General features: G+C 41.4%; 14 protein-coding genes across 18 annotated transcripts; 5 read left to right on the top strand and 9 right to left on the bottom strand.

Moving 5' to 3' along the window:
* Positions 1-9,718: 9,718 nt before the first annotated feature.
* On the bottom strand, positions 9,719-11,930 carry LOC139649639 (zinc finger protein 98-like). The gene is made up of 2 exons (XM_071526111.1): positions 11,826-11,930; positions 9,719-11,699 (listed from the first exon to the last, which is right to left on the bottom strand). The coding sequence occupies exon 2, from the start codon at positions 11,488-11,490 to the stop codon at positions 10,255-10,257; it is 1,236 nt and encodes a 411-aa protein (XP_071382212.1). The 5' UTR covers positions 11,491-11,699; positions 11,826-11,930; the 3' UTR covers positions 9,719-10,254.
* Positions 11,931-17,873: 5,943 nt separating this feature from the next.
* On the bottom strand, positions 17,874-20,424 carry LOC139649633 (zinc finger protein 436-like). Its single transcript, XM_071526103.1, has 2 exons — positions 19,935-20,424; positions 17,874-19,710 (listed from the first exon to the last, which is right to left on the bottom strand). The coding sequence occupies exons 1-2, from the start codon at positions 20,422-20,424 to the stop codon at positions 18,326-18,328; spliced, it is 1,875 nt and encodes a 624-aa protein (XP_071382204.1). The 3' UTR covers positions 17,874-18,325.
* A 767-nt stretch (positions 20,425-21,191) lies between these two features.
* On the bottom strand, positions 21,192-45,709 carry LOC139649626 (multiple epidermal growth factor-like domains protein 8). Its single transcript, XM_071526092.1, has 44 exons — positions 45,576-45,709; positions 44,478-44,667; positions 44,136-44,299; positions 43,822-44,031; positions 43,442-43,622; positions 42,898-42,986; positions 42,373-42,586; positions 42,034-42,217; positions 41,415-41,560; positions 41,190-41,300; positions 40,872-41,023; positions 40,574-40,675; positions 40,230-40,377; positions 39,684-39,847; positions 39,094-39,297; positions 38,361-38,561; positions 37,845-38,090; positions 37,618-37,736; positions 37,349-37,480; positions 37,020-37,133; positions 36,692-36,775; positions 35,770-36,009; positions 34,601-34,785; positions 33,477-33,690; positions 33,036-33,276; positions 32,763-32,895; positions 32,377-32,627; positions 31,638-31,748; positions 31,325-31,443; positions 30,970-31,195; positions 30,696-30,867; positions 30,216-30,379; positions 29,945-30,080; positions 29,608-29,839; positions 29,366-29,492; positions 29,062-29,272; positions 28,359-28,573; positions 28,070-28,265; positions 27,770-27,938; positions 27,367-27,559; positions 26,676-26,846; positions 26,343-26,473; positions 25,402-25,534; positions 21,192-24,486 (listed from the first exon to the last, which is right to left on the bottom strand). Exons 1-44 carry the CDS (start codon positions 45,597-45,599, stop codon positions 22,990-22,992), a joined length of 8,646 nt encoding a protein of 2,881 aa, XP_071382193.1. The 5' UTR covers positions 45,600-45,709; the 3' UTR covers positions 21,192-22,989.
* Positions 45,710-46,440: 731 nt separating this feature from the next.
* LOC139649634 (zinc-binding protein A33-like) lies at positions 46,441-52,912 on the bottom strand. Its single transcript, XM_071526104.1, has 7 exons — positions 52,784-52,912; positions 52,261-52,696; positions 52,074-52,169; positions 50,879-51,109; positions 50,667-50,689; positions 49,965-50,083; positions 46,441-47,744 (listed from the first exon to the last, which is right to left on the bottom strand). The coding sequence occupies exons 2-7, from the start codon at positions 52,678-52,680 to the stop codon at positions 47,209-47,211; spliced, it is 1,425 nt and encodes a 474-aa protein (XP_071382205.1). The 5' UTR covers positions 52,681-52,696; positions 52,784-52,912; the 3' UTR covers positions 46,441-47,208.
* Positions 52,913-62,764: 9,852 nt separating this feature from the next.
* cxcr3.1 (chemokine (C-X-C motif) receptor 3, tandem duplicate 1) lies at positions 62,765-65,993 on the top strand. Its single transcript, XM_071526099.1, has 3 exons — positions 62,765-62,834; positions 64,146-64,550; positions 64,698-65,993. The coding sequence occupies exons 1-3, from the start codon at positions 62,823-62,825 to the stop codon at positions 65,418-65,420; spliced, it is 1,140 nt and encodes a 379-aa protein (XP_071382200.1). The 5' UTR covers positions 62,765-62,822; the 3' UTR covers positions 65,421-65,993.
* A 150-nt stretch (positions 65,994-66,143) lies between these two features.
* LOC139649627 (C-X-C chemokine receptor type 3-like) lies at positions 66,144-71,598 on the bottom strand. Of its 3 annotated transcripts, none has more exons than XM_071526095.1 (3): positions 71,380-71,598; positions 69,869-70,216; positions 66,144-69,504 (listed from the first exon to the last, which is right to left on the bottom strand). In XM_071526095.1, the coding sequence occupies exons 2-3, from the start codon at positions 70,205-70,207 to the stop codon at positions 68,725-68,727; spliced, it is 1,119 nt and encodes a 372-aa protein (XP_071382196.1). In that variant the 5' UTR covers positions 70,208-70,216; positions 71,380-71,598; the 3' UTR covers positions 66,144-68,724. The 3 variants fall into 3 exon arrangements, with proteins under 3 accessions (XP_071382196.1, XP_071382194.1, XP_071382195.1); XM_071526093.1 differs by having other exon boundaries at positions 69,869-70,213; positions 70,829-71,598; XM_071526094.1 differs by having other exon boundaries at positions 66,145-69,504; positions 70,829-71,596.
* A 1,048-nt stretch (positions 71,599-72,646) lies between these two features.
* Positions 72,647-75,588, bottom strand: cxcr3.2 (chemokine (C-X-C motif) receptor 3, tandem duplicate 2). The gene is made up of 3 exons (XM_071526105.1): positions 75,488-75,588; positions 75,124-75,189; positions 72,647-74,561 (listed from the first exon to the last, which is right to left on the bottom strand). Exons 2-3 carry the CDS (start codon positions 75,157-75,159, stop codon positions 73,470-73,472), a joined length of 1,128 nt encoding a protein of 375 aa, XP_071382206.1. The 5' UTR covers positions 75,160-75,189; positions 75,488-75,588; the 3' UTR covers positions 72,647-73,469.
* A 4,939-nt stretch (positions 75,589-80,527) lies between these two features.
* On the top strand, positions 80,528-82,306 carry cnfn (cornifelin). The gene is made up of 4 exons (XM_071526114.1): positions 80,528-80,647; positions 81,129-81,254; positions 81,828-81,964; positions 82,217-82,306. The coding sequence occupies exons 2-4, from the start codon at positions 81,131-81,133 to the stop codon at positions 82,304-82,306; spliced, it is 351 nt and encodes a 116-aa protein (XP_071382215.1). The 5' UTR covers positions 80,528-80,647; positions 81,129-81,130.
* A 605-nt stretch (positions 82,307-82,911) lies between these two features.
* tlr21 (toll-like receptor 21) lies at positions 82,912-88,450 on the top strand. 2 transcript variants are annotated; one of them, XM_071526096.1, is made up of 3 exons: positions 82,912-82,971; positions 84,247-84,345; positions 84,730-88,450. In XM_071526096.1, the coding sequence occupies exon 3, from the start codon at positions 84,910-84,912 to the stop codon at positions 87,880-87,882; it is 2,973 nt and encodes a 990-aa protein (XP_071382197.1). In that variant the 5' UTR covers positions 82,912-82,971; positions 84,247-84,345; positions 84,730-84,909; the 3' UTR covers positions 87,883-88,450. The 2 variants fall into 2 exon arrangements, with proteins under 2 accessions (XP_071382197.1, XP_071382198.1); XM_071526097.1 differs by lacking the exons at positions 82,912-82,971; positions 84,247-84,345 and adding an exon at positions 84,384-84,457.
* Positions 88,451-88,719: 269 nt separating this feature from the next.
* LOC139649621 (uncharacterized) lies at positions 88,720-90,821 on the bottom strand. The gene is made up of 3 exons (XM_071526086.1): positions 90,374-90,821; positions 89,507-89,649; positions 88,720-89,367 (listed from the first exon to the last, which is right to left on the bottom strand). Exons 1-3 carry the CDS (start codon positions 90,819-90,821, stop codon positions 88,720-88,722), a joined length of 1,239 nt encoding a protein of 412 aa, XP_071382187.1.
* Positions 90,822-92,396: 1,575 nt separating this feature from the next.
* pafah1b3 (platelet-activating factor acetylhydrolase, isoform Ib, gamma subunit) lies at positions 92,397-95,230 on the top strand. Of its 2 annotated transcripts, none has more exons than XM_071526101.1 (6): positions 92,397-92,447; positions 92,695-92,782; positions 93,021-93,110; positions 93,285-93,401; positions 93,540-93,662; positions 94,112-95,230. In XM_071526101.1, exons 2-6 carry the CDS (start codon positions 92,702-92,704, stop codon positions 94,370-94,372), a joined length of 672 nt encoding a protein of 223 aa, XP_071382202.1. In that variant the 5' UTR covers positions 92,397-92,447; positions 92,695-92,701; the 3' UTR covers positions 94,373-95,230. The 2 variants fall into 2 exon arrangements, with proteins under 2 accessions (XP_071382202.1, XP_071382203.1); XM_071526102.1 differs by having other exon boundaries at positions 92,417-92,472.
* A 2,669-nt stretch (positions 95,231-97,899) lies between these two features.
* Positions 97,900-111,130, bottom strand: LOC139649622 (hemicentin-1-like). Its single transcript, XM_071526087.1, has 17 exons — positions 111,061-111,130; positions 110,323-110,631; positions 108,263-108,544; positions 107,452-107,718; positions 107,285-107,359; positions 104,231-104,524; positions 103,516-103,797; positions 103,156-103,419; positions 102,736-103,011; positions 101,979-102,230; positions 101,600-101,875; positions 100,405-100,656; positions 100,014-100,292; positions 99,619-99,870; positions 99,189-99,476; positions 98,765-99,025; positions 97,900-98,409 (listed from the first exon to the last, which is right to left on the bottom strand). The coding sequence occupies exons 1-17, from the start codon at positions 111,128-111,130 to the stop codon at positions 98,309-98,311; spliced, it is 4,080 nt and encodes a 1,359-aa protein (XP_071382188.1). The 3' UTR covers positions 97,900-98,308.
* An 11,940-nt stretch (positions 111,131-123,070) lies between these two features.
* Positions 123,071-132,514, bottom strand: LOC139649630 (cell adhesion molecule CEACAM8-like). The gene is made up of 8 exons (XM_071526098.1): positions 132,423-132,514; positions 130,535-130,864; positions 129,426-129,704; positions 128,725-128,991; positions 126,036-126,153; positions 124,811-124,863; positions 124,573-124,610; positions 123,071-123,564 (listed from the first exon to the last, which is right to left on the bottom strand). The coding sequence occupies exons 1-8, from the start codon at positions 132,472-132,474 to the stop codon at positions 123,349-123,351; spliced, it is 1,353 nt and encodes a 450-aa protein (XP_071382199.1). The 5' UTR covers positions 132,475-132,514; the 3' UTR covers positions 123,071-123,348.
* Positions 132,515-133,188: 674 nt separating this feature from the next.
* Positions 133,189-135,186, top strand: LOC139649640 (cell adhesion molecule CEACAM6-like). Its single transcript, XM_071526113.1, has 5 exons — positions 133,189-133,276; positions 133,386-133,706; positions 133,976-134,254; positions 134,500-134,745; positions 134,830-135,186. Exons 1-5 carry the CDS (start codon positions 133,231-133,233, stop codon positions 134,910-134,912), a joined length of 975 nt encoding a protein of 324 aa, XP_071382214.1. The 5' UTR covers positions 133,189-133,230; the 3' UTR covers positions 134,913-135,186.
* The last annotated feature ends 5,647 nt before the right edge of the window (positions 135,187-140,833 follow it).

The following is a 140,833-nucleotide window of genomic DNA, read 5'->3' on the forward strand; positions in this document are numbered from 1 at the left end:
AAAGATGTGTGCTGGGAATGAGATATGATGGGGTCTAAGAGTGTGTGTGTGTGTGTGTGTGTGGATGGTGGTGGTCCTGACTGGGGCGTTTAACAGTGGTATTAATAATCTCCATGATCTATGAGCTCGTCTGGTGTCACTCAGCCATTAGAGAGACAGTCTCTCTGTGTTCTCCACACCTCGTTTCCTCCCCGCACCCGTGTCGGCCCCCCAAAATAATTGTGTGTTAATGGGTGAGGAGGGGTGGGGAGGGGAGAGTAGAGACTAGGGAGGGAAGCAGGGCGAGGGAGGATAGAGGGATCATCAGGGAGATGGGCCGCTGTTAACAGAGGGGATGATTAGGTGCGATGACTGACCCCCTGCCATGCGTCTTGCTCACCGTGATGGACAGAGAGGGAGTGATAGAGGAAGAAAAGGCACTTCCCGAAAAACAAGAAAACGCAAAACAGGCAAAAGGCGACGGAGGGAGAGAGAGAGAGAGAGAGCGTTAGGACAAGACAAGATTGTGAGAGCGTGATAATGAGAGAGTAAAAGGAAATAGTTTGCCGCTGTTCCTATGAGACAAGCACATCCACAGCCAGGTGTGGTAGCCTATAGCCATTTACAGGTCCTAATCTGGGTGGAATGAGCCATGAGAGGAAGGAGGAACTAAAGTACACTGACTAACAGGTCTCCCCTGACCCCTCTCTAACTCCCACTCTCCCACCTCTACTTTCCCTCCCTCGTTTCCTCTCTTCTTCCCTGTTCCAACCCCCTCCGCCCCTCTCTGCCACTTCCATCTACAAAACAAAGTTGCCTGGCATTGACTGGACCCAAGAGGCTGTCAGCAGGAAGGTGGGAGTCACCGCGGCCCAGAAAGAGAGGCAGAAAGTGAATGAGGGAGAGAGAGAGAGAGAAAAAAAGGGGGGAGGATGAGGAGATTGAAGCGTTTCTAATTTAAATAAACCCTTCGGCAGACTGAAACTGGCACCAAGCTTCCCCTCCGCTCGCCAGGAAAAGAGGGAGAAGAAAGGAAAGGGGAAAAGAGGCAGGACAAAAGGAAAGGAGAGATAGATAGATGGATATAGAGATGTCTCCATGCTGGTTTGGTTATCCGCATGGGAGAGTTAGGGCCGGAGGACGGGGAATGGGGGAATAGGCTGAAGTGGAATAAGATAGGGAGTTAGATGGAGGAGAAAGAGAGGGGACAGAAATAATGGGAAAAAACACTGACAAGATACTGGGGTTAAGGGAGGGGAGAATAGGAAAGAGCTGTGAAAGTTGGGTAATAGAGAAGTGCGTGTGTTTGTGTGTGTGCGTGTGAATAGGTAGGACCTGGATCCACCTATTGGGAGGCCTTCATCCGTGCTCACTCTCCTGAAAACACACACACACACACACAGACAGAAAAAGAAAGTAAGACAGCGGCTCTCGGCAGTGGGTCCGATCAGTCTCATCTCATCAAAACTTGGCTGAAGTTTTTTGGATGGATCCCAGCTCCAATATAGAGCCGCCACAGTCTTCTCCGTCACACTGTCTCCCCCTGTCTGTCCCTTTGGCTCGTCACAGCAGTGGCCCGCTCACCGGGGTTCACTCCTAATAGGCTGCCATGGAGAGGGGAGCTGCAGCAATAGGCTGTAATCTAAAGTCTCACTGCTGAACGCCAGAGGATGCCCATTTGTTTGTCTTGTGTTTGTTACGTTGGAGAGGTAAGAGGTGGCGTATTGGTGGCAAAAGCCAAACTATAAGCCCGATTCAGAGTTGAAAGTTGCCCAGGAAAGCCGTTAGGAAAAAGCTACAAAGGGTGGAAGATACTGAAATAAATCAAAACACATGATCAGGGTTGTAGCGGAGGGTAAACCCACCTAAACCCAGTTTGGTCACCTTTTTATTTGCAGATTTTACCCACCTTTATAGGCTGGCATGGGTTAAATCTTTATGCAGGGAATTTACAGTAAACTACACATCATGGTAAGTCAGTTATAAATTACAAGTAAAGTTATATAAAGAGCAGATCTTTTAAGGGGAAAACAAAAACATAAGTTGATGCATTTCCAAAAATGTAATTGATTTTGGTTTACTGGCTGTTTACCTTATGATAAACAACATCTGAAGGTCAGTGTTTACCCACCTTTTTATTTACCACTACATCACTGCACATAATATCTGATTAAATTAAAAGACTGTATATACAGCCCTTCTATTACAGGTATATTACCCATTGAACGAGTCAACAAAAGAATCAAGATTTGACACGCCTGTAGACAAAAATGACAAGATGCGATTACACAGTCTCCGGATTAAAGGTGTGTGTGTGTGTGTGTGCGTGCGTGCATACAGGCGCGACACGCATGTTGTGTATAGGCCCACAGGTAGGCCGGGCAAAGTCTATAGGATGGATGGGGAGAGAGAGAGAGAGAGAGAGAGAGAGAGAAAGGGAGAGAGAGGGAGAGAGAGAGAGAGGGAGAGCGAGAGCGAGCGGGAGTGAGTGAGTCTCAACCCCCTCCTTCAAACATACACACCGAGAACTGGCTCCGGCTCCGGCTTCGCTGGAGTGGAGAACCATAAATCTTCATATAGCGGCTGTTTTGATTAATGCAGCCGAGTCGAGCTAGGGGGCTGGACCTATCCCATTACGGCCTAATGGAAGATGGAGCGGCGCTGTCTCCACCACTAGGCCCCTGTCATTTGTTCCACTTTGCAGTCCATTTGGCCGAGAGACTACAAGCCACTCCATCAAAAATATTTTCAGAGTTAATTTCCGCCCGCTTAATTCGCCTTGATTCGGATTGCGTATCGAATGGCAGGATCGATTTTCGCCTGGCGTCTAAATTAAATAAAAGAGAGGGGGGTATACTTTAAGTCTGCGTTTTCTTTCTTTTCTCTTTTCCATTCCATTCTTCCACCTCTTTTCCAGCCATCCTTTACTGTGGGCCCCCTCATTCTTTTTTTTTTTTTTCGATGCATCTCATTTCCTCCTTTCTCTCAGATTTTGATAGGCCTATGTATGGAGAGGGGGAGGAGGAGGAGGGCGAGGAGGCACAGATCTGAGTGTAGTTACAGATGAAGGGAGACCTATTGAAAGACAAGCTGGGGTGGATGGATTTATGGATTTGTCATAAATTATAAACAGACACATATAAAGATCAAGGCTCGAGTTGGACGTGGAGGAAGCACCTTACATGACTCGACCAGGTAGGTTAACAGGACCTTATGTTGTACCAAAGAAAGAAAGAAAGAAAGCAAGAAAGAAAGAAAATAAATGAATAAATCATATCTCCATCCTAACATGACAGCCCCACGACAGCTCCTACATAGCCTACAATGTGTAGATCCTACAGAGGATAGATTTGGAAAACACGAGTGAAGAAGAATTGGACGGGCCTACACGGGAAAAGTGGGGTAAATTAGGGGCATCGGGGTATTGAAGGGGTGAAAAATAATAGGGGGGAAAAGTACCAAAAAAGAAATGAAAAGAGGCAAAAAGCACAGTGACAAATTGGTCGAGTGTGTCGCGAATTCCCTTTTAGATTTAAAGCCGCGTGTAGCCTATCGTCATATCTTTCCAGAGTAATTTATTTTCTCATTTCTCTCTCTCCCCTCAGTCCCTCTCCCTCTCTCCCTCCCTGTGTGAATTTATCTGGTAGTCACGTGGAGCGAGGAGGGGAAAAAAAAGTCAATAAAAGTCTCCGGCGACAACTGTTTCCCCCGTCGGCCTCTTGTCTCCCACTTGCATTATCTCTCCTGCTTTGCTTTCTATTTGTTTATTCGCTGAAGTTGCTTTGCTCCTCCTTATTTCCTTCTCTTTCAGCTAGATTTCCTGTTTTGGAGCCTCTCTCATATCATAGGACTATAGGCCTATACCCAGTCTCCAGAGAGGCCTATTGATTTTATTCTCCCACTAACAGCAAGCCTATGCTTTGAAATTACAAAATCAGGAAGCTGTAGAATCCATCTCTGTGTATCCGCTCCAGAAATGTTTCGATAACCGTCAGAAAGTTCTCAGTTCTCACAAGTTGATGGCAGAGGCCGCTGAGCTTTTGGCCCGGAGTCATAAAGCCACTTGTGAATTGTTTATATCAGTGATGAATGAAATTTGATTTTCATATACCAACACTGTGGATGTAAACTACCTCATCACCCTATTGAACCGAGGAATAAAGTATCTACAGAGTAAAATCAGTGTAATATTGAGCTATCAAGCTTGACTTAATTTGGCAGTACAGTTCCCATGGTGTTATCTAGTACTTCCATATTAGAAAGGCCGGTAAGCAAAGTATTACATTGTAATTATTCAGTAATGATTGCACAACTTACTACATTAATGTAGTACTGTTATCATGCTATGCTAATATACTCATTATTACCAGAAATTAGCAGCATTTAACTGAGAAATTATACATTATAATTAGTTACTTGTTATTACAAGAAATTACCAGTTACTTTCTATGGATTTTTTTTTTTTCTAGGATTTCTATGTATTTACACAGTAATTACCCTGTAATATATGTACTATAATGTAAAGTGCTACCAATAACGCATTCCACCCAGTGTATGGTGGGATAGACTCCAGCCCTCCATGACCATGAATAAGTAGGTAAAGAGAATGAATGAAGGAGGAAGGAAGGAAGGAAGGAAGGATCATACCACATGAGCATTGAGGAAGTCTTAGCTGAAGGTTGAATCCTGAATGATCCTCATCATCAGTTTCCTCTTCACTCCCAAGCACAAACTACACAGGACATAACCTCTGCATTTACATAAATAAAGTTAGCCATGATTGAACAGCAATAATTATGACACTCTGCACTGTTGCTTACTCCCCATGACATTGTGGAGGTAAGGGGGTGAGAAAATTGATAGGTCTCTGTGCTTTGGGGACCCTCGGGGGTTTATACTTCCACGGCAAACAGGACTGATGGCCAACTCCACCCAGCAATATAACTTGTTCACTCAGCCCCTCCAATATCAGTGTCTCCATTTCAGTCGCCACATCTGTTATTGTCTGATTCTTAAGAAAAAAGTGGCTGAGCAGAGGATAATGAAATCAAAGCCCAACACACACAGTCAACAAGCCCCTGGTAAGAAACACACTGTGTCAATATTAATCTCCCTGACAGAAAGTCGAAATATGGCATCTGTCACACATCATCTTCCCTCTCTCCTGTCTTTTCTGTGGAGTAGAAAAAGATGGAGAGAGGAGGAGGTTTTGGTGGGAGTGAAAAGGGGGAAGTTGTTGGAAATTGAGGACATGGACAGGAAAGGGCAAAGGACTCTGGGATTTTCAACAAATGATGTTTTTTCCCCACTTGCATTTGGCGTGGATGCATTTGAAATGTTTCATCCAATAGTAAAATAAAACTGAACTTGTAGGTCAGTTGTTCTTGATGGTATTTATAAAGCACTTTTAACAAAACAGACTTGTCACAAAGGACTTTACAGAGCATCCGACACACTGTCTGCACATGCATAATACTTTATTGCGATGTTACCGTCATAAGACCTTCATCAGGCAAACATCTTTGCCTGACCGAAATGTCGCAATAAAGTATTATGCAAGTGTAGACAGTGTGCAGGATTATATTTCTTTCTCAGTATCTGCCTTTTTTACTTTTGTCCTACTTCTTTATTTACTTTAGAGAGCAACAACAGAGATAAACAGAGATAAAAACAAGAAAACAAACATCACAAATTTGTAACATGAGGCCAGGGCATGTTTGTGTGTGTGCATTTGTGTGTGTGAGTGGATATGAGAGTGCTAGAGCAACACAATGGCGGTGTGAAGTATATCATGTTCTCTTATAATACAAAGTGCTGTTTGAAGGTCCAGATCCTCTTTGACCCACCTCTTTCGCTAAGCCCTGAAATTGATTTGATTGGTACACAAACTCGGATATACATGAAAAAATACGAGCTCCGGTGCAGTGATGCAACATGGCCTTCTCCACATCGGCACGGACATCCTATAGTTGTATATTCATGGTCAAAGTGAGGTGCAACAAGTCAGAGTGGGATCTGAGCTTCCTGACTGCAGGCTAGTGAAAATACTATCGCTCTCATAACATGATGCTTAAAGGCGGCGATCACACCGCAAGATCTCTAATGAGACATAACAAAAGGCCACTCTTGGTGATGAGATATAAAATGTCCTCCAATATTTCATCAGCTCTCCCATGCTTGAGGTTTCTCCTCCCCATGCACATCCACTATCCTTTATTTATCCTTCAATCATCTCAGTCTCTCTCCACCTCTTCAGCCTGTTATCCCTTTCTCCCACTCATTTCACCCAGAACACTTTCCTTTCTTTCATCCTCTCTCCATCTGCTTCCTATTCCTCCCACCTCTCTTCTTCCTCCTCATCCTCCCTCTCCTCTTGGACATTTCTCTTAGTCCTTTCTCTGCCCCCCCCCCCCACCACCACCACCACCACCACCACCGCCACCCCCTTTCTCTCTCTCTTTCTCTCTCCCTCCCCTTTCCCCCTCTTTCCCCTGTGATGAATGAGTCTGTCTGCTGGGTGCAGTTCATATTTACTGAGCAGGGGAGCGCACACTGTCAGTCTCTCTCGCCCTCCACATCTCTATCCCTCTGCTAAACAGACAGAGAGACCAAAAGGTTACAGTGGGATGAGAGGAGGAGGGAGGCCGTGGTCAAGAGATCCACTCCAGCAGTTACCACGATACCAGCCGGCTCGGCGGATAACACTTCGGCCCGGACCGGCACAGCTTATCAGCATTCTTAGCATTAGAGGTGGTAGAGGGAGAGAGAAGTAAGGAGTTCTTGATACCCACCTGTCAATGCAGTGATACTAATAGGGAATAAACAGGGTCTTTTTCATCCCTTTATGTGTAACTCGGCAGCCTCGGCAGCCCACTCTTAACACTCGATGCAACGCAATTTAATGGTGTTTTCTTTCCCCTTCCTTTGTGTAAGCCATGCTTTTAGGCACATTTGGACTAGAGAGGGAGAAGTAAGAGCTGCTACCAGCTGCAGCTTACCAAAGGCCCACAAAATACCCAGTTTCATCTACGCCCACACACACCAGTGTGTTGCGGGGAGTCAAACGGGGTGTTTTGACCCGTGTGTTGACCCCTTCATGAATGAGAGGAGTGGATGTGGGCCTGCTGGAGCCCAAAGGGACAGGCCAAGAGCCGCCCCAAAGCCCTGCAGAGCCACCATCTCTTCCCACACACTGACCTCCGAGGCCAGCCAACACCAAAACCACCGTAGCGTGACGACACCAATGACACCCAGCGCCAACGCACACAATGTGTTCCTCTGCCAAATTGACAAAAATATAGACAGTAAATACAAGGAAAATTGGATAGCTCAAATTACATCACAAAAAGAAAATCCCCCCAACTGGACTTTTATAAGATCCAATATGGGGTAATTCAATTCTCAGACTGCAACCTAAAAGACTACCAACTGTCTGTCAAGGGGGGCAGATTGAAAATGCTTTTGCCATTTGGCTTTGGGACAGGGAAGGCTAAATAAATGTAAGGTTTTATGTTTCGATTTGTTGATGATTTGCAGTAGACTCTCAGCCATCGTAGTGTATCTATATCAGCACTGATGAAACATAATGTCATTTTAGACATTCATACCATGTGGCAGAATGTCACAAATACATCTGAGGGTACGGAGTCGGAGAGAATCAGGGGAAAATAGGAGCAGGGGAGGAAAAGAGTAGAATACTGAAAGGAGGGAAGGAAAGCATCATGCCATAATCATCTGAATATTAGGGAAAATTGGACACGGGAAAGGGGAAAATTGGACATGGGAAAGATTTCTGAGGAGCAGAGAAAGGCCTGAATGCATCAAATGCGAAAACAATGACCGATATCAAAACGGATGGAAACAAATATAGGCCCATCTGGATATACTGTATCACATGGTGTTGTATATATCCTTTAGAGGTTCTAAAAGCTACCTGCACCAGACAAATGACGGGGTCAGGGGCGTTGCACAGGGAGCACTATCAGCTGGAACAACACTGCCAAATATTTCTGATGGAGGAGAATGTATGATGCTCCTTTAGAGTGGAAAAAAAAGACTCTTATGTTCTCAATCTCGGCATGCAACACTGACCACAGGCCTATTCCATATCCCGGCTCTAACGAATGGTGTGGAACTTCAGAGGGAGAGACAGATTTCCTGATCTCGCCTATTCCCTGAAGCATCCTTTCCACAGCTATCCGTTTCCCCCTGGTGCCTCAAGAGAGGAACTACTGCTGTTTCATTACGGCCTTTCAGGGAGAATCCACTGGCCGACTCATCTGCATTAAAACCGATGCAGGCCTCAAACTGTGACATATCCGGCTATCACACACCAGACGATGAGAGAAAACGCAAAAGGCTAAACAATAACACCTTTATCTGTCAGGATGCATTCTCTCCTGCCCTGTGTTTGAGCGCTGTGCTCGTCCCCCCTCCCTCCTCATCATATTTGTCCATCTGCCTGCCAAGCCAATGGATCATTCCAAAAAACGGCTGCTGTGCAATCTATCTCAATTTTCCAAATCTATTAACTTTCTTTGTGTGGCCTGCCTCTCCTCAAGCCCGATCTTTAAAAACCGTGGTTGTTCAACAATTATGATAACTGCAACAGGGGGAATTAGAGGATCCACCCATTCATCTCTCTGCCCCTCCTCCGCACAGACATGACGCGGCTAAATGAAAAATGGACACGCTTTAAGAAGTATTGATTCCAGCTTTAAACAAAGGTACACTCAATATTATTTACCCCTAAATACATCTTTGTTATCTGTGCAGGAGTCATAGTTACTGCTCTGTCCTCGTAATCGCGGACATAAAAATAATAGACCAATTCCCACTGAATTGACCCAGACAGGTTTGTTTGGGGCCTTTGTCCTAGTGATGCATATCCTGGGTGTAAATGAATGTGTGAGGAAGGTTTGCCTCTGATGACTGCCCTACTAGAGGCAAACATATATGTTCTGGTCCAAAAATAAGTTAAAATGCAGGACAGAAACACATAAATAAAATTATACAGCAGCACATTTCATTTTCATTTTCATGAAATATTGAAATTTTTATTTATCTTCTTTCCATTATTGTTTTTGGTGCATTTTATTTTGGAAATACTGTTTTCCTCCTCGTAGCAAGTTCTGTTTTTGTCATCTTGATATTTTTTTGTCATTTCTTTGTGAGATGTTTTTCTAAGCCCCTTGGGGTTTCTTTTATCTACCTGCAAAATCCAAGTTTTTTTTTTTTATCTTCTTTTTGTGTTATATCATTTTTATATGTGCCATTAAACTAAACCGAACTTGTTCCCTGCTTAACGGGCCTTTCAGCTCCTCTTGCTAGTCTGTCATTGAATCCTTTTGCAGATTTCCCTGATATTGCCCTGTAGCTCTCATATACACTTGAACAAATACACTTACACAAACATATGCGCTTACATCATTTTATTGATATACTTTGCTTGTCATAACACAATTTTCCAAAACTAAGCAGGTTATAGTAAAGGATCATATAAATGTCATGCCTTAGGTTAGATTTTTTATGCCAACTCAAACCTTTTTTTCCCACCATATCTGAAAAAATAGTGTTACTATCTAAACAAAACCTCATACAAATTATGAAAACTCTTCTTCAAGGAATCAACAATTAAAACAGTACAATCTTTTTCATATATGCTATATGCTAGTATGTTATTAAAATATGAGACAGCAGGGTAAACAGCAAACACCATAAAGGAGGTAGAGTAGGATGTTAGCACAACCGCAAAATAAAATTCATTTGTGTGTCAACTTAAATTATACTTTAAAAATTATATAACTTCATGGGAGGTTAAAAAAATGGCTGCAGAAAACCTATGATATTTCTTTTTGGCATTTCAAAACAAGCAACATTTTACTACTACCAGATTAAAAGTCTCCACAGTTCTAACCCATGGCCAAGTATCTCCGCTTTCACAAGGGGGTAAAAAAAAAGGGGGATGAAGGTAAAAGGGACAATTAAATCGACACAAATTGACACATCATCACCTTGATTAAAAACTGACCGCTGTGTCCAGTACTGGGTTCAACTGGATTCATAAACACCGGTTAAGAAAATAAAAATACAAAAATTGCCTACAGCTATAGCAGCCACCATGTCTCCTTTTAAACAACAAACGTGATTGTCCAATATGGTTTAATTTTTGTCAGTAAGCCAATAAAGTGTGTTTAAGAAGGAATGTACCCCGAGTTACAGTTAATAACAGTTAATCTGATCTCTCTCCATTAGTCATACAGCCACTGGTATTAATCATTCAGATCCCTGTTTGTCTGATGATTTTCTTTTAAAACATCTGCTAAGATGAATCTTCAAATGTTCATTGCGTTTGAAGCGGCTGTCACAGTAAAGGCACAGGTATGGCCTCTTCCCTGAATGGATCTTCTTGTGAGCAGTGAGCTGTGACCTCTGGCGAAAGGTTTTTGCACACACCTCACATTTGTACGGACGTGCATCGGAGTGGATCGCGCTGTGTACGCTCAGTGACCCTTTACAGGTGAATCCCCGATTACAAACAGTGCACACATAGGGTTTTTCCCCCGTGTGTCTCCTCCTGTGCTTGGTGAGATCCCCAGATTGAGCGAAGCTCGCCTCACACAGGTCACATTTGTACGGCCTGTCACCGGTGTGAGTGCGCCGGTGGTTATGCAAGTGTTCCAGGCGCTTGAAACGCTTGTCACACACCTTGCAGTGGTAAGGCCTTTCTCCCGTGTGTCGTCGCATATGTACCTTCAGTATCTGCAAGCTGGCCACCTTATGGCCGCATTCACCACACTGGTGTGTCTTTTTGTGGATCCTCATGTGATATTTCACTTTGTCCTTGCTACTGAAGCTCTTGCCACATTCTGAACAATCAAAGCATTCCCCTGATGGGAAATGGGTCTGTTTGTGTTTGAGTAAAGACTGCTTGTAGGCAAAGGCCTTCCCACACTCGGAGCAGGAGTATGGTTTCTCGCCTGTATGCACGATCTTGTGTTTACGCAGAAGGGCTGCCTCTGAGAATTTTTTCTTGCACAGCTCACACTCATATGGCTGGGCTCGTGAGTGTATATTCATATGTTTACGGAGCGTACTGCTATCTGCAAAGGTTGAGCCACACTCTTCACAGGCATGAGGCTTCTCCCCAGTATGAAGAAGCATGTGCTTACGCAGACTTGTAAGGTTTTGCACTGTCTTGCCACACTTTTCACAAGTGACACCTATTACAAGGGACAAAGGCTTTGTATATTCAGGATGAGCAAACCTGGTTTTGGTTTTCCTGCCAATGCATTGGTGAGGCCCCTGTCCCCAGGACTTAATGAAACTCCTCCTACAGTCCGAGCATCGGAGATGTCCCTTGTGGGTGTGGACAGACATGCTGTGCCAACTCCGGCAGTGATTCTTTAAGTTCCCCAGGTAATCAAAGCTGCGGGCACAGACTGGACACGTGTAGAGCTTCTTGGGCGGAGCAGAGGGATGGGCCTGGTTTTTATGGATTGTTAGCTGCATCGAAGAATGGAAATTACTACTACACTGAGGACAGCTGTATACTGTGGAGTCCTGTGAGGACTGGTGCCTGGAGGAGCTTCGTCTCACTGTGTCATTGTACTCGTCACGGTGATGATACTTGACATGCTGCTGCAGGAAGCTAGGCTCAGTGAAGGAGGTAGTACAGTATGGACAAGGGTGGAACTCAGGTGTCTCCTGCAGAGGCGGAGCTAGAGAGGGGAATCGTGCACAAATTAACATACATGGTACACATTGGTCTTAATTGAAATTAAAAGAAAATAACCAATTGTATGTGGTAAGAACATGGTCATGCTGTCGGAACAAACATCACTTACTTTTACAGTCTAGTTTCACTTTAGTCTCTGAGAAAACAAGAAGGTGTTAGTTAGTATTGCACTGATCCATACATGGTAGCCATTCGCAGAGATGAATCATAGTACATCCTCAGAAATCATAGTACCAAATTTACAGAGACCTGCAAGAATCTACCCAGTATTTGAGAAAATGATCTTTGAAACTAGAGGTTATATATTTGGTCTGTCCGAATTTGTGCAAGGTCATTGTTGATACAGGGAGCACCTCAGGTTTAATAGCCTCCTTCATGATGTTTAGAAAAGTTTAAAAAAAGTTGTTATAACAAATCTTTTGTTTTCCTTTTCATTTGCCCCTTCCTTTGCCCCTCTCGATTAACTTCTACTGTGACTTGACAGTCCTAACAATAGCTGAATAATTAGCTTCCATCGTGCCTCTAAAGAAAACTCTCACAAGAAATGTAGCTTAGAAATATTTAAGAAAAACATTTTAATTTGTTCAGAACAAATCTTTTTTTTTTTTTTTTGGGGTCAATCGCCCCTCAGTTGATTATCCACTCAAACTTGACAGTTGATGTTTAAGAATCTGTGTCGTTAATTTTGTCATGCTTTTTTCCCCCAATCGCCCCACTTGATGGTTATGATGGTTAGTGATTATGCTAATTTCTAAACCACTTCACCACGCACTAAGAATAGCCTATAGTCGACTTAGCCTAATTAGTGCACCATGAGCCAACAGTGAATTTTTATTTAGTATGTACATAAGGACACTACACTTTGTATGAAGGGTACACAATATATAAGAGACAGTGTCAGAGTATATGCATAAAGGCTAAAAAATCTGAGCATATTTCAAATTAGAAATAGTCCATTGATGCAATTAAAAAGTTGTTCTTATGTACAATTATTCATGAAGTGTTTTAAAAATCCAACGCTGAATTGTTTTGGCTCTGCTTCTGACATGAGTTTGTGCTTAAAATAGCCACCTTAGGCTACAGTTGGAGGAATGTGTGCATGGCACTCTTGAGAAAACACAAATCCAATTCCCAGTCAGAGTGTTTCCCCACAAGGGTTAAGACGCTTCTGCTTAGTTCTGGTTCACAGCCGCTTGGTGGTCACCAACTGTCCAGCCGTCAGCTGGTGATGTTGAACTTGATGAGATTGTGCTGCATCTGCAAGTTATCTATTAAAATCCACAGTGATGAGTGTGCAGCAGTCATTAGACTGGAGAATGACTGATGCCATCCCTCTGCAGGACTGTTGGTTTTGGGGCAGCCTTCTCGTGCTGCAGTGTGGGAAATTCAACAACTCTGGAGAGAAAACATTTGTTTTAATTAATAATGCATTACTATTATTCATTGGGCGATAGTATATTGTTATTGTTATTATTATCATTATTAAATTACCAATAGGATACAGTGGTGCTCCCCTGCAAGAAAGGAACATTTGCCAAGGTAGCCGACTCCAAAGTTGCCACACACTTTAGTGACGCCTTCATCCGGAAACAGGGAATGTGCAGAAATGTGTCTGTAGCACTCTGTCACAGCCACTGGGTGACGAAGGCCAAAGCTGCACCATCCTGAGACGAAGCGTGAAACCCGGATCGTTCTTGTAGCAGTTGGCGACTCCTGGGGCATCTGGAATGCATTTCCAATGTGCATGACAGAGATGGAAGAAGCAGAACTGGCGGTGGGCATCTGGAAAAACCTTGTTGAATACATTGATAGTGGACCGCTTCTGTGTCAACTTGACTTTAAACTGCCATGAAAACACATTCATATGTGACCTACAAAACAAAAAACAACAACAAAAGCATGTGTTAAATACCAATTCAAGTAACCTAGGCTATTCAGTCACGCAAAAAATAAAGCTATGGTCTAATTTTCAAAGTAGCTACACTACTGGGGGGAGCTGGGCAAGGTCGCTTACCTGTGTTTTATTTGGAAGCAGCGCGAGAACCATGGTTGGTGTACGTTTGAGCAAACAACATTGGTGAAGTCTTGAAAGTGCCGTCTGCAAACCATGTTCTGCCCACTAAAAACTGTTGTGGAGGAGAAATGGTTCAGTGGCTGCCTCCTTTCCTTGGTCATCAAGTGTCATCTTATCGTAAGACTCTGGTATCATCAAATTGACGAAACTTGCTGCCTCTGGGGGGTTGTGACTGTGCCTCTTGCGATAACACTGTATTTGCTTCTTCAGTGCAGTTGTACAGGCCATTTCCATAGCAACAGACTCTGGCAGGTTGGTTAGAACGTCAGCCAGAACAGTACAGAGTATCTGTGCTGCATTCTTTAATCTTATTCACAGCTTGCCTTAACTGGCTGTCCGACTCTTCAGGCTTGTGTATGTGGGTGCCAGTAACCTTGGACATCTTTCCATCAGTTGGTGTGATACGCCCGTAGCAGTGTCTGGCGTACTTGGTGCATTTCCAGAATGACTTGTTCTTTGCTCCTTTCTATGAATATAACTGTTGTAGATCAGAAGAGAGGCTTCCCACATGAGTTCACAAAATAGTGCTCCATCTTGCCTGTTCGTGGCAAAATGGTCACCAGAATTACCAGTGCCAGAGTCTTGAATACTAGCTATTTATTCAAAATCCTAAGAAAAGATTATAAAATGATAATTTTAAATCACACAATTCTATCAATACTATGACTTTAGGACTCTTTAATTTCTTTCAAAAAGGCTGAGAGTTGTGTAATAAATTAAACTTTATTTTCTAATCCTGTGTTCTGCTCTCTTACTCTTTCTTTAACAATGCCGTTAACATTTTCATTCAACTATTACTAGATGCTGATTCTACACGGAATGCCCCTATAGTATTTGGTTCATTTTCCAAGTGGACAGCAATGCAGCAGTTGAATCTAAAACATTCTCTACCCGACAAAATTGTTCCCTGAATTAACAACGCCATTGTGAAGTTAAGGTGTTAAATGCTGACCGCATACTAAATCAGATTGTCTAATTTTTATTTTTTTTAAACTTCTGTGGGGAGATGTAAAATGATTTTGAATTCCTCACAAGAAGTGTCAGCCATTCTAGACTGTTATAAAGAAGATGTTATAAAGAAGATGAAAAGAAGTTATAAAAAAGTATGTATTTGTCAAGTAGCCCAAATTCTGGTGCCAAGTGGTCCAGTGCATGAAGACCTAATGTGAATTACTCTAATATAAGAAGCTCTGCTATGAATCTGCCTTTGCTGAACATAGGTATTATAATTGCTGTCCATTGTAGGCTACATGCACTGACCGGCCAAGCCAAATATATTTTACTTTGTAAATACTTACTTAAAATGGAATAGGACAATTAAGTTTTATGTTTAGCCTCATACCTAAAGTTTAGTTTAGTTTTTTGTCAGAATCCAAATGTAATCATTAAATAAGTGCTTGATTTTTTACTGTAGCACCAGGATGGTCATAACAAAATAAAAAGTGAAAATGGAAACAGAAATGTAAAATATGAAATGGCATTTTAAAAATGCAGTGAAACAGAAAACTGAAATGGAAAATTGAAATTGAAAAGAGAAAAATAAAAGATTAAAAATAAAAGTACACAATTAAATTTGGGCTATTGACAAGTATTTACCTACTTAGTTACAGCTGTAATAGTATTTTAATGTATTTACCATGCATTTACCTGGTAAATGCCTAGTGACTGTAAAGGGAAGTTTACTTAATTTTTTTGTCCAAACCAGGTTGGAAAATGTTCTTTGGTCTCATCTCAGTCTGCTGCTGAACTATAGTCCCTCAGCTCATGCCTATATAGCCTGGGAGCCATGGTCCAAGGCTATATACTGTAGGCGCTAAACTGGCCGCGTGTTACAGCAGTAATTAAATCTAGATATTAAATTGCTTATTGGCCTACCAGTGTTCAGCTAAATCTCATTTTTGGAGGGCAAAAGGGCAAGCAGTTTGCACATCTGTTAGCCATGAAGCAGCGTTACAGTACATTCAAAAACTTTGTCTATTCATAAATTATGGTCACTACCATAGGCCCATGTTGCATTTCATTTAAGCATTTAGTTATTTAGTGTTTGAACAGAACCACAAATTGTGCAGAAAAGACATCTTTGTGAGGTTAACAAAATATACACAATTTATTCAAAATTCAATAGAAAAATCAGAAACACTGCATGCTTTAAAAAAAATCTGTATTAGATGAGTAATGAATTATCTAAAGAGAAAAAAACAGCTAAAAAAACTCCCTATTGGAGCAGGAGGAGTATTAGCAAAAAATTAGCTGTGTGGTGCCTTACCTTCATTGTTTTCCACTGCCCCGCCCTCTGGTGTCTCCTCATGGTGTCCATTTAAGCCCGGCTCACTCTCTTCCTTAGCAAATGCCTCCAGGCCTTCAAATTCCCAACTCCCAAACTTTGTTACATGGCAGATTTCATGCAACTCCGGGTCTTCTGGTTCCCCTTTGATTTGTTTAGAGTTGACACTATTTCTGTTTATGTTCTCCTGATTATTGTCCAACTCTTTTCTCCTTTGTACAGTGCACTTTTTAGGGCGTCCACGTCCCCTTTTTGCAGATTTGACAATCTTGTTGTCTAGGTGGAGCTCCCCCCCAGTTTGTAAACAATTATTTTTGGGGCGCCCAGGTCCCTTTTTGGTAGATTTCATTACCTTGTTTGTCAGGGGGCATCCCTCCTCAGTTTGTAGTGTTTTCTTTTTAGGGCGCCCTGGTCCCTCTTTGGTAGCTTTAACTGAGGGATAGTCTATCTCAGTGTGTAGAGTCTGCTTTCTGGGCCAACTGGGTCCCTTGGTAGGACTAATGATTTTGTTTACCAAAGAGAACTCTTCCGCTGCTGGGCCTGAGGTCTTTTTAGGGCGTCCCGGTCCCCTTTTAACTAACTGAATCTGCCCGTTACAGACCAGGGGATTTTTCTCCTCAGCCTGTACAATCTTTTTAGGACGCCCACGGCCCCTCTTGGCAGACTGGATCATCTTACTTGGCTGGCGCCTTCCTTCTCCAGTTAAAAGGAAATGTTCTGTAGACAAAGCTGTCAGAAGTCAGTGAAAGATTGCCAAAAGCACTTGCTACTATGCCAACAGGTCAGCAAGGTAATGCAGTTATTTGCAACTATTTGACTTGTGTGCTAGCTAACTTCTATCATACACAACCTATTAGATTCACAGCTTAGATGGCAGTTTACCCATAAGCACGAATGCATGTTATCAGTCTTAATGTAATTGAACATGTTAGTCATGTTGTCATGACATAGCGTTAGTTTGACTAAAGTTTTCTGCATCCAAACACACTTAGCGTTGCTATTAGCTGCGTTAGCTGTAGCTTGTGTTTGCAGTGCCTGGGCAGCAGTGTTAGCTCACTAACACACTTGGGTCGAGATAACAGCTAGTGTGAGCCAGCCTGTTTTTGTCTGTCTGCCAGGCTACGTGCGAGTGTCTATCTTAAACAAACCGATTCATATTCGGGAAAAAATGCCTCTCTTAAGTGATGAATCATGCATTGCTTACCAGGCTTTACGGCTGCAAACAACAACCCTGCAAGATGAATGAATCTCCAGCGATTTTCCACGTGTTCTGCCCGCTCAAATGAGAAGGTCGGCACACGTTTTGTTTCTCCGGCTGCCCCCCCGTGGGCGGAGCTTCTACGTTTGGGACAATGCTGTTAAAACGATAATCCGCCCGCCGGGACACCCCGCGACCTACATCTACGATCAATTATCTGAAGTGTAAGCAAACAGAGCAGTATACATTCATAACTTCAGTAACACATGAATAGGATGTTTAGATAGTGCTACCGAATAACACACCATCTGTCACCTGGGTTGTTTTGACAAAAAAGAGCTGTCAATCACATCTTTCCTAGGTGTCTTGTTATTTTTAGACATGCCAGTTAATGTGTTAATTAGAGATTAGCTGCTGATGAAATTACCATCTCCATTATGGGCCTTAACACTTCTAACACACCAATGCAATGCCTGCATTTTCCTTTATGGCAGAGATGTACTAAAAAGCAATAATTCAAAAACAAAATACCATGGTTACAATAATCAGACTTCTCCTGGTGACTTAACACACAGTAACATCACACGTTATGTTGTGGTCATGCATTACTTAAATAATTTATTACATTTCTGCAAATAATACAGCAGTCTATGCAGGGGTGAAACCATCCCAGCATGTCCAGTGGACTTCCATCTCCATTATCGTCTCCTTACGCCCCCATTAAAATTGCGTATTGCAAGAACAATTCAGAACTATCCTGTGACAAATTAATACTAGTCATGGGCTAGTACATTAAAAAAGTTCCATGCATAAATAAACATAATTCATACAGTATATTCAACTTACTTTTCAAAATAAATTAAAACAGTTTGAGTCAAGAGAGTTGCAGCCAATTCATATAAATAATTCAGTATTTACAGCTATGAGTTTTGTTGATTTATACACATTCATTCATCAAACGGTTTAAAATATGACAAGGGCAAAGGCTATCATCTACTGTCTACAGCTCCCTTAAGCACCGACCTAGCTTGTTTACACTCCTCCCAAAAAGACTCAGCGACATTTGGCCACGTGACCAGAAAGGTGGTGGGAGCGAGCGAACCTGCGCAGACATTTGGGGCAGGAGTACGGCTTCTCCCCCGTGTGGGTTAGCATGTGGGTCTTTAAATGTCCTGACAAACGAAAGCTTTTTCCGCATTCTTGACACGTGTAGGGACGCAGGTTAGTGTGACTCCTCATGTGCTTGCCCAGATCTCCGGAGGAAGTGTAACGGCGATGGCAGTCCGGGCATTCGAAGGGTTTTTCTCCCGAGTGTATCCTCTTATGCTTCACCAGGTCACCAGACTGAGTGAAGCTCTTGTCGCATTCAGTGCATTTGTAGGGCCTCTCGCCGGTGTGGGTGCGCTGGTGGTTCCTCAGATGTGCGAGGCGAATGAACCTATTGCCGCACACCGTGCAGTGGTACGGCCTTTCCCCCGTGTGTGTCCGCAAGTGTATTTTCAAAGCCCCGAGATCTCCGATTTTCAGTCCGCAGTCCCCGCACTGGTGGGCTTTCTCATTGGTGTGGAGCTTAGTGTGAACCCGCAGGTTTCTCCTGGTGTTAAAGTTCTTCCCGCACACGTTGCAGTGAAAGGGTTTCTCGCTGGAGTGAGACCTCAGGTGGAGATCCAGACTCGACTTGAATCCAAACTCCTTTCCACATTCAGAGCATGAGTATTCCTTCTTGCCCGAGTGAGTGGTTAAGTGACATTTGAGGTGGTGCGACCGTAAAAAGGCCTTGCCGCAGACCTGGCATTTGTACGGCTTTTCCCCCGTGTGAATCTTCATGTGTTGGCGCCACCCGCTGCGCTCCGAGAACCTCCTGCCACATTCCTTGCAGACGAAGGGCCTATCTCCTGTGTGGATCCGCATGTGATCCTCCAAGCTTTGAGGTGTGCGTACCTTCTTGCCACACTCTGAACATTGCACAGAAGTGTCCAGACAGACTGGCGTATCGTGAGGTTTTGAGTCCTCAGGCTCGTGACACACGTGCGGCCCTTGACCCCAGGTGGTTTGGAAGCTCTTCCCACAGTCGGCGCAACTGAGATGTCCACCTTTCGTAACCACAGACATGCTGTGCCAACGCTGGCAGTGATTCTTCAAGTTCTTCAGGTACTGGAAACTGCGGGCGCAGGTTGGGCAGGGGTGGAGTCTCCGGGGCGGGGCAGAAGGATGGGCTTCACGCACATGGACCCGAAGGTGGACTTTAGAGTTAAAGGTGCTACTGCAGACGGTGCAGGCGTGTTTGGAGATGAGGTTGAGTTTGCGGCTCGAGAGGCATTTTTTCAGTGTGGCGAGATACTGTTTCTGGTGGACCCACTTGACGTGCTTCTCCAAGAAATCCCAGTTGGTGAAGGAGACGGTGCAGTGCGGACAGGGGAAGAACTCAGATGAAGACTCTAAGTAGGTCAGGGACCCGGAGGAGGACACAGAAAGAAGAGAGAGCATTAGAAATAGAAAGAGATTATGAATGATTTTTGGACCTACATGTTATACATAAAATATAATTTGGTACCTAGGATGGAAAAGGAAATAATAAACAGAATCGGAATTGACAAAATCTAAACCATACCCAGTGTGTTTTTGACTTTGTTTAGACTGGTGTGTGAACTACTGCACCTACCTTTACAGCCCTGTTCTCCTTCTTCACCTCCTTCTTCAGTGCCTTCTTGGAGGTTGTCTGCGTCCTCCCCCTCCTCCTGGACCTCTTCACTGCCGCTCTCCTCCTTAACACACGATGACTCGGATTCCTTCTTGACCGCCGCCTTACTGAATTCATATTCTGGTTCATGGTCAGACTCCGGCTCATCCTTAATGTTTATATTTCCTGGTTCAAGGTTAACCTCTGACTTGGATGTGTCAGTTCCAGTGTTAGTGTCTAAAAAGCTTGATGTGCCACCATTGTGTTCCTCACTGATGGCATGTGAATCTGGTTCCTCTTTGATTTGGATGTTAGGATCAACTCCATTAGTGTGAGATTCATTGGCGACTTCCTCTTCTTTACCATCCAGCTGTAATTCAGATTCAGTCTTAATTATGATCAGGTCACCGCGTTTTTTAACTCCCTTTGCTTTGCTGAGCAAAGATTTCTTTTTAACAGACTTGATCTTCATGTTGCCACCATTAGGCTTTCTTCTCTTCTGTATGCTGTAGACCAAAGGGACACACTGGTGAGATGGGTACGAAGTTTGAAGCTACACAGTGCAAATTCAGCAAGAAACCAAAACAAGCATTAATGATATCGGTGTTGGTGATCTTGCTCACAGCTAGCAACATAGCTAAACACAAAAGTGGCTAGCTAGCTGTACGTTACTAACGCTAGTATTCGCATATTGGCAGCAATGCTGTCACCGTGGATCCTTTGCTGCAGCTTTCTTACATGCAGCTGTCACTGTCACTCATTCAGTTTTTATCGGTAAAGAAGACAGGACCTACCTTTGTGAGTGAAGCGCCTTTTGACTGGATCTAGATGCTAGGCGGCTAGCTACATAGCTTGCATGGGCTAAGATAACACCGGAAGAGCAATGCAGTTCCCGTGGCCAACCAGCTGAGCTGATTAGTAATCAGGTTACGACCCAAAGCATCAGAAATATACTGATGGTCATGACCCGGACAACGAATCCACCTTCAGTCCAACAAGGTTTATCACACCTTGGTACAAAATTATGATATTAAATTGTGCGTTTTTAAGAAATACACACTGACCAGGCAATAACACCTGAGATAGCTGTCTGACTTGCTATACAGCACTCTTCTAATACCTGGATTCAATAATAGTGTTGGAAGCAGCAAAGTAATGGTCATGCAGTGTATAAATGCATTCACATGATTACTGCACATGATTTATTCCTCTGGAAGATATCAAGAAATGCCATGTTCCACAGACTTTATTTTCGCCAACTCATCACCAGGACAGAGAATCTTCAGGCATAAACAATCTTCTGTACAACACTGTTCCCTTCTTTGAAAACAAAAACAAACAGCAAAAGAAAGTTATGTACAAAAAAAAGAAAGCGTGTTAAAAAAACAAAAAAACAAAACAAAAACAAACAAACAAAAAAGATACGAGACAAAACAAAACAGTATTAACGCTTATTCGTGGAGGGCTGCTATAAATAGTGACAGTATTAATTTGAACTTTATTTTGCTTGACTAAGCTGTGAATATACAGTTCAGGAGAACATTTGTCATGATTTATTTTTTTCTGTGATAAGAATCCAGTAGCACCATTCTGAGTTTCTCCATGACACTGTATGCCATCCATACACGAATAATTGAGCCCATTGCCTCCATGCAGTGCAAAAAAGAAAACAAAGAGAAATACAAAAAAAAAAATACTAAAAAGTAATTTAGGCTCCTTGAAAATGAAAATGCTTGAGAGTCTTTTTCTTTCATACGTCTCTCACCAGGAGAATACAACTTTCAGCTTCAACTGTCTCGTTCCATACAATATCGTTCATTTCATTATCGTTCAACAGAGTAACAATTTCCATATTGTTTTTTGTCCAACTGACTGTCACATGACCAATTATATATATATTTTTAATCAAACTGTAGATCTGATTGGCTGATACAATCATCCAAGCAGGCGAGTTGCCTGAAAATAGCAGTCCAGCAAAACTAGCCAAACATAAACATACATTTCATATCAAGAAAATGTAATTAAATGTTCCAAAATTATAGATCAGTCCTTCATTCCGCTGATGGGTTCTATGGATGAGCACTGAGCCTGTTATGTTATTAAATTAAAATACTGTCCGGAATTGAAAACAGATATTGAAGATGTTATCCTTCATTTGTTGCGAAGACAATTCATAAAGCAAAATGTAAAATGTGTTATTCTTCTTATTCAGTCTTTCATAAGCTGCACCACACAATTCCATAACACAAGTGTTAAGTGTGAGCCTGTTGACTCACAGACAAGGCAAGATGTAGTGAAGGCAGATGAGCAGAAAAACAAATACAACATCAACCATGTAACAGGGCAGGTGAATATGCAAAAATATACTCAGAGCTTTGAGTCAGTTTAACATAAACATGTAGCTTAGAAGCCTGCCATATACTGAGACACAATTATAATCACTCATATCTACTATGATATAAAAACCATCTCACAAGCAACTTTGAGTTTTTTTTTTTACCTACGCTGACAATCAAAATCTTGCACGTTAGGCTGAACTAATTTCAACGTCTCTTGTTCTCAACGGCAATTTTGATTGTCACTTTCTGGGGTATAAAGCACATGTTGGTTCCAGAGTAAGCAGATTTCTTCCTCTCCACCTCCATTGGTCAATGCAAAAAAAGACAGTCCAGCTGAAGTCTTTGTGTGTGACTGGCTGTCAGGAGTGCTCATACCTCTTGTAGTGATCACAGACGGGATGCCACATTGTTTAGTTGATACGTATAGCGGTTGTAGTGCATTCTAGAGACAGCTGGCTTGGTCATGTGAAGCATTGAAATACAGTATAGCAATACATAATACAATAAACGACACTCAGTAATTAATTATACAGTGTATGTACAACTCTGTTCGTAATGCTGATCTGACTGTTCATAATGCTGACTGTAACTGGCTATGACATGAGTTTTTCTTTGACTTGCAGCTATGCTTCTTTCAAAAAATTAATTTATTGTCTATCAGCCTTCTCTTCTTCCATTTGCGTCGTTAGTTTGTCCCTCTACATAGCCATAGTGGTGAGGTGTTGATGACCTAGCAGCCCCTTGCGCCCTGCACCGCCCCCTGGGTGCCCTCCTCCATTGCCGTGGCCACAATATTCCTGCAGGTTCTGGCGCAACGTAACGAGTGCAGAGCCCAGACAGGCACGGTTCGGGGCCAAGATGCCCCCAGGCAGCTGGATGAGGACGGTGGCCACCCCAGCCATGCCGTCGTCCGTGGGCTCCAGGGTGATGGGCCCCACCTTGAAGGAGGAATAGGAGAAGCCCATGAGCTGTGAGAGGAATGGGTCGGAGCGGCAGAAGTGCTGGTAGCCACTGTGTGTCGATGGGTGGTGATGGTGCGAGGCTGGGGTGCCAGCAGTGGTGCTGGCATAGTGGTGGGTGTTCAGGTAGTGCAGGGGCAGGTGCTGGCCGCTGTTGCCTCCTCCACCCAGGGTCAGGTGATGGTGGTGGTGGGCGGTGGGTCCGGATCCCGGGTCGTGTTTGTAGGAGACAGCGCCCGCTCTGCCCCTCTGGCCCACCACCACACCGCCTAGCTTGCTTGTGCGGGCGTGGGCAAGCGACACGGTGCTGCCTCCCCCTCCGCCAGCTGTTGGCAGGTAGATGAGCTGAGGCTCCTCGGGCTCCAGGTAGACGGTGAGTTTGGCGAAGGGCCGAGACGCCATCTTGGTCATCTCCTGGATGTGCCGGCGCTGCTCCCGACGGAAGTCCAGGAACTGCTTAACCTTCCAGAGGAGGACGCAGACGGACAGGAAGAGGAAGAAGCAGGAGAAGAAAACAGAGAAGAAGACGAAGAGATCGATATGGGCTTGGTCCTGGCGCAGAAACAGCAGGCCCTGGGACTCGCCCAGTCTCTCCTCGGTTCCCACCCCTCTCAGGGCGATATAGAAGCGGCTGGATTTCAGGGAGTGCACCTCGTGGGGGAAGGTGATCACCACACGATCCCGAACGCCACGGACGATCAGCACCGTCTGGGGTTTCCACACAGTGATGTAGGAGATGAGTCCCTCAGCCCGCTCCTCCCTAACTTCTCTCTCTGCCCCTGGGGGTTTGGCCTGCAGCTGCAAGGGGTTGCTAGAGAGCATGGGACCCCCGAGACCGGACGAGGCGTTGGCAAAGAACTTTATTGGGGAAGGAGGCGACTCCTTGTCTGCCCCAGTCGCCGTTCCCCGAGCCGCCGACTCCTCCTCGATCTTTATGGTGTGAATGCCCGTTTGGCGGTCCACATCCACAATGAAGGTGTCATGAGAGTTGGACACATACACTTCCACCTCACCAAAGGTCACATCAATTGTGACACGGATGTCCACGTTGGTGAACTTTGGCTGGGCAGCGAAGAAGACAGTGCGCCCCTTGGGCAGATTGCGGATGGTGGGGTCATGGAAGCAGTTGGTCTGGGACGTGGGGTCAAAGCAGCACTCACTATCCACATTGAACTGGCGGTAGCACTGACGCCCGTTCACCGGTGTGCCATTGAAGGAGTCTTTGCACTTGGCACACTAAAAGGGAATTTGATAGTAACAGAGCAAAACATGAATATAGTTTGAGCAAATACCACATGTGAGTGAAAAACAACAACATGCTCACAGGTCAAAAGGCTACTTGGGTGTGAAAAAGCTGTGAAATCAAAACAGAAAATAACACTGCGTTCACATCTTCATGCTTCACTGGTTTGATGGAGACCGATGGAGATTCCAATAGAGGATGTTTGACGGACAGTAACAGATTGGTGCCCTATACAGATTTTTCCAAACTCTGCATTGTTAATGGAGCATCACAATAGCTGGTAGTAACATAAAGATAAGCACTGGTGCGTGTTACAGAAAATCTTAAACTCTCTCCAGTATATAATATATAAGTCAACAGAAAGTATTTTTAATATGTTTTCATAACAAAACATTTATCATATTGGTTGACAGTGGTAATGTTATTATTTTTTTCTATTTTCATTTTTCAAATCATGAGAAAGTAGGAATAAAACATTTTCCCTCCAGAATGAAGGGTGTCTTTCTGCTAATTTGGAAAAAGCCAGCCCAAAAAAAAGACTTTTTTGGGCTAAACTTCGCAAATGCAACATAGCGAGTACCAAGCTTTCCTCCATGTTTGTCAAGTTCTGTGACTCCTGTCAGAGCGACCACACTGGTACGTTGTTCTGGGGGTGGGAGATTGAGTTGCGGATGACACTACACTAGAACAACACAGGAAGATATGAAGCAGCAAAACAACATTTAAGCTTACTTAATTCTGAACCTTTTCTCTATTTTCAATTCTTGTCTGTATATGCAGAAAAAGGACATGCAAAAATGTTTGGCCACACAGGCCGCTTTGTGTGTGCAGGCAAACAGCACATTAAAATATTCTCAAAATTCTTATGCCACGCTTGATGGAATAAATTAGTTCCAGGATGTGTTTACCTGTTGTCTGTAGCAGTCTTTCCGGTCACTCTGAGGGCTGCTGAGGCAGGAGGAGGTCTCCGTGTTGTTCTGGCAGGGGCAACCTGTCCCATCGTGTTCATTACAGGTATCTGCATGGCCATTACACTGACACCTGCAGGACAGAGGGGCAAAACTGAGCACGAGTAATGATCTGATTCTACTCAGTAATGCTCTGAGTAATGATCTTTTACTTAAAAAAAACAGACTAGTAAACAGCTAATAATGCATGTATGCAAATCTGTGCATTCTTATCTATGTCTGTAAATGTAATGTATTTAATACATTGTGAGCAGTTATTTACATCACACATCTGCAAACCTTTCTGTATATGTGTATGGTCTTCTGTAGACCTGTTAATGTGAATACGATGCACATTTTGGAAATCCTGTCATGTATAATATACATTTATTTATCTTAATATTTTCTCATTTGTTTTATATTGCATGTATCGTCATATTTATTATTTATTTTTTTTTAGAATTTTCATTTCTTTTCATACTGTACATACTTCATATTCTTTATACATTTTCATAATACTGCTCCACTGACCCAATTTCCCGCAGCGATCAAAAACCAAAGTTAAACTTAAAGTAGTTTAGGATATAACATATCAATATAATACGATCGAATCGTGTTTTCTCAATTGCAGAGATCTAACATTCAAGTGTCAAAAAGACAGAAAATCTTTGCTTTTCTGCCGTGTCTCACATGCCTCTTGGTATCAGATTTTTTTCAGTAGGGAAATTGTCCAATAACAGCACCCTATTACTGACTGATACTGACCCAAAATCCAATACCAGTATCAGTTTTGGTGCATCCCAAGCTAAACTACAGTATATCAATAGTAGAACTTCTACACATTGCTCATCAACTCAACTGACGGTTTCATAGCATGGAAATTCAGCGCAAACATCACTCACTTCTCACACTTCCCCTGCAGTAGGAAGTAGCCGCTGAGGCAGCTTTCACACTTGTCTCCAACACTATTGTTCTGGCAACTCACACACACCGCATTCTCTTCTGTGGGACCCTCCGATACCCAGTTCTGAATCTGATAGGGAAAAAGAAACACGGACACCCAAAACTCAATAAAGGAGCCAGAACAGAGGTTGTGCTCTAATAATTGCCATCTTTACAAGACCAAGAAGACTTGCTGGCATATTGGTATTCACTTATAATCAGGAAAAGCTTATGGGAGTCAAACTACAGGTCCCTACTCAAAGTACACACTATCTAAGATGCCAAGCACTTACGCTGACGGAGTCCAGAGGGTAGAGCCGTAGATTCTCAAGGGCTTTCTTATGTTCATCCCGGGAGAGACACACAGCGCTGTTACCTCTGCAAAACTCTCGACATGGACGACAAGTCCCCCCACCCTTGGCAGAGCCCACAAACAGAGGCTTGCACTTCTCGCAATGCTTGCCCTGGAATTGTGGGAAGAACAATTACAGTCTGTACATCAGATTATGCACCAGTGAATGAATCAAAAATGTCTAAGAATGTAAGTATGTGTGTATGTCTCTGAGTGTGAGTGTGTGTTAGGGCTGGGCGATATTGACAAAATCAAATATCACAATATTTTACACCAAATACCTTGATATCAATAATGTGACAATATTTTGGGGGAATCATAAGATATTTACACAAGAAAAATTTGATAATTAGTAATGAGCATTAGTAATGAGTAATATGTAATCAGTAATAGTAATATGGATATGATGAGCAGGTAAAGCCAATCATTGTTCATTTTACTCAGCCAGAACAGGCTAATAAATTACTGTAACGCAGCTTTTTAGACCAGGAAGAAGTACCATTTAAGTTCACAAGTTTCACAATATAACAATAACCAAGATCCCAGACGATATCTAGTCTCATATCACAATATCGATATTATACGATATATCGCCCAGCCCTAGTGTGTGTGCATTTTCTCCAACGACTCACTATGGTGTTATTGTGGCACTCTAGGCAAACGTCCGGTTTGTTAACACCAGCACAGTTGCTGTGTTTGTTGCAGCTGCACTGAGAAGAGCAGTTTTCCCCCACAAAGCCAAAGTGACACTGACACACTCCTGGAGACACACACGTCCCGTTCACACAGCCTTGTGCACACACCGGCTCACACTGGCCAGAAACACTGGAAAGAAAAAACAAACAGAAAGCAGAGCATGGGTAAAACTTAAAACTTCTCCAGGTATTGTGATAGACGATAAATCCTTTAAATAAATGATTCCCTTCACATCTTCACATCTTTTTCAACAATCCTGATGTATTCAGTACCTATGTCACGATAACTGAATGGAAATATCGATCTTAGCCTTTTAAAGGAGCTGACCGGCGACCTCACCTGCTGAGTATGTAACCGTGTTTGCAGGTGCAGTGGTAGCCCTGGGGCAGGTCATGGCAGTCCTGGGTGCTGTTGCAGTGGTGATGGCCGTTAGCGCACTCGTCCTCCTCGGGACAGTGGAGGAAAGACCAGCTGCTGTTCCTCAGCGGGCAAACCCCCTCGCTCACACCTGGGAGAGACAAGGATGGAGGGAGGCGAGCGAAAACAATTATGTGAATTCAACATTGGACTATTTACACCCTACGTTCCTCAACACCTCCTTGGTCCAGTCAGTGTCAGTGATTCAGAGCTATTTCTCACCATCGAGTCCACCCTGCAGGCAGCGTCCAGCCCCATTCCCCCCTCGGGCAGCACACCAGCCACACTGAGGCCTGGCGATACACTGGGAGCACTGGGTGAGCTGGGAGCACTGGGGGGAGCAGGAGTCCCCTCCGGAGAGCAGACGACCGCACTGGCCCGCCTCGCACCGCAGAGGCACAAAAGACGGACTCATGCACTAGGGGAAAGGGAGAGAGGTTGACGTTTCAGTGAGATGCTTTTATTTTGAAAACACCAAATAATCTGTAAAGCTCAAGGATACCAGCCTTACCTGCTGTAGAGCCATGCTCCACACACAGTGCTGCCAGCCCCCATCAGAGCCTCGGGAGCCCAGACAGAGGCTGCAGTTATGGAGGGTGTGGCAGGGGGGAGGGCATGGCAGAGGGGGAGATGACTCCACCTGCATGGGGGAGACGTTGAGCAGGGCATAGCTGAAACACGTCCAGTCGTAGGTGGGGTTCACGCTCAAGATGCGCCTGGTCTCGCCTGCAGGAATCGCAACACAGTTAAGCGATTAAAAACAGGCCAGGGTTGTTAATCAGTCATAAGAAAAACCCCTCATGAGAAAAAAACCCTCATGAGAAATCAAAACCTTGAATGTAGATTTACCAAAACTCAGCTGCAACTTATAAGACACTTGATTTTTATAAGGGTTTCACAGTTCTGGCAAAAACCAGGTAATTCTGCTAGATGATGTGATCACAATTATTAAACACATTAGTCTTAATGATCTGAGGAACCACATTATTTTACCTCAGTTTTTGTATCTTACATCAACATCTTGATTATTTTCAACTACAGTGAATGTTCTAAATTAAATTAAATGTTTCAGTCTTACCAATGTTCCAATATTCAACAATTATTCATTTTGAAAAATAAAAAATACATACACATACAGTACATACAACTAGGTTGACAATTAAGAGAGCCTTTTTGTTTTGTAGTGAATTCAGAATTTCTTCCATCGCCCGTACCTGTGCGTTTGAACTGGCGGGTCCACATGCATTTCCCCGAGGCGGTGCATTTGGGGCAGTCAGAAGCCTCACAGCTGGTCTCAGTGCAGTTGCTGGACAGGAAGATCTCTCTCTGGTTGATCCTGCAGTCGTGTTCAGACGTGCAGCTGACGGAGCTGCTGATACAGGCCCCCTCTGGACAGTTGGTGCACCACTTACACTGCAGGGCAGGCTGGAAGATTCAGTCAAGAGTAGATTTTACAAACAGCTCGTATCTGTCTCTCTTTGAGCTGATGGCGGTGTTGGATGGTGCGTTGTACGTTACCTGTGATGGGCTGGAGAATGTCCGAGGGTGTCGGGCCAAGCATTCGCTGCAAGTCTTCAGTCTGCGACACTGATCTGGCTGACGAGGAGTGGGGGAGCAGGGAGACAGCCCAGTGGAACAGCCCATTCTGACGGAGACAGAGGGAGAGAGTAGTTATTATATTGAGTAGATGTACTGTATATGATCTCCAGCTCAGGAACATAGTATGCAGTTATTGAGATGGTTTAATCCAGATGTGGTACCTCTCAGCAGTATCGGAGGAGGCACAGGTGCCTCTACACCAGACGCAGCTGCCTGTGGTGGTGTTGCAGGCCTCTGGTGTGGGCAGCAGGGCGCAGGGGTCAGAGGGCACGGTCAGGGTTAGGAGTCGGCCCAGCGTGACCCCATTGAAGCCGCCTGACAGGAAGAGACGGCTGCCCCAGCTTGTCATGGCAAGACACACTGAACGGTTAACGGGTTCGCCCACAGCTGAAGCTGAGAGAGAGAGAGGAAGAGAAAAGAAAGAAATGAGTAGTTAAGTTATTGAGCCAAAATGACTTCACCTTAATTGGAGCCGCAGAGAGACATTAAGACAGCCACCTGGTTGTATCCAGGTGTTACAGTTGATCTGGTAGAGAGACACCGAGTTACTGTAGTCCTCCTCTTCTGTCCTCCCTCCAACAATGACCATGGTGTCTTTGATCAGGGCTGCAGCATGGAAGAAACGTGATAGGGGCTGGAGAGAAAAGATGACGATACAGCAAGAATAGATATGTTATCTTTATGCAGTAGACCAATATAGAACTGGTTGGCTTGTCTAATGTATTGCCCTGTGAAAGGGCTGACAGGCCGGCTGAGGCTGGGCTCATACCTTATTACCCTGTGAGGGGACCAGCAGAGACCAGGTGAGGTTGGGGTAATACAGACTGTAGAGCTCTCCTGAAGGCTCCACAGTCTCCACATGGAAACGGTAGCCTCCGAAGATATAGACAGCATCAGTCTGCTCATGGTACACTGCTGAATGGCCATATAAACCTGAATTGAGAACAAAAATGGACAGTAGTCAGTTTGGAGTGCAACAACAAGTCAGAGTTTGCTATGGATCAAATACTACAGCATGTCTACGTCAGTAAGTATGTATGTATGCATCTATCGTATGTATTTGTTTATCTGTCCATCTATCTATCTGCCCATCCATCCATCCATCAAAACACCATGGTCTACAATTAAGATGGCATTAGTACTTATGTGTAGTCCAAACTTAGGTGGTTCATTAGCCAGTCAGTTTTCCACCAAGTAAAAACTATGTTACAACTCTTAGCAAGCAAAGGGCCACATGGTTCTTCAAGACCTGTAGGTGGAGTGCCGGTATGGGGGGCAACAGTCCAGTTTCCAGTCTGAGGGCTGAACTCCAGCAGGTGGTGGTTGAAGCCGTTCTCTGGAGAGTAACCTCCTATCAGCAGCACAGAAGAGTCTCGACGCACCGTCAGAGTGTGGCCTGCCACCGGGGGCAGCACTGAACTCTGTCAGAGGAAGAAGACAATTAAATTGGTTAGAGATAGTTCAATTTCAGTTCAATAGATACTGCCAATGTTTTCTATTTCCATGATAGAATTAATCCAAACCTTGTATTCTCTCCAGACTAAACTACTGAGATTGAGACTCCAGGTATCCATGGCAACACCGTTTTGAGTAACCCCGCCCACCACCAGCATGAAGTTGTGACTGGCTCCTTGAGACTCATGACTGGTCAACAGGGCAGAAGCATGGTGATAGCGAGGGCTGGGAGCAGAACCCTCTTCCACTGAGCTTGTCAACATTTGGGTCCAACGCCCCTCTGACACAGAATATCTAAACCAACCAATCACCAGAAGGAGAGACGTTATTACAAAAATATATACATTTCACAGCCACAATACTATTCAGAACTGGACTTTTACCGTGTCCTGGACAGTTACAATCCAGGTCACACTCTCCTACCTGTAGACATTTCCCAGGATGCCCTCTGATAAAGAGAGTCCTCCATACATCCAGAGGTTCCCCTGTGGTCCAGACACCAGAGAGTGGCCCATCCTGTGGAGGAACCTGTGGGCCTGGTTCTGTGGAGCAAGAGTAAAAGTTACTCTAATGTTGGAGTTCACATATTAAATGTTCAAAACAACATTCATATGAAGTGTGTCTGTGTTATATTGTGTATTCTGTGGTTGTGAAAGTGGTATGTATTCTGTGGTCATGAAACTTTTTCAATGTGTGATTTTTTCCATGTGTATGTGTAGCTACATTCTGCTCCTACCACTGTAAGCTGTGTGTCCAGCAGTGTTTCCCAGACCAGGCTGCTGGAGTCCAGAGCAGCAGAACAGTCTGAGCCGGCCCAGCCGTCTGAGCACAGACAAACTCCCAGAGACTGCGACAAACAAAACATGTGGATTAGTGATCTAGACATTGGGAAAAGGTACCCTCAGTTTTCTTATACATTTTTTTTTTTATTTCAAAAGTCCATACTTGACTTCCAGACCTGAATTTCTTGAATTGGAAGAATCTGGTCAGTGTTCAATATAGGGCTGAACGATATTGACAAAAAAAAATCTAATTACGATTATTTTATAGAGACGTTACTCTCTGTTAAGGAATGAATTGCAGCCTCTGCCATTTGGAAATTGCAGAAGTTCATATTGCGATTTAGATTTTTTTATTTTTTTCATTAATTGCTCAGTTCTAGTTCAGTATGATATGTGCTTATAATGGCTGGGTAATATGACGATCAGCAACACCCATCATTCTACAGCTGAACATTATTTTATTGCTGAAGATTATTCTGAACACATATCACAATATGGCAGAGGGTCTACAATTTGTGTATTGACACTGAACAATATTTTCTCACAATTTTCCAGAATTCCCAAAAACTTCCAGGCCTGGATATTATGAAATTAATTTTCCATATTTTACCAGACAAGGACCCCCGTGCCCCAAGAGGAACTTAGGTAAAGTTGGAAAATGAAAACTTCTCATTATAAATTGTCACCACTTACTATATTACAAGATCCTCTTCCCTCTGCTAGTCCACAGTCCTGGGGACAGATGGGCCGGTCACAGTGGGGTCCTCCGTAACCCTGGGGGCACTGGCACAGCCCTCCGTGGCACTGGGCCCCACCCTGGCACACTGGTGACCCCTCTTCACCCCCGTCTGTGCTCTGCCGACACCGCCGCACCCAGAAAGAAGCATTGAAGCCCTGGGGTCTGTTTGAGGAGACGTTGGCTTCAAAGTAGACCGAGATCACACCTGGTGGTAAAAAAGGAGAACAGAGTGTTGTAAAATGATTTGTTTTATTTTATGTTGTTCTTCTGTCAAAATGTTTATTAGTGAATAAACAAGATGAGCCAGTGCCACAGATTTAAGTAAGGCATCAAGGGATACCTGAGGTGGCCTCCACAGTGATAGGCTGAGCCCTTGTGGTGCCACAAAATGCTCCAATGAGGTTGTGGTCTGAATGTACAACTCCGTTGCCCAGGAAACGAGGAAGGCCGTCAAACACATAGACATAGGAGCTCTGCAGAATAAACCGTAAAGAAGGTAAGGGGAAGTGTTATGGGAATACTGATGCAATTTGATGCCATAGCAAAGCAAACATGTATATGCTCATATGTGTGTGTGCATGTGTGTGAATGATTATGTAAAATTAGTACTCACAGTACACTGTGTGTGGGAGTCTGGGTGTAGAGTGAGAGCCACAGGGGGACACAGCTGTCTGGGCAGACAGGGTGCCAGGTTCTCAGTCACAGACAGGACCCACAGACAATGAGAGAGGCCTCCTTTCCCCCCAGTGCCACCTCGCCACCCCAGAGAAGAGGAGAGGGGCAGGGGGGAGGAGGAGGTGGAGGAGAGCAGCACAGAACGACCCTGGCACTGGCGGAAGCATGTGCCATTGTTGCTGAGGAAAAGAAAAAGATGTCATGATAGACAAGTTGTGATAACAGATCCGAATATAAAAATCAACGAAAGATGATTCCACCATTTTTAAACTCTACTTTCATCAACATCTCACTCTAATCTCCACTCCTTAATCTAAGATTACTTTCGATCAGTGCACATAAAGACAAAAAACTGAAAAGACATGAGTTTTATCCTTACCTGGGGTCTCCGTAGTAACCGGGCAGACAGGACTCGCAGTGTGGTCCCTGCGTGTTGTGTGTGCAGTAGCACTGGCCTGTCTGATTGTGACAGTAGCCCTGGAGCGGGTCCCCGTGTCCGTTACACTCGCAGGGCACACAGCCACTGCCGTCAGCCAGGGCTGAACCAAAGCTGCCTGGACGGCAGTGCTCACAGTGGGGGCCTGTGGTCCAGTCTGAGAGGGTGAAGAAGACAGAACAAGATGGGCAAAGGAAGCATTAGGGAGCTATAGAATTTATCAATGCATATAATCTAACTCTCAACTAAATGGAGCTCTAGGACTGTGGTTGTATTGTGCAGCTCCCAGTTGTGAACATGTGTTTTAATCTAAAGGCTAGGTCACACTAGACAGTCTAAGCCTGAGTGGACCATCCCGACTAATAGGGTGAGTTGGGGCTGGGGAGGGGGGTGGCACTCAGGCTAAACAGTCAGCGCTGATTATCCTGTGGTGTGAATGGGCTCAACATCAAAATAAGGGAGAAGCCGCACATGCACAACTCCAATGCAAAAGTTTTAATTTAATCGACCTTTCGGCACGTAATGCCTTCTTCAGGATTCAAAAAACAGAATGGGCTAAACAACATCTAGACCAGTCAGAAGCCAACAATATTTTTTCAAATGTGTTTGATTTCATCTGGCTGGGCTCATGTGGTGTGAAGCGTCCCAAGGCTCTCCAAGTCTGAAATCTGACACCGAACCTGGGAACAGCCAATGGGATTTTAAGTGAATGAACCAAAAGAGAAGTCACTGTTAACAACAACTCCAACTTACATATATAGTTTACATCAGTAATATTCCCAACTCCACTTGTTCCGCAACATAAGTTGTGATACAATTTTATTTGGATGAATGAATCTCATATAAAATGGTATAAAATGGCTTTGTGCCTGGATCAGTCCACGTTAGTATGCAATTCCAAATTCAGTTATAAAATTGTTTATCAATGTTATCCTTGTAATGTAGCTTCAAAATATATTTGTAATGTAAATGTAAACTGTAGCTGCAGCAAGAAATGATAGAATACAATATGACTGAGAACGAGCTATTGAAACCAGGCCATCCGAATCCATCTATTTATATCTCACCCTGGCATTGGTCACAGATCCCTGGAGCAGTAATACAGGTGGAGTGAAAGTTGCAGCCACAGTCCACATCACACTCAACACCACTCAGAACCAGAGTGGATGGGTCGGACGTCCAGCCCAGGGAACATTCACACTCAAAACGCGGACTGCCGCTACACTGGCCCTCGCGACACTCATTGTAACAGCTGCGGGAGGGAAAAAACAAAATTAATGTGTTAATTCAAAATGTCACTTTTCATTCTCCTAGGCCTAAAAATGCAATCCAGACAGACAGATAGGGAAAGAGTGAAGAAGACAGATTAAGAGAGCTAGAGTGGAGGGTTGAATCAAAAAAGGAACACATTTTAAGACAGGACTCTTACGTCTAGAGCTGCAACGATTAATCGATTAATTGTCAACTATTAAATTAATCGCCAACTATTTTGATAAACGATTAATTGGTTTGAGTAATTTTTTAAGAAAAATAAGTCAAAATTATCTGATTCCAGCTTCTTAAATGTGAATATTTTCTGGTTTCTTTACTCCTCTATGACAGTAAACTGAATATCTTTGGGTTGTGGACAAAACAAGACATTTGAGGACGTCATCTTGGGCTTTGGGAAACACTGATCGACATTTTTCACCATTTTCTGACATTTTATAGACCAAACAACGGTAACACTTTATAATAACCATCATTAATAAATGGTAAATTGATAGTTAATTAAACTTTAGTTAATAGTTATTTTACTGTTAACAAACACTGAAATGATCATTAATAATGTTTACTAATTATTAGTAATGCTATAATTTATGTTATTTTATCATTAGTTTGTGTAATATAAAATCATTTGTTTATAAATTATATATTGTATCATAGCTTCGGTAAAACGGGTAAAAAGCTATGATACAATATATAATTTATAAACAAATGATTTTATATTACACAAACGAAAGATAAAATAACATAAATTATAGCATTACTAATAATTAGTAAACATTATTAATGATCATTTCATTGTTTGTTAACAGTAAAATAACTATTAACTAAAGTTTAATTAACTATCAATTTACCATTTATTAATGATGGTTATTATAAAGTGTTACCCAAACAACTAATCGATTAATCAAGAAAATAATCGACAGATTAATCGACAATGAAAATAATCGTTAGTTGCAGCCCTACTTACGTCTGGTTGCAGTGCAGAGTGCCATCCCCTGTGTATCCTCTCTCACAGTGGCACTCGTAGGAGGTGGGGGTGTTGACGCAGGTGGCGAAGAGGTGGCAGTTGTGGAGGCCCAGCCTGCACTCCTCCACATCAGGGCAGGTGGGGTAGGACCAGACGGCGTCTTGCTCCCCGTCGTCCAGGTGCTCCATCTCCATCTCCATTTCCATGGGCCGAGGGGGGGCTGAGGTCTGGGGCTCAGGGCTGGAGGAGCAGGACAAGGAGAGAGATGAAAGGTGGAGGCCACACAGGAGGGAAATCACCATGTGCCACATGTAAGGTGAACGAGTGACAGAGGGAACACTCACTGTAAATTGCAATTGTAAATTGGAATAACTGGACTTTGATGTATAGTTGTCCTGTTTGTGGAGTTGTGGTTGACTTGACTTATCATGGTCTATAGATTATGGGCATTAATGTAAATTTAAAACACCTTTTTTTTTGCAATAATCTGCTGATCCAATGGAGAAGTTCTCTTTTAGTTTGTCCTCTAGATTTGGTAGTGACTCCAGGGTATCTGCCAGTTTCAGAAAGCAAAACTTAAGAGTTTTTAAGAAGTTTTTTAAACACTACCTGGGATTGAATTTAAGACTAATTTAGCAACCAAAATAAAGAAACAAAAAGCTGTCCAAATGATTTATTTTCAATTGAATACAGCTAATGAATGTTTTGAAACTATAAACTAACTTTCTGGTTGAAGGACAGTCTCCCTACTCCCAGTTTACACCACCCCCAAGATTAAGTTAACATATAAAATATTACATTATCCACATAACATACAACAATAGCCCTAGTTTGGGAAAAAAGCCATATATTTACATTGCTGCAGTTTCACTAGAGCAGAGTGGTAAGAGTTTACTGGACGGTGTCATGAGTGGTATCTTACTTTGCAGCCCGTACTTCAGCCACAGCCACACTGCAGTTATACACAGAGGGGTCATCCATTCCTGCCCAGTCTCCTCTCAGACATCTGGGAAGAGAAAAAAAATGAGTATTCACACGAGTATTCACACATCAGTAATTCTACGATGTGATCAGGAACACAACAAACCAAGAGAGCAGTAATTGCCATTAGGAATGAATAGGAGTTTGTGTCCAAAAAAAATCAAATTACTGCAGACATCTGGGTAGAACGGGGGAAATAAATAAATAAAAGACAAACATAAGGATTCATTCATCAGTAATTTAATCAGTGGCTCTCTGGCAGAACTTACTTTCCAATGGTGGGATTGTTGTAGTCACCGCACCAGCCACACTGGAACGTGCGCAGGCAGTCTGTACAAGTGTTTAAAGCCGAGCACTGCTTACACTGGGGAACTGAATGGACACTGGAAGGTAGGAGAATTAAGAGACAGATTATTCGATTATTGATATGAGGTGAGTTTTATGGCTCTGACGAGCCAAAAATATAGAGTACACCACCAAATGTTTAACTTTTACCTTTTAATATTGTCTGTTCTTTGTCTTGTTATTTAATTGTGTGAATATTAATGTGAATGTAAGATGTGTTCAAGCTAAAGTCACCAAAAGAAACAGTTTATACCTGTCATACCAGTCCCTGCACTCTCCATAGGGGTACTTTGTGAGGTAGGCAGCAAAGTAGAAGCAGGCCTGGGCCGACTCGCACCATGCACACTGGCTGGAGTTAGACAGGCACTCACCACACGTCTTCCTCCTTTACAAGACAGAGAGATTAAGGAAGAGAAAGGACAACGAGGGTGTCAGGAGCTGTAGTTTCTTATTGAGAGCATGTTATATTAGCTGTAATTAACTGTTAACCACTGTATTAAAAAGTACAGTTTTACTACTCACTGGTTGCAGACTTTAGGACAGCCTCCTGGGTCACGAATGGATCCATCTAGCCTTCCCCGTCGGCTGCACTGGTAGTCACCTTTCTTGCTGGAGTTTATCTGCCACTCGCAGTATGGGTCCTGCAGGACAAAGTTAACTTAAGATACAAATGTATAGTGCATAATAGTACATAGTAGCATAATGCTAGACGATGTTAATAGTTTTCCTGGGTGTTATCTGTGATGTACCTGAGTGCAAGCGGAGCAGTCCCTGTACTCTTCACACAAGGTGCAGTGCTGTGGAGCCAACAGCAGATGGCGCTGTCCCCCTCCCTGCTCCTCAGGACAGGGCTCCAGGTCAGGACTGGCACGCAGCAGGCAGCGGGACAGGGACGGGCACCAGCCACAGGACTGGTCCGACAGACAGGCCAGGCAAGACATGTACCCCGAGCAGGAACCTGAGCGGTACGGCTCCAAGAACAGGAAGGAGATCTCCTACGTAGAAAAAACAAGAGCAAATTGAGGGAAAAAGAGAGGAAAGGAAATTCTGCTGTGAGTGAAATTCATTGTGGAAAAAATTTTAATGCAAAGAACACACTTTTTATGTGTTTTATTTATAAAGGTTTATATTTCATATGAACCTAAATGCAGCCATAAATGCTGTTGAATAATATGCATTCACTTCTCCACTGACAGTGCATTTGTCCTTGACAGGAGATGAACATTTTCTCAGTATACTGTAGGTTTAACTGTGCCAGTACTCACGCTCCCTCCAGGCAGAGCAGTTCTGTTCCAGATCAGGGCCATCTCACTGGTCTGTCCTGAGCCTGAGTTGTTCAGATAGCCCTCAGCCTGAACCAGGTAATGGTTGCCCCTGGTCAGGTTGGGGAACAGTCTACTCCCATCTGTGCGAGCCAGCAGCTTCAGCTCCTTCTCCTGCTGTGCCGCCCAGCGACCCACCACCTCCTATCATCCGAAAGGGGAAAGATGGACAGAGAATGAGACAGAGGGAAGAAAGAAATACCAGTGCAAAGTGGAGCTCAGTAAAATAGCAATGAACAACTACTGCTAACTAAATTAAAAAATCTATCCAATAAACAGAAAATGTATCAAAAGGCACAACCAACATGGATGTCGCCTTGCTGGCAATTATACACCGCTAAAGGTGGTGGTAATCTGAATCAAACACAGAATGTGAATCTAGACTGTACTAGAATTACAGAGCATGTGGGAGCTTGCTGATAAACAGTGGGTTATTTATCCTGAAACAATTACTCCTACGGGGAGGCAGGCTCTATAATAATCACAAATAATGCTATTCCACATGGGATAAAAATCACTGAATTATGGCAGTGAAAATTATATTACCTGACCTCCTCCAGTACAACCCCCCCCCCCCCCCCCCTAGTTCCAGATAAGCAATTTGCTTTAAAACAACTTTTATTGGATACACAATTAGACACAATTTACAGTGTTAGCATGCACTCCTCTCTCTCACCAGTTGGCTGGAATTGGGTCCTGGTGCCATGCGGGCCTCAAAGTGGAGCCTCTGGATGCGAGCCCACATGGAGACGGTCTCACTGGGAGGGGGCACAGGTGGAGGGGCCCCCCACAGTGGGTGGATGAAGCCCCTGAACTGCAGGGCTACGTCCATTTCTGTGGTGGGGCTAAGGATGATGGTGGTGCTGCGGAGGATGGACACCTGGCGAGGGGGTGAGGAGGATGGAGGATTGTGGAGGATGGATGGAAGTGGAAACACATCAACAGAAGCACTATTCTCTACAGACTGCTCTACAAGTTTGACAAACTACTTGAAAAGGAAGCCTCTCTATGAGCGCATTGCAAAACAAGAAGAGAAACAGAAACAACAAAATGAGAAGTGAGCAACAAAGTCAAGGCGTCAAGAGGGCAAGAGCATAAGATAGAAATTATCAATAAAAGAGAATCAATCATAATATTTGAGTTTGAGACCTGCAGTGGAGTCTAAGTGCCAAAGCAGGGTAGGAGGAAGGAAGGAGGGGTAAGTATATGCAGAGGGGGGGTAGTAGTAACAGAGTACAGTTACAGCTTGAGATTTGGACTCCGTACCTTGTCAGGCTGGGAGTCGTTGCGGGGGTGCTGGAAGGTGAGCAGGTGCAGTCCCGGGACATAGTTCTCGGTGCGACAGGAGTGGAGGGAGGTTAGGAAACGGGTACGCTCCCCCCACCAGCCGTACGCCCCTGAGATCTGGTCCACACGGCACGCACTTCGCTCTGCGAGACCGAGAGGGAGAGGTCAGTACACAAAGAACACACCTGACCTCTTATAATCTCATAATACAGCAGTTTCCTACAATGCACTACTGTACTGGAACCAGTGCAATCAATGCATCTTGTTTGGGGTGCATTCAAAAGGAGTGAAACAAGATGACCTGATTGCACCCGAGAACGTATGTAATTGGAGAGGTGACTCAAATCGTGGTCTGAGCAGCCTGTCCGATTTCAGCTGAGCGCAGTCAAGTCATCGAGTTTCACCTCTGAAAAGCGCCCAAAATGGGTCTAGTCCCTCCCATGTCAACTCCCAACTTCTTTTGTTTTAAGTTTGCAGCACAGCCCCTCTCTTTTCTGCCCTCCTTTCTTCCTCCCTGGGTCTCACCTGACACCGGTAGGCAAGACTCGTTCTGGACACACCAGCCGAAGTCACCGGGGGCGCGCGCCAGAGAGGCTGGAGTGCCACTGAACACGAGACAGGACTGACAGTCAGACAGGAAGCGTGCCAGGCCCAGGCACCCGGTGCTGCCACACTGTGGACACACAACTGTGGTTACCAATGGCAACGGTAATCTCTACACACAGACATTCATACTGAAACAGAGTAGAAACATTTTTTGGGTGCCTGGCATTATGGGAATGGATATATTAATAGCACATTTTAAATTTTACTAACAATTATATATTATGCATCTGTATAAAGTGAGGCAGAGCTGGGGGAAGTGTTACCGGATTAGTGGGCTGGTATTCCCGACAACGGCCTTCACACCAGCTGCATTCTGGGTTCTTTAGGCACATGCTTTCATCTGGCGCCTCAGCACAAACAGCATCCTGACAAAAGCATCACACACACATACACACACTATTGCAATGTGCACTTCAACTTATCTCTAATCCTTGTTTATTCTTCCCAACCACATTTCGTTATCCCCTCTCCCATGAGTCCTTACACGCTGTGGACCATTTTGCCAAACTCCCCGGTGACAGGACTTCCTGTGCCCTCGCTCCATGACTTTTCTTCACTCACCCGGTCTCCTGGGTCGCTGCTGACGAACAGCGGAACTTTGTAAGCCACCAGGTCTCCACGGGCAACGCCACTGTAACCCCCAGCAACCAGCAATACTCGTCCCTCCATCACAGCAGCAACGTGCGAGTAACGGCCCCTCACCGCCTCCCCTCCTGAGAAAAATGTAGACAAATTTGTATGTAGCGTATGCGTGCAAGTGACAAAGTGCAAGAGAATGAACAAGTTATTGATGAAAACAGTGTGTGTGTGTGTGTGTGTGTGTGAGAGAAAGTGTGTGACACAGAGTGGTTACGGAAGTCAGTGTCTACAGGAACTCACTGTGTGACAAGCTCTCCCCAGCGGACACCCATTGGTGACAGCCCAGATGGTAAAAGAAGATCTCCTCGTCATAGCACTTCTCCTCTTGGTAGTGAATATGTACATTCCCCCCTGGGAGAGAGAGGCAGGAAGGAAAGAGATGGAGAGAAACAAAGAAATGTAAACGGGGCTGGATCGATCAAGACCCATCATGTCCGCTAATTTCTCTAGGGTCGCTCTGCTCACCGTAGACCACCATGTAATTTCCGATGACGGTGGCCGAGTGGAAGGCTCTCTCTCTGGGGCCGGTGGCTGGGAAACGGGAGCGGAAAGACGTCCAGAACCGCCGGTCCACATGGAATACGTCAGTGTTGTTCACCCTCACACTGAACCTTAGATGAAGTGGAGGGACAAAGTAAGTGAGAACAGCAGGTGCACTTTTAGTGAAATCTGTCAGTGAAGATGCTGTATCTTTATTTGTTGCAACATTCTCAATATGTTGGTAACTGCTTGTATTATCTTCAATACTCTCTACCCATTCTATTTTTCTCTATATCTTATTCTGGGCTGCTGCAGTTACTTCATTCAAGTTTTATCTGATCTAATTGCAATTTTTTTTTCTAATTCACTTTACGTGTACAATGGCAATATCACATATGCACTCTTCAAACAAGCAAATATAGACATGCCCCATAAATAGCCAGCAAGCTGTTCCCTCCATCATTAACAACCAGCAATAGAAACACACCCTCTTACACTAATGCCAAATTCTGACACACAGACCTAATCTTCCCACGCTCCCCCTACCTGGACCTAGCTATGTGTGCGTGAGTGTGTATGCTCATGCATGAGTGTGGGTGTGTACCTGGCAGTGGTCGGCCTGTGGCCCCCGTAGACCAGCAGCATCCTGGAAGGGCTGTGGAACACCATGGAGTGGCCAGCGGTGGCCGGCGGCTTCCCCCCGGTGAACTGAACAGTCTCCCACAGCCCAGAGCCCTGCAGACCGAACCGATACAGAGAGGAGGAAAACATATCCTCCTCAGTGCGACCTAGGAAACAAGGAAGTAGGGAGGAAGAGGAAAGATGCTGTTTAGGTACTGTTTATCTCTCAAGGGATTAACTTGAGCCTATCTACCAAACTTTTTCATTATACAGACAAATAACCTAAATAGGCTGCTGGGTGACAATATTATGTGAAACGCACCTCCAAATACATATAGATAACTGTCCACTACAGCTGCTGCGTGATTGGCCAGTTTAGGAGCTCCGGGTGAATTTGATGAGCCAAGCTGCTGCCAGTCGTCCTGGACTGGGCGGTACATCCAGACATCACTGGCCAGAGCGCCGTTGGCTAGCTCTCCTCCAAAGATAACCATATTACCCTTCCATTCTACTGCTGTGTGGGAATGACGGGCCGTCTGATAAGGAGGAGGGAAAGAGAGTGTGAGACAAAAGGGGAGGGGAATTATAGGAAGTATATAACAATGAATAAGCGCAATTGTGTTCAAAATGAGATGCAAAAATAGAGTAGGAAGAAGCAAAAATGAGAAGAGGCAGGAAAAGATGCAAAACAGGGATGAAATTGAGAAGGAGATCAGACAGAGATCAGTCTGAGCGGAAAAAGTAAAGGATAGATCATTTCTGGAACAATACTTTAAAAAGTACAAACTTTTGTCACAGCTACATGATACATATTTTCAGTAGACTGTGTGTTTATATCATCACTTACAGGGGAGTGACCATAAGACCTGTTCTCCCATTGGTTGGACGTGAAGTTGTATTTGACCAGGTCACCTAGAGCTCTGTTCAGGTCAAAGCCTGGCGGGAAAAACAACAATCAAACATGCATCTTTGTCATTAAACAGCCTAAACACTATCACATACCAGAGACAACAAAAATAACTTGAATTTAGTCAAGTCTTCCATCTGGTCTACTAGATTATATTTGCAACGGTATCAAAATTCAATCATCTGAGCAAGGATCACAGTGAAACTATGTATTCGCAAATAAAAGGATGACCTACAGGCAGAAGAAACACCTGTTGATGTTTAGATTGGTTGACATCTAAATATTAAACAGGTGTTCCAAGTGTTAGTGGGACAAGTTCAAATTTAATAACCATAGCACTGGTGAATTCTTTACTATCTTTATTACACCATGTCCTTGTGCTTGCAACTGCACTACCTACCATCTGTTGATAAGTTGGAGCTGAAGGTGGGTTTGCTCACTGAATATTACAAATAAATGTAAGTGAATGGTGCGTTGCCCTCACCTCCAAACAGGTACATGGCGTCAGTGGAGGACAGGTAGGCCCCAGCAGAACCCGTCCTGGGAGGGGTGTAGGGGTTTCCCTCACTCACGCGCCACCACTGCCCCGCCCCGCTATCGTCACGGAGACCGAGTTGGCAGCTCTGACCCAGGAAGCCTGAGTTACACAGACAGCGCTCTCCTTTCTGAGAGAGAACATGTGAAAAGGAGAATGAGCGCCGAATTCCAATGACAAGGCAAATATGAATAGTAAATTCAACAATCAGTGTTTCAAATAAATCGCTGCACTACTGAGGAGGCATAATCAAGGATCATTCAGTGAGATCATTACTGTCTGCACGTTGTGTTCATTATCCCCTTAGCATCTGTCTTCCCTCCTCTTACCTTGTCACACTGGCCATGTGCGGAGCACGCCTGGGAGCACAGAGGGGTCGTACAGTCCACACCTCCCCAACCCAGGTGGCAGTGGCACTGGGACGTAGATGAATCACAGCGCCCATGGCCCCCGCAGGCTCCAGGGCACAGGGAGAAGGTGTAGGTGGCATTGAAGCCCAGGAGGTTGTAGTTAGCATCACTAAAGAGATGGAGCAGCATCTGGGACAAAGAGTGGAAGAAAGGAGCAAGATGAAGTCAGCATTTCAGATAGTAAAAATGTTTATTGGATTCATTCATATTATGAATCATGTGTCAGTTGTTACCTTTCCAGACTTGGCTTCCATGGGTTGCGGCAGAGTGTTGCCACTCAGACTGGCTAGGAGGGGGCTCTGGTAGGAGTCTCCATCATACACAAACAGGTAATCATAGGTACACTCTGTGTCCATAAAGGTGAAATTCAGGACAATGCGGTGATTGTTGCTGGGAGCTGGGAGATAAAGAATGAGAGGGAAATAGCAATGTGATTAGGCTCAAGCTGGAGCGCTAAGCCACATCAGTTTAGCATTCACTCTACAGGCAAACTGGCAAATAGCATGTGGGTTGCAAGGTATCTGATTTAACCATCAATTATATTGTACACAAGACAATATATTCACTCATTATACCTTTGATGAGCCACTCGCAGTTCCCATTGACTGAGTAGTTCCCTGGTCCATCTGTGACGTAGCCAGGTGGTCCCCTCAACACCTGCCTGTGGCCCTTACAGTCACCTGCCTGGCACCCAGGGGCCTCAGCCAGCAGGAGAACCACCAGCACCAGGGAGACAGGGAGGAGGGAGGCCATCCTTCCCACCACCTGGAAGAGGGGAGACAAAAAGTGGAAGATATTATTATATATCAACAAGGATATTGCAGCCATGCCATGCAACAAAGATATGGGCCAACACAGAAACAACACACACAATTTCAATCTGTAAAGGATCTGTTAAAATCTGTGAAAACAGTGACAGACAGGAACTACTGTCTGGTCACAAATCTACCAAACAGGGCAGATGAACTGAGCCAGCAACAGCATAAAGGGGCTTCTTTCTTCTGTGATCGTAGATCAGTGACAGAAATTTAATGTTTCATGGTAATCCAAGAATCAGCTGATCTGACAACAGTAAACTGCAGGAATAGAGGCCTGACTGCATTTTGCTAAAGTTCCAGCTAACAGGCCTAGATAATTTTTTTACTTTTACATCTTTGACAAGACGCACGTTTCTGAATCTCATCATTGAGGATCCACTGAACGTCACTCAAGAGCAACATCGAATATGCAGCTAGATTCAGAAGCACTTAGTGTTGTGCCGCAGTGATTTACCACTGTGAACTTGTGTAGTTATTAAACCTGGACCCCTGCCTTGTACGAACTGCAATGCCACTACCAGCTACATCTAACTGTTAGCCCTATTAACGTTGTCCACCACCACCAATGCCTGGTGACAGCTCAATTAGGTTGCATAGGTAGCTGGTTAAGTAGGTAACACTGTAACGCATTGTACAAACAATGTTCTATACCCAAATAATATGTATTTATTGCATTCCTTATATATAGCTAGCTAACTGATCAGCTAATAACATTGGCAACCAGTACGTCTCCGCAGGCTATCAAAACAAGGCTAACGTTAGTGCGAAAGGTTAGCTAACGTTAGCCAGCTGAATAACGTTAAAAGCCAAGGGCCGTTGGCTGGTTAGTTAGCAATCTTGTATTACCATACTCACCAGTTCCCGTCTCTTCGGACCCATTGTAATTTACATTTTCGGTGACCAGCTTAGCACAGAAGCTAACTTGTCGTTAGCTAGTGGCTAAAGCAGATAGCTAGCTGAATTAGCTAGCGTCACTAGTGATTCTGAATCACGGCACAGGACTGTGGCAGGATCTACCACACACTAACGTTACTCCACTAGCTTGTTCGCTAGCTAGCTAGTATTAGCCAGCTTTGCCAAATCCAGATGCGCAATCGTCAATCGGCAGCAAAAACCATCACGATAAGTCATTCTTGCGAATAATGCTAATTCTCCATAATATAATTACGGAATCATGTGTTAATTAATCTTGGGCATTGCACAATGAAATGCAGCCAGCTACCAAGCAAGCAAGCTAGTTAGCGTTATCGAGACAATTCCTGCGGTCCATCTTGGGGATAGATGCCTGTTGTTTTGGTGTTTGTAGCTGGCTAGCAGTAACCGGTCGTTGCCAACACAAAAGACAGCGCTGGTTTCTATCCTGTCTCTACACTGCCCTCCAGCGGAGGAGTGAAACACTGTTTTAAACATCTGGATAGAAACCGCACAGCGGCATATCCTACACTGGGTAAGAATTACTAATACATTATCAAAATAAATTAGAGTAAGATTTGATAGAAATAATGAATAATTTTGATATATAATTTACATGCAGTCTGTTAGGAGGACCTTTTTCTAAATTAAATGATCAAATAAATTCATTCCAGTGCAACAGTTCATCTGTTAATTGGTCAGACTAGGGAGATAGATACGTTACGATGATCCTGCTTGTGAGCGTACTCAACATTGTAGCATTTCTTTTTATGCCTCAAATTTTTTAAACATAACTCAAATTTGACTTTCAGTTATCTTTATTGAATAAATGTTCACATGGAGACGGTTCAATACAAGTCCCTTGCACATTACGTTGCACGCGTTTTTCTCTGTGTAATGATCAGATACAGTGCTGTAGGTACACTTCAAAATATTTGCTAGAAGAATGTTACAAGCAAGCAGATTACTGTGTCCATCATCCCAGAGATCCTGGATGATCATACTGTACAATCAATTTACAAATATTCATTGCGATTAGTTGCAATGCTATGGCCATAGTGTGTGAAATATCTTAGGTTCACCAATCAGTGGCCTCACTAGAACAAGATTCATGTTTTTTGTACCTCCATATTTTTCACTGCTTGCTGGCAGCACTTTGTGTAATGTAAGTCTCCAGTGTGTGGAAAAGAAAGGCTGGATGATGCATAGTATAACTATCCAAGTGTCCTCAAACCAACAAATCAGCACAAACATAGGCACAATCAGCAGTAGAACATATAGGTTAATTACTAAACATTTTAGAACATAATAGATGAACAGAATCAACAAAATCATATAAAAGTAATAAAAAGATTCAATAAAACATAGGCCTATTTCCCCAAGCATAAATATATTCTAATCTGATTCCAGATTAAAATAGCATACACATGACTCCAAATGTATGCAAAGAGATTATAAAGTGTAATCTATTACCACAAGTAGCCCCTTGATTATTACACAATAGTATTATATTCCAATTAAGTCATTAATGTGTAGCCTTAGGTCTACAACCAACACTCTGCACTATGCAGCCCCTTCATGAGGTGTGAACAGCCATCTTTCCCGTGGCCATAATCATTGGCGTGCTATGGAGCCCGGGGCCAAACAGCGGAAACACCTTCTCATGAAACTTGTTTGTAAATGTACACAGGTGCTTCGCTGTTCCGCCATCCCAAAATGACACCTCTCCCTTATCCATGTTCAGCTTGACGCGGATCCTCTCTGGACGCTGCTCCACCGCCAGCACCGTGCGCTTCGGGGTCAGGGCGTTGTACACGCCTTTGCTCAGCCCTATGGACCACACGCCGCGGTCCGTGGACATCGTGAACTTCTTCTTGCGGACCACCGACTCTCTGCACACTCCCACGATCCACTTGGGGTTGTCGCCGACGATGACGTCCCATCGGTGTTTGCCGGAGCTGTAACCTTCGGCGCCCATGACAAAGACACAGGGGTCAAAGCGCTCCAGGTTGTCGGGGGCCATCTGCCGCTCGGAGCTCTCTTTCACACTGGTCAGCTCAGGATTCAAGGACAGCCAGGGAGAGGCCGTGTTCGGGTCCAGCACCACTGGGTCTGCACAGACAGAGGGAGGGGCGGGGTGCAAACACAATGTGTCATAAATGTTCTTAAAATTATAAGCTTTACGTATTGATATGAGTTTTTGACACCAATATTTTTAGACTGAAGCCGATATGTTGCGGCAATATTCAACATCTTTAAATGTGAATATCTTCATGCCAAAAATTACGAGGATTCAGTGTTTCCCCCAGAATTTTATTCTTGGCAGGCTGGAAAAGCATTTAGACCATCATGTGACACTAAAACCCAGACTAATGAAATTCTTTTAGGTGACCCACTGCATCTATTTAAAGGAAGGTGAATCTCTGGGACACATTACTGCCTTTAAATGAAGAATTAATTAAGAAAAACATTATTGAACAATTAAATGAATAAATAAAATGTGAAAATAAAAGTTAATTGCAGGTTTTCCATTTGCAGTTTTTACGGAGCTGTATTCATACTGGTAGTAGACAACACTGAATTAATTTATCCCTACCGCCATTAATTTGCTGAATATGCGTAAATAACCTTTATTTATCTATTAATATTGTTTCAACTCACTGATGTTGAAATGTGTATGATGTTTGGTTAACCACCAAATCCTCCTCTCCACACTTGCTGAGCTTGGCTTCTCAGGATCTGCTCTCTGCTGGTTTGAGTCCTACCTCTCAGGGAGATCCTTTAGAGTGTCTTGGAGAGGGGAAGTGTCTAAATCCCACTGCTTGTCCACAGGGGTACCTCAAGGGTCAGTGCTTCCCTTCTCTTTTCAATATACACCACCTCACTTGGTGCAGTCATCCGCTCACATGGCTTCTCATACCATTCATATGCTGACGATACCCAGCTCCTCCTATCATTCCCGCCAGACGACCCCACAGTCTCGGCACGGATATCGGCATGCCTCGCCGATATCTCGGCATGGATGAAGGAACGCCACCTTCAGCTTAACCTGTCAAAGACTGAGCTCCTTGTCATCCCAGCCAGTCCCTCTGTACAACAACAGATCAGTATCCAGCTCGAATCAGCTCAGCTCATTCCCACATAGTCTGCCAGAAACTTGGGTGTCATGAGATGACCAACTAACCTTTAAGGAGCATGTGGCTTCTGTTGCTCAGTCATACCGATTTGCCCTGTACAACATCAGGAAGATCAGACCCTACCTGTCTGTACATGCAGCACAACTCCTAGTACAGGTGCTTGTAATATCACGCCTTGACTACTGCAACTCCTTACTGGCAGGGCTCCTGGCATGTACGCTCAAACCTCTGCAGATGATCTAGAACGTGGCGGCATGTCTGGTCTTCAACCAGCCCAAAAGAGCACATGTCAGTCCGCTGTTCATATCCCTCCACTGGCTCCCAGTTGCTGCCTGCATCAAGTTTTAAGTCCTTGATGCTCGCCTACAATGCAGCAACCAAAACGGCTCCTACCTACCTGAACTCCCTCATTCAGGTCTACGCTCCCTCCCGCTCACTACGCTCTGCCAAAGAGCCGCGCCTGGTGCTGCCACCACAACAAGGCCCGAAGTCTCTAGCCAGACTCTTCTCTTCTGTGGTTCCTCGGTGGTGGAACAAGTTACCAAACTCCATTCGATCCGCAGAGTCCCTCTCAATCTTTAAGAAAAGGCTAAAGACCCAGCTCTCTAGTGAACACCTTCTCACCTGATGGACTGTGTAACCAAAAAAAAAAAAGAAGAAAGAAAGACAACTTTTTATCTGCCTCTATGCACTGCCTCGTAGCACCTATGTCCTGTTGGACCAGAATTTAGCTTATGGCATACTCTCGTTGTTCTTGCCTGACTAGAACCTTGCTTGTGTTGTATTAAAACTCTCAAATGTACGTCGCTTTGGATAAAAGCGTCTGCTAAATGGGAAATTGTAATTGTAATTGTTTGGTATACTTACATGTATATAGGCTATAGACCAAGATTACACACTTTTATGGTTAGGTGTCTCCTGTTTAGGTGTCCCGTTTTTAATCTCATGACAACTTGTTGACTGTTGAGTTGTGATGCATGTGATTTGTGTACTGCGTTCTTTTAACTTTTGTAAACCTGCTTGCAAAGAAAATTTCCCTTCGGTGACAATACACGTACTGAATCGAAATTGAATTGACTGGACAATATCAGATATTTAACAAGCTGATATATTGATCTAACCCGGTATCGACTCCCAGCTCTTAGCAACCACAAGCTTAGCTCCAACCCCGACTCTCGCAGTGTAATTTACTCACTGTATTTGATATGGGCCTGCATGTTCTTCCAGATGTTGAAGCTCAAAGAGCCGACATGCTTGCCCATGTTCAGGAGACAGTTGTAAGGGAGCTCCGGGTCATCATGTGGCCAGTGGGCTCTAGACAAAGATGGCAACATGGAGAGATTGTGAAGCTTTACCAGAGACACTTTCACATTTAAAAGATACAGCAGAAGCCTAATCATCAAAGCTGTAGGAATAGAGGCTGCTGTGGCAAGTGAAAAGTTTTAATATATTGCAGAAGAAAAATAGGATAACTTCCACATCCAATCTTCTTTGTGCAGGTGCAGAGAAGGTGTCTAAGAATGACGAAATCCCTGCACACTGCTGCTGCAATATACACCAATTATTTTATTTGCTAATGTTTCAGTCCACACAGTCCATCAGAGTACGGAGCAGTGTGCAGGAATTTCTTCATTCTTAGATGACGAAAATACATTAAAATACTGTGACAAAAATGTATTAAAAATGAAACATGGATGCACATGTGCGCTAGTACTGCACAGTCTAATTTGCAGTGGATTTTTGAAATTTAAATTTAGCAATGAGGACATTCATTTATTCATTCATTATCGCTGCTCAGTAGATGACATCCAGAAAGACTGGAAAATCTGAGGTTTAGAGAGAGGTTTTACAGTACAGGGTATGTGTGATTGTTATGGTACATTTAGCAGCTACTTACTTTCTTTTTAAAGTTTGGAAATTCTGAAAGAAAAAGACATGATTTGTGGTTAGTTTTTTGTAGGAATGTAAATAAGATTTTACATTGCAATTTAACATTGCAAAATAAGTCTAGTCAACTCCAAAAATACTTTAACACCAGAGAGAAAAAACAGTGTATCATATGCCAAACAACATGTCTGACGAGTTATGATGGCATCCTAGTCCTCGTACCCGTAGGAAGGGTAGATCCTCGTTCCCCATTTCTTTCTGCAGAGTCTTAATCAGCTCAGTCAGAGAGGCGATGTCTCTGCCCGTCTTGGCTATCAGCTCCTCGATGATGGCGATCTTCTGCTCCTCCTCAGTGGCCAGGGCTTTCAGACGCAGCGCTTCCTCAGTGACGAGCACCTTGTGGAGCCGCTCAAACTCCATCTTGATCTGTTTCTCCGCCTGGCCGGCCTGGTGCTGCGCCAGGAGGAACCAGAGAGGAGGAAGGTTGAGAACAGTTCTGTTGATTTATGCGATAGGGAAAAAAGCATATTTCTACTGTCCAAATTCATAATCGTGTGTTTTTTCAGATCTTCTTCTTTTTTTTCTTCTTTTTCTTGTTAAATACTTAATAGTTTTCAGCCTCTAGGTCTCCTTTGATATAATGAAACAAATAAATAATGCTCTAGAGTCTGACAGAATCAGCAGTAGAGTCTATGAAGAGAGACATGTGTAGTCTACTGTCTGTGTTATGTCTCTTTGCACTGTATATGAGGTCCTGTTGCTTGTGTATCATGTGTGCCCGTAGGTCTTGTGAAAGTTGACAAAATGTCTCTTCAGCAGCAGCACCAAGAAATATTCCTGCACATATCCCATACTGTACTGTGTTTGGCAATTAAAATGATTCGGATTTGAATGGAAAAAGTAGGAAAAGGCTGTTGTGCCTAAGAATTAATATGAAAAATGTTGACCTGCAGGTGTGTCGATTCTAAATAAACTGTGAAATGAGTAAATCCTGAAGAACTGCATTAGTGATAAGGATTCTTTCCTAATATCCAGCAGTCTGTGGATTCTTCAGTCCATACTTATTTCTGATTTGAATGGGAAATCTTTAAAAGAGTTCTTTTTAGGAGTTACATTTATGTGAATTGATTTGATAGTTGTTTTTACTTGTATTTATTTAATTTATATTCAACTCTAAATGACCATCTTCTCGTACCTAGAGCCAATATCAGTAGTAAATGACTTTATTGATCCCTGTGGGGAGCTCTTTTGACTTGCCCCCTCCAGAGAGGTCAGAGGTCAAAGTCAGGTACAGAGCAGCACCATGGTAGTATTATATTACACCCTTATTGGTGTCTGAATGTGTGGGACCAGTGTGTAGCTTGTCTAATGATAAACTGAGGACAGATAATGAATATTAACACTGTAGTGATTTTACCTTGATGAATTCCACTGTGCTGGTGAATTTCTGCTTAATTTTCTTGAAGGATTCCACTTTTTTTTCAAATATCTTTGTTCTGTCGTTCAGCTCCTCCTGCAGTGTGGAAAGTGGGACACTAAGTGACCTAAAGCAAACACTATAACACAACATTTAGGCTTCTCACAATGTGATCAGGGCACTTTACCTTACAGAGGGGCGCTCCCTTGTTAATAGGCAGCAACTGGTGCGCGCCGTGCAGTGTGACACAGTCCACACACACAGGCTCCTCGTCCTTCACACAGTACAGCTGCAGCTCCAGCTGGTGCAGGTGGCAGTGCTCCTCATTGACCCGCTTCTGCTGCGGCCGCCAGTTCTCTTTCAGGAAGGACTCGCACGCGCTGTTGAGCGCCCGGTTGGTGATGGCTTGGTCGCCCTCGCACACCACCCTGCACACCGGACACTTTCTGTTCGTCTCCCAGCTCCTCTCCAGGCATTCCCGGCAGAAGCTGTGAGAGCAGGGCAGCAGCACCGGGTCCCGGTAGATGCCCTGACAGACGGGGCAGGTCAGGTCCTCCTGGAGGGGGAAGGGCCCCTGGTCCATGTCCTCATCCATACACTCCGCCATGGGTTCACTACGAGGCCTTTTCAGGAAGTGCACAGTTTTTACTTTCAGTTTTAACAGAACAGCTCACCAAGGACAAACTACAAACTGACAAAAGCACACTCACCTTGGTTCTGTATAATATGTCAAGGCTTCCGCGTTTGCCACTAACAAAGTTGAGCTGGCTGTCTCACCTAAACAGATGTAAGGATCGACAAGTTTGCGTCTCTCTGCTGTGTGAGTTTCGTTTCCGTGTATGAGCAGATCCGACTGAGTTGGTGCACAGCTCCCTCTAGTGGAGCGGGAGCTGAACAGCAGTTATAGTGTCATCATAGATATTTAGAGTTTCATCTTGATGAGACTTTGACTTTTAAGTCTCACATTCAACAGCTCAGGCCAGAAAAAAATTCTTGTTGCAGTCACCTTTTTGCTGTTGGTAGACTATGGCGATATATTGTATGCCACAAATTCCTATCTGCATAACCTAGATGCATTATATCATGAGTTCATAACTAACACAATATCCCTTATACATCATTGTACTTTGTACCACTTAGGCAAGGCAAGTTTATTTACATAGCACATTTCATACACAACGGCAATTTAAAGTGCTTTACATAAATAAAAGAAAAATAAAGACATAGGTAAAAAGAAAGATAAAGAAAAGTGAAAGTGAATTAAAAGAAAATCTAAAAGATAAAGATAAAAAAAAAAAAAGTTTTAAACCCTGATTTACAGGATTCTAAAGTGCAGGCAGATTTTCTGGAAGTTTGTTCTAGGCATGAGGAGCATAAAAACTAACTAACTAACTGCTTCTCCATGCTTTGTTCTGACCCAGGGTCAGAAGGGGCCAGGGCCAGGGAACAGTAAGCAGACCAGCACCTGAAAACCTGAGGGGTCTGGCGGGTTCATAACATTGAAGGAGGTCAGAAATGTTTTTTGGTCCTAAACCATTTAGTGCTTTATAAACATGCGACAGAATTTTAAACTCAATTCTTTGGTACAAACCAATGCAGTGATCAGCACTGGAGTGATGTGGTCTTAGCTGGATGGCCATCCTTAACTGTAAGACAACAGCTTAATTTTTATTTGTTTGTGTATAAGGCCATCTTAGTTGAGCTACCTTAATTTTTAAACTCATTATTTAAAACATGCTCTGTTTTCAGCCTTGCAGTGCACAGACAGCTGGTGTAGCAAAAAATAAACTCATCTGCACACCTGGGAGGAAGAGAGGCATACTTTCATTCTTTTTTTTTTTTTTTTTTTACTTTTGAATGCATAAGCCCAAAAATTAATTAACAATAACTTATAGAGAAGTAGTCAACATTGTAAAACATTGCTAAGCTTTGTTGTTAAAGAAGTAAACATAAAAAGGGTAGAAAAAAGAAGATAAATAATTAAAAAGATAAAAAGATAAATGTCTAAAAAATAAAACAGATTAAAAAAAAAGTGATGATAATAATAATAATTTTAAAAAACACATCCATCACCAGGTATCCATTGCCACAGGGAACCAACCTATGATATTGATCCAGATAGTTACATCCCATCACAAAGATACAAGATCACAATTGAATAAGTACTGTATACATCGCTCTTGTTTTTTGACTCCTTAAGCAAAACTCAATACGCTTCCAGAAAGACTTTCATGCTCTGCTGGTGTTCTGTCTCTCTTCCTCTTTACCCCCAAGAGATACAGAAGGGGCCGTAGGTAGGAACTACGGGTCCTACACACACACACACACACACACACACACACACACACACACACACACACACACACACACACACACACACACACACACACACACACCTCCAGTTATGTCTCCTGTTCCAACTTGCTGTTTTGTGTCTTGTCTGTTTTGTTCGGTGCTTTGTTTCATTTCCTTGTATTTTATTTTGTTTCACGTTGTATCATTTCGTTTTGTGATTTGTTCTGGATTAATTACATTTAGTTAGGCTCATTTTCTGTGAAGTCCTTTGAGACAGGCTCTTGTGATGAAGGGCTATAGAAATTAAGTTTATTTTATTTTATTGTAGCATTTCAAATTTTAGCTGTCAGCTGCTAATTGATATGTATGTAATTTCCTTTTTGGCCTACTATATGTGGTCATTACTGACAGATCCTACCATGGCAATAAAGCACAGTGAATTGAACCCTAACCCTAAGAATGAGAGTGAAAGAGAGACAAAATAAGAAATGGAGATGTCAAAGGTCAGTAAAAGTGAGAGAGAGAAAGAGAGAACTTCGTCTTCCTCTTTCAAGTCAAGTAGAAGGCTTCAACAGGAAGGGCCACTATGGAGGACGCTCTCTCTCTCTCTCTCTCTCTCTCTCTCTCTCTCTCGCTCTCTCTCTCTCTCTCTCTCTCTCTCACTCTCTCTCTCACTCTCTCTCTCTCTCTCTCTCTCTCAGAGGGCTTCTTGGAAAATGTCTACAGGTGGGTGAACTCTGATGACTTTTTTTTTTTTTTTTTATCTTTTTGTCACCTCGGTTGAGTGCCTTGGTTTTCTTTTTGGATCACTGCTTTTTAGAATTCTTTTTTTTTTTCTTAAATTTTTTACTAGCAAGTGAAAGCTTTCTAGTATCAGTATCTCACTCCTGTTAAATGCTGCTGCTGCTTGGTTTAGATATTAATTCAGTCATCACTGTGTTGAATGTTGATAATGTTCAGTGGAAGTGGACTCTGCTCCCAAGATCTCGATATCACCACGCTTCAGCCCTACTGACCTATCATGAGCCTCTCTCTGAGCCAGTCACAACTTCATGCTGGTCACCATGGATACCTGGAGTCTCCACCTCAGTAGTTCAGTCTAGGCAGAATACACAGTTAGAATTAGTTTGTCGAAACGCGATAGAATTAGCAGGATGTGAAGCCATTTAACATTCACTGTAACAACTTCACTTGTGTCTCCTTCCTCCCACACAGCTCAGTGCTGCTCCCACTGGCAGGCCGCACTCAATACTGTAGGAAGCCCAAACTGGTCTGGATTAGTCCAGTCAGGAATAAGATACAGCACAAGTTTCTCATCTATTTTCTCTCTATTCTGCCTCTTTATCTTCAACTCCCTGCCCTGTTCCTTCCATGGTCTAAGACAGCATGTTCTCTGTTGGAGCGAGGACAAAAGAGGAGGACTGCAGTAAATCCAGTGTCTCTCTACCAGATCAATTACAAACAATTGGATACAGCCACATAATTACCTGGAACACCTTTCTACAGGTTGTTTTCTCACTGAAATGTGCAGAAATATAATACAACCTTCTTTACCCCAGTCCTTTCTGCTGCGAGGCACCACATTTGGTTTCTCGTTTACATTTGTAGCTGTATGCTGCACTCATTCTCATTTGAATTCCAAAACTGAGGTGATTATCCTGTGAATCATCCTGCATCAACATTTCTTATCCTCTCTTGCCTCTCCCAGTCGGCCCTGCTTTGTAAGTGCTGCTCATACTGTCCAGTAGGGGCCTGTATCAGTGCTTCATTGGGCTTTTAGGACCGAGAGTAAGACTGCAGGCTCAGCCAAAGAGCAGTCCTTTCGTCCAGTGACTGTCTTGAGACCAGTTGCGAGGCTTCTGACTGTCCTGCACAATGTCAAACCCATGGACGCATGTGGTTGAAAGTGTGGATAGTTGACTAAAATGACTGATAACCTCATGTCAACCTTAGGTGCTTTTCTGATTGGTGAAATCCCATGTGAAATCCTGATACAAGGGTATTTATTTCTAAGAGGTTCTAGTTGTCAACACCCCAGTAAATGTCTAAACCCATGATTGTGACATGTAGCGTTCACCAGGTGAGACCAGGCACATGTTGACTACTTTATTTCACCACCAGTCCCCTCTTACCTCAGCATCGCCTCTATTTCTCCTCATAGTGTATGAACCAAATTAGAAACCAGAATGAGTTAAACTGCTCTACACAGTGATGCTAAATTATATTAAAATAAGAAAGTTTAAACCTCCCAGTATTATTGGCACATAACCATCTGAAGCCCTCTTGCTACAGTACCAGAACTAGAATTTCCCATTAATTAACCCCACTCTCTGACTCCGTGGGCTTTGCACTGTCATTCACCCTGATCTTTTAGCCATGGTCATGTATTCAATATGTGAAACTGTCATTTATGAAGAGGATGAATTCCCAAGCATGTCAGTGACCGGTAAATATTTCTTATAGCACCCAGAGTGCACATACTGTTAATGATTAAATGTAATCATATTAGAAAGAGGACCATTCATCAATGGCGCATGTATTCTGTGTGACAAAATAATTTCTAAGTATATCCAACAGATGGAGACACAGCAACATTTTGTGACACTGCACACACACAACTGCACAACAGATGACTACACACAAGTGTGTCTGTTACCCTAGTCAGAGTAAAACTACAACCACACATCACATTTAAGCTCAATGTTACATCCTGTGTCGAAAGAGGTGTACTGTGTATTTGTTTTGTGTGAGTTTTTCTGTGTATCTTTTCTTCAGGAAACCTTTGCAGCTATTCAAGATGGAAACAAAACCAGATAGCTCAGAGGGGCTGGAGCAAAACCTGATCCATGTTACCTTGGATTAAGTATCATGACTAACTGAGGCCATTAGGACTCACAAACCTTACATTATGACTCTTATGTTGGTGGGCACACAGGATGCTGTGGTCCTCATGCTGTCTTGTTATCACTATGTACTAATTACACAAAAGCACTGCAAAGGGATAGAAGAAATAGAAAAAAAGATATCCTTCTTTACCCATAGGAACAACCCCTGCACGGCACAGCAACTAACCCTCCACCCCATTTATATGTTTATATAGTCTAAGGGGCTGTGCATTTTTTTTTCCAGCAGTCACTCTAATGAGTAACAAAGATTTCTTTTAGCACTCATAGATACGTGTTATTGGTTGCATTTAATTAACATCCTACAGAGGCGCCTCAGCAACATTTCCAGTGTCATAAATAAGGTTTGTTATGTGCTTCTTTTACACACAGAGACCAATGATGACACTAATTTATTGCAATGCGTATCACCATGTGGCTATAATGTAGGAGAGCAGTTTGCAATTGTGCGTCTATACAATGCATAGCAATACGAAACACTAAACACTACACTAAACATTTTTGAATAGATGTGAAGTGTATGAGCTCATTTAGACATTTAGCAGTGCAATTTGGTCAGAGTAATATTTTTACTATTATCTCTGCTAAACTGCTCATGCTTGTATGCTTATGTGGAGTGCTGCTAAAATATATAAAGTTAAAAGTATGGTATATGAAAATGTCACAGTATAGGCAGCGCATGCCACAACACCCAGAGTGGTGCTGTGGGTTGTACAGCTGTCCTTTGTACAGGTCATTTGAGGACCCCCTTGAAAATGAGATGGTACATCTCAAGGGGTTATTCCTAATAAAGAATTTCCAACAATTTTTGATGTGGCATCATCTTTTGAAGAAATATTAAATATATAATATATTTGATTTGATTATCATTCAGATGATGTAATCGTTATTGCTATCATTTCTATATAAGGCACATCTTTTTTTTTTTCAGTTGTTATCCACTGTGTCACTACTGTGTCACACTAACCCAGTAATGTGGTGTGGTATTGCTAACCCATTTTTCACTCAATCAAAGGGCTCAGATAGGAAGCAGGGCTTTAAACTGGAGGGTATGCAAAGTCATTTCTGCAGATGTTCAAACACTGGTAAACCAAAAGCGAAAATCTTCTCAAGGTGCATTAATAATTTACCTATTTAGAAACAATATTTATCAATATCTTAGAATTAAATCCCTACACAAAAATAACTTATTGTATGCATTATCTTATATAACCAGCATTTCCATCATTAGAAGCAGTTGCGGAGAAAATGCAACATGGATGGATTAGGGTGATGGAGTGTAGTTATGGAGTGGGATTGTAACTGTTGCAATCAACAAAGTGATTACAACGTTGCATTGACTTTTAAAAAGGGTTGGTTGTTATTCAAACTTAGCAACGTGGCAAAGAACAGCAGGACACGCTTATAGGAAGAAGAACAACCACACATCTGCAAAAAAAAGTCTCTTTCTATGTTTTGATTCTTTCAGTTCCTGTAACACATGTGTCACATTTCCTTGGTTTCACAGTTGTGCTTCTATAAGAAAATACAAATCTAGGGGTAGCAACATACTCACAACCTAACATGCATCAGGCTAGACTGAGTTGATTTCAAAGTGTCAGTTGCTATGGAGATAATCAGACTGATCAAAGATGCCTGGAACATTATGCCATTGCCCTGTGAAAAAACATAAAACTAATTCTGCCCTTTTTCATTGTTTTACTTTAATACATTTAATCTAGAATACATCTTATTACCCAAGGATCCATGAAACCTCCCAAACACCATTCTATAATATAATATATAATATAATATATATTATAGTGTGGTGTCAGGTGAGGATGCTGTAGAATCTGACAGTTGGTTATTTACAGGAGTTGTGGAGAAAGACCGATTGTATTTTTATGGAGATCGAACCTAAAACAATATGCTTCCTTTTGAATGAAATCATGCATACGCAGAGAGTACCGGCATTATCATATCCCCTTTTTCTTTTCAAAAGCGAAATACCTCTTCTCCAAACAACCTGTACCTGAAACCTGTAATGTCACATGACTGAGCTAAGGTTGTTTCAGTGCTTACGTACACGGCTGAAGTACTTTTTGTTTTTCTCTTTGGGCTGGGTGTGCAGCCGTCGTGTTAATATGTATTAACTGCAAAGACCCACAACCCACATCCAGAGACAAACATAACGTGACAATGATTTAATTTTCCATTTGTGCTGACCTTTTTTTTTTTTTTTTACATAAAATAAAAACACCATGCACTTCTTCCTTTTCTACAGTATGTACAATGTGTCAGTCTTTAAATTCAGAGCTTTCATAAGTAGAGTTTCGAGGCCATGATTCTTCCATTAGCCCCTCACCACAAACACTGCATCTGCACTGCATGGCAGAAAAGAAAAAAAAAGGTGTGAAAAAAACAGGAAAACACACACTGAACCTTTTGCACTGGAGATAGACACAGGAGGAACAGAGATAGACACTTACAAAAATGTACTTGAGACAGGTGTGATGTTTGCATGTGTGTGTGTGTCTGGGTGTGAGTATGTGTGTAAGAGAGACTGACAGGCAGGGAAAACCAGTGAGCAATACAGAGAAACAGAGAGGTGTGATAAACATCTTATGAGGTTTCATAGAAGGTGTCAGAGATCTTCTAAATGATGATTTTGATAACTGATTTATGGTGAGATTCTAGACTGATATGTGATATATAAATAGCAAATAGTGTTAGGGGGATTATGGGGAATCATTTAAAGCTGATACATTTAAAGTGCACTATAAATTGTCTGATGGTGAAACCTGTCTCTATTAGGACAGTATAGTCTACTGTCCATTTTATTTTTCTGGATGTGAGGAGGTGTTGTGTTTGTGCCATGTGTGTCAGTACGTCTCTGCACTAATGTCACCAGGACAAATTACTGTACATTTACTGAACTTAAATTGATTACAATTCTGAATCAAAATGAGGAAGTCATAGAGATTAGTGGGAAGCCAGAGGTGCGGCACTCTCACTAATAAAAATAATCTTTGATTTATTGAGTTCAAATCGAGGGATTGGAGCCAAAGTGTAAGTGTGATTTTGGGCGAAAATGAGTATTATAAATCAATTGAAAGGTCTCAGTGAGATCTTTTCAGTGCCAAAAGGACACAACTGAAATCATGACCCATAGGTTTTATTTAAACAAAAACTGAAAGCCACAACAGTAAAAGTAGGGTTTTGTTTGCTGCCAAAAGGGCGTAACTGCACTTACGCCCTTTTGACACCAAGCAAAACCCCACTTTTGACACTGAACAAGCATTGTGGGTAGACGATTCTAACAGCACTTAGGTCAGCTCAAAATGCATGCTGACGTAAGTAATGCTAGCATGGCAGCATGATCACATAATTTTTAGTATCCTATTCATATCCTAATTAATATTCTAGGTCAATATTAGATGAATGTAAATATGTTAATATTCCCATGAAATACTTAGGCCTATAGATTCAAAATGTTATTTTATAATGTTAGGAGTGTGAACTGGTCAAGATGAGCTCTGATAGTCAGACTGCTGGTAGCTGAAGTTCTCCCTCAGTGTTATGAGGAGTTTTACAGGTCTTTGAATGCACATCACTTATTGATGTGTCCTGGGACACATACAAAAATGTATTATACTATAGCAAAAGAAAAAAAAAAGCAGTAGTTTAGAATCCAAAGTAGTTTATTATGTCTATAGAGGTTTATTAAAAATGTTTATTAAAAGTTTTTAACAGAAAATATGTATCAATCAATTTGATATGTTCCATGTAGCCTACAATTTTAAAGGCCTTGGTGAAAGTTGCTGAGCATTACTTCAAGATAAATATATTCATTCTGATTTTGTTTTATATTTCAGTGTTGATTGAAGTGTAATTGCTAGATTTGTATTAAAATTAATGTGTTTTACAATTGTTCACTTACATACACCCATATGGCTGTATTGGGACAATGTTTGTGCCAAAAAGGCGTATTTCACTCTTTTGCCATTTTTAAAAAAGTTAACAAATATAATTCAACTTAAACTGTAGCAGTATTGTTTTTATAGTAACACAAAAATTGTGCTTAGTATGTGGTAACGGCAGCTGATCCAAGTTTGATCAAAATTTGTTTTGACTCTCCTGTAAAATCTACTATAACGCACTTACGCCCTTGTACAGTATGACCAAAACAAGGATATTCCTTTCTCTTGTCTGTTTTCACAAACACACGGACTTGCAACCTTGTGGTTTTCACTTATCCTGCACTTTTTCTAGGTGTTGAAGCAAAACCCTGAGCTGTGAACTATATGAACTTGCATATGTGCTGAAGAATACAGGAAAATGCAACTGACTTATATTAAATTGTACATAAGAGGATATGAAAAACCAAGAGATAATCATTTAATTAATCTGGTCAAATGTGTGATGCTGCTAGGTTCCTGATTTGGTTTTCAAATGAGGCTGAAAATATTGTTCTGAATCTCACAAAGTGCTGCCTGCTTCAGCTGCCCCCCAACTGACTGGAATTAACACTTTCTTCAAGTTCATGTTTAACGACTACAGAAAATGTGGATACAATCCTCAGTGAGTGTTTTTGAGATGGCAATCAAATGACACTCTACATATCATTTGTAGCACAACATAAAAAAATCATTCAGCATGTCAAATACTCAGAGCTTTTATCTCTTATCACCAGTCAGAGCTCTTATCTATCACATTTTCCTTCTGAAGTGTTAGTGAGTGTGAAGTTATGATGTTGAGCATCTTACTGTGAGCCAGCTGAGAATCCAACTGATAAACTCATAATTTCTAAAATGATAGTTTAAATAAAAGGCCATTCAGCTATTCTGCAATACTTTACATTAGAAGCAGTACATTTGTACATGGAGGAAGCAGGAATTATCACTCAGGCCTTTCAGTTTATATGAAGGTCCTTTCTTACAGTGTTGTATTTTTTTTTTTTAAGATAATGGACAATAAATATGCAAGAAAGAGAGGAGAGAGCTGTAAGTGCATAGAGTTAGTTGGCGTAAATTCAAATGATGTTTTGTCGTAGAGAGTTTCCTAGGAAAGTGCACCAGCCCACACTCAACCACCATGAAACCTTGCATGTTTCTCACCAAATCATATCATTACCTTGGTGTAAAGTCCCTCCATTAACTTATTTGAAGAAGGCAAGATAGATAATGGGAAATCAAATTTATTTAAAAAATGTTATTTCATTAAGGATTTCTAAACATGCCATTTATAGTTTTCATTTTGTCTTTTAGATGTACCATAGTAGGCCTATCCCAAATGAATTTTCAAAACTGCCTTGTAAATACCAAACTTCAAATTATCAAGCCGGTTTGGTGTTCTGAGAAACTGAGCAGGATATTAAATTAAAGCAGATTTTTTCTCTGTTTGGTTCTGTTAAGACCAAAACTATATTGTGGCCATTTTATGAATGAGAAGCTACTTCCTGTTAGTCTTCCTCTATAGATGCTATCTTACTGGCAGCACCGCCTCACAAGCTGTAAGGCAGTGGATACTCTCTGTACTGTGTAGCCTGTAGAAACTGACAGTTGAGAAGAAAATGTCAAATTCGGTGAGTGATTACTTTAAGATCTAGTTCATCTGATGTACTGTATATCATCCATCACTAAGAGGATTATACTATAATTATATAAATTAGATTAGATTTCAATTGATTTGGTCCTTTTTTCTATAAATCTATTTTGTGTCTTTTTTTTTTTTTTCATATACCAATTGACTGTTGACAGACATGTTGAATGAAACAATGATGCAGAATCTCTGCTATTTCGTTTTTTTCTTTGTTGGCAGTCCCTTTGTCATTTGTTCTCACTCATGAAAGGCACACCTTTAGCACAGAGGTGCAACGCTTGAGAGATCACAGTGTAGTTGTACTATAATGTGGTTTTTGTCTTGTTGAAAATGAATTTTTGAACTATGTCAGTCATTCAGTAAATAATTTTAGCACTCAGAATTGAGGGGCTACAAGCAACTTTGTGTGATAGTGGATAAGAATGGGGCTCGGAATGTCTTTCCAATCAATAAACATGATCAAGTGATCCATTATACTAAGGTACACTGGAAAAACAACTCAGATGAATTACAGTATGTAACAATCTACCTGCATATCATATGTTTTACCCGCAGGATGAATTCATTTATACGTTAACCATCTCAACTGTAATTATTTCTTATTCAAGTGTAGTGTAATGAGGTGTAAAACGTCTTACATATATGTTTCAATAACCAGGTGTCCTTTTAAGCTGGTCAAAATAGTGATTCTCATTTTATTAATTACATGTTAATAACCTGAAAGCACCTGCAGTAACTGCACTTGCATCGTGACCAGAGGCTGAAGTAGCCAGCCATGTCATCGCTCAAGAAATTGTTATATCAGAAACTATTTGGTGTTTGTTGTAGGCCGACTTAAAAAAAAATCTGCTTTTAACCACATGCATACCTTGATAAACATACTCATAATAGTGTCACCTTGAGTCAGGAGGGCGGAGGGTGAGGCTCATGTCTGTGTGCGTGTACTGATGCAATTTGTATGTGCACTTTTTTCACTTCTTATCTACAACTGTCCTAAAAGTGTTTTATCATTGCATGGATTCTGCGATTCAAACTCTGCAGGGGCAATGCAGTGCATATGTTAACATCTTGTCCTAATTCTCAGAATTCAAACATCACCACTATCCCGCAATCTAGGTTGTGGTTTATAACCAATGCAGAGAAGAACAGCGGAGGCCAAATTTTCCCCGAGTTCCTCTCTGCATAAAAGCCATCTTGTTACAGGAGTGCCACCATGTGGTTGAAAGAAATTATACAAGTGAAACGCTCAAAGAAAATGTGCAGCTTTGACTGTTTTTTTTTTTATCATATGCAGGATTTTATGAAGATTTCATTGGAAGATAATCCAGACCTCCTTGCCGACTTGGCTGAATTATTTGACAACTACAATTATTCCGATGGCACCGATGGAAACATTTGTTGCTCCGGTACTCTGGGTGACGTATGCGACCCTAACAACGGCATGCATTTTGAGGCAGTGTTCATCCCAGTTCTGTACTCCATGGCGCTCATTGTGGGTCTTCTGGGGAACGGGCTTCTCCTGGGTGTTCTGGCTCAGAGGAGGCGGACCTGGAGTGTGACAGATACCTTCATCCTCCACCTGGGTGTGGCAGATTGTCTGCTGCTGATCACACTGCCCTTCTGGGCCGCACAGGCCGCTCAGGATGAGGGATGGAGCTTCGGGACGCCCCTCTGCAAGATCACTGGAGCCATGTTCACGGTAAGAGCTTGGCCTACAGCAGTAAAGAGGCACTAAAACTGACTGAAGGCTTGTTAAACTTTTGATGTTACCATCTACAATGCTTTTGGATAATATGGTTATACAATCAAATTTCACCTCTCTCTGCTGATTTCTTTGTGCCCCCAGATCAACTTCTACTGTGGGATCTTCCTGCTGGCCTGCATCAGTCTGGACCGCTACCTGTCCATCGTCCACGCTGCCCAGATGTACTCCCGCAGGAAGCCCTGGTTAGTCCACATCAGCTGCCTGTCGGTCTGGCTCTTCTCCCTGCTCCTCACCATCCCTGACTGGGTCTTCCTTAGGGCTGTGAGGGATGAGAGACGAGGCAAAACGGAGTGCGTTCACGACTACCTGCTTTTCTCTCAGTCAGTATCTGACTGGCGGCTGGCATCACGCCTGCTCTACCACATAGTGGGCTTCCTGCTGCCTTCAGCCGTCCTGCTCTACTGCTACTCCTGCATCCTGCTCCGTCTGCTGCGCGGCTCCCAGGGCCTTCAGAAGCAGAGGGCCGTCAGGGTCATCCTGGCCCTGGTGGTGGTCTTCTTTCTCTGCTGGACGCCGTACAACGTCACCCTCATGGTGGACACACTTCACTCCAACACCACCAGTCAGGCCTGTGAGATCAGAACACATCTGGACAGAGCCATGATAGTCACCTCCTCTCTGGGTTACCTCCACTGCAGCCTCAATCCCGTGCTTTATGCCTTTGTGGGTGTGAAGTTCCGGCGTCAGTTCCTGGACATCCTGAGGTCTCTTGGGTGCAAGGTGAAGATGGGTGTCAGATTCCAGTCTAGGAGAAGCTCCACTTGGTCTGAGTCTGCAGACACCTCCAACTCCATTGCTATCTGATAGAGAGAGAAAGACAGATCGACGAGCAGGCACACAAAAATCTGACCAACTCTTACAGCAAACTGACAAAAAGACAGACACATCAACCCGACTAGTCCTCTGTAATGTTTTTGTGTCACTGTATAATTCATTTGTTATATTTACTGTAACAAATGAATTATACAGTGACACAAAAACACTACACAGGACTAGTCGGGTTGATGTGTCACTGTATAATTCATTTGTTATATTTACTGTAAATCCTGTCCTCACAGGCTAGGCTTTCTGTCAAGTTCCTCTTGAGTATGCATTGCTTCTGTCTAGCTGAACATGAACATCATAAGCACAAAACTAAATTTAGTTTGGAGCCTGAGTCCTGTTTCTCTGGAATGCTAGAAACGAGATTTCCCTTTATGTGGTTAAGTTGTTAGTTTGTGCAGCAATATCAGGTGTACATAATGCTGCAATGTTTATTGCTATGATGCTATGAAGTATTTTACACAGTAACATACAAGTGACAATTTTTTTATTAATTACATATTGCATTATATATATGGAGCATTGAAATACTGAATAAAGTTTTATATTTCTTTACCATAGATTAGTGTCTTTTCCCCAGTGTCCGGGCCAAATAAGGCCCTCAGACACTCTCCTGTGTTTCTTTTTAATTATGTATAGTATGTATAGCATATTTGTGTTTGTGTAAACACATACAGTTTTAAGTTTTGTTCATGAACATTTGCAGGGACACTGAGGCAATTTAAGTTTAACAATATATTTAAGTTTTCTGAATCTTTATTGGTTATATAAAATAGGAAAGACACATTGACTTATACAGAATTTTCCCTATACATTTAGGTAAAAGGATATAAAAGCAACTAGATGGACATGAAATAGACAATGTTTGAATGTTGTGACAGATTATAAATAATCATAGATAAATGTGTAAGAGGACAATGTTTACAGCCATGTAACCTCTGAATTTACACAGTGCAGCACCAGTATTTTCACATTCATTAACATTTGAATCTAATTAATTGAATTTAAATTTGTAAAGCATTTTCAAAGTTTGTATATAGGTATGTGATATAGGTTGGATCAGGTGAATACACCAGACAGCACCACCGAAACATGCACACCCACACTTAGTGGTTTCAGTGGAAATATATCTTCCATCTCTTTTCACAGGAAATCAAGACAGGGTTCAAATAAAATATGACGCAACCTCAAACATGTGGTTCATGCAGCAAAGTGTGATAAGTCACATTGTGCCTCCAGCCACTGAATGCTGTGAGTGGTCTTCAAGCTTCACTAATATGCATATTTGAGGATGATAAAAATGACCATCACTGCTCTCCCATTTAGCATTTTGGCCAGGACCCAAATAAGCATGGGACTGTAGCTGCAGCACCTCTTACTCAAGATATATGTGAGAAGCAAAAATCTAAATGCAGCAGGGTGGGAGAGTCATTAGAGACCATGTTGGATCCCAGCAACAGCCAATAAGCAGTTAACTACTGAAGTGTCCTTAAGCAAGACACTGAACCCCTACAGGCTCACTCACTGTACGTCACTGTGGATAAGAGGGATAAGTGGATAAGGGATAAGTGAGTAATATGACTACCATACTAGTCTACACCTATTTTTTTTCAGATACAAGCTTTGCTGCAAGCTCATTCAAATAAAAAGAAGTTTGGACTTCTGCTGGTAACAGATGCTCATGCATGACAGACCAGGCCTGATTAGCAGCTTGGCTCTATCTGTCTCAGTTAATAGATAAGCGTTGGCTGTAGCAGGAAATAAGCATTCACTTTAATCTGATACTTAAGACTAAGTTATAACCGGTTATGCAATGAACTTTATGTGTTGCTGCTGTTACAGGCGCCCAGCATTTCATAGAGCACATTCTCATAAGGCCTCGGCTGTAGATGGAAGTGTAAAACAATTTAAACACCATGCTGGTTGCAACAGAAAGAGGAAGGAAAGAAAGCGTTCTGAGATGTGTTATGTTAGGTGCTGTCTGTCTGTTTTGGTTTGCGGGAAAACAGCATTGCTAAATAATGTAACAAACTTTTGAGAATGTAGACAACATTGAGCTTCCAAGAAAACTCCCAGTTCTGAATGCAGACTTTGTTCTATTTCATGTCACATTTATTCCCATTAACATGATTGTTTTGTACTTTGCATACATTCAGACACTGAACCCAAAAACAGGTTTGCCTCACATGACAGAACTTGCACGGTAGTGTGGAAATGAAACCAAAGGACTAATGCTAAGCACACCATGTACTGAAATCTTCACACAAATTTCTAATTTTCTACAACTCCCCTCCCTCTTTTGACCACCTACTCTCTTCTTTCCTCTCCACTGCGCTTGCACACAAAGCATGCCACAGTTCTGTCTCCACCAAACAAACAGAGGAGTCTTCAGATGGGTGTCCTGTAAACAAAGAGCTGTGAAAAGGGCACAGCACCAACAGAGAGTGCTTTTTTCCTCCTCCCTCCCTCTCTTTCTCTCTCTCTTTACTTTTCTCTCCCCCTCTCTGTCACCTGATTGATGACATCACAGGCTGTTTGTGTCATCCTGTCTGTCATGGGCCAAACACATTGCTGCAACAATGAAACCTAACAGACAGGGAAAAAAACCCGTACTCCATCTGCTGTTCTCATACACATGACATCTACATACTCATGGGATTTCCCCTCAATGCTCAAACTTCCAGCGTTGTACCAGGACAACAACTGGAATGAAAAGTGAAACATGAAGAATGAAGAAATGCATCAGTTTGTTAAATGCAAAATTGCCACAACATTGACAGGAATAAGAGCTTATATTCCTTAAAATTCCCCAAATTATGGCATTAGCTTTATGATGAATGTGTAACAGCTGGAAAGTACATTCCCTAATCCAACAGTTCAATATTTATAATAAAATAGAAGCTTTTTATTCAGTGTTTTCCTAATATATTAACAGTAAAATACAACAACAGTAATAATACTAATAGTAACAATAAAAATAATAATAATACACAAATACCTTTACAGTTGAATAAAAATAATTCATGATTTAGGGTGACTAGTCAAACAAAGCTGTGCCACAGTGATGACTACAAAATAAAAGCACAATCAGCAGAGGTCACCATGATGTGGCTCTAAAACCTTCCCATTTAAGTCCAGTTTGAGGCAATCCCTCTCAAAAAGCATTTTTTGTGTGTGTCTATGTCTCATCATTACACAGAATATGGTCCTCCACCTCTTCACCCCATGACATGACCTCACGCTAAATTCTGAATCACAGATGGGTGTTTTTTTTTTTTTCCACTCATCAGCTCTGACTGGACTGCACCTGGTGCTCTGGCTTTGTCATCTGATTCAGCACTACCTTCTCGTGTGCAGGCAACGCTTCCTCCCCAACACCCAACTCCCACAGAGAGCACCTGGAGTCAGCCTGCGCCCCTCTCACACACCTCAGCATCTCCAGCACCCGTTTCCTGAAGTTTCTGCACAGGCCGAGATAGAGCAAAGGGTTGAGGCAGGCGTGAAAGCAGCCCAGAGCAGAAGTGACCATCAGAGCGGTTTCCAGGGAAGTCTTTCCACAGACGCCATCAGCAGATTCCTCTGGTGCCTTATAGTTGCTCTGGAAGGTGTCCACCATGAGGGTGATGTTGTACGGTGTCCAACAGAGAAAGAAGACCACCACCAGGGCCAGGATGACCCTGACGGCCCTCTGCTTCTGGAGGCCCTGGGAGCCGCGTTGCAGCCGTAGCAGGATGCAGGAGTAGCAGAAGAGCATGACGGCTGAAGGCAGGAGAAAGCCTACTATGTGGTAGAGCAGGCGTGATGCCAGCCGCCAGTCAAATACTGACTGAGAGGCATGCGGGTAGTTGTGAGTGCACACTGTTGGTCCTTGTCTTGCATTCTTCACAGCCTCCAAAGAGATGTAGTCAGGGATGATGAGGAGCAGGGAGATGAGCCAGACCGACAGGCAGCTGATGTGAACTAACCGGGGCTTCCTGCGGGAGTACAGCTGGACAGCGTGGACGATGGACAGGTAGCGGTCCAGACTGATGCAGGCCAGCAGGAAGATCCCACAGTAGAAGTTGATCTTGGAGGACAGAGAAATAAGCAGTTATCCAGTATAAATCAAATGCCATCAGCCGTCACCTTTTTTACACTTAAGTTAACCAACACATCTGTATTCCCATCCCCTTCTCTGGTCCCCTCCTCTTCCTCTTCTCAGAAATGTTGAACTGGCTGGGAAAATATGAGTGTCCAGAGGGGAGTACACTTGCTCAACAGCAGTATGAAGTACATTGACCCTGGTCTGCTGAGTGTCGCTTGACTTGGCAGGAAATAATGGCATACAGCACATTTCATCCAAAAACTCCCCCACACTCACAGCTAAACTAAAATGAACTTTCACTCTCTTTCTGTCCCTGCCTGTTCTATATACACCACCAGGTACCTACATTGAATATGGCTCCAGCGGCCTTGCAGAAGGGCGTCCCGAAGCTCCATCCCTGATCCTGAGCGGCCTGCGCGGCCCAGAAGGGCAGTGTGATCAGCAGCAGGCAATCTGCCACACCCAGGTGGAGGATGAAGGTATCTGTCACACTCCAGGTCCGCCTCCTCTGAGCCAGAACCACCAGGAGAAGCCCGTTCCCCAGAAGACCCACGACCAACGCCAAGGAGTACAGAACTGCCTCCAAATGACCACGGCTCTCTGGCTTGCAGTCCTCTTCATACACATAGTCGCCGTAATCGTAGGTGCTGTTTTGGACAAATATCCCACCGAGGTACAGATCCATGTTTGTCTACTGTGGATTCAAAGGTTTAACACAGACAGAAATGTGAATTCAAAATGTTATGGTGCCTCAGAAGTCAAGTCAGATGCTGCTTCTCTCTGTGGTTCCTCGGGTGTAACACTTGAAACTGTCTTCTCAAGAAGGCCAGCTGAGGCTTTTAAACACACTCAGACCCACACAGAACTCACATGGTTTCGATGTCACCAGATGAGGCAATACTGGATTAGGCTTAGACCGGAAAGTACAGTTCCCCTTAGCGTGGTCACACACAGTTCGAACCCATGAAATAAATATCTACAGTGGCTGCTGAGTGTACATATAAAGCTACAAAACCAGAAATACTTGGCAGGTGACACTGAGGTATGGGACATTTCCAAAGTAGTCAACACTGATAAACACATTATGATACAGTAGCAGCAGGGAACTATCAGAGCTACTTCCTATTTGACTTATCTGCAAGAGTCATGTCAAGACACAGAGAGAGAGAGCAAACGCATGAATATTATTGGGGGGGAAAAACAGCTACAAGTGAATTATTTACCACGTCAAAGACATTACAGGAGAGAAATAGACATAGACCTGTCTTTACAGAGTAGGGTTTGCAAATAATATTATCTCACTTACCATATGGGACCGACTAGGTTTTATGGGACCTTAGCTGTTGACTGTCTCCCGCTTGCTTTTATCATTGGAGATACTGAGGACAATAACCTCTCTGTGTGCTGTGAACTGATGACACTATAAGCCGGGAAGACACAGCGACCTCAACCCCTTTCTTCATACAGGGTCAGTGGGCTTTGCAGGAAGAATTACACTCACTCAAGATAGTCTATAATTCTCCGGTTTTTGGCATTCAGATACTTTCTACCGTCGTTATTTTGGAGGGAGGACGGTAAACTACTGCAGCTGTCGAGTGCCCATCAAATCCAGCCTGTTTACGCGTAAAAAGCTCCGTGGTTGCGCGCACACGTCAGACTTGAGGGATCCCCAAATCTGATCCAGAGGCGAATCCCATGTTAGTGGATTTAGGATGAATCCTAAAAACAAGACCGTCAGAGGGAGAAGTGTCCGGGGAGCAACCTGGAAGTTTCACTTTGATGACCCGTTCTGCGCATACATTACGTGTAGGCTACTTGACTTGTTTATATTAGCCTACATGTAGGCTATAGACTCACGCGCACAATGTTTTCTTCCCCGGTAGGATTCTTTCCGTCCATGGAAGTATGACGAAAAATATCAGCGTTCATCGAGATGCATCACACCTTTCAAACTATTTTAAATATGCCTCACAGCCTGCTTGCAGACAGACAACCTTGTCAAGTCAAATAGCCTAAAAAACATGACTCTTCCGGTGATTGTTTTTTCAAAATATAATCCTTAATGACGACTGTTTTATTGCAGTACCAAAGTACAAACCGATAATAAAAAAAATCAATGTATTGAATGGGGAATGTGTAGCAAATTAAAATATTATCGTTGCTTCTTTTGACAAAAATGTTATTTATTTTGAACGATTTTTGCTTGCCCTGGCCTGCCGAGACCTGCGTACCCGCTGCCTGATTCTATGCTTTTATTTTGAAGGTAGAATCACTTAACTTCCTGTGTTGTTCTCGTTATCTCTGACTGTCTTGACGTAGCTTTAACTTTACCCATACGTGGAGTTCGAAACAAAGCAATGTGAAACAATGCGCCGCGTCTTTGTCCACTAGATGGCACTATTTTGACGTCGTGGGGGATGGAAACGCTCAGATGGGCCTCAGAAACCAAGATGGTAGGATAGACGATAGTACAGAAGAGGATTATGGTCATGTGAACAATTTGACTTCTGAGATTGATCTCAGAATTCTGAAAATTATGTCAGAATTCAGAGTTTAAAGTCAGAATTCTGAGGACAAAAGGTCAGAATTCTGAGGACAAAAGGTCAGAATTCTGAGAATAAAGTTAGTATTCTGAGTTTAATCTCAGAACTCAAACAATGTTTCACGTGGCCTCGTCCTCCTCTGCAGCGTAGAAACTGAATGACAAAATAAAGTGTTTGAACTACAGCTAAACACACAACAGCAACACATGTATCGTTCATAGCCTGTCCGCTCAGTATTAGTTAACACGTAGTACTCTCTTCCAAGGGCCTGAACTTGAACTTAAAATATAAAATTTGGAGCTGCTCCGTGGGATGAATGTGAGGCTGATTTTATGGATCCACGGAATGTTTGAGTTTTCAGACCCATACGTCATTTATTCTACTACTAATAGTGTTACCAGTTCATGACCAGATGCATCATTCTCAACAGTGTGCCCTAACACCCCCCCCCCCCCCCCCCCCCCTCAGTTTCCCCAATTCATTCGCTTTGCAGCAACTCCAGGAAATTCAGTTTTTAAGGCCAGTACCCTATGGCCAGTACACAACAATAGTAGGTAACAGACAACATTCAAGACATCTACTTTCTTTTCCGTATAAAATGTTTATTATAAAAGTATTTATACAGCATCAGGTTGTGCTTCAATGTAACATACAAAATGCATCAATTATTAATAAGTGATGTTAATTTCCTCTTTTTGCAGCAACAACAATTTTGATGTAGACAGCTTACTATTGAATGACAATTTCAACACATACAACTCGACACCATCTTTTTCTTCCTTGTAATAGCTGCAACTGCTGTTGTATTGCAAAATTGAAATATTCAAGTGCAGAAACCAGCTGACCAAAAAAAAGCTACATAGTGAAAAGATGTGAGATACGATGTGAACCTCTGACTTTAAAACCACAGCCTCTAACTCTAAGTGCTGAACAAGCTTTTCTATACGGATGTGTTGAAATTTAAAAGTTACATAAGATGTGGCCATAGAAAACGACAGTCAACAACATCAATAAATGGAATGTGGCACTTGTCTAGAGACCCAGACTTTTATGTGAGTTTGTGCAACTTGAGTCAATAGTTTGATTTATCACAATTATTTTGATATGGGACGAACAGAACCAACAAAGCAAATTGTTGTAAGCTGCACTGTACTGACAACCACAGTAAATTTGAGCAATACTTCCAGCAAGGTATGATGGCAAAGCACTGGAGGAGTAAACACATCAACCTACAGAAATCTGGACATTTTTTTTTTTTCTATCAGGCTGTCTCTCTTCGTCTCACACTCACCCCCCAACCCTCCCCAACACACACACACACACACACACACACACACACACACACACACACTCACACACTTCCCCCGCTCATCTCTCTCTTTCTCTCTGACTCTGCATCAGATTTCACACCATGACAGAGTAGGAGGTGTTCTCGCTCTCTGCGGAGCTGAAAGATCCAGTGGTTCTTCTTGCCTTCCTCTGTCCCCATCTCTCCATCCCCCTCCAGCCTCTCTGTCCCAGCAGCTCCTTGCACATCCGGGCCAGCTCCCTCCTGAACTTCACCCCCACAAAGCCATACAGCAGAGGGTTGAGGGCGCAGTGCGACAGCCCCAAACTTTCAGTAACCAGAGTTCCAATGTCCACTGTGCGGCCAAACCGGCAACCACCAGGAATCACACCCAGCTTCTGAAGACTGTCTGCCAGTTGGAAGCAGTTGTAGGGCGCCCAGCAGACAATGAATACAGACACCAAGGAGATGATGAGGCGGAGGGACTTGCGTTTTTGGCGGCGAGTGGCATTGCACAGCGACCTGAAGATCCGGATGTAGCAGTAGAGCATGATCAGCAGGGGGAACCCAAAACCCAGAACCATGCTGACCAGCTGCAGCCCCACCTGCCACTGCATGGAGTTCTTGGGGAACCACACCTGGCACACAAGCTGGCCCGAGGAGTCCAGCGGCTTCACCTCCTTAAAGGTGATGTCCACCCCACTCAGGGCTAGGCACCCCACCCAGATGAGGGTGCACGCAATCTGGGCGTGGCAGGAGTTGCGCTTCCACCCGGAGCTGACAGCGTGGACGATGGCCAGGTAGCGGTCGAAGCTGATGCAGGCCAGGAACAGAATGCCGCTGTAGCGGTTCAGCGAGAAGAGGGCACCGGAGATCTTGCAAGCAGCCGAGCCGAATACCCACTGGTGGGCCCACTGAACGGCAAACAGGGGCAGGGTGAAGGCCAGCAGAAGGTCAGAAATGGCCAGGTGAAGGAGGAAGGTGTCAGTCAGAGAGAAGGCACAGGCTCCACTGCTCTGAGAGTTTCGGTAGCGCCGGACCACACACAGCACTAACACGTTACCCACCACAGCCAGGATGCACACCAGGCTGTACACCACAGGGGAGTAGCTCCGTGCAAAGTCATAGATGTCGTCTTGGAGGCACGGGGTTGCAAGCTTCCTCGTGTTAGGAGGAAAGGAGCTATAATTCTCCTCATACTCAAAACCCTGCAGTCAGGAGAGAGGAAAAGAGTTTTGTCAAATATTTGGAAAAAAGCTAAAGTTTTTATCCAACAGTAGGAATGTGGACACAGTTCAGTTTTTTCACAAATGTCTCATGTAATAAGATAGTTGAGGGTTTATTGTGATTTACTTTACACACAATAGTATAATTATAATGTGCTAAACATTTGATTAGATTATAACACGGAAATAATCATTTTCTATTTGCTAAGCTTTATATCAGCTTTACTTGGACCTCACTAACAGCAGTTGGTTCATCATTTTGGTTTCACCATTTTAATTTATCAAAACTTTGAGAGATCATTGATTTGTCTGCTAGATGTTGCATGATATCAGTTGTAGACTCAGACTAATATGAAAATATCTGAGTGGAGAGATGTATTATCTTCAGTACATTTTCATTTGCTCATGTTATGGAAAAATGCTAATTACAATATACTAATTAAATATTCTAATTTATTTGCACTTTTCTAGTTAGAGAGGGTCCCCTGTGCATTTCATGTCATTTGATGCTCACAGAACCACATGATAAAGAAAAGCCACTCACCCAGTAATCGTCTGTGGTTGGATTGACCTGATCCATACTGTAGTAAACAAGCAGGTACCAGAACACCTGAAACCATCCAAGAGTTAAGACAATACACTCTGCTCACACACACGTCGACTTTTCACAAACATCCCTTTTCACAGTCTCTATCCTCACCACATTTTGTCCAGATGGGGGAGAATCAGAAAGGAGAACTTATTATTTCAGGAACCGAATCCTCTCATATTTTAGACATACAAACGTAGCTATAGTAGGAATGGGTGACTGTTTGAAGGAAATTGTGACATATTATAAAAAAAAATGGCTGTAGCTAGCGACTTAAAACCAGACAGACAGACAGACAGTGCATGACTAATATACTTACTATGGAAAACTCAAAAATATGTTTTTCTTCTGCATTATGTGTCAGTATCTTCTACTGCAGATCTCATTCATGTCATTTTAGAGGCGATGCATAAAATGCTTACATATCATAACTTCCAAAGGAGGTTGGACTAAACGTTACCATCAAGAAGCAGACCCTTGTTTTACAAAACATTCCCATACAGAGTATTACAGAGGAGAAGTGAAAGTGCGTGGTTTGCAGGAATTACATTTGAAGTGTTCACTGTGTTGTTCTTGTTCATCCCTTGCTTTGAGATACTGGCCATTACACCTAGATTATGGGAACATTGTGGGTAGCTTGGGGTGATTTTTGACCCAGATACTTTATATTTCACAGCACTAGCTTTTAACTTTTAAGTGAATGTTTTTTTTTTTTTTTAATTCTTTTGATTCATTTACTACAATACTATAGAATCAGTTTGATTACGCAACAAAAATTAAGAATGATATATCAAAATATAATATTGTTGAAAACAGAATAGGATTATCAAAGAATCTAAAAGCTAAAAGTTAATTTCTATGTTTCTAAATGAAACAAAATAAACAAGTTTGCTAAGATTCACTTACGTTTTGTGATCTTGCAGAGCAGAGGGGGCACAAACTAAAGGGCTGGAGCAGAGCATGAGGGTGTTAAGATGCACTTAACCACAACATGTCAGGAAATGAAATAATTCACCTCATCCTCATTACAACGGTAACCATGACAGTTTCAGAGAATTGGTGATTAGATATCAGAGTGTATTCATGGTAATAGGGAGGATGTACTGTACTTTGGACTACCAAACAGTTAAAAATAAATGCACTAAATTTGTGTAGCATCTTACATTCTTAATATTGATTATATCCATCGTTTACAAGTTGTAGAAGTAATTAAGTATTTTCTTTCCTATCCTCATTGTGTTTTTGGAACATGGTGATGATTATACTCTCCACACTGATTGGTGTAATTACATTAGAACACATTTGCTTTTGATTGTGATTGTGACCATGCCAGTGCCAGTAAACCTATGGTGACTGTTGCAATTAAATATGTTATCTTAATTTCACAGATCTAAAACCACTGATTATCTTATTATCAGAAATCATGTTGTGAAAATATTTTCACACCTCTGTGCAGATGTCCCATATGGTTACACACTTCCTGCAAGATGGACGAAGTGTGATAACACACCAGTCTTTAAAAGTTGAGGCAAGTTAGATACTCTTTGAGACACAATAGAGAAATGTGTTCAGTAGGTTAGCTCCATTGAAAGTAAGATTCTGTCCATGCGACAACTTTTAAACTGAGTTAAAGGTTCTTAATATTCAAAACCAGTATTCAGTTAAGCAAAGTATTTAAAACCACTTATTGTATGCTGTGGTTGATGACCTCAGCCAAGCTGGAGGCTCAGCACAGGGGAACTCAAATGCAGTATCATCTGGTAGTGTGAGTCTGGTGAGCCACAGTATGTCCACTCTAAGACACTAAGCACTTGTACTACTTCCACAAACTAGACCAGACAGACAGTGGCTGGGCAGAATTACCAGAATTTTGTTTCACTATAACTATTTGATTTTTTTTGCAAAAAAAAAAAAAAAAGTTTTAAAAGTGTGAGGAACAAGTCTCTTGTGGTTACTTATGTCTCGACTAAGGGTCGCCTGGGAAATTATTTTATTGTGCAACGTAAGATGCTTCCCTCTAATATCCAAAGTCTTGCACTGGTCTGTATGAGAAGAGTGCAACATTAAAGAAAGAAAAGTAAATATTGTCAGGGTGAGGAAAGAAGAAAACCTTTCTCCTGAAACATATTTGGCTTTAAAAGCTAAGTATACTTTGTAATTGGGAATTGTGCTGCACTGTATTTACATAATCAAACACAGAGAAGGGAGGGGGACATTTAGCTTCGATGGGGCCTGATGTTATTGACATTGATTTTGTTCCATTTACCATTTCCTATCTTTGCTGCAGTCAATTATATCCACTTCAATCATACAGACATAGAAACCACCCTGTACTTTACAGTGCCCACACATGAGGGACTGCAAAAGCACTTGGATTAGGATTAGGACACAAATGGCAATTTAAATGTTTACCAATAATTATTAATCATCCCATTCATTCAGGCTTCGTACTAGCAAGTATATCTGTGTCAGAAGATGGAATGTAAATTGACGTTGTCTGTAAAAAGAAAAGCATGAGTACAATCCATGGTGAGGACACATCTGGGAAAGGCCCATGCACAAAATGAACATTATCTACCCGTTGTTACCATACTATGAGGTAAACATGCTATATAGCGATTACTTTGGTGCGAATGCAAGGTTGACATGAACAAAATGACAATAAAACTTTGTTGTGAGAGACAGTCACACTCTTTCTAAGGCTTATTAAATTGTTGAGAGAGCAATTCATACCAAATAGAAGACTTTTATTCTAAAATGGCTCATACGTGTTGCATTTATGGAATGCATAACCTCGGCTAGCAAAAATAATTAATTCCTTCAGATTAATTAATTGAATGTGCTTCAATTTGATTTGATTTGATTTTTATTACCAGAAACCAGAAACAAACAATAATCAAAATATACCACATACAAATCAAAAAGTCATACATTCAAATAAACAGCTTCTGCCTTCTCAGTTTCCATGCTTTCCAGATGAAACTACCCGTGCTAAATACTTCCTCTCTGAATAACCATTCCATCTTAAACTCATCTCCCAACCAAAACACCTCAGACTTCCTGTTTTGCATTTTCTCAAATAAAGGCTTAGTTCCTCATACAGCGTATAATACAACAAAAGGTGAAATTCATCTTCGACAAAACCCAATGGACATGTAGTACATAATCTCTCTTCCTCAACAATAGAATTGAACCTGCCCACCTCAATTGCCAGAGGGAGGGTCCCAGTTCTCAACTGGGCATACAGAGATCTTCTGGATCTTTCCAAGGGTCACATAACATAGATTCTGGACTATACATGTTCGTAATTTGAATATATGTTCTAAGTTTTGGTTAGAGCCAGATGTCAGTAGCCCATTTTTCTTTATAGTTGAGCAATAACCTGTGCTTAATATAGTGAATGCTATATCCTAAATCATTTCTTAATATATATTGCTGGTCAGCTTCACTGAATACAACATTCATATCATTACACCATGGTATGTGCTTTATCCAAGTTAAAAACTTGTTTCCCTACTCTACCCTCTGACATATTAGATCTAAAGTCTTTACCCTTTACCCTTTACCCTAGTCTAAAGTATTTCCCCTTTTTGGCTTATCACACATGGCTCCCAACCCATGTCCCCTTCGATCGCCAACACAGGTGCAAATTTATGGACGTCCAGAAAGCAGTGAACTGCCCGGCTGTGAATGGCATTAACCTTGGAAAATTCCTTACTACCCCAGACTCCAGCTGCATAAAATGAAATTGAGGATACACATGCATCATAGAGCTTTGAAAATGTAGCATAACCAAGTTCTTTGCAGGCTTTTCAATTTACGTATCACTGAACCCAGGGCTGCAGTGCCAGCCAAAACACTGATGCCCTCTTCAAATGTTAAATGTTCATCAAAAATAAATCCAAGGTATTTATATGAGCTGGTATATGCTAAGGACATAACTCCAGAATGAAAATTAAAGGTGCTTTTACCTACTCCTGTTTTGCTGAAGTGCATGATTTGAGTTTTTTCTCATGATTAATCGATAATCTCCATTTCCTTCCTTGAGCATGTTCTGCAACTCCTCCTCTGTCCCTGCTAGGAGTGCTATGTCATCAGCGTAGAGCAGGATGTTCAGCTTCATATCACCTATTTGCAATCCATGGTTTTCATTTTTAATTTGCTGTGTTGAAATAGGCCTTTAGCAGAGTGTAAGTGGGCCTTTACATTGGTTCTATATCACCAAGCCACAAGATAACATAGATAAGACATAACATATAATATTTATATTTTAGCATTAGCACATGTAACTAAATTGACCCTCCTTCATTCCTACACCAGATAAGATTCAGTGACGAGGACTGAGGTTTATTATTATGGTCAGGCCCCCAACTGGGTCATGGTTAGTTCCTATATGGCAAGTCAAGTAATGTTGAGAGACTAAAATTGTAAAAATCCCTCATGCTGTCTCCGCACCCCCATTATGTTTGTGTTCATAACAGGTGCGGCCCTTTATTTTTTAACAGTAAATACAATCACTCTCTCATTAGTCTCACAGAGTAACCCTGCCCAGTATAGCTACAATAGAAATTCATACACATGCATACAGGAGTGTAGCTAGGAATGTTTGGCTCCATGCACAGCAGGTGACTCACATCCCTAACTGAAGTTATAGGATTTGGGTGCGACCCTGATAGCACTAATCGGCAGTCGTAACCGTGCTTTCAGCAGTAGTCCCCAGTTCACAATCTGTGTATGGAGGAATTTTTTTTTTTTTGTTTTAGTCTGCACTGGACAAACCTATCGAAATATTATTCCTGTTTTTTCCAGTTTGTCTCAAACAAACAACAGCTGCTGCATCATATTTCTCATAAAGTTTCTTTCGCTAGCAGTTTTATCGAAAAAACCTATTTCAAAACCAGAGCAGTGTGAAATAAAAGTATAAAATATTTATAAATATACACTTGAGGACTATAAAAGGCATTTTAGTCCAGACACTTTTGGGGGCCTCCTTCAGCTTGGGGCCCTTGGTAGTCACAGTACCCTCTCCACAACTCATGTTTGTGCTTGAGGGTCCCTGTGGATTTTTTTTATTCTTATTTACCTATTCACAGTGAGGGCCCACAGTGCGTACACACACCACACCTGCCATAAGAGTGAAGCCTGCTTCATGAGTTGCAGAAACACAAATATGCACTATATACCTACTTTGTTCTTCACTTACTGTGTGCTGATAACAGACCACGTCATGGTAGGTGTGCACCCTGTTAAAACACCTGAAAACCTCTACGCCCCAAAACCAAACATTTGAGATTTGTCTTTACAAGGCTAAATGGACATTGTTTGGCATGCCATATCATTATAGCAACTGAGTGTACGAGTGACGTCACGCTAGGTATAAGAGGGGAGCTCTTCAGCCGTGCCCTCCTGTTTGTGGATTTACCCCAAAGCCATCTGAAACATCTGACTACCTTTGGGAAGCATAGACAAACCTCAGCAGGTGAGATCAGTGTAACTGTGAAGCAAAGTTCCCTCCAAGCCAGCGGTGTCCAGTCTTGTGCCATGGAAGAGTCTGCAGGTTTTCATTCCAACCAAACACTACACCAGCTGATTTCTCTGGTTGTGCAAAAACAGTGTGCAAATTAGTGAAATCAGCTGCTGTAGAGTTTGGTTGGAATGAAAACCTGCAGACTCTTCTATGATGCTGGACTGGACACCGCTGGCTTAGAGGAAACATTGGGGGATGAAAATGTTAACAGGAATGAAGCGAATCTTCATTTCCAACATTCTTGTGACTTACTACTACTATGTGAATATTACTACTAATCTTGAATACTGTATGAGTCATGTGTTATGTATTCGCAAGTCATTAGAACAAATCTGATCTGTGTTTCTCAGCTTTTCCTGTCTCTTCTTCTCCTGTTGCTCTCTGACTACACCCCCCCCCCCCCCCCCTCCTGTTCCTCCTCTTCTGTTCACAGCCATGGCATTCCAGTCAAATGTGATCAGCTCCCAGCCCCAGGTCTCTGTCACAAGCTACACTGTGTCCTCCGGCCTATCAGACTGGAGTTCAAATGTGTGCGACTGCTGTGAAGACTGCGGCATCTGTACGTGTGTGTGTGTGTGTGCAGTGGAGAAAAAGTCCTCAAATCCTTTACTTAAGTAAAAGTAGCAATACCATAATGTAAAAATACTTCATTAAAGGTAAAAGTTCTGCATTCAAAAGTTTACTTAAGTAAAAGTATAGAAGTATTAGCAGTAAAATGTACTGAATAACCAAAAGTAAAAGTACTCAGTCTGAAGAACCCTTTCAGAGTGTTAAATTTCTGATGCATTAACCTGTAAGAAGTATTTTAATGTTGTAGGTCTAACTGCTCCATATACTGCTGGAGAGTTTAAACTCTAACAATGTAACATAGTTTATGAGCTTATTGTATGTTAAATGATAAATGTAGTGGAGTAAAAAGTACAATATCTCCCTCTGAAATGTAGTGGAGTAAAAGTATAAAGTCTCACAAAATGGAAATACTCAAGTAAAGATCCAGTACCTCAAAATAGTACTTAAGTACTTGAGTAAATGTACTCAGTTACTTTCCACCTCTGGTCTATAGCGAGCAGAAATAAAACAACACAGCAAAATTAATTCCAATGTAATATATGGCTTCATCTGTCCCTGCCAGGTCTTTGTGCAACATTCGTCCCCTGTATCCTGGCCTGCAAAGTGGCTCAGGACAGCGGCGACAGCTGCTGCTTGCCCTTCCTCCCTGGGGCCATGATCGCTCTGAGGACAAGCATCCGCAGCAGATACCGCATCAGTGTGAGTGAGCTCAAGTTGTCTAACAGCTGATTGGACCATGAAATCACACCAATACAATGGACCTGAGTGTTGAAACAAGCAGGCCCGGTCGCTCTACATGGGTGTATATAAAAAGATAACAGTTGCAGTCACTGATACTGTTCTCAAGCAAACCCCACCTCCTTTCTCTAATCTTTGAAAACTGATTTTGATGAGATTGTGATTTGTGCATGGTGGTTTGTCACTAGTAAGCATGCCTCTGCTTCTCCCCAGGGCTCTGTGTGTGACGACTGGGTAGTCATGGCCTGCCTGCCTCTCTGCGGACTGTGTCAGATGGCACGAGAGCAGAAGATGAGAGGATGAGGTTGAATCTTATATTTAGTTACAAAGCGAAAGCACTTGTGGTTACATTCCTCAGTCTGGACACCATTTCTGTTTTCTAAGAAATAACCCTAATATCTTTTATGTGATGTAGATAACCAGTGACTCACTGTGATAAAATTTTATTTGAGCAGAAAATCAGCGGAGACATGGAGAAGGAAATGCTAATTGCGATTTAGATATTATAACTAACTTAACCCTTTCTTCTTTGCCCTTTCATCAAGTTGTTAGTGCATTTAAGAATGTTATTTATTTTGGACTGTAATTATACTTAAAGAATACTGCGTTTCATGCATACAATATACTTTTATTCAATATTGTATGTGATCATGTATTCATGTTATTTTCTTTATAAAATTGTGTAAAAAAAAAAAGTTTAAAAAATTGTTTAAAAAAATGTTTTATATACTTTTAATTACCTGAACTATAGTCATTTAAACAAACCTATTTCAATAAAACCTGTTTTGGTATAATCATGTTGTGGTTTCATGATTTAACTTTTGTTACATAGGAGCCACTTCACTAATAGTGTGAATTGCAGCTCTCCACCCATCTTCCTCTTTCTGTATTCTACTGTATATTTAAGATAGCCATGGTAGAAGGAGAAGCTTTCTGACGGGGCAGGATGAAGTGAACTACTTGAACAGGTAAGGCTGCCATGGAAACGCATACAGTGACCAACATTTAATTCAAATGTGCTAGCATATTTGAGTATTCATGTCTCAGGTCAGGAGTGTAAAAGATCACATGGATGGCTTTCCATTGTTTATTATAGACAGCATGTTATCTTTATTCTTATTTGCAAGTGATGTAAAAAAAAAAAAAAAGCAAGAGGATTTGAAAGTATTCTTAGCCATTTTTTATATTAAAAAATGTCCTCTTTCAAGAAGTTGAAACTCAAATTTAAATAAGATGAGTAATGGGGGATTTTATTATTATTATTATTTTTTTAAGGAGGATTTAACAGTATTTCATAGGTCTCCCCATCTGGATTACTGCTACCATAACTCAGATAAGGATAAGGATAAGGATAATATGGATAAGGATAAGGTCCCATGAGGCAACTAAGTCACAATGTCTCACACTTATCTCAGTATATTTCTGTAAATTAGGTTTATATAAGCAATTTCTATCATGTTAATAGCACCACCAGCACCTTTTGAGGGACCTATGAAGAGAGGAATGATTAGATGGTAAACTAGGGTGTTTTCACACTTGGTCCCTTAGCTAAATCTTTTGGGTGCCACTGACTCTAATGGTGTTTTCAAGTGTGAAAACACCCTTAGAGTCAGTGGCACCCAAAAGATTTAGGTCCTGGACAGCTGACAACCCTTACATGGTGCATTTTTACGGTATCAAGTATTGTTACAATGAAGTGAAACAAATGGAAGCAGAGTCGGAACATAGCAGCAGATGGAAAAGGGATCTGAAAACATCACAAAAGAGGAACACAGTGATCCTCATCATGGCAAAGTTCAAATTCCTTGCAAACACGTGCCTTCTTATATACTGTAGATGCTATTTTACATGTGCATCCTGTACATAAAGGATAATTTTATAGATTAGGATCCTATGTTTTTTTTGACCTGAAGTATAATGGTGAAACTGGAATTTGGTTCTTTGGGAAGTAGCAAATAACCATCAGCAAAAATTTATGGATTTTAGTGTGTGGATATATGCTACTATACCTATTACAACACCACTATAAAAGTTAAAGCATTTTTTTTTTTTTACTTTAGGGCTCTATGTCAGTCTTACCTTGAAAGAATTTAATTAGAACGTCATACCTGTTATTCTGAAAACATGACCACATTTAATAAAAAATACAATGCTGTAAAGTGTCACTTTTTTCTCTCTAGTATTGCTACCTTGTATGCCATAATACAGGTTTTGAGGAATATCCTCCTCTTTCTCCTTTTCAGAATCTCTAAAAGGCACAATGGAAAATCTTTTCAGGGGAGAGTGAGACCTGAGACGCCATTTTGATAAACTGATTGTCATGGGCTTCCACAATATCTAAGGTACATTTTCAGATACACTGGAGAGGTATACAGTGATAAATATGCACAAATTAACACCAAAGATCTCAACATTTGAGGACAGATACCTATTTACTGTATATCTCCTGTAAAGGTAAGAAAACAAGTCTCTCATATATTAATGATTGATAAAGTAGTTCTGTATGTGCAAGAGTCTCAGAGTGCAGATGTAATGTGTATTGTCCTACACGCAAACTATGCATTATGCAACTAATGGTAACCGACAAGAATTTCACATTTAGTATTTTCCTTGGCCTGATTCGAAATGGTACCCTCAACTTACCAGCACATGACCAAGACTTTGTTATGCAGTACCGACCATGTTACACTCATGTAATATGTCTTAATATGTTCTTCTAACCTCAGGTTCCCGTGCCACAACTAAGCTCAACTGATGAACACTCCACAAGCCTTGTATACAGACGTATCCAACACACATCCAAACCAACACAACAAGGACAAAGATTAGCACTGCTGAAAGAAATTTAAATGATTTTTTTTCTCTGGGGAGACCTTTTCAAATTTTTGCTACAATAAGAAGACAAAATGGCAAGTCTAACTCATCAGCTGTTGGTGTCAGTGACAATTGTGCTTAGCGTTGTCCAATTTATTGATGGCTACAGCTTTAAAAACTGCATTGAAGACCCATACTGGAATACAAACAAAACAGACATGCATACAAAATTCAGTTGCAGCCATCGAAAAGAAAAGAGCATGTATGCCATCATACATGACCTTCCACCCTCTGCCCTCAATCTCAACATCTCAAGTAATCCTATCTCGCACATACCTGACAAGAGCTTTGTTCACCTTCCAAACCTTGAATACCTTAAAATGGATCATAACATCTTGACGACCATTGATGAACTGGCTTTCCAAAACTTGTATCACCTTAAGAGTCTAAATTTGTCCTTTAACTACATATCAGAACTCGACCCTTCCCTGTTTAAGGACCTTAACAAGCTCACCTTTCTCTCGCTGACAGGTAACAAATTAAAGCAGCTCCCTGTGAACATTTTCTCCCGTGTCTTCAATCTAGACACTTTAATCTTACGGCAAAACTTTCTGACTAATTTCTCAGGGGTGGCAGAATCTGTGTCACAGCTAATGAATCTGAGCAAACTAGATCTTTGCTTTAACCAATTCAAGTCCCTCAGTCACTCAAATGTTTTATTACCCAAATCCCTCACCATATTATATCTATGTAGAAATTATCTGACCACATTAGCTTGCGAGCCTTCCTTTCTCAGGCGGATCGAGCTGCTTGATTTATCATACAATTCTCAACTCCCCTCGATAGCTTTTAAAGGAGTGGATTTGAGTCAAATAAATTATCTGCGTTTGCGTGCAACCAATGTCAGGGTATCTGAGCTTTTTAATGTAAGCAATGTCAAAGTTGGTCATGTAGATTTCTCTGGCATGGGTCTAAAAAATGACAGTCTACTCATAGAGCTGTGCAGATTGTTGAGGGGAAGGGTGAATTGTATTAAAGATTTGAAACTGGGAAGTAATGGGATTAAGTATATAAATTACACACTGTCCGGTTGTCCTGACATCAAAGGAGCCGTGGATCTCTCCCGGAACCAACTGAAAAGCATAGGTTGTCTTGACTTTCTTAAAGGACAGAAACACATACAAAGCTTTATTGCAGAGCATAACCACCTCACCTCCCTCCAGTCTTGTAAAAAAGAAAATATGCTTTCTTTCCATTATATGAAAGAGCTGAGCTATCGTTACAACCGCATCCTCTCAGTCAGCTCTTTTGCTTTCCATCATACGCCAAATATCAAGACTCTAAAACTCAACATAAACACAATTGCTTTTCTCCATCGTAATGCTCTCAAAGGGCTAAAAAGTCTTGAAACACTCCGTTTGGACAATAACCTCTTAACAGATTTGTTCAATGTCAGCTTTGAAGATCTATATAACCTGCAAATCCTTAACCTACGTAACAACCGTATCTCTGTTATTTTCAATGGGACGTTCCTCAGTCTCAGCAGCCTGACTACCTTGGACCTGGGAGGGAACAAGATCACTCATTTTCAGCCGTCAGGCCTTGATGGACTGAAAAATCTGTCCAAACTCTATCTAGATGGAAACAATCTCAAACAGATCGACAGTGAACACTATTGTGTATTCCAAGATACACTTAAAGTGCTGGATCTACAAAGGAATCAGATTAGCTTACTCTCTGAACATATCTCTGTTTCTCCATTTATGAATCTCAGCAAACTCCATGATCTAAAATTAGATGGGCAAATGCCCTATGGGATCACCCTTTTACCTCGGGCTTTCTTCCGTGGCCTCCGCTCACTGAAATCTCTGTACCTCACTAACAATCACATCACTTATCTTGCACCTGACGCCTTTGATGACCTGAGTCAGTTACGTTTCCTCACATTGGGCAACTCCTGTGCTGGGGTGGTACAGCTACAGCCAGGAGTCTTTAAAAATCTGAGGAACTTGACTAAATTGATTGTGGAAAACATGGGCATTCAGAACTTCTCAAAGGAAGTTTTTGGGAATCTTACAAAGTTACACATCTTGCAGCTCAACCACAATGTGATGCAGAGCATTGATGTAGATGTGCTAGAGACGCTCTCTAATCTCCGGTACCTTGACATACGTAATATTCCTCTAAGCTGCACCTGCCAGAACAGAATACTGCAAAACTGGACAGTAAACAACCCGAATGTCCAGTTAATATACCTCAAAAATCTGCCATGCCAAGACAACAAAAAATTCAAATTCCACAACTTCGATACCAAAGTTTGCTACATAGACCTAGGAGAGTACCTGTTTTTCACCACAGCTGCTGTGATCTTTTTGTTCACAGTCATTCCTTTGCTTTATGTCAAACTCTACTGGAAAATGAAGTACAGCTATTACGTGTTCCGTGCCTGGTTTAGTGAGCAATGGCGTAGACTAAGGGAAGAGGAGGAAAACTGCAAATATGATGCATTTGTCTCCTATAACTCTTCTGATGAACACTGGATTCTGGACCAGTTGCTGCCCAACCTGGAGGGAAATGGATCTTCTTTTAAACTTTGCCTGCATCACAGGGACTTTGAGCTGGGCCGCGATATTGTGAGCAACATCGTCTCTGCTGTATATGGCAGCCGCAAAACCATTTGCGTGGTGAGCAGGAATTTTCTACAAAGTGAGTGGTGTTCTCTGGAAATCCAGTTGGCCAGCTACAGACTCTTTGATGAGCACCGGGACGTTCTCCTGCTTGTGTTTCTGGAGCCCATCCCTGAGAGGCAGCTATCATCCTACCACCGCATGAGGAAGATCATGTTAAAGAAGACTTATCTGCAGTGGCCTGGCTCAGACTGCACTGACCCTGCCCAGGCCCAGGACCTGTTCTGGAATCAGCTGCGGAGGGCACTGAGGAAGGCGAGCAGACTCGACAATGAAGAAGAAAATTACAGAAACGAAGGTTGTGCGATTGCCGACAGGGAAGACACAGAATATTTTGTGAATCAAACATCAGATGAAAATTATTACTTGTTACCTTAACAAAAAACATGAGACTTGAACATTTAATTGTAATTTTAGTTGTGGTAACCCCTCCAGTATGTTAAATGAATAATTCCAATGTATCTGTGTGTGTTTGTTATACTGTAGTGAATATTTATGACATGTCTTTTTTGCATTCATTTTTTCCTTGAAGAAAACAGGGGCTTATAGTATGGAGTGAAGTGGTCATAATGGAAATATGGTGTGATGGCAGAAAAGACTTTCAAAATGACATCCCAAGATCAACAAAAATATCAATTATCCAAGCATGAAACAGCAATCTCAATCAAATATCCTGTACTCAGTTTAATTCGACATTGAGCATCTGCTTAACATGGTATTTCACTATAAGCTTACAAAGCAAAGCTGCACAAATGTTTCCTGCATTTTTCCTGCAATGTGGTCCAGACACAAAATAATATCAGAGGGCTCTCACAGTAGCATATTCTTGGCTAGAATTTTTGCTGTGCAATGAATTTCCCGTTATAGTAGCACTGTTATAAAGATATATACTGTATGTGTTAACATACAGTTATGTTTGTTAGTTATGTATATTAAAAAGTGCTCTAATGATTCAAACAATACATAATTGTGTGTTTCTTTGTCCCAGCTTGAATGTAAGAAAAAAATAAAAGAGGTAAGGGATGTTAGCCATTACATTTAACACTCTGTTTGTTAATAAAGCTTGGGTATTTCTCAACACATAACCATAACAGAATATTCCATTGACTGTGAAAAAAAAGTCTTGATGGTATGAAGTCATAGAGTATTTATTCTGACAAAGGATTGTCTAAGCAGTGTGCATAGGCATGTCTCTATGCAAAACCTCATCATATATTAGTAAAGTCTCATAGGAGGGAAGGACCAGTGCTCAGGGCTAGGGAAGGAAGGACGGGGAGGTGAAGGGCCTCTCTCGAGCATGTGAGATGGGGGGTAATGCATCATGTCAGTGTGGTGGGACAGGAGGGAAGGCCTGGTCGCAGGCTGACTGAAATGGTAGAAAGGGTGGAGCTGGTTTCTCTCCTGAGGATAGCGAACTTGAGCATAGGAAGAAGGAACAAAAGAACGGCTGTCAATTTCAAATGGATCTTGCTCCTGGGGGAAGTGCCTTGGCTCTGCTGGATGTCCTTCTGGCAGACCTGCTGGGTAATAAAGGAAGGGCTGCTTGCCGCTCTCACTGTATCCAGGCCCACTGCTCCTTTCTCTCACTGTTCTGGTCTGGTTCAAAAAGCCATTTTCATAACACTCCAACCCAACTGACTCTCTCCTCGTTGCCCTATTGAATCCATCATCCCAGCGCTGAGGTGGTGAGGCTTGAACTGCCCAACGTGATGTGGGAGCGGGAGCAAACAACTGATTGGGTGATGAAGCCCGAGAGGAAAGCTGAAAGTCCTTGCAGAATCGAGAGGAGGAACAAGGTCTGAGAATCTCATACAACAGATCGCCAACCTTCTCCACACTGGGGCCTGTCATCCATTCCGCAGTCTTCACAAGAGACATTAGAAAACAATTTATTGGAATAAAATGTTAAGTATGAGAACCTTGAAATTATCTGATCATAGTGACAACATTAATAACGGGAGGTGTGAATATAGCTTAACTGGTGTAAACCCTAAGCTCTCACCTGGTCCAGGCTCGGGCGGGGCTGCGGTGGCGACATCCCACTGGTATGTTTTTGTTTCCTCCTCCTTTTGAAAGATCCTGTTTTCTGGGCGTCGAAACATGACTGATCTCCATTGCCACCTTGAAACGCTGTATTGAATGCATCTGAAAGTAGGAGAGAAAAAACTGTCCATGAACAAACTATAATGTGTACAGTGCTCACTACAGCAGCCATTTAATGCAACAAAAACACAAAAAGCATATTAATATCAATCAATACTGTTGTTCACCTATTTAAAATCTCATAGGAAGGGTGAAATTAGGGCAATATATTATATAATATCGACATTGTGATATGAGACTAGATATCATCCGGGATTTTGGTTATCGTAATATTGTGAAATAACTTAAATGTAATTTCTTCCTGGTCTTAAAGGCTGCGTTACAGTAAAGCGATACAATTTTCTGAACTTATTATCCTGTTCTGGCTGAGTAAAATGAACAATGATTGGCTTTACCTGCTCATCATATCCATATTACATATTACTGATTAGGCTACACATTACTGATTACTAATGATCATTACTAATTTTCAAAATGTTCTTGTGTGTAAATATCTTATGAAAGCATGGATACTCATTTCCCAAAATATCATCACATTATCGATATTGAGGCATTTGATCTAAAATATTGTGATCCTTAATTTTGTCAATATCGCCCTGCCCTAGGTGAAATGCCTCATTACAGTAAATCACACATAGCCTATTCCTTCATCTCTCTACAATGGTCACTTTAAGTTACCATAATATAATTTAATAACATTTAGTAAATCACCATATTTCATTCTGAATATGAGAATCTCAAGGCCACTGAGCACTACACTCCTCACCTGTAGGCCAGAACCCATCTGTACCTATCATGGATGGTCCCTTATCCTGAAGCTGGACTGCCCTTAGTCCAGTGCCAAAGCTGAGGCGTCGCTGCACCTTGAGGAGGTTCTCCTGTAGCAGGGGTCCATGCCGCTCCCGCAGGGCCTGCACCAGCACCTCCCTGCTCTCTGCCACCAAGTCTCTCCTTCTCAGAAGCGGGAGCTGTAGACAGTGACACAAATTCGCTGCCACTGCGCTGACAGAGTTAGATATGCGATCCAGACCACCGCCCCGGTGCTGGGTGTCAAAGCTGTCACTGGTTCCGGCTATGGGTGAGCTGGAGAGCTGAAGTGGGTTTGGGCTGAAACCACAACTCTGTATTTGGTGGTGAGGAGGCTCCTGGTTCTTAGGGGTGTGCTCCAAAGTTTGGGGATTCAACTGGCTCTTTACCTTCTTGTTCAGTGGCATCGCATTTTCTTTGTCTTTGCTGGCTGTCGATACATCAGGGGGGCTGTCTGTAGATGAGAAGGTGCCATTATCACTTTCAAATGAAAGATCGAGTTGGTATTGTGGTCTCTGCCCTGGTGTGATATCTGATCGCTGACTATTAGATTGAACGGTTGTTTTCTCTCTCTCCGGGCAAACTTTAAGGGCCTTTGTAGCCGGGTCTGCTTTCTTTTCAGTTAGTGCACCCTCATTCACATCAGCAACCACCACATCACTACTGCAGCAAGGAGAAGGAAGGTAAGATGTTAGAAAAGGACGTGAAGCAGCCATGTTCTTTTCCTGTACTCCATGCTGTCCACATTTTTCCAGCTTCCTCTGCTCGCTTAGCAAGCGTTCAATGTCAATAGACTTCACCTCATGGTTGAACAGACCATGGTGCCCTATGAGGCGGCTGTCTGTGATGATACTGGGCTCCTGTGCAGCAGGAACAATCCTCGCAAACTGTGCATCTCTCCTTGGAGGACAATGAGAGTTACTTTGGCAGCAGTAATGGAGACGTGCCTCGTCCTTACTGCTTTGGCAATGGTGATGTGATTTGCTCTTTGATGCTCCTTCTCCACTGCCTCTCACCTGACTCCTCTCCTTGCGTGACTTCAGTCTTTTCATTTTGTGCTTGCAGCTGTGCTTGCGGCTGTGCTGTCCATCTGTCTTATTATAATGGTTTGAGGTGGATGTGTTGACTGGGCTACAATTTTTACCTGTTGTCTTCAATTGCTTGTTGGAAAACATTTTGTTTGTCTGACAAGGCTCTGTCAGAACAATAATTCATGCTGACCTGGATGGCTAGAAACAGATAAATATAAGCAATTAAGGTTAGTAACGTGGAAGCTGGTAAAAGAGTGGCTGGAGCTAACGTTAACTCAGGGAAAAGCAGACATACAGGATGACACAGGATATCTAGGATGTTGCACCTGGTGAGGTCAACTAACTAACGTTAGATCATTCAGCAAGCCACTTGAGCATTAATGACAACTGATTTAGCTAACAGTTAGCGTTAGGTGGTTAGCAAATAAATAACGATAACGTTAGCCAACAGGTGCACTTTAACTTGAAGCACACGTGGAAAAAAGTATGCAATTGAAGCTGCCTACAAATAACTAACGTTAACTTACAAAATGTGGCAAAAAAGGGAAAAAGTAAAGCGGTCAGCAAACCATTTTTGTATTATCTAGTATCATTAGTAAATAAAAACGTTGCTTACCCAAATGTCACATAGTCGTTTGTTGCTATATTTAAATCTCACGTTGCTCGGCAACATGCCGCCGATGGGGTTTCTCCGCGCAGCAAGAACTCCCACGAACACCAAGTATCGGGCGACTCTACTTACATCGACGAGGAGGTAAACCTGTCTTATCTCTTACATTTTTAAACGTTTGAAGAATGGTCTACTTATTATTTATTTATTTCATATCATTCTCTTAACAAGTTTATTTTAAGAAAACGTGAAATAATGATAATATAATGGGCACAATTTGAAATACATATAAAACATATACTTGTACTCACCCATGGTGGTCGATGGTACATTCAGCTGTAGTGAAATTTTACTTCCAGGAACTGAATTGGGAGACCAACCATAAAATTACGGTATTTTGTTGGCGTTTTTATTATGGTATATTCACTATTATGCTATTGAATTTAACCGCTATACGAAACTTTGCCCTTTTAATGTGCATAATACGCTCGTACATGATAAAATTACTTACTTTGTTACTGCGTGACAGTTATCTCACTGTTTATATATCTGGTGGCGTATTAGCGTATTGATTTATTGGTTTGATTCCATCGCATGGTAGCAAAGATGCTAACGTGACTGTTTTCCCCACAAAAATAGCGAAGTGATGAGTGCAGGAGACCCAAACCCAGCCGCCACACCCACTCCTTGTGAAGACACACAGGGAGATGGACGATGGATGTCTTTGGTATCGTATTTCGTATTTCTGACTTGCTCCAGTAGTGTTTAGATATTATAATGCATACCCACAACTAAACTGCAGTCATATTGAATGTCAGAATTCACCTGTCTGTATTGTCGCTATCGTGTTGGGAGTGACTTCATACCATGCGTGATGATTGAAGTAGATACTGTACCTTGTAACTACTTGGTATTGAAAATAAATCTATTTATTTGTTGTCTTTTTACTCCTTTACTCTGTATAGCACAACCGTTTTGTGTCTGACAGCAAAGACAAGGAGCCTGATGTGGTGTTTGTTGGAGACTCTCTTGTTCAGCTCTTGCACCAGTTTGGGGTAACAATACTTTTGTGTGTCTAGTGTTATATACACAGTAGTAGGGAATTTGCCAAGTAGTCATACAAACCTGGACGTAATCACACTCTGAGTTAGTTGATTGTGACTGTTTATTCTGTATTCATTAACATGTAGACATACTCTAGGCTCGTTGTTGTCATGTTTTGCCTGCAGGTATGGCGGGAGCTGTTCTCTCCTCTCCATGCCCTCAACTTTGGGGTGGGAGGTGATGCCACACAACACGTACTATGGAGAATGAGCAACGGGGAATTGGATAACATCAGCCCAAAGGTCAAAATCGCTGCCAAAATTAGAGAACATAGCTATGCCTGTTTTAGCAAAAGTTACACCATAGACTGAACCATGTTGAACCAAAATGATCAGTGAAGTGAACTTATTTATTTATGTGTTCCTTTCTCCTTTGTCCAGGTTGTAGTGCTGTGGGTAGGCACCAACAATCATGGTCACACTGCTGAACAGGTCTGCGGAGGCATCATGGCCATTGTCCAAGTCATCAAGAACAAGCTACCCCATGCTCACACCCTTGTACTCGTAGGTTTTCCTGATGCATTCCTTGAAGGAGTAGTTAATTGCGAAATGAAAATTCAGTCATTATCTACTCACCCCCATGTCAGTTGAAGTTTGTAGGATCACCGAACACACAGCAATTTAGTTCCAGCTCAGTCTTTTTCTTGTGATCAATTTTTTATCGGTATTTATTGGAACTTTTTTGGAGCTGTCAAAAGATGAGGTGGAATTGTGGGGGCTAAATTACTGTGTGTTTGATGATCCTACGAACTTCAGTGCAGTTTCAGCTGACATGGGGGCGAGTAGATAAAGGCTGAATTCTCATTTTGGGGTGATCTATTCCTTAATTCAACAGTTTTTACATTGCTGCATATAATCCTAAAATAATTATAAATGAAAATTGACCAGGGAGTGTTACAGTTGTTGACAACCTTAACAGTAGACTTTGCTGTATCTGTGCATCTGTTTCCCAGGGGGTTTTGCCCAGGGGAAAGATGCCCAACCCTCTGCGGGAGCGCAATGCCCAGGTCAACAATCTGGTCCAGGAGGCGGTGTCCTCTCTGCCCCATGCCTCTTTCCTGAATGTGGACCCTGGCTTTGTCCACTCCGATGGTAGCATCTCCCACCAGGACATGTATGACTACCTCCATCTGACCCCTCAGGCCTACCAGGCTGTGTGCCAACCCCTGCATGCCCATCTCAAGTCCATGCTAGAGAAGCCTGCTGAGAACTGAGGAACAACTAACCATCCACAGACTGTCCAGGGCACAGACTAACACTACTGCAGTGGTCCTTGTCCCTGTTTCTGGAGAGCGTCACACTGTGTTATTAGCTTATTAAAACCTTGAATGATGGAGGGAATCAAAGATTAAGTGTTAAGGGCTGCAAGAATTATTCGTGCAAGTCCTCTCCATGGCCAGGGTTTGTGACCACTGTTGCTATTAATGGGACCATAGACTATTTTGTGTTTATGCTGCAATCACAAGTTAAATGTGCTGCACTATATGCCGGGATATGTCTGCTAAAAGAAAAGAAAAGATATGCCCTCACTATAGTAAGGAAATTGCTATAATCAACAGTTTTGCCTTCTCAGTTCCATTCGGTTCCATGAGTTACATTTATTTGGCATCAGTTTTATTTACTTTGATGTGGACTCATTTGTTTATGTGCATTCAAACGACCAAATGTTTTGATTTTGTCCAAACATGGTAGTCAATTGACCATTATTCTCCACTTTTTGATTATGATGTCACATGTTATCTTATTATTGTCCTTTTACCTTTGGCTCCCTATTTCAATTGTCACACATGCTTATGATTGGAGTACGGATTTTGATGTGAGAAGCTTTGTTTTGCTGCCAAGATATTATATGTATTTGAGTAGGTTGTTAAACTGTTGTATGGGTGTATCTATAGCTTGTGCTTCAAGTTCAATCTCTTCTAAGCCCTGATAGCCTATTAGACCCTTTAAAAGGCTTTACTTCACACTAAATAGCTTATGAGCCTCTTGGATAAGGATTGTGTTACTGAACTTGAATTATGCTTCAGGGATGGCTGATTCTGTGATGTAAGAATGCATTAAACATGAAATTAAGATGGTTTTGGTATCGCTTATTGCTTGCTAATATTAAGTCTGATTATTGTGATACTACTGAGTGAGATGCATTCATTGTCACTGATGCAATGCAATATCGTCAGGTTTCAACATTTCTCACTAACCACCAGGTTCATCAAGAGTGCACATACTCAGAGTAGGTTAACTAAAGATTTATTGCCTTTGGTTGACTGGTTTTATTCCTAAAACAATAATACAATAGTGTGAGCAGTTTGTAGGAATCTGTGAGAGTTGAATTAAGCTTAAAGCAGAGAAATAAATCAACAAATCAAGAGCTGTCTCATTCTGAAACTTGATATCAGGGTGAACAGGTCACAAGTTTTGTTTTACAGATTCAAATCAGTATCACCGGGTTATGGCATAATATTTTTCACAGATATCTGGCTAACTTTCTAATCCTGCTTTGTGAAATACGCCGCTGATGTTTCCAGGGCAGCGGTGTTGACAATGCTGACAACTGAAGTACCCAACTGTGACTGATAATAAGAATATCCACGTAGCACGAAATGGTTGTGCCATGAAAGAATGTAAATGATCCATGATATGAGTTGTACAGTGCAACTCAGAACAAACAGAACCTCAAATTAGATGGGCAGATAAACGCTCCTTTTGATTTCTTTCGTAACTTGTTGAGTAAAGAGTAGGACAGCTGTGTCCTGTTGACAGAATCTCTTCAGCCTGGAGTGGTGAAAGACGAGTGTTATTGTTGGATAATCACTTTGAAAATACTTAAGCATAAATGTATACTTGACACTCTTTTCACATGAAGTTCATATTAACGGATACTGAGAGTTTGCGATGAAAAGTTTCTCTTGGGAGTTAGAGAACAAGGGCACATTTGGTATTTGAATGCTCATTTTATTCTTTCATACTGTAGGTCAGTATCATGTGGGTCCCACACTCTCACACTGTCATGCCTACAAGCCATTACTCAACAGTGTGAGCCGTTGTTTTGGCAAAGGTACATCTTTCCGCTGAATCTTATTCACAGCAAACCACTGGAAAGGTGCGGGAAGGGAAAGACATGCTTCATAGAATTGTGGCAATCAATGAACAGCTCATTGCTGCCCTATGAGCCCCCAAACTTTATAAGGTGCCACAATAGCAACCGTTTCATTCCTTCAGAGGGACCTGAAGTTAGCGCACATTTACACGGATATTTACCTGGATATAGGCTACTGTACTGGTCTTACCACAGCATGGGATCAAAGATGTTTGCGCTGTACATTCTGGTACTGGTAGCATTCATTGACCAAAGCCAAGGTATTGTGTACTTCATCAGAATGAGACAATACTTGGTGTTATTAATTAATTAATTAACTTTATATACATATAATTTTTTTATTGTCATTTTTCAAAGGTATTCCTAAGACAGATGAACAGCCTTTGAGTGTCAGCACAGTCACTAATGGTATGTGAGAACATTATCTGAGGAGTGGGGATAACACATTTTGCACAGGACTGATGCATTAATAATTGAGTAATAATTGAGTTTTTATGATTGTACTTGTTATCTGTTTCAATTTTTGTCATTAAGTTTAATAAGGTTGTTTCTGTTGCAGCCTCTGCCAATGGAGAATCATTGACAACTGAGGATTCGATCAGCAGCCCCAGGCAGAATGAGAGACTGTGTGACTCTAAAGGTGAAAGCAATGCTATCCAGGGCGTATAGTAAAGACAATAAATCTAGCTTGTAGCTTTTTTTTAGCATATGTCTCAGTATTAGCAATGTGCATCGCATTATCTTGAGGGGCAGTTAAAAAAAACAAGTAACTAGACACAGAACCTTTCACTGCATGGCTTGCCAGTCTTGCCCTTTTATCCTTGTGACTTGAAATCTTTGTGTGACTCAGGGAGAAGAAGAGGGGGGATGAATGCAAGCTTCGTTTGTCAGAACTCTGCCAAACGCCACCGCAGGCCTGGAAAATGTGAGTTATGCATAGATTTAGAGATTAAAGCAATAATGAAGTGAAATGCTAATTTACTTGAAAATTAAAACAGCCTAAGTATAACTACATATTTAGTGTTAGTATAGTATTTAGTTGTTTCTTCGCTGGACAACCTGAAATGTGATTAGAAACTTAAAGTTTCTTCTAAAGAGTTATTTATAATTTTAATCATATTTGAGCCAGTCTACTTAATCTGTGTTTTTTTTTTTTTCTAATCCCATTGCTGCATGTCTGGAATTTACTCAATCCGGAAGTGACAAAAAAGTGCCTGAGGACGAAACCAGGGAATCAGAGGACATCCTGCAAGTCTCCTGGATTAAACAAGGGAGTTAACAGTAGAAAGTCCCCTAGTGTCCCAATCTGAATAGTGCACAAAATCTTTTGTTCTGTAACCACCATTTTGCAATCATCACTATAACCATATTTCATTGTTGTATTCACTTTATATTTTTTCTTTATCACCAAAAGACTCACGATTGCATGTCATAAACTTGTTGAATCACCACAAAGAGTTGTACTCCTCAATAAAGTCTCAAAGAAAATGAGTGTATTCATGTTTAATTAATGAAAATAATTATAGGGAATTAATTAGGCATCACACACATAAGCTGCAGGGGTTAAGTTAAAAGGTTTTCAGCAAGTACCAAAACTGTTGAGGTATGAAGGTATTTTAGAAGAATTCAGCTGTACTTTCTGTCCAGTCTGTAAAATTATGCAAACAAATTAAAGACTTTATCAAACTGACTCCAGGGCATCAATAATAATAAATATTTATAGAACAAAAAGGATAAAAACAGACTTAGGCAGTGCAATAGTAAGAAGTAGGTTTTGCCCTTTCACTGTCAATGAGAACGCTAATGTTTAATCTGATGAAAGCGAACATGATTGTCATGAGAATGACAATAGTAACAACATAGTTTCATTGAAAAAAAAGATAGATTGTTTATCCAGCAAAATCTACAAGAACTGGCAATATGGCCTCCCTCGACAAAAACATCAGATCTAACAATATTGACTATGCCTACCCATTCTTTTTAAGTTTCTAAAAAGGACTGTAGAGGGAGCAAGAGGCCTTTCCATCCTACTGGATCTCTCGCTGTGGAAGTCTCAGTGGGACAGCCAGTCGCTGACCGCGGGGAGAGACAAGGCAAACAGAGCCAGCAGCATCAAACCACCTTGGGACTGGAGTGGGAGGGCGGCTGCGTGGTCTGAGAGGGACGGGGACAGAGGACATGTGGTAGGAAATGGAGGAGAGGAAAGTGAAGAGAAGTTTCATTAGGGGATATTCACCATTATGTGGAACCTACTATGAAAAAATGATAGCTAGCATAAAATGTAAAACTCACTGTTGAATATTACTGAAGTTTTAAATTAGCTTAGATTAGATTAGGTTAGATTTGACAAATATTACATTTTGGAATGGTCATCACCATCAAATATTTTCATCTGTATTTCATGTTTCGTTCTCGAGCCCATCAGATATTACAATATGACTGTCCAAACTGTACAAACCAATACTGAACTAATTAGGGGGATACTGTAGTAATCAAAACAAAGACTCACCGGTGATGGTAAAGGCTTTAGTGTGGTACATTGTGATATTGGTCACAGGGTTCTTGGCCTTGCACGTGTAGTTCCCCTCGTTTCGTTCTGTGGCCCATATAGTGATAACAGAGCCAGTCTGAAGCACTGATGTTTGGTAGTTGAAGAACCACTGGTACTCACTGATTGGCCGAGAGTCGGCATGGCACTTCAGTGACACAGTGAGGACTGAACCCAGTTGTACTGAGTCTGGGCCAATGATATCCATTCTCAGAGGGCCATCTGTAGAGACACGTTCAGTCAGTAAAATGTACAGTAAAATGATGAATGTTACTGTGTTTTGGTGCAAAACTGGTGAAAAATGTTTTTAAGAAAAGTCTAAAATCGAATTTATTCTCATCAGCATTTATTCTCTGCATTGACATAGCAGATCTGAAATACTCACAGTTCACCAGTAGCTCGTATTCAGGGCTTTTATGCGGACCGACGACATTGGTAGCGACACACCGATAGGTCCCGTCATTGTACACTGTCACTGGACTGAAGTGCAGCGAGTTGTTTTTAATGTAATAGGACATGTTTGAGTTGATGGTGGAGTTGGTCATGTTGAGGTGCATGTTGTCCTTCATCCAATAGATAGAGTCAAAGAGCCCAGTAACCTCACAGGTCAGAGTGAGGTTTTTGCCGTCTATTGGAATTGTGTTGGGCTTGACCATCACTGATTTAATGCCCTCTGTAGACACAACGCACAGTTACTTAGGAGGGTAAAAGCTTCATCAATTAATTAGATCACTATATTTGTTTTACATAGCTATGTGGAATAATCTCAAAACAGCACCGAAAGCATACAGGCAAGCAAACAAGGGTTGTCTTACCAATGACTGTGAGCACCATGGAGTTTGTGCTGTTTTTCTCAGTCACATTGTTGTAGGCCATGCAGGTGTATTCTCCACTCATGTTTAAATACAGAGGGCCAGTTTTAAACATGGAAGTATTCGCCACCAGGGAACCATTGAAGAACCAGCTGAATTGGCTGGGAGGCACTGAGGAGGCGTAACAGCTGAGGACCACATGATATCCTGTCTCAGCAACAGCTGGTCCATAAATGATGGGTTTTTCCGGTCCGACTGTGATAACAAAGGAGATTATGGGCACAGGCTCCTACATACAAAGTCATCACCTTTAAATAGCTCAGGACAATGCACTATAAAACTGTCCCGTCAATTGTAAATTTGCCACCTAGCATAAATCCATGAATTTTAATACTCACAGTTCACAAGCAGTTTATATGGAGGGCTGGTCATGTTGCTCACAGCATTGACAGCCATACAGCTGTAGTATCCAGTGTCATTACGTTCCACTGGGTTGAATGTGACTGTCTTGTTATCCATAGAGAGGACAGTTCTGTTGTATTCTGCATACAGCGGCTCACCATTCTTCATCCAATAAACGTGCTGAGTAGGTCCAGTCACATTGCAGCTTAGCATGTATGAGTAACCGTTTATGGCGAGCCTCAAAGGTGTCTCTATTTGTACATCTGTTATTTGGGCTGTAAGACAACAGAAATAGTTAATTAGATGTTTGCTGAGCTATCTTTCCTGTTTGAAAATGAAAAAAAACCCATTTATACAGAAACATAACAAAGGTCATCCAATACTCACCGATTACAGTGAGCATGTGGTAGGCAGTGCTGTTTTTGCCAGTGATAACGTTGTAGGCCATGCAGATGTACTTCCCACTCATGTTTAAGGTAAGAGGACTGGTCATATACTCCGAAGTATTGGCCACCATTGAACCGTTGAAGAACCAGTAGAAGTGGCTGGGAGGATATGATGATGCTGAACAGCTGAAAGTGACACTGTGTCCTGCCATTGCTAATTCTGGTCCTGTAATATTCGGCTTCTCCGGTCCATCTAAACACATAAATGTTAAGTTAACCATCACAGGAAACTTGCTCACACAACTGTCAAGCCATTTATACGGTGCGATACTAAGCATTAAAGGAAAATTCCACCCTTGGATATTCTTACACCGTTATATATCATCAATCTGTGATGGTCAATGCATTCCAGGAGTTGTTGTGATTTTGTAATTTACTTTTTGGGTGTGCCCACTTGCGCAACCTGCCTTGTCTACTTGTTCTTCAGTTAGTGAGTTCCTACACTTGCCAGAATAACTTTTGAAATCCCTGAGAGAATGGACGTGAACTTGTTGCTTTCAGCTGTGGGCTATATGCGTAGGTGGAGAGAGCGATAGATAGCGGTCCAGAGTTACGCTGCTTACTCAGAACGCAACATGTCTTGTGGCTGCATTGCATTGTGGTCTGTTGAGGCTACTGTCGGTGGAGAAATTGGTATCTCTACCCTTTTCTATTGACGGATTTCTCCCTGTATGATTGTTGAATGTTGATGCAAAATAGTGGATTTGGAAAAAAGCCCTTTGTCTTTGATACTGCACTGCAAAAAATCTCCATATTAACAAGTCGTTTAGTCTATTATTGAGTCCTAAAATCATAATTTTCTTAAAATAAGTGAAAAAAAATCTGCCAAAAAAAATCTGCCAATGGGGTTAGAAAATGTCACTTGTTTCCAATGCAAATCAATAATTAATTGCTGTTTTAGATAATTGCAATTTTTTCTGCTATTAAACTCCACCACCAAAAACAAAATGGACCTGAATTGCAAGGTACATCTCCAATAGCTGGATTTTTTTTTTTTTTAACAGTGTTAAAGTGTTTGAGGGTGTTTTTGTTTGCTTTAATGGTATTGGGTCAAATTCCAAACTTTTCTCTTTCACAAGCTTTAAAAATCTTCCATGTTGATACCAATAGCATAAGGGCTCAAGGTTGGTACTTACATATAACGTGCAATGTGAAGTTTCTACTGGCCAACTTGCTGAGCGGGTTGTAAGCCACACACTGGTAGTATCCATTGTCATAGAGCAGGACGGGGTCAAAGGTGAGAGTGGCGTTGTCCATTGAGAAATTTCGTCTGCTGTCAGCATACAGAGGCCAGCCATCCCTCATCCAGTAGATGGACTGAACCTCTCCAGCAGTCTCACACGTCAGAGTGAAAGTGTGGTTCAGTATTGGCTGAGCACCAAGCATTTTTACCGACGCCATGGTCACTGGAGCTGTGGAATGATTCAGAATAAGAGGATTGCGGCAATTAAGCAGAGCAACTCCATTAATTATACTGCAATGATTCTTCGTTTAATGGCAAATACACTATGTTACCGAGAACAGTGAGCATCTTGTATGCAGTGCTGTTTTGGCCGGTGATGTTGTTGTAGGCCTTGCAGACGTACTTCCCACTCATGTTTAAGGTCAGAGGTCCGATCACAAACTCCCAGGTGTTAGCCACCAGGGAACCATTGAAGAACCAGCTGAAGTGGCTGGGAGGATATGATGATGCCGAACAGTTGAAGGTCACATGTTGTCCTATCAGGGACATGGACGGTCCCATGATCACTGGTTTCCCTGGTCCAACTTTTAACAAACAGTTGAGTATAGGTTACGTTTTTGTATATGTCTGTCTAACGGAATACTTTGCATGGCATTACGTAATCTAAATGCAAAAAAAAAAAAAAATCCATTACGTTACCTAAAAAATTATGTATTCTGATTACAGATACTTGCGAAAAATGTGTTCTGGGAAACTCAGAAGAAAGCCATTTAATTAGTGTCAGGTGTTCTACGTCTTCATAAAATGTAGTAGAGAAGAAAATTTGTGTGTGTATGCAAACCTGAAGTAAATTTCCTGAACTTGAATATGACAATATAATCTGACTAAAACTAATGTGAATACATTATCCCTTATCTCCGGATTATGTTAGTGATTATAGTTTTGATGAGGTAGCTAGTCGCTGTAATGGGATAGGCTACATTTTTAAAGTAACCTACCCAACCCTTTGTATGTATATGCATATGGTTATAAAGGATAGATATATCGATAGATTGATAGATCAATAGATAGATAGTTAAGGATACTTACAGTTTACATGGACTCTGTATGGACTGCTTGTCTTGTTGCTCACAGCATTTAAAGCCTGACATTGATAATATCCATTATCTGAATGCTGGACTGGGTTGAGAGTCAAGGTCTTGTTGTCCATATCAAGGACTATTGCGTTGTTAGTGGAAACGACTTGACCATTCATCCACCAGAAAATATAGTCTGCGGGTCCAGTCACTTCACAGTGCAGAGTGAAAGACTCATTCAGTATTGGTGGCCCGCCAATACGATTCACCACAACTGCTGATATTGGCTCTATGGGAGGAAATGGAGGAGTGATTTAATTTCAAACACACTTAATACTTTTAATTGAATGATATATCCCACTAAACCTAAAAACCTTCCAACTAACAGTGTACACATTATAGATTCACCGTCTAAAATACATAAGACCCTTACCTACAATCCTGACCATTGCACTCGCGCTGCTGAACCTGGATGTGACGGTGTTGTGAACTAGGCATTTGTAACTCCCTGTTTGGTTTGTTTTGACCTTCTCCAGTTGAAGCTGTGAGCCAAACTGGTCAAGGTACATCCCGTCAAAGAGCCACTGGAACTTCGCTGGAGGGTTGGACTCCGCCGAGCATGACAGTGTGATGTTCGATCCCGTTTTGTAGGCCCCCTTCATGGGCATGATCGTCATGGTCGGGTCACTGGGGCCATCTGGCAAGGAACAGGAGGAAAGTGGATTTAGGGATTGATGTTAGGATAGGGGAGATGTTATATATCCTTGTCTATACTTTTTCAGTGCAAACTTACAGCTAATGTTCAGATGTACAGGCTGACTGATTTCATCACTGACAGCATTTGACACGTTGCATGTGAACGGTCCCTCATCATAACGGGTCACGCTGACTATAGTGAGAGTGGAGCCTCCGTCACCGAACTGAACCCCCTCACTGGCTGAAACCTCGGAGCTGCCATTCATCCAGAGGTAAGAGAGGGAGGAGCCATTGGTCACAGAGCAGATGAGAACTGCTGTATCATTGAACTCCACCAGGTTGGTTGCATTTGCCCTCAGGGTCACGTTTGAAATGGGCTCTGTGGATGAAGAGAGAATATTTATCAAGTTTGTATGTGTGACTGATCAACAACAGTCAACAAAAATGTGATCGTAATGCTACAGTTTTGTAGACTCACACCCTACGCTGTTCTTTGCAAAGGTGTCTTGAAAAGCACAAAAGGTCAACTTTGTAAAGATATCAGGAAACACTGGCATAAGTTCATGTTAGCATTTCATTGTGGCGTAATGAATGTTGGCAAACTTCACAATAACAGTGCAGGAATATAGAGAAAAACAGAGAAACAGAGACAGAGAGAGAGGTTGCGTGGGTCTGTGAGTGTGTGTGTGTGTGTGTGTGTGTGTGAGTATGTACATTACTTGGCATGTACATGTAGAATGCAAGGAAGTATATGAGTGAGTGAGCAAGTTGGAGTATAAAAAGTGAGAGCGATGTGGTCTTGGGTCACTTACCTTGGACTGACAGTGTTAACTCAGCACTAAAAGAATTAATTTCCTGTAATGTCCAGAGTCCAGAGTCTGACAGCTGTAGTGACCTTATGGACAAGTCTGAGGAGGTAGAATTGAATGTGATCCTGTCCCTCCAAGCATTATTTAGAATAATCGTCCCTGGTGCTATAAATACAACGACATCTGTGTCGTGCTGCCATGCCCCTAAAGTGACTCTGGTTTGGCTGGAAAGCGTGACGGTGCTGCCTACAGGTAAGGGGTTCTCAGAGGCATATATCTCCTGGCTGCAAGCGTAATCTGGAAAGACAGGAGAATACACTGAGTCAAGATCAGTTCAATTTGACCCACAAGCGTAATTATTATCCCCACACAAACATTGCTGATATATTAGCTGAAATGTTTTAGAATACACTGAAATATATCCGCACAGCAATTTTGAAACTGCTTGATTTTACAATTCAGTTTAATAAACTGACAAATTAAAGTGAACATTGTCTGAATTTATACAACTGAATTAATAAAATTTTTCAGAAAAAAAAAAAAAACTGTGACTAATTCAGCTTTACCTGTTGCGAAGGTTATAATTGCCAGGATTAGGACAGACACCAGTGGAGGCTCCATACTACTGCTTCAGTTGGAGCCCTTTTGATCAGAAATGAGCTGGACTTTCCTGTCAGCTAAAAGGACTTCACTCTGCCTTTGATAAGTTCAGATCTGTAGATGTTGTATGGTCACAGTCGCCTTCCGATCAGCAAATATTTGTTCTGCATCATACCATGGCTTTCAGTTCTCATGATGCAAATGCTTACACCCAGTCTGCCATATGCCTCTCGGTCCTCCCAGCCACACCTTGTTTTGCCACGGCCCACTTCGATATGTTACTTGTACACACAATAGGGAGTGTCCATGAGGATTTACTGTAAACCTGCATCATTCTGCCATTTACTGCTAGGAATATAACTGGGAAGTGTAACTCAAGAGCTGTGGAATAATACTCTATATACGACTCTATGTTCAACAGTGTTCTTCGATGCAAAATATAGGCTCACTTGACACGACTTCCCAAAATGAATACAGTTTTTGTAAACATTGATATCCAACACTGGAAAATTGAGACATCTACAAAGGAAAAGACTGCTAGCATGAAAAGAGACATATATATTGAGGTTTTAGAAGTTTACTTAGCACATTTTGGAACATATTTTTTTTTTTTAAATGTGTGTGTTATCACTTCTACATCCATACCAATCACAGAGTCTCTGTCTATCAGCAGAGCTTTGTCTCACTATATTTGCTAATGGGCTACTTCCCCACCAACAATATTGACAGGATTCTATATCTTTGTTTCCACTGGACCTATCTCTCCCTCTCTCTCTGTCTCTCTCTCTCTCTAACACACACACACACACACACACACACACATATTATCACCCAGTCTGTTTACTTCTTTGTACATGTCTGTGATGACGATTATTTACTCTAACCAAAGAAGGCCTGCGGTTAAACATTAAGGCCAAGACAGAGTGAATATTTTATCTGTCCAAGAACAAAGGAGATCACAAAGATCTAAGACCTAAGGCCTTAGAAAAGTTCATGGGTACCAAATAGCTAAAGGGTATATACTAAAGGTGTCTTTTATGAGGTCGTACAAATTTTCAGTAAAGTCTTTTCTGTTTAATCTAATATTATCATAGGAAAGTGACTCTGCTTTACTATTTTTATACTTAATTTAGACAGCATAAATGAATGAATAAACAGCAGGAGAGGTGTGAGTGAGACAGTGGGGGAGATACAGGAGAGAAAGCTCTGGCGGGATTCAGTCCAAAGTCAGCGGACACACATTGAGCACTGATTGAGGATTTTGATACATCTACTTTGTGTTGCACCACAACAAAAAGGACATTTCATCATTGTTACAGCCGCACCTTAAGGTTAACATACAGACCAGCTACAGTATTACAACATCAAGGGACTTTTTATCACCTTTTCATTGAATATGTCCTTATCTTATTTAAATAATGACATAATTCAGGGAGAATATTATGAGCGCTACTCAAGGCATACAACCCCTTAACTGTACTTTGTACTTTGTGAAATACATTGAGATTTTCAATTGAAAATGAAAAGAAACCTTTTTTTTTCTGTCAGGGAGGTGTTTGTTTTACACTTGATATACCCGCACTTACTTTCTGTGTTTGTGGTTGTGCAAAGTAGTTTCTGCCCACTTTAGGTACTGTTTATCTACCAGAAGTCATTGTTTGATCATGGAAATTTTTTCAAGGACAGAAATACTTCATATTAATAAAAATTTGCTTGCAATAACATTTTACTATTCATCACTGAATTCTGCAGTATGTCTATGAATCTGTATGAAATTAATGCATTTTATAAAGTAATAGGATTTCCCTTTATTACAAATAACAACAGATAAACAAACAAACAAAATCAACCTGATTATGGAGTTTAAGTCTAAGCTGTAAAAGTTATTTTTCCATCTGTTTTGTACAGGACCAAAGCCTAGAATAATGTGCAATGTTTGATAGTGAGCAATGTGGTATGTAGTTTTCTTTTTTCTCTTTTCTACCAAGCTAAGAAATGTAAAAGTGGTTTTGAACACACAATGGTACACTGTTTACAGCTTCATCACATCTGACTAATGTGTCGGAGTCATCCACGGGCCACCAAAGTCTGTGAAGGAAAATCAGTGAAATAAAGTCATTAGTCACAATGTGCTAATCTTTACACCATAGCGTAGTGTATGATACCATGGTGGTCAAACATATTTCTCCATTTTCCCACTCTCCTTCTGTTAATATTTAACTGTGGTTGAATGTTGCAGTGTTATTCTTCCATACATTCCTTTTTGCGGACCGACACACCATGTCGGCTGCACTGCTATTGGCTTTCAAACATAGCAAAGGTTACTGGGTAAATATACGTTAAATCTCAACTGGAAGCAGCTTTTCACCATATGGGTGTCACCCTGTCACACATGAGCTGTCACACTTATTATATCATGTTCAGAAGAGATCTCAACAAAGTCACTGTAGGACTTACCTGTAAAGGAGAGGAAGAATCCAACCAATGACAGGAAGGGAAGGAGCCACACATTGACTGCCTGTTGTTCTGCTCCTGAGAGTGGAGACTCTGTAGAGACAAAACAAAGGAAGTATGAGCTTGTGGATGCGTGGATGGAGAAACAGGGAGGTTACTAAGGAACTCACTGGCTATGGTGATGTGTTTGGTGATGTTGCTGTTCATGTTGGTCCTGTTGTTGAAGGCCAGGCAGGAGTATGGACCACTTTGCTCCTCGCTGACATTGTACAGCTCCAACTCCGGACCCGTCCCATTCAGAACCTCCCCTCTGAAAGCCCACTGAAGCTGAGCTGGAGGACTGGACTGGGCTGAACACAACATGGTCAGATTGGATCCAGTAATGAAGGAAGTAGAGTTCTGCCCATTCACTGTAAGGGACATACTGTCTGGGCCGTCTGAGAGAGGGAGGGAGAGAGAGAGAGAAGAATGGAAGCAGACAGAAAGTTAAACAAACTTTCTAAAAGCTTGACCTGAACAAGAGATGGATCTGTGGTTTTCCATGAAGAGCTGCTTTGGTGCTACACTGGAGAGCTACACTGCAAAAAATCTCAATTTTAACAAGTCATTTAGTCTATTATTGAGTCCTAAAATTTTAATTTTCTTAAAATCTGCCACTGGGGTTAGAGAATTAGTTACCAATGCAAATCAACTTGTTGTCATTTTGTTGATAGTTAGTGCACTAATCTGTCTGAAAATTCCTGTAATAAGTGAAAATGCATTAGAAACAAGAGGAATTATGTCACCACACTGGCAGAATTTTTGGCACTGCTTTTTTCTCTTGGTTTAACAAAAATTAAATTTGAAGGTTGAGTGTGAGACTAAATGACTTGTTAAGATGGACGTTTTTTGCGTGTACAGTGGGTGGTTCGCTTCTTAATTAACCGATTACAGGTGAGTATTTATAGTGAATGATGATTAAGTTGATATAATCCAACTCACAGATGATGGTAAGGTTTACAGACTGGCTGATTCCATCACTGACACCATTGGACACATTGCATGTGAACGGTCCCTCATCATAGCGGGTCACATTGACTATAGTGAGAGTGGAGCCTCCGTCACCGAGCTGAACTCGCTCACTGGCTGAAACCTCGGAGCTGCCATTCAACCAGAGGAAAGAGAGGGAGGAGCCAGAGGAGACAGAGCAGGTAAGAACTGCTGAACCATTTAACTCCATCAGGTTGGTGCCATTGGCCCTCAGGGTGACATTTGAAACGGGCTCTGTGGACGAAGAGAGAATAAGACATTTATCAAGTTGTTTGTGTAATGATTTACAACAAAAGGTGATCGTATAGACTCAGACCCTGCTCTATTCTTTGCAAAGGTTTCTTGAAAAGCACTAACAGCTCTGTGGATGACAGAGAGTAAGACATTTATCATAGTGTTGAAAGCAATAATCCACTTAGTTTTAACATGGGGTTTATTTGGCACTTGCCCGCCATGAAAGTCTTACTACCAAACTACTCACCAAGATCGGATGCAGACAAGTTTGTAGCATTTGTAGCATTTGAATGAGGCCATGAAAATAGCCTGAAAATGTACGTCATGTACAATATAAATATCAATAAAAATGTTATTTGGCGAATTTATGTTCTAAAATGTTGGATCCACATTCAGTTGAAAATCACAGTAGGGGGATCTGTTGTTGAATCTGTTCACGAACATGTTAAATGTAAATTTTCAGGTATTTTTATGGACTCTGAATGGGAAGTAAAAGTCAGAACGCTACAAACTCGTCCCAGCTGCATCCGATCTTGGTGATTAGTTTATATTATGGTGGTCATGTGCTGAATAACCCCCATGTTAAAATGAAGTGGAATACTGCTGTAAATCAAGCTGTTGCCTGTCCCTGTAGTGGGTAAGCAACAGAGGGGAGGAGCCAGAGGGGCGTTGGGAGGTGTTGACACAGCAGAAACAAACTCTGTGCAGCAGATAAGGAACAGAAGAGTGTGAACACATTGAAAAGGGCGGGAGAGGAGGGGGTTAACAGAGAGACAGAGAGTGACAGAAACTATGCAAAGGGCAAGTCGTGCGAGGAAAAGGGCAAAACCACAACACATGCAGGTTTTCATTATAACTATTGTTTTAAATTGGTTGGCTGTCAATCCAAAATCCCAATTCAGTTCAGTCCTTATTGGTTGATGCTCTGTTATCCTCCTTGAACATCACAATCTGTTTGGCCACTACCTTTATATATTAGTTTTGTATAAATATTTTTTATGACGTCTGCTTTTTATCAGATATTGGCTGCCAGTTAATCAGATACCTGTTCTTGGAAAATGCAAAAACATAAACAAATTGTCAGCAGCTCTTTCTCTTTCTCTCTCTCTCTCTAACTCTCTCTCTCTCTCTCTCTTTCTCTCTCTTTTTCTCTCATTGTAAATGAGAATTTGTCCTTAATTGACATAATGCATAAATAAATAAACCCTAGAATTCTGTGGGACAACATGAGAAGTAATGCAGACTGAAAGCAGACCTTTCTTTTACTCTTTTACTTAGGCTAGTTTACTCTTACTTTACTCTTTTTGTTTTTTCATTTCATTTTCATTTCCTAACATCCCCACAAAACGCAGGAAAACCCACATACAGCTAATCTCATGTCATATTTACTCAACAATGCCCAGTTTCCTCAAAGCCTTCAGGACTAAAAACAAATGGGCTGCAGGACGTGAATGGAGAGACTCCCGGAAGGCTGCGATTCAAGCCTCCGTGACAGAAAGCACCCATCCACTGAATCCCTACCAGCCACTACTAATGTAGCAGGGGTAGAAAAAGTATTGTTACTTTCCTGAAATATTTACATAAGTAGCGGTAAGATTACTGGTATAAAAATCAACTAAATTAATGTAAAAAGTTACCTGAACTAAAAACGACCTACTACTACTACTATACTCAAAAAAGTAAAATTACACAAAAAAGCTACTCAATTACAGAAACAACATCCATTGTAATTAGTCACTTGCACCCGTGAATACAGGCAGTGATCTGTCTCGTCTCACCCTGAACAGTGATGGTGGCGTTGGCCTTGAGCAGGGGGTCACTGCTCTGCACGACGTAGCGCCCTGAGTCGGCCACGGTGACCGAGCTCAGAGTGAGGGAGCCGGTGGTGAGGTTGACCGACACCCTGCCGCTGTGGCTGGGGACGACAGCCTGCTGGCCCCCCAGCCAGGTGAGGATGAGGGAGTCGCCCACCGCCCAGCTCCCGCTCTTCAGGGTCGACACAGGAGACAGGTCCAGGGTCACCGTGTCTCCCACCTTGGCTGGGTTGATGGAGGGAAGGACCTCCACTGCACTGGAGGCCAGGACACCTGAGGAGGAGAGCAGGCATACAGACTGAGGAGGCCACCAGTGCTGGATTTAAGCATAATTATATATTTGTTTTTATTGTAGTCTGTCTGAAACCATTTGTTTTTATCTGTGCTGCTGCTGCCGATCTTGGCCAGGTCTCCCTTGAAAGAGAAGTTTTTAATCTCAATGGGACTTCCTGGTTAAATAAAGGTTCAATTAAAAAAAAAAAAATACAAAAGTGATCATTATGAAGACTGTGATGACGTGTCATTTTGGAGCATGAGGTATCATACATCAATTTTAACTGTTATCTCGCAATCAGGTTGGTTATTTATGAGTAGGTTTGAAATGTTGATGTTCCACAATGTGATGTTTCATCACATTCTCGGCTGATTTTTAACACTTTTCTAGTACAATTGGATACCAAATTTACAAGCAGTAGAGCCTACCTTGTGTCAAAGCCAACAGAATCAAAGCCAACAGTAGATTCACTGAGGTTCCTTCACTTGTCCTGTCCATGTTGTATTGGTTGTCTGACAACTTTCTTGCTGTTTTTGCTCTATTATACCTATTTTGAATGTCCAGCCCCCTACCCATAAATGTCAGACAACAACATAATTTCTTATCTGTGGGTGTCCCTGGTTATTATTTGAGGTACAATGGGTGTATTACGTTTATCATTTACTGCCCACGGGTGAAGTCCTGCAAAATGACAAATTATGACATGAGGTATGTGTGGCACGTCTGCGGGCCTTTCTTTCCAGCATCTTACAAACACAAAGATTTAACGTAATGCTCCGTATGTTTTCAGTGGTTACAAGTGAGCTTTACTCTTGAAGACTTCCATACCTGTGACTGTATGTTGTAAATATTGACTGAGCATGTCTTCAATGCAAGTTAATTTCAGTGTACTTAATCCTGCAAATGGCAATATTGTGACCATTGACAACCCTCTTTGCACACACTGGCACTCATGAGACAGAGAAGACAAGATATGCTGTCATTATATGATGGGTCAGCACATTATATTGGTATTTTCGTACTTCAACCAATGCATGAAACACATTTTACACCTCCTATCTACTGTTTCAAGTATTGGGAAATGTGTCGTCTTTCCTGGCATTACATCTGCGTAGGCCAACCATACACCTTTCACAATTCTCCCAAGTTAACACCTGCGGCATTGTCTGAGTTATGGAGCAAAGTTCTTATCAGTACCTGAGTGCACCTATGTATGTCCCTGACACATTGGCTGAGATTGATGACCAGGCTGGGTTATTTGTATTTGTATGTGTATATGAGTAAGAGGGCTTGTACCACCTCACCTCTGAAGTGTTGAGTATCTGTATGCAGCATAGCACACAGATTACTCATAGCATTACAGGCCAGATGTTCTTGACTTTTGAATTCAGACTGGTTTGAGCTGAAACCTCACATTGTACACACACATATTTATTCATGTATTACTTTTTCAGAAAACAGTACCTTTGCATTTACACTGGGATATTCGATTTAGTTTGCTTTGCAGTGTTTATCAGATGAAGTCTGACTTAGTCCACCTGATAGGGCGGTCATGGATCTCATGCACCTGCACCTGAGTGTCTGCCTGTTTGAAAACTTCACACTACCGAACGGATATAGTTTGAACAATGCTTTCATGTCGACTGACATTCATAGATCACATTAGCATTTAAGGCACTTTGTATGAACGTGTCCACCAAATGGCATTGTTATATTAGTAACAAATGGCATATGTTATGTTAGTAGGTAAAACCAGTGCCAATGGCAGCTGTTTGGTCATATATTAGACTACATTAGCTGGTGTGCCAGTGCAGAGGTCTGAGGTCTGTAACCTCAGGTAGTCGGATTTTCCATTGCTATATTATGTGGCCTAATGGAAGCCTGTCATTAGTGTATTGTGTTCTGTTTTGAATGCATGTGTCACATTATGCAAACGCACTCTCATTCTTCATGTAAACAAACTAGGCAAAGTGAAGAGGTGGCAGATGAAATGTCATCACTCTTGGAATTGATCCAAGGTGTTCTGGGCACCGGAGTGTGATGTTTTAAATTTAATTGAAAGTGGCTTCTGTTATAATAATAATAATAATAACAACAATAACAAGAAACTTAATTTAAGTTCAACGTTCACTTTCAAGTCAGTGATTCAAAATGTGTATTAAAAATAATAAATACAAGATAATGAGGTAAAAATTAGATTAAAATGTCAGACATGAAGCTGGGCTACATAAGAATGAAACAGGCAAATACCTACAATAAAAGATGACACAGATTTGTCAACCAAGGTCCCAGTCCCCTCTGGTCCAGACCGGCTGTGAGGCTGAGCCCTGCTTGAGGCCCTCAGGCTGTTCTCCAGCTCATTATGATGACTCATCATGACAAAAGTCATTTCTCTGTCAGCCTGAAATACAACACCCTGACCAGAGGAACTAGTGGCACCACATTTCCCTATAAGAGAGCAGAATCAGCACGCTGGTATGTTTGGCAGTGAGCCTGAGGTTGAAATGCACCTGTTTGATGTGTCGCTTTAGTTTGTCCTGGCAAGATCTGAGCAAAACTGTATTTTAAATGGTATTTGAAGACGTTAACTGCTGTAACACACATGCTGGCAGAATACAGTTTAATTTTGAGTTGAAGGGCAGCATGGTTGCTTTGATGACGCCAGACAATCTCAGGCATAAGCATTAATATGAATTCAACAACACAACATGTTCATATTTGTCACATTTTAGAATAATAGTAAATACACAAATGGAATTATGCAGTGACCAAAAAGTGTTAAACAAATCAAAACTATCTTTTATTTTAGATTATTCAAGTAGCCGCCCTTTGCCTTGATGAAAAGGCAAAGGCTTTGGAAAGAAATTCATACATAGGCATCAACTTCCCTATTTATACTTGAAACGAATTTCAAGCATTTAAGAAAAAGCCTTTAGATCAAAATGGCTTTAAGATAATGAAAAACACAGTACATTCAATCAGGTGTGGTGAAACTTTTGACTTGTAGTGTATATGAATATGAATCTAGTTTTTGTGTGTGTGTGTGTGTGTGTGTGTGCGTGCGTGCGTATGACTATTCCTAACATCTTCAACATCATACTTGGCCCTGCAGCGGTGAAGCCAAAAACATGAAAGTGACAATTGCCCTAATCTTTATATTCATACTTCTTACAGCAGTCACAGCATTCTTTTCCTAAGATATTTCATGACTCACATGATACTCTAAACACACACACAGTACAGTAAAATAAGTGGTGCAGTGAAGGCTTTGATTTTGTTTGCTTCTTAACCGAGAGCAGGGCACCTCCTTTAGGACAAACAAAGAACAGCACGCCCACACTGAGGGCAAGCAGCAATAGTTCATTGATCCTGCAAATACAATTCAATCAGTACAGCAGTAATTGTAACAGATAGCCTACAGTTGATGTGATTAGTAGGATAATGGTCTCAGTCCTGGTTTAGGGTCGAGGCTGAATACTGACTATTTGCTGAGCGACCCGTGCATTCTGCTGAGGAAGACCTGCTGTAATGAAATATTTATTTATAGAAACAGATTTTTAGGTGTGACTACGTGTGATGGCTGTTACCCTGGGTAGAGGGCACCACCTTTAGTAGGTGGGTCATTGGAACTGATGAGCAGTCCACTCCCCTTTATAAAGACAGGTGTGTGTGTCAGTCAGTCTTCCTTTGTTTGAGCCTGACAAAGGTTTGGCGTGTACCACGCCTTGTTACTGCAGTATAATTGATGCAGATTCCTCTGTGGCTTTTCCCTCGGTGAGTCCTGTGTGGTCTGTGCTGTAGCCCAGTGGTTATGAGGTGTGCTGCTATGGTGACTGAGGATCCAGGCTTGGTCCTGTGCTGTAGGCCTATGATGGATGTTCCAGGCAGCGCAGGGATAGGCCAGTCACCCTTTCCTTCTGTCTCACACAAAGCATAGCCGACGCTTTGTGCAGGATCCAGTGCCAGGCTGTGCCATTGTCTGTGTGGTACTATTTTGTAAACCAATTCCTGCTTAAGTGCTTGATTTTTATATGGTTGAATACTGTGACTGTATGCATTGTAAACAAATATGTTTGCCCATGAACTAACTGTGTTGTTCATAACCTCATGCTAGAGGCTTCATTTGTATCCCTTTCTTTCCCATGAGCAGAGAAACAGCGCTGTGGGGAGTAGACTGGGTCCTAGTTTGTCTTCTCTGCATGCGGTGTGGTTTAAGTTTTAAAGTTTGCAGTTACCATCTTCACATGGCATTCATTGGATCTGCAGTGTACTAGTTTGTATTGGTGTATTGTGCACGCATGGTGTGTCTTTATTGGGGTTGTATCTCCCTGCAGTACGCACCGTACCCTCACTCTGCCGCCTAGTGGTGGTTCCCTTAAATTACCGCTCTATTTACTGCTACAATCTGTATCAGGCTACAGTCAACATTTCATCTGTATTTATTATTTATAATAAAAAGAGTATTGTTTGGACTAATCTATTTTCCATCTAGTTTCTTTGCAGCAAATCAAATAAACATTTTGTGTGAACTGAATGTATGTCTCCCGCTCTGTGTGTAAGTATTTGGTTGGCTCCTTGAGTGTTACGCCATAGGTGGTACAGTACAATCTCCTATTCCTACTGGGCCGGGTCACATGCATATAAACAGTTATGGAGTTTAATAGCTGCAGTATTGTATGCTCTTCTTACCTGTCAGTGCCTGTACATAGAGTCTTCCTTTTGCAAGCCTTTTTTTACTCTTATTGCACTGTATTTTTCTGAGAATCCCCATCAGAGCTGCACACACAGTTCTTCAAACAGCATAGCAGGTTGTTATTGTTTTGTTTTTTTAAAACTTTAAACACACCACCCTTTGCCACAATCACTTCAACATGTGATCAACGTGATCAATATGTGATATGATAAGTCACTCTGGTCTGATATGGAATGGGAAGTCATTTTAATCATAGTTTGCCAGTATTGAATATTTGGTTCTCCGCTTCAACTAAACCAAATGACGAAACCAAAGGTCTAAAAATGAAATTATACAGGTGAGAGTACAGAAAATAGAAACTGGAATGATAAAGAAGAAAGGTTTTATTGCTGTGTTACACAAAGTAATTGTAAAAGCATAATAAACCAGAGGGTCCTGTCTTCCTTGTCATTTTGCTCTCTATGATTCTGTTATCTTTCTTCCCTGTTCAATTTCAGTAAGTAGTAAAAGAGATTGGAGTACATTATTCACCACAGGCGTTTCAAAGATAAAGAAACACATCCATATAAATCAATCAGTGGTACACTCATTTCATTTTCCAGAAGGAAGTTCACTCCATTGTGACTAATGATGCCAAATCGACAGTTGTGAGGAGAAAATACCAAGAATATACAGGATTGACATACAGCTCAGTAGAATTAACGAGGAACATTGCCTGTTAATCATAAGAGATATATGTATATTTTTTAATATATTTCATTCATTCCAGCATTTTGTGATTTATTCTGATACGAAGATGAAAATTTGAAAATGGACTAATTCTACTGTAGTAGAAGTACTGTAGCTCTGCATTGCCTTATGTGGTGTGGCTTTTGTGTGATAATATGAATAAACAGTACGATTATAATAATAGCAATAACCACAACAACAGTAAATAATTGTAATGTTATGGCAGTAATGGGATCATAACAATAAAATAGATAATGTTTAACAGGAAAAGGAATTAAACTATAAAGTGGTTTTGGCAGGGATTTGGGATTGTACTCTCTCTCTCTCTCTCTCTCACACACACACACACACACACACACACACACACACACACACACGTACCTTCATGCATTAGCCCTCATCGTCAAATGGGACTAAGCTCAGTTGTACTGCATGTGTTTATTAATTGTATTTGTGTGTCTTTTATACACAACAAATAATCCCATTGATGAGGACAGAAAAAGATAATACCCTCTTGTTGAAGCTAATTTTGACACAACATTTTATTTCACAGGTAATTTTTATAGATTAGACAGAGAGATAACACAGTACAAAAGATACAGAGCAAATGTGCGATTTAGCATTTCGCAATGACCACTGTTTTCTTATCATGGATACAATGGAGGTATTTAGTGCTTTGGTTTGAGATAAGCAGGATTAGTCATTGGTATTTATTTGACCAGTGATGGATACTCACTTGCTGCTAAAACAGTGGATTGACTGTTGTATCCTGCTGAGAGAGACTTTATTAAAACTTACAACACCATGAAATTCACGTTCAGCACCACAATGCAAAGTATATCTAATCAAAATGCTTTGACTACAGTATCAGTGAAAGTGTTTACATGGACACAATATTCCAGCTAATAGTTTATCCTCCTATAAGGTCTTATTCTAGCTAAACTGTTTATACGCATTTTTGTGATAATTACTGTAATATCCCTGTATACATGAATTAACAGGATATTCAAAGTATTACCATAGACAAATATTGCAACACGTTAGCCAACAAACTAACTACCAAGATATGTAAATTTCAAGAGGAACTATCCCCTTTGTAAACAACTGTGAGTCCAGAGCAGGATGTTGTCCTGCTGTTTAGTAAATTAATCTCACACACCCCAATCTCACAATATCCTCTTGCTTAACATCAGAATTTACTCCACACGTGTCGCCTAGGTGGCTTAACCGGTCGAGTTGCAGGTTGGCACAGGTTCGGTCTGTGCTTGCTCCATGTCATCCCCTCTCTTTGACCTGTCTTTCCTGTCTCTCTCTACTGTGACTGCACAAATAAAGCAGAAATAACAACAAAAAAAACACACAAAAAAAACATCCTCACATTCCATGCCAAAGCGTATTTACCAAAATCATGAAAACAAACCTTGTATGTTAATTGCCCGGGTTGAGTGAGGCTACAGTTAGAGGGGTTTGTGAGTTATAGGGTGGAATCTCATTTCAGTGTCCATGAATCTTTATGTGAATGTGGTTCAGAGTCTAAATTGGGAAAATACAGCATGCAAGAGAAAACAGGCTTGTTGAATTTACAGGATTTTTTTCTGTCCACTTTGTAGGAACATCGCATAAAACACTGGGTGGCACTGTGTCCCTCACCCTGTTCTCGCAAACTCTGTCTTGCAGTAGGTAATCAACACTTTGTTCCCTCCTCTTCCAGGTAAGCATAGCCTATTTTAGGGAGGATGTAGGATGCGTTCTTCATTACTGACCAACACTATCTCTCTAGAAATGAGTAATACTGTAAGGCAGCATTGCACTGTATGAACAGTGGATCAGTCAAATCATTCCCAATAATTAGAAGGTTTGTCTACTAGTAGTGCAGGAACAAACCCTCAAAAAGGGCCTTAGAACAAAACATGACCTTGTTTTTTCATAACATGACATGAAATCATTCATTTATTCATTCATTTCATTCATTCATTTCATCTAATCCTCCTGGCCATTTTCAAATCCACCTGCTTTCAATTAAGTGTCTTGAGAGGGAGAGAAGAGGAAACATAAGAGACAGCAGATCACATCACATCACAGGAACTGGAAATGTTCCAAATTATAGACTGTACTTGCAGAGCTGTGGTAACAGGGTAAGAAGACTCAAAGACCAAGATTCCATTATATTAGCAGGTGGATTTGAAAATGGCCAGGAGGTCAGGATGGTTGACCACACAGGTGTCCACTGCTTGCCTGAGTTGTACAGCGCACAAGAGGAAGCTGACACCAGAATGGTGCTGCATGCAATTCACCTCTCTGACAGATATCAAAACATCATTGTGAAAAGCGATGATACAGATGTACTCGTGTTGCTCATTTACTATGTCAATCGAGGACTGCATTGACCGGATGTGATACAACGAGCAGCATTTATTTTGCCTATTTTGAACAGGCTGCTTGTTGTATCACATCCGGTCAATGCGTGGCATGCTGGAAGACTCACATACACAGCCGTTCCCAATTTCTTTGAAATCCTGGATACTGGGATGAACCGTTGTCTATCTCCATGACCAGCATGCATGAACATGGAAGCTGTTCCAAGCAGTCCTCGACTGACATAGTAAATGCAACACAAGTACATCTGTCATCTGCCATGCTAGCATTACTTACATCAGCATGTATTTTGAGTTGACCTAAGTGCTGTTAGAATCCTCTACCCACAATGCTTGTTCAGTGTCAAATTGGGGTTTTGCTTGGTGTCAAAAGGGCGTAAGTGCAGTTACGCCCTTTTGGCAGCAAACAAAACCCTACTTTTACAGTTACGGCTTTCAGTTTTTGTTTAATTAAAACTTATGGGTCATGATTTCAGTTGTGTCCTTTTGGCACGGAAAAGATCTCACTGAGACCTTTCAATTGATATTTAATACTCATATTCGACCAAAATCACACTTACGCCCCTTTGGCTCCAAGCCCTCGATTTGGACATTGTGGTTAATTTAAGGTTGCTTTGAGGTCTAGAGATACTACCTGAGAACCATCAGTGCTAATATGAAGTCTGTAAAGACAACCAGTGGGTAAAAAACATGGTATCAACTTGGTATTCCATGTTACAAGGCAGGCATTTTCGTGTACTTTTTTGGGTTATACTCAGTGGATAGTCACAATAATAGTGCTCAGTGACAAACTATTACTTATTGTTTTTGATGAGACAATGTCAGTGACTACCTGAATGAATGAATTATTAGCATAATTGGGTACTGATTACAGTATTATTAGATTAGGATTAGGATTAGAAGTGAGTATTTCTCAGAAAAAATAACTGTTTGATATTTCTGCCTATAATAAGGCCTTATATAAAAGGCTGCTGATTCACAATAGAACCATATTTTGACATTCTGGTTGCTTTTGAGTGTAGGGACACTACCTGTAGACCATCAGTGCAAATATGATGTAAATACAACCAGTAGGTAGAAAATGACATGGGATTAACTTGGTACTCCCTCTTTCAGGGCAGGCGTTTTTTTTTTTTTTTTGCACTTTTTTGCCTATGTGGTGAATCACTTCATTGAAGAATTTAATGACTTTTGCAGTAAAAAGAAAAATTATGACCATCCATTTCATGAAGGGGACATTTCAAAGTTATGAAAAAACAAGGTCATGTTTTGTTCTATCCCGGGTAGGGGTATCTCAAAATTTTGTGGGTTTGGTTCCTGCTCTATAGATCGCACCTTCAACACCAAACCAGGTCTCATATAATTACGTGATCCAACAGCAGTGTGAAAAAGCCTCAGATTATAGGACATTTGAGTGCAATTAAGTTCAGTTAATTAATTCTGAAGAATCATCAGACCACATTAACCCCATAGTCTGTTAATAATGAGAGGTATGGGCAGTATGCCAAAGATTATTCCATTTTAAAAAGACATCTCCTTTACATTATTTGATTATGCAGTTGTAGAAGTTTCCTCAGTCTGAAATCATTATTGCTTTAAGATTTGATTCATCCACTTTCCAGTTCTCATAAACTAGGGCAGGTCAGTGCAGTGTCAAAAATGTGTGGAGTGTTTATGCTGCAAGGCTCACACAGGCACACAGTAAAGGTTGACTCACCTCTTATCACTGTTCCCATGACGAAAAGCTACAGCTTTTGCGTGTTAATCATCCAATATCTCAGATTAAGACAACAAATAGTGCAAAGGGGTCATGACTTTCATTAATTAATTCAACATTCAGAGATAGCAAGGCAGAGGAAGAAACAAACAGGGCAATGGAGGAAAGGAAACCGAGTATTCATTCACACTAAATATGAGCTCTCCAGACCAGAACACTCCCAGTTCTTTGAATACACTATATTGCCACATTGTTAGTCTTGCACAGCCAGGCCTTTGCCCATACTTTGAATTTATGACTGTAATGCAAGCGTACAGTGTTATTCCTGGAAATGGATTTATTTTGCATACAATTTGCCTCCTAGCCCATGTGTTTTTCTTATGTCCCTGTATGTTTACTGTTTATTTACATCTGTAAATAAAGGAAACACAGAAAACCGTGCACTATTTAAGTCGTGGCAGTTACTGAAAAGGGAAGTAATGAGTTTAGTTCATCTTTTTCATTGAAATGATGGGTGGTTAAGCGACGATTGCACAGCCTTTCCCTTCAAATACATGTTCCCTTCAACTCGTGGTTCCTTCAGTAATAATTAGATGACTAGGGTTTGATAGATACATTATTGCTAAAGTTGAATGTATTTTGCCAACCCGTCTTACCATCTTTACACAGTGTGGATCACTATAGAAATAATGTTAAAATTCTTAATGCTTTCAAAGACTATTGAGTAAATCAAATGAAATCGAAAGCAACCTTCGTCAGTTTGCATGGACTTAGGTCAAAGAAGAAGAGGAAACTGAGCTGACCTGGTGAACCTAGTATTGAAATGTAGCACTGCAATATCCTTTCCTACAGGGGTGTGTAAACCAAGTATTTTCCCAGTATCCTCTTCTGCTAAAACATACAATTACATTTTACGTACACAGCTATTACTACTTTTAACTCTTCTGACTATTTTAATGACAGGCAGGTCATGAACTCTCCATCTCTCTATCAAAGAGATCACAGATATCAGCAAGATGATATCAGTAACATGATATCATGGCTGCCCTGTGAACCCAGCAGGACTATTATTGTTACAGATTTATATGCCTGCCCTATCTTGATGATCATGGACACTGAACTTCCTCTAAAGATTTCCACTGCATTTACAGCATTTACCGTAGGCATTGTAAATATATATCTTTTTAAAACACCCACACCCACAAGCTATTGTGCCATCTGACTGTGAATATAAAAAGCACTGGGTTTGCATTATATGCAGATAAAAAGAAACCATTCTGTAACCTTCTTAATGTCATATATGCCATATGTCATAATGTGTGTATGTATTTCACAAAAGTGGGACATGCACTAAAGACCAACTACTTTATTTACAGTAAAATACATTTATTGGTCTGAAAGCTTTTGTCTATTTCTTTGGCAAATGCAACAACTCCAAACTGAGTACACTCATTGTATTGCAGACATTCCTGGGTTAAAAAGGCCTCCTGGCCAAACATTGATCGCAAATTCATTATGTGGGGCAGATGACAGACAAGAGATTAAAGGCAGACAATGGTAAGTTGCACTCACAAAATACAAGCAGGGAGTAGTGAGATACTGCTAAACATATAATGCAAAATAAGATTTGGAGATGAGGATCAGAACTATGGACAACCAGGCCTTGCGGTTAGGATAAATATTTCCTTACAATTTCCTTTGAATGCAAGTATATGAATAACTCGCAGGTGGTTTGACCTTTAGTAATAGGTCACTAAGGGGGGAAGAGACCTAGTTTAAAATAAACTTTAAATGGGTTATTATTCACTAGGACAAACACTCACACAGACTCAGGCTGAGGAGTTCTCACTGGGAAACGGTCTCTTCTCATTGTTTTCTTTCACACGCTTACTGGTTAAGTAAGGGTAAATTCTTCTGTCAAAAAGGGGACACATTGGCTTATACAATCTGATCTGATTTAGTGTCTGATTCAGTAAAATTAACAACACTGATAAACATTATATCAACAACATATTTTGTAAATTTACATCAACAACATTTACATCAATTTACATATAGATTGTCATATATCTCACATTAGATAGTTGCGACCCGAAGTTTGCTGCCTGAAATATTTTATAATACATTCTTTAGAACATCAAATACACTGAGGCATTTAATGTCACAGGAGACTTATGGTATATGAACAAATATAGCCCTCTTTAAAAAGTGGTAGTGCAAATATAAATATTTCCCCTGAGTTCAGATACCTGCTTTAACTGAAGTTCTATATGAAGAGTTTCAGGCTATAGTGTGTACAGGTGTGCAGTACATGTTGTTCCTGTACAGGACATGAAAACAATGTGCATTACGTGAGTGAATGTGACCACATAGCTTCTAACTTCTTCTAGTACTCTTTATCTATTGATTGACTCCCCTGTTGGATCCATGCCTTCGGAAAGTTCTGATGGCAAAGAAAGCATCTCATTATCATGAGAGAATTAAATAACAAAGATGTATATCTCACTATTGATTGTTCAACAGGTCTTTGGACAAACAGATTAGTTAAATCTCTCCAACGTGGCAAGGTCATTATAGTTAATATGTAATATAGATAATTCTCTTGTAATTAATGGGGCCAATAGATATGAACATGTATACAAAAGCTTGAATCAGAATGTACTGCTCCAAAAGGTACAGTAACTGATTGAATCACTAATACTTTCACAAAAATTAAGTAAATGTAAAATTTAAATTGAACATTTCAAACAAATAAAACATAATCTAAAACCAGATGAGCGCCAAACTGAAATCATACTGAAACCATACAGTATAAATGCAAAAACTTGTGGAAAATTAAAGTATGACAACAGACCGCTGTAAGACATTATGCTCCAGCAAACAAATGAGTCACATAAAGAGGAAAATGACACTCACATATTTACGGTACACATACAATGCTGGACTTGATATGATATTATATAGCCGGAAAGCTATTATGTACACAGTGTACGCAAATGAATAGGACAATGTTGTGGACTTCTGGTCACAGTTATGGCAGTATCACATTTACTGCCGACGCTGGTTGATTGTTAACCACTGCTAAAGTGCTTGGACTGGCTAAACTCCAGTCCATATTATTCCTCCTTGAAGGAACTGAGGGGGGAGTGCAGATTGTGCATCAACGCTGACCTGAACAGGTGATCCATGATATCCAGTGTGGTCAGGGCTTGCGGACCTGAGCGTAGAGGTTGGAGGCGTTCTCATTGGGCTGAGGGGCAGGCCTCTTCGTATGCTGCATGTGGGCATCATAGGAAGGAGGGATGGCACTGTTCACTCGGACCTGGGCGTATTCTGTAGATGAGGGATCCTGTACCCCTAGCTGGACTGTCCCACCGTCCTTCCTCTGGAAATGGCTGATGTCTGCGTAGTTCATCTCCTGGGACGGGAAGAGGAGAGAGGGGATGTTAGAGATTTGTTTTGAGTGTAAATTTGGTGTGAAATTTACAGTTATGAAGACCTCTGGTGAAGTTCGAGAAATCTCATTATTTCAATTTCAAAATGTTGGATACATTTACTGTAATATGACAATACTAATTTGCTGAAAAAAGTGCCAGTGAAATAACTCTGTGGTTAATATTGCCAGAAGCAGAGTAATAATTAACATGAGAAGCTGTATCAAGCTGCTGCATGGATGGTGAGACACATTTACATTGTCAGTGAAGGTTGTGCTTTAAGCAGTGCAGTGGATCAATCCAATGTTTTCTTCCTGGTTCAAAGTCTGATGTTGACCCTTAGAGTAAACACAACCCCTTGATAAACCTGGTGGACCGGAGGAAGGATCATCTCTGTATTGACAGAGGGCTGTAAACCTGCTCATGGACTGGCCACTAACATACGATAGGAGACTATAAAAAAGACATCTCACATTTAAGAGCAATGTGCTGCTCAGAAAGTGACACCAACTCACTACATCAGGCAGATTTTCTTATTTATACTAATACTAATACTAATACTAATACTAACACTACTACTACTACTACTACTAATAATAATAATAATAATAATAATAATAATGATAATAATTATAATAATAACAATGATAATAACAATAATAATAATAATAATAATAGTAATTTATTATAAAGAAACTGTCTATGGTCTGACCGTGAAACTGCCCCTCTGGATGCATCTATTCAGCCACCAAACTGAAATTATTTCATCAAAATTTATGTTAAGTCCTGAATTGTTTACATGGGACATTAGCTGACATACATCATATACATTTATTTGGGCTCACACATGTATGTTGCACATGCAGACACACACATGTAAACACACTTGGGAATATAGTTTACTGTGCAATACCGGGATACACTTGGAGAGAGAGAGTAAACTGAGATTCATTTAGTTAGATATTTACTTAGACATTAGGAATGGATTTTACCTGATCCCCTCGATGTGCTATGTTGTCGTGGCCATTACCTGCATTAAAATACATGAAACATAAACAATGCTTAGAGGTAATCCAATTCTGAGAGCATACAGTGCTGCATAAATGCTTGGACAAATAAACACATACGCAGGCATGCATGCACACTCTCTTTTTTCCCCTCTCTCTTTTCCTTTCTTGCTCTCTCACACACACAAACACACTGTCACATACATGCTCACAGAACACTTACCAGAAGTGTTGCCATTAGATTTTTTCTTGAAAAGATTTACGCTCTGCAACTTTCTGTTTAGAGAAGTAATGAGTCATTACTATGTAAATTTGATATCACACAGGCAGTATCGGACATTTTCCCATGTGCATTGAAATAGCCTGGTGCATACTCAGTAACCAGGTAAGAACTCTAGGCTTCCTCTGATCACTTTAGTTTTGATGAACTTATATACTGTGAATGCACTGAAGTCATGCAATAATGGAACATGAAATAATGGAGCTTGAAATAAACACAACTCAATTTACAGTCTTCTTGTTCATATATTAACGCCTGGCAAATATTTGTCTTAGATTAACTTGTTTTATATGTCACAAAACTTTGTGCTTTCTCTAAGTGAACCGCAACCTGAAAAACATTGCTTTCAGGTGAAAATCTTGTTTCTCCAAAATGTGAACTTTTCAAGAACTAAGAAAAACAGATGTTTTCAATTTGACCACCATGCATTATAGAGTTTATCCAACAGGGTTTTGGAGTGGATTCATAAACGCCAAGGTAAAGTTAAATCATCACCAAGACTGGAGTTATGAGGTCTTCACATAACAGCAAAATGTTGAAGTCACAATGAAATGGCTTTTTTGTGGGCATCTTGCTTCCTTATTTTAATGTAGTTCCTGTTGAAACAGGATCTTGGGGTGGGACATACTGCAGGAGGATCATTAAAAAGTGTAAACCAATGGGATATCATAATTACATTACTAAGAAACGGTAAAAGAAAAGGTGCAGTATCACCATTTAGGTAGCCTCATAATATCTCGCTATATGTATTTAAAAGAAGTCGGTCACACTTTATTTGGATAGTCCAATGCTGACACTCAACTTACTATCAAGTGTACTGTAACTGTAATGTGGCATTGAAAAGTCTACTGAGTTTCAGGTGATACAGTAATGTGAAAAGTAGTCTATAGATATATTCAGTGTCTGGGTAATGGGTTTGGATTAGGTTTAGAAATTGGGTTCAGGATTAGATTTATGCTACAATCAGTGTTAGGGTTTCATTGGCTGTAGCAAATACAGCAAATAGGCAAGTGACCAATTGTTGAACATACATTTTTTGCAGTTGGGTATCAACATTGGACTATCTATATAAATGTCAGCGTAATGATATTTGTTTGTTCATTTAATACCTGAAAAAAATAAGTGAAATGGCTATCTGATAATAAATGGAGACTATGTTTTCACTTACCCATTTTTATGCATATAGTACCCTCCCCCACCAACGACCCCAACAACAACTAAGAGAACTGCAATCGTTATCCCAGCGATGGCTCCAGACGAAAGACCCGTGGAGAGTGCGCCTTTCTCTGGGAAGGTATGAAATAAAACACACGAGAAGAAGATAAAAGAACATAACATTACAACATTAGCCATTTAGAAAAAAGGAACTGGAATTTGTCCTTTCACATCACATATGCCCCTGGAAACATACACAACCATACAATAATAATGACTTCCCTAAGTCACTTCACAACAATATGGTTATCAACAAACATTTTTGTATCACAAAAGCCCTGCATGCTGCTTTCTTAAACTAGACACCCCAGTTTAATCCAGTATATTACATGTAGAGGGTGCTTAGTATCAGGGTGCTGTGGTGGCAGAGTAACCCTTGGGTCCAAGTCACACTTGTTGTACGTCATTCACTCACTCTCTCCTATCTTACCTGGACTGCAACTGTGTGCAGTACAGGAAAAATGTGTTTAGGAGAATGTGATTGTACATGTAAAAGATGTTGTGTGGAATCAAAAACAGCTATTGAGCAGTTTGTATGGCAGTGCAGCATACTGCTATGTTATGATTACATTTATACAAGAGGTCAGAGCACAAAGCATTGCCTCTGACACAGTTCAATGCCTTGCTTAAGGGCACTTAAGCAGTGTAGTGCACCATGGAGGTTGTGCAATACCAGATATTCTCTTAATACAAATAAATAACACTCTGTTGGTATCAAAGATCAAATTAACCTTTAAAACAAACGGCTGCCCTGACTGTCCAAACTGAGTCATTAGAGAAATACTTTAGGATGCCTGCTACTCTTCACATGGTTACCAGTATTATTAGAGATATATGTCTATCATGATATCCTGGAGTATCAATATAGTCTAAAATGAACACTAGATGCAAAGATCAAACATGCCCATACAAATTGACTTTGCAGTCACCAAACTACTTAACTTTACCTTTTACAGACAATCTATGGATGTCAGATGTCGATGTGTTCTCAGTAACATCATTCATTGCTTGACAGGTGTAATCTCCACTGTCAGAAACCTCAGTCACTGTTTTAGTGAACACAGCAGAATTTCGAAGTATCTCTGTCCCGTTCAGCCTCCAGATGTAACTAGCAGTCGGTATGGACTCAGCAGAGCAGGTTAACTCTAAGGTCTGTTCCAGTTCTATTTCACTTGGACCCGTGATTTTAACACTCTCCGGTCCATCTGAAACACAGATATTTGTAATATTATAATCAAAGCAATAGAATTAATGTGGTAATACACTGTTAAATATCTCATTTAGAAAAAGTACAACATATAGGTTATTTACCTATACAAACATATAAAAAGGTTGTGTTACATGCGGCACTCATTCATTTAATATAAAACTCCCATATGTGTCCACAGAGGCATATAAAAAGTATAGATAGGCTAGGATAAGGCCTGGTGTTCCTTAGCAAAGGTCTAAAGTTAGAATTGGTAGAATCAGTATCTTTCAGGTCATTGTGCATGAGCTGATCAATGGGACCTGATCATACTGGATCAATACTGGATATGGCATGCAGCTTGGCTCAATAACTTGATATTCTAGTTTAGTTACAACCCCAAAACTTAGGCTGACAGTGACCCATCAGTGTTTTAACATGGCCGTGCAATAATAGGTAATCTGTTAATTTGGGATGTATTTTGGAATCATATTGATTTTCGCTCAAAAGTAATTACTTGAATGATTTAGCTTTTACTTCGACTTGAACTTTTCTTTGACAAGTAAAATTAACTCACTCTGTCACTCTGTGTCTATACATTAACTAAAGGCTTACAGTATGTTACGTACAGTTCACAACCATGTTGTATTTCGCTTCCTCAGAGCTGATGGGGTTGCTGACTTTACAGGAGTATTCTCCTCTGTCTGTTCTCTTCAGAGCGCTAAAGGACAACAGTCTGCCCTCGTCATGAAGAGTGATGTCATTGTTCAGAGGAGAGCCATCCTTCCTCCACTCTCTGGTAGGGACAGAGCCAGCAGCCTCACAGGTTAGATTCACTGAGTTCCCCTCAACTGGTCGGTTTGTTGATCCTGCGATTGAAGCACCTGATATTCTCTCTGTTGGTGAAAGATGAATAATGTGTGAATGATATGCAAAAGAGGAAAGCAAACAGCGAAGGTTCATGCTTAGTTCATACCTGTTCTCAAGGGACAAAAATGTTAGTAGTAGGTATGCCAGTAGGTATGCCAAGTGTTATTTATTACTTCTTCACTGATTATCTATACAACCACAGAAAGTACACACAGCAAAATTCTTAGTGTTAATTTAACTCAGAGAGTGTAAAAATCAACACTATGCCAGTGTTTAGTCCATACCCATCAGAGTGAATTTAACAGATACTGCCGTTTTGAAGTCCTATTTTTTATTCTGGCTGGGTAAACACTGGTCATAAAATTCAACTTTAGGGAGCAAAAAGGGGAAGTGAAAATAAGGAAGGGGATTTTGTTTGTTTTTTTCCCCCTCAAAAATCCCCCAAATGAAAAACAAGTCATTTTCTTGTTGTCCATTTTTTAACTGAACAGAAGCCACACGGATTCAAAGAGACACCTAACTACCAGTTAAGTAACATCTTTTTGACCCATATCACTACTGTGAAAACCCGTTTATTCCCACTTACCCAGCACAGTGACAAGTGAGGGCTGAGATGTTTGATATCTCAGAGTTTTACTGTTATGGGCCTGACAGCTGTAGTTACCACTCTGTCTCATGTGAATGTTGTTCAGTCTGAGCTCTGGTCCAGTATCAGAGAGCAGGGATCCATTCAGAGCCCAGTGAAACAGGGCAGCAGGTCTGGAGTCAGCTGAGCAGGACAGGATGATGTTTGACCCTTCCTCATAGTATTCTTTTGACGGAGATAGTGTCAAATTTGTATTTTCTGGGCCAACTGCAATGTGTGGCATGCGGGTCGCAGACACCAGCAAAGAGAAAAGTCACCAATAAATAATGTTAGTTTGAGAAAAATGTATGCGTTTTAACATCAAAGCTCAGCACTGGCACATGGCATACAGCTTGGCTCAATGTGAAGGCTCATAACTGATCATAACTGATCATTCATAGTTCATAACTGATTAGCATAAGATGCCAGTGAAAAGGCAGAACTGTATCATAGTATCATCTCCAGTAATCAGCTATTCAGCATCAACAAAAACAAAGCAATAACTGAAGAGCAAAGAGCACTAGGAAAAGTCATTAAGACAAGGCCGCTCCTTCCAAAGCTGTTACAATAAGCTAAATCAAGCTGGGAATCTGAAGCTCTGTGTTGTGTTTGCATGCATATGCTGTAAGACAAGAGGTTAAGCATGCAGGTTAGAAACTCACAGCTGATGGAGAGGGATACTGGGGCACTGGTGGAATTACTGACAGGATTTGACACATGACACGTGAACGGTCCCTCATCATAGCGGGTCACACTGACTATAGTGAGAGTGGAGCCTCTGTCACCGAGCTGAACTCCCTCACTGGCTGAAACCTCGGAGCTGCCATTCAACCAGAGAAAAGAGAGGGAGGAGCCAGAGGAGGAGCAGGACAGACTGACAGAGCTGTTGAACTCTGACAAGTCTGTGGTGTTGGGAGTTACCACTACATTGGAGACTGGTACTGTGGGGGAAAACACAACGGTTTGTACTTGGCACCACCTCACATGGTGTTACAACAGGTCACTATGTAGTGATTGGGAATCAATTCCATGATTATTATACCATGATGAGTATTCATGACTGGAAATTGAAGGTTTGTATTAGCTCCCCAATCTAATAAATAAGAGGTAATGCAGCATTTAACCCCTCTGTGTTTGCTTTAAGTGGCTCACTTCTCCGAACAGAATACTTACTTAACATCTGCACACAACAACTGTAATAACAGACAATAAGCATCCGCTTCAGGTTCATTACGCTATGCACTGTACTGTGGACCAAAATGCAATTCACATTATTGGGAAATATCTATTATCATAGCTATTTTGACACAATGCTGACTTCAGGACTTATCACACTGGGAGGATGAAAGATATTACACACCAGCACCTGCTGTTAAGTGAAATACCATCTTTAATTATTCATAACACAGACATGACAGGCTATCATAAGAGTGGAGACTGCAAATTCTACTGGCAGCACTTAAAGGGAAAATCCACCCAGAAATTGACAGAGAGTATAGTCTCTGAGAGTTCAGTCTAAATTTGTGCAGATGAAGACTTCTTTAAAAGACAACTATTATTTGTCGTGTTTTCTAAGATCGTATGAATAACATGCAAATTATGTTTTAGCTTGGATTTTTAGAATTTCTTGAATACTTTCATCTGGACACATTAACAAACACACTCACAAATTCCTTGCTGCTGGACTTAAATTCTGGCATAATACTCATTATCAGAATCTTTTCCCTTCAAAACTGAAACAGTGACACAACAACATGAAGTATCTACTCACGGTGTATCTCCAGTCTGGAGGTTCCTGTCAGCACTGCTCCTCCATCTGGTACGATGCTAACGCTGTATTCTCCTCTGTCACTAAAAGTCAGATTCCTGAGCTCCAGAGATCCAGTAGATCTGATGAGGGTGATCCTGTCTTGATACCCTGGTTCAACTGTGTCTGAAGTACCTGAGGTTATTATATTAGTTGTAGTGCCATTAGCAACAAACGTCCAGGCCACTGACAGAAATGGTTTTACTGGTGGAGTCAGTGTTGTGGTGAACGTCACACTCCCTCCTACTGCTGCGTTCAGAAGATCTGGTATCACACCGGCTCCATGGCTTAAACCTGGAGGAGACAGTTACAGGTTTGGGCAAGGCTGTAATGAGGGCAATGTAAAATGGGCCATTGGAGACTATATTATTGATCACAAGCTATGAGAAAGCCTTAATCTAAAAATTACTTGAAACACCAAAACAAGTAACCACATTAGATAATGCAGACTTGATGTTTGATCAAAACATCACTGCAATATGCAGAAAAATCAGCAGTGACTTCTTTCTGAGGAAGCTGAACTCCTTCAGGGTGTGTAGATAGAAGACTCATGACTCTTTTTATGAATCTGTTTGAGTCAGTTATCTCCTTTTAATTTCTTGGTATGGAAATCCGTCCTCGGCCAACAGAGACAGACTACAGAATACAGTTAAGGTGGCAGGCAAAATCACTGTTGTCAAGCTGAAGCTGACATCTTTGACCAGCGGGTTGTCAGGACAGCCAGAGCCACACTGGACTCTCCCCTTCATCCCCTTTATGGAGAATTTGAGTTTCTGCCCTCTGTCAGGAGGTTTTAAACCACTGAAGGGCAAGTCTAAAAGAGTGGGGAACTCTTATTTCCAATTCTATTAAATTGCTCCACTTTGGTTAATGTATTTAATATAGAATAGCCAGGAGCCCATTGTTAGTGCTGTTTATTTTAATGCTGGTCTATGGATGGAGGTGTTCTTTATTTATGACTCTTGTGTCTTGTGCTATATTTTACGTACTTTTGTGCATTTATGTCTAAAGTTATGCTTGTTCTCGTACACCTTATACACAAGGAGAATTTCCCCTCTGGTACAATAAAGTTGAACTGAACTGAACTCATTAAATTGTCTGACAATGACACCACATCATACTAAGCAGTGGGCAATATTTTGCCAACAGTTTGTTTTTGGGTTGGGTAAAGACTTCATAATTTAACAAGACACTTTAGAATACAATGTTTTGTGTTTTCAAATTGAAATTTGAAACTGAAATACTGGGCAACTGAATTAAGGACAAGTATGGAAATGTAACAATATGATTTTAGCACAAGATGCCTGTTAAGTCTGTCCTAGATCTCTCTATGGTCAGTCCCATCAGTTTTAACCGCACACACTGTAACTATAGATACAAGCTAAATTTAGACATAACACCTGAACAACACTGAAAAAGCCATGAAAGATCTCATCGATCTCCTCTCCTGCTTTTCAGTTTTGTCCATTAAGCTTTGGACTTGGTAATGGGTGGGATATTTTTCAAAGCTATATTTTATGTCCCCTTGTTAGAATAATAATAATTGTTTTTACACATTTCCAAAATACCAAACACTAAATGAAATTAAACAAGTCAGTAAGTCAATAATAATAAAACAAATAAATAAATAAAAAATAAAAAAACAGGAGTATTTGTAATAGGCTGTAACAAGCTAGGCCATATCGATGTTGTTGTTTTTTGCTTCTCTCTGGTGTTCAGACAGTTAATCATAAGCTAAACCTCTCTACAGACTAGTGGAACTTTCCTTAACCCGTAGTTCATTGAGGAAAAAATAACGTAAACTGAAAACAGAAGACATTAAACCTCTCCAACTTCAATTCAAGATTCTTACCTGCAATAGTCAAAAGTACAGAGAGAACATAATGCAAAGGTAATGAATCCATCGCGAGACTTGCACTACTGGTGAAAGAACAACCACACCTTGACTTGAAGCCAGCCTGCTAATGAATGTGATTCTACCCGACTGTTAGCCGCAATTATATCACTGATGTCAAAGCAAATGCAGAGAAACTACCCACGTGTTGTGAGGCTGACTGCATGTTCAGATGATACAGCAGAGCCTCAAAATCTGTACTCTCTCGCCCTCCTGCGGTGAAACAGTGTTTGTGCTGGAAGTCTGGTATAAACTGGGTTATCACTTGCAATTAGGCTACTACAAATCCTTAAGGAGTGGTAATGGTTTGATGAGCAGGTGGTCATCTGGTTACTATAGCCATTACTTCCTGTCTCACTGAGGCTATCTAGCAATTCTAACAGGGAAGGGAAAGCAATTTCAGGCACATATTCAAAAGCTTTTTTGCTCAAAATTAGACTGCACCTACAGTCAGTTTTACATTTACAGGAATATGTACAGCAAAAATAATGTCTTCATAATTTGTCGATTCAGTTGCTGTAGATCTATGTTTATAATATAGATACCAATTGGTTGTAATTTAGACCAAAAACCTTTTGGATGCTGAATTCAACTCTAAACTCTAAATTCTGGACTCATAGGTAATAAACCATAGCTCAATGACGCCAACCCGGATGTCTCAATCACATGTTTCATTTATTGCACATAATAGCAGTGACTTGCACAAACACAGAAGGCAGAACAACAGATAGCATTTGTAGAGGAGCAAAGCGGGTCATCATACACCATGAACCACAAGTTTCTCAGGGCAGCACTTGTGCTCATAACCTCAGGTAAGGAATACGTTCAAATTTAATAATACAACTACAGGTTGAGATGTCAGTTTATTCTGTTGTTTAATACAAATCAGATACAGTAAGCTTCCCTTTCTGTCTCCTCTAGGCCTTTGCTGTGGGGCAGGTGTAACTGTTGACCTTCTCCCTGGATTGGCAGGGGGGAATGTGACTTTCACAACAACAGTAGTACCACCAGTTAAACCATTTGTGGCAGTGGTCTGGACCGTCAATGGTACTACCAATATAATAACCTCAGGTACTTCAGATACTATTCAACCAGGTTATAAGGACAGGATCACCCTAGACAGATTGACTGGATCTCTGGAGCTCAGAAACCTGACTGAGGGGGACAACGGAGAATATCACTTAACCATCATACCAGATGAAGGAGCACAGATTCTAGGAACCACTAAGCTGGAGGTGCACCGTGAGTAACGTTAATGAATATTATATTTTTAATGTTCAGTGTAAACTGTCAGTAATGCGTGCACAGTATTGACACATTTTGAATGGTACAATCCTACAATCAGCCATTCATTTCAAAATTTCTATATATTTTATCAACACACTATTTTTAATTAACACACATAAGGAATGATTATTTTGTTTTTTATTGAATTGAATATTACGTTTCCCTGGGGCAGGTATCTACAAGTCTCTATCATCTTTTTGATATTTATTTTTATTCACCCACAGCCAAAGTACCAACACCCACCATCGCCTGTCCCACAACCACAAACTTAATAGAAGGTAAAGACTCGGTCAGCCTGACCTGCGATGCTGATGGCTTCATCTCTGCCAGAGTGTGGATGAAGGACAGCCAACCTCTGGTTGCTGGTGACAGATACAGCTTTTACGAAGACGGCAGGGTGTTGTCTATCAGCCCCGTGAACAGAACCGACTCTACAGAATTTCTCTGTCGCGTCAGCAACCCTGCCAGTTCTGAAACAGCGAAATGCAGCCTTACAGTCTACTGTAAGTACTGTTGATTGTAATTTCACCTGGTATGCCACTGCAGTTCATGTAACCTTAACCGCACTTTAAACTGTTAATATGAATGTGTAATCTTCAAGGAAGTACAGTTTTATCATCTACGTTGACGCCATGATATAGCCAGCAAATGAACTAAAGATTGTGCACAAGTAAGAACTATGTGGTTGTTTTTCCTCTTCTTCTCCTTTTCTGCTTCTTCTTCTTTCTCTTCTTCCTCTACTCTTCAGATGGTCCCGATAAGGTAACGATCACCCAGCACCCAGAAACAGGAATACTTGAGGAGAGAGTCACTCTTACCTGCTCTGCTGACTCCCTACCAAAGGCAACATTCACCTGGATGTTCAATCAGATCACGACTGTTGGATCTGTGTATGTGATCGGTAAGGTTGAGGAGGAGCACCTGGGGGATTATACCTGCACTGCCCATAATCCTTTCACTGAACAGGAGGCCTCTAAGGTCCACACACTGACAGGTAGTTGTTCTCTAATCGTTCATGTTTCATCTCTTTAATCTGTCAATACCATTGCATGATTATGATTCTTTTCCTCCGATGCAGACTCCTCTGCTGCCGTCAGTGGTTCAGTGTCCATGATGGTGACCGCTGCCCTGATGACCCTGGTGGGACTCAAGCTGGTGTAAAGACCGCGCCGTTGTCTGTGTGGGTATTGATGTTGTGTAACAAACTCACTCACTGTGATCTTTGATCGTATTTATGGCTTACACCTTCTCTTCTGTGTTTAGCACTGCGTTTGTGTCTCTTCAAATTTAGTGTTCAGCCAAAACAAAGCTGTGAATGTGAATGATAAGTGATGAAATGCTAAATCAATTGCACTTGACATATTTCTTTGCCTCAACAGTATTTTTCATGTTCTTCAGTACTGTGCGACCTTTGCCATCATTGTAAACCTCAATAAATAGCCTTAATGAACAACAGCTTTTTCCGTTTCTTTTTGTTTTCTCTGCCATAAAAGACCAACATTCAACTTGTACCCACAGCTGTATTGTTATCATTGCTAACAGATCTAACTGCACTTTACTAAATCAAGCTTAAAGCAAAATTGGCTTTCAGGTATAGTAATTACAGAACAGAAACTTTGCTCTCGTGTTAGTGCAGCCTGTGACAAAGTATTTCTTCCTCTTTTATGGCAATATTGCTTTGAGTTGGACCGTTCACAATGCAATGTGATTGATAACTTCTTATCCAATTATTACTACCATAAAGTTTTATTAAAACTTTGTATCAGAGGCAATAATTGCAGCAATGCGTACCACGATGTACCTCTTGACTTCAGCTGTGTCAGGTGGGCAAGAGGTAGTGGAGCGCTGGCTGTCGCTGTGCCGAGTCTGATGAGGTCTGAAGACTGTTGTACAGGTGGAGGAACAGCAGGAGGAGTGCTGGCTGCTGCCCTGCCATGCAAAGCGGATGAAGGTGTTGATGAAGGTGGGAGAAGGGAGCGCCTGAGAGGGGCTTCTCTTCCACTTATTGAGTACGTGAAGAGCAAGACAAAGCGTGTGAGAATCATTGTTTGCGAATTAGTCCCTGCCCCTGTCCTCCGTTTCCACTCCTGCGGGCCTGCTCCTTAATTTTCTTTTTTTAATCTGTGATTTGTGATCTGTTTAATTATTTTGTTTTGGGTTTTTTTTCACTTAATCCTGCATTATTTCTTTTATAAGTCATATGATTTTATCCTCCGATGTCTTACCTGGATGCTTTCATGTAATTGATTTTTATTTGTATGTCTTTTTTATTTATTTATTTACTTGCTTATTTTTCTCTCTCTTTTTTGTAAAGCACGTTGTAACTGTGTTTTGATAAGTCCTACATAAATAAAGTTTATCATTATTATTATTATTATTATTATTATTATTATTAGTTTCCTTCAGTAGGCCCACAGATGGAGCTGTATGAGAAAACAGTATCCGTCAAATCTATCACTCCATCATGGGAAGGCCTTCCAGTTTGTAATGCTCAAATGCACATTCAGATTGTGAAATAACTAAATTTGGCTGCCTTCTGTTTCTGCCTGTATGTTGGTACGGAGTAATTTTTCAGTATTTCAAACTGCACCTACTGTGGTTTAATATTTTATCCTTTTGTGTTGGATAGCTGACAAGTTGCTTGTACTGGTGGAGTTCATTTCTCAGGTTAATGGCTTAAGTCATCAAAATTGAAGACGAAACGAAACATATAGGCTTCCTCAGCAAATTAACAGGGCTGAGTTCATAGTAATATTTTTTATTTTTTTATATTATTTAATTAATATTGTGACTGCATCATATTCAATCAGTCGATTACGCCCCAAAGCTATGGAACACACTACCTATAGATATCAGGGAAGCCAGCTCGCTAAATATTTTTAAAAGAAAGCTAAAAACGTATCTCTTCACTTTAGCCTTTAACTAGCTCTGACTTTCCTGATACAGGCCTGAAACTCTTTTTTGCACTTTGCTTCGCACTTATGCACTGCTGCACTTCTTTTCAAATGTTGTATTTTACTTAATTTTATGCATTCTATGTAGGCCTACTCTATTTTTTAACTTTATTTTTATTATTATTATTCAGTGGGTTTTATTTTCCATTTTATGTTATGCATTCCTCATTTTTATATTATTTTTTACTATTATTATCAAGTGGGTTTTATTCTCCATCTTATTTTACATTAATTATGGCATTCTATCCCTGTTTTTATGCTCATTCTATGTCTATTTTCATGTGACGATGCATTCTATGTATTCTATTCTCACCTTTATCTTATTTTTACTATTATTATCAAGTTTTATGTGAAGCACTTGGTGCACTTTGAGCTGCATTTCTTGCATGAAAGTTGCTATACAAATCAAATTTATAATTATTATTATTACTATATTCAAACCCATCACCCATCTCAACAAACTACAGCATGTCTGTACAGTGGCTTTATCACTTGCGCTATATACCGTGTTATTTATTAATCCGGCCACTGTTAAACAGTGTCTAGGCTGTAAGGGCTTGAGGAAGTGAGTTTGACTGAGTAAATATCAAAATACAGGTGTGTCTGTTTTAATGCTATCACCTCTCTACAAAATTCAGATCAAAACTGCAGTCACAGTAAGTCAACTCTTACTGTCCACTGCAGTGTTTCCACCTGCCAGGTGTCGTCAGCGCCGACCTTGGTCCCATCCCTGGTGCTGTTCCCTCCTGAATGTGTCTCAACGACTGTGTTGTTTGTGTGTGTGTGTGTGTGTGTGTGTGTGTGTGTGTGTGTGTGTGTACGCGGCTGTTTTTCTCTCCTCTTCTCTGACTCCAGTGCAGTGTTCTACCTGGCTGTGGTGGGTGCTGCCCTGGCTCTTCCGTCTTCCTCTTCCCTGCTGCTGTTCCCACCTGGACGCTGAATCAGGACTGCTGCCAATCGTTTCTCTGAATTTTTTAGCGCTGAACCCCCCCAGCCCCTTCTCATCGCCACATGCTGCCTCTCTTTCTTTTTGTCTCGCTCTCTGTTTTCTCCTGTCATTGTTGTTGTCCATAATTCTGTCATTGTATTTCCCGGCACCTATTGCACGGCAAAGAGGGGGGGATCCCTCTTTGCCTCAGCCCGCCCAAGGTTCCTTCCAAGTTTTTCCTACTATGTTTTTTCTTGGGAGTTTTTCCTTGTGTGCATTAGGGTCTAAGGCTGGGGCTGCCGGGTAGGTTAGGCTACGTAGAATAGGTAGATTGTTTGTCTTGCTAAAATCTGCTCTTGTCTATCTTGTGCTTTACGCTATGCTTGTCCTATATGTTTTTGTTCACCACTGATTTTGTTTAGTTAGATCTAGCTAGGCTTATTCTCTGAGAAGTCCTCTGAGACATGCTTGTGATAAAGGGCCATATAAATAAACAAACTTGAACTTGATAAATCACTGAATATTGAGTCATGTTAAAATGTGACAGTGTTGCAGCGTTTCTTCTGACATTATAATAAACATAATTCTTTAGTGAGAAATACTGAAAACCTGATGTTTTTCAATGTTGGGATCATTGTTTGATTAGAGTCCATAATCTTAATGATCAGTGGTGGACAGGCATGATGGTGGGGAAAACCCTGTCACGCACTGCTTCCTCATTCTGCCTTTATATACTGAACTCGACAAAGTGAAAGGTGTAAGGCAAGGCAAGGCAAGGCAAGGCAAGGCAAGTTTATTTATATAGCACATTTCAGCAACAAGGCAATTCAAAGTGCTTTACATAAAACATTAAAAGCATCGAGACAAAATGAAAACGATAAAATTCAAATAAAAGACCAAGAAAAATAAAGTTCATTAAAGAGCTAAGAGAATAAAAAAAAAAAATAAAAAAAAAAATAGGCTAAAATAGAATAGGACAGGTGTAAAATACAAGAATAAAGGTTACAGTGCAGTGTGAGAGTTGACTAGTTATTTGATGTCATAAAAGGCAGCGGCAAACAGAAAAGTCTTCAGCCTTGATTTAAAAGAACTGAGAGTTGCAGCAGACCTGCAGTTTTCTGGGAGTTTGTTCCAGATATGTGGAGCATAAAAACTGAACGCTGCTTCTCCATGTTTAGTTTTGACTCTGGGGACAGAAAGCAGACCTGTCCCAGACGACCTGAGAGGTCTGGATGGTTCATAACATAGCAGAAGATCAGAAATGTATTTTGGCCCTAAACCATTCAGTGCTTTATAAACCAACAGTAGTATTTTGAAATCAATTCTTTGACAGACAGGAAGCCAGTGTAAAGACCTCAGAACTGGAGTGATGTGATCCACTTTCTTGGTCTTAGTGAGGATTCGAGCAGCAGCGTTCTGAATCAGCTGCAGCTGTCTGATCGATTTTTTAGGGAGACCTGTAAAGACTCCGTTACAGTAGTCCAGTCTAGTGTAAGGACAATTAAAGACAGTTTACTCTTTTCTTTGTCACACATACTTGATACTGCAGGAGAAATGGAAACAGCTGTGGTGCTTTTGATCATCCTGGGAGTGATCTCAGGTGAGCTCTTATCACTTTTAGAAGCTGTATGCTGATATATCTGCTGACAGGATTAAACACACCTGAAAACATTTTCAAACACATAGTGCCTCTTTTTTCACATTATGATGGTTATTAATCTCTATCAATTATGACACGCTGACAGTGTTATGTTACATCAATTTAATAGTACTAATATTGATCAAAGATTATTAATGTTTAACAGTGTAAGATTAGACCTAATGTCTAGTTATGCTTCCCCTGTCCTTTTGTACTTATAATAAACTTTAATAATAATAAACTTTATTTATATAGCACCTTTCCAAAACAAGGTTTACAAAGTGCTTTACAGGATAAAACAGCAAACAGGAATATAAAAATGTTAATCCTAAAACCAGAAGGACAATAGCATCGTAAATAAAACCATACATAGAATAGGCAATAGCACATAAAAACAGTGATAAAACAAACAATAAAATATAAAACAATAAAATAAATGGTGTGGGGGGTAAGATCGAGGATCACAGGAAGGCTAGACCATAAAAGTGCGTTTTAAGAAGAGACTTAAATGAATAAATAGACTTAGCCAACCTGATCTCCTCTGGAAGGTTGTTCCAGAGTCTGGGGGCCCTGATGGCAAACGCTCTGTCGCCTTTGTTTTTGAGTCTGGAGTTAGGGACCACCAGGAGAGTTGCATTTGAGGACCTCAGGGCCCGTGACGGTACATGAGGAGTTAAAAGGTCGGAAATATAGCTTGGGGCCAAACTGTTCAGGGCTTTAAAAGTGATAAGTAAAATTTTAAAATCAACTCTAGAACTAACAGGCAGCCAATGCAAGGAGGCAAGGATAGGAGTGATGTGTTCTCGTTTTCTGGTACCTGTTAAAATCCTGGCGGCTATATTCTGGATTAATCGTAGAGAGGAGAGAGACTTTGTAATTAGCAAAAGTTATGGTGTATAATCACAGGATAATGTTATTACAAACATTACAATGTATTCAAGAAAAATTACAGGGTTTTTCTGTATAAAATGACAACAAGAAATGCAATGTTCCTCACACTCTAGCAGTGTCCTGGAGTATCATGGTGTCGATATAATATCCACAATCAGTTCAACAATAATTGGACCAGATTATTAAGGCAAGATCAGACTAACAGTAGAGTACACAGTCAGCATCATACCAAATTAAGGAATAGAGCCTAGGAGGAATAATTACTATGAAGATTGTTGTATTATTTTATTTGCTTGTGTTTCTGGTACTTCACATAGATTCAGGCTTTCTCAATAGTTCATGTGTTGCTAAGGTCTTCATATCTTGTGCATGGTGGTTTGTCATCAAGGATAGATTCTCCCAGCAGGCCGTTTTACATTGCCCTCTACTCTACAGTAGAATCCTGCCCAAACCTGTAACTGTCTCCTCCAGGTTTAAGCCATGGAGCCGGTGTGATACCAGACAATCTTCTGAACGCAGCAGTAGGAGGGAGTGTGACGTTCACCACAACACTGACTCCACCAGAAAGTCCATTTGTGGCAGTGACCTGGACGTTTATACACGATACTATTGACAATACAACTAATATAATAACCTCAACTATTTCAGTCACAGTTGGACCAGGGTATCA

This window comes from Centroberyx affinis, unplaced genomic scaffold (genome assembly GCF_046629955.1).
Source record: "Centroberyx affinis isolate AG114_WGS23_722 - 3 ecotype Tasmania unplaced genomic scaffold, CSIRO-AGI_Caff_v1 ptg001385l_1, whole genome shotgun sequence".
Taxonomy (NCBI): domain Eukaryota; kingdom Metazoa; phylum Chordata; class Actinopteri; order Beryciformes; family Berycidae; genus Centroberyx; species Centroberyx affinis.

Coding starts and splice junctions, on each gene's coding strand:
- LOC139649640 (XM_071526113.1), top strand. CDS start 133,231: ATGAACCACAAGTTTCTCAGGGCAGCACTTGTGCTCATAACCTCAG. Junction 134,255..134,499: donor ATGCAGCCTTACAGTCTACT/GTAAGTACTGTT, acceptor TCTACTCTTCAG/ATGGTCCCGATAAGGTAACG. Junction 134,746..134,829: donor TAAGGTCCACACACTGACAG/GTAGTTGTTCTC, acceptor CCTCCGATGCAG/ACTCCTCTGCTGCCGTCAGT.
- LOC139649639 (XM_071526111.1), bottom strand. CDS start 11,490: ATGCAGCTAACAATCCATAAAAACCAGGCCCATCCCTCTGCTCCGCCC.
- LOC139649633 (XM_071526103.1), bottom strand. CDS start 20,424: ATGAAGATCAAGTCTGTTAAAAAGAAATCTTTGCTCAGCAAAGCAAAG. Junction 19,711..19,934: donor AGGAGAACAGGGCTGTAAAG/GTAGGTGCAGTA, acceptor TGACCTACTTAG/AGTCTTCATCTGAGTTCTTC.
- cxcr3.2 (XM_071526105.1), bottom strand. CDS start 75,159: ATGGATCAGGTCAATCCAACCACAGACGATTACTGG. Junction 74,562..75,123: donor CAACCACAGACGATTACTGG/GTGAGTGGCTTT, acceptor TCCTGACTGCAG/GGTTTTGAGTATGAGGAGAA.
- cxcr3.1 (XM_071526099.1), top strand. Junction 64,551..64,697: donor TCACTGGAGCCATGTTCACG/GTAAGAGCTTGG, acceptor TTGTGCCCCCAG/ATCAACTTCTACTGTGGGAT.
- pafah1b3 (XM_071526101.1), top strand. CDS start 92,702: ATGAGTGCAGGAGACCCAAACCCAGCCGCCACACCCACTCCTTGTGAA. Junction 93,111..93,284: donor AGCTCTTGCACCAGTTTGGG/GTAACAATACTT, acceptor TTTTGCCTGCAG/GTATGGCGGGAGCTGTTCTC. Junction 93,663..94,111: donor ATGCTCACACCCTTGTACTC/GTAGGTTTTCCT, acceptor TCTGTTTCCCAG/GGGGTTTTGCCCAGGGGAAA.
- LOC139649630 (XM_071526098.1), bottom strand. CDS start 132,474: ATGGATTCATTACCTTTGCATTATGTTCTCTCTGTACTTTTGACTATT. Junction 129,705..130,534: donor CTCCAGACTGGAGATACACC/GTGAGTAGATAC, acceptor TTTCCCCCACAG/TACCAGTCTCCAATGTAGTG. Junction 124,611..124,810: donor ATCTAATGGCAACACTTCTG/GTAAGTGTTCTG, acceptor ATTTTAATGCAG/GTAATGGCCACGACAACATA.
- tlr21 (XM_071526096.1), top strand. CDS start 84,910: ATGGCAAGTCTAACTCATCAGCTGTTGGTGTCAGTGACAATTGTGCTT.
- LOC139649622 (XM_071526087.1), bottom strand. CDS start 111,130: ATGGACAGGACAAGTGAAGGAACCTCAGTGAATCTACTGTTGGCTTTG. Junction 110,632..111,060: donor TCTGTTGGCTTTGACACAAG/GTAGGCTCTACT, acceptor TCTCCTCCTCAG/GTGTCCTGGCCTCCAGTGCA. Junction 100,657..101,599: donor CTTCACATTGCACGTTATAT/GTAAGTACCAAC, acceptor TTATGTGTTTAG/ATGGACCGGAGAAGCCGAAT.
- LOC139649634 (XM_071526104.1), bottom strand. CDS start 52,680: ATGGCGGAGTGTATGGATGAGGACATGGACCAGGGGCCCTTCCCCCTC. Junction 52,170..52,260: donor AGGGAGCGCCCCTCTGTAAG/GTAAAGTGCCCT, acceptor TCCACACTGCAG/GAGGAGCTGAACGACAGAAC. Junction 51,110..52,073: donor GCACAGTGGAATTCATCAAG/GTAAAATCACTA, acceptor CTCCTGGCGCAG/CACCAGGCCGGCCAGGCGGA.
- cnfn (XM_071526114.1), top strand. CDS start 81,131: ATGGCATTCCAGTCAAATGTGATCAGCTCCCAGCCCCAGGTCTCTGTC. Junction 81,255..81,827: donor CTGTGAAGACTGCGGCATCT/GTACGTGTGTGT, acceptor TGTCCCTGCCAG/GTCTTTGTGCAACATTCGTC. Junction 81,965..82,216: donor GCAGCAGATACCGCATCAGT/GTGAGTGAGCTC, acceptor GCTTCTCCCCAG/GGCTCTGTGTGTGACGACTG.
- LOC139649626 (XM_071526092.1), bottom strand. CDS start 45,599: ATGGGTCCGAAGAGACGGGAACTG. Junction 32,628..32,762: donor CACTGTGGAGGCCACCTCAG/GTATCCCTTGAT, acceptor TTTTACCACCAG/GTGTGATCTCGGTCTACTTT. Junction 31,444..31,637: donor TGGACACACAGCTTACAGTG/GTAGGAGCAGAA, acceptor CTTGCTCCACAG/AACCAGGCCCACAGGTTCCT.
- LOC139649621 (XM_071526086.1), bottom strand. CDS start 90,821: ATGCCACTGAACAAGAAGGTAAAGAGCCAGTTGAATCCCCAAACTTTG. Junction 89,650..90,373: donor AGATGGGTTCTGGCCTACAG/GTGAGGAGTGTA, acceptor TCCTACTTTCAG/ATGCATTCAATACAGCGTTT. Junction 89,368..89,506: donor CCCGCCCGAGCCTGGACCAG/GTGAGAGCTTAG, acceptor TCTCTTGTGAAG/ACTGCGGAATGGATGACAGG.
- LOC139649627 (XM_071526093.1), bottom strand. Junction 69,505..69,868: donor CCGCTGGAGCCATATTCAAT/GTAGGTACCTGG, acceptor CTGTCCTCCAAG/ATCAACTTCTACTGTGGGAT.